At 42.0% G+C, this 144179-nt stretch overlaps 1 protein-coding gene and 1 non-coding gene across 2 annotated transcripts; one reads left to right on the plus strand and one right to left on the minus strand.

The window, feature by feature from the left end:
* The first annotated feature begins 14254 nt into the window (after nt 1-14254).
* reck (reversion-inducing-cysteine-rich protein with kazal motifs) lies at nt 14255-87250 on the plus strand. Its single transcript, XM_070986038.1, has 21 exons — nt 14255-14379; nt 36455-36513; nt 43399-43473; nt 51356-51392; nt 53727-53812; nt 53974-54021; nt 54800-54833; nt 56159-56356; nt 57096-57360; nt 57474-57647; nt 61595-61807; nt 63110-63246; nt 64076-64219; nt 64315-64503; nt 67047-67169; nt 68012-68183; nt 69972-70161; nt 72364-72574; nt 72677-72750; nt 80049-80204; nt 86743-87250. The coding sequence occupies exons 1-21, from the start codon at nt 14307-14309 to the stop codon at nt 86962-86964; spliced, it is 2880 nt and encodes a 959-aa protein (XP_070842139.1). The 5' UTR covers nt 14255-14306; the 3' UTR covers nt 86965-87250.
* Nucleotides 60060-60131, minus strand: trnag-ucc (transfer RNA glycine (anticodon UCC)). The gene has a single exon. It is a non-coding gene; the product is annotated as a tRNA-Gly (tRNA).
* Nucleotides 87251-144179: the final 56929 nt, after the last annotated feature.

Raw genomic sequence — 144179 nt, forward strand, 5'->3', positions numbered from 1 at the left:
CCTTCTGGAGAAGTCGTGAATTTAATGCATTTTGACAGCCCACCCATGAAAAAACGTCCCTGCTTGGAAATAGTCTTTTCTGATTCCATATTTTAAAAAATGCTACTGCAAACATCTTTGCTTTGCAGCTTCAGTTTTTGTTGTTTACAAAGGACAACATGAGGAGCGAATTTAAAATAGAAGTCCATAATGAATAGGTGAACCAGAAATGTCTCAACTGAGGGACCTGAATATCCCAGACACTGCTGAGAGAAATGAAAACAAGATTAAGATTCTACAGCCCCATTAGCAGCCCTGTGAGGGTGTACGTTAGCTAAATGCTAATACTAGCATGGCAACATGTTGTGAGCAACAATGACAGTATGCTGATTTTTGGTGAGCATATTGTTTACCATGTTCACCATCTTACATTTGCTGATTAGCACTAAATACAAAGTATAGCTGAGGTTGACGGGAATGTCATTAGTTTTGCATGGATTTGGTTTTAAACTAAATTGTTGGGCATATTAAAATTTTGACCTGATAATCTACAGTAGATGAAAATCCAGAGGATCGCCAAAGTCATCACAATTCATTCTGAGGGAATCATAAATGTTTAATGGTAATCCATCCAATAGTCATTGATATATTTCAGTTGGAACCGAAGCTGTGGAATGACCGACTGACTGAGAGATAAATTGCCATTCATAGAGTCATGCCAGTAGCATGGCTAAAAAACTAAAACAAATCAAGGACCATAACACTAGAGGTGTCTCAGACTGGTGGACTGGCACATGCTATGACCACTAGGACAAGCTGCTGAGCCTTAGACCGGCCTTCTGTGGCACAGCAGTAACAAAAGATTCACCTGCTGCTTTTTCAGAAGGCATGGCAGATGACACAGATCCCACACAGAGAAGGTGACACAGTTGGTCGAACGTAAACAGCTCTTTAAATTGCATACATACAGCCTGCATGCAGTTGGTTACATGCTATGTGGTAGATGCTGGTGTCAAGAAAACTGTGTTGAAGTGAAAGGGAAAAAACACAACTTTGCTCCAGAAATACCATATCAATGACGTTTTTTCACCAGACATTACAGTGTCATTTGTTAGGCACATGGTCAACATGACTCTTGACCATAAACAAACAAGCAACAGGCTATTGGATGACTGGGGACACCACTAGCTCCAGCTCTTGTATTCATTACTGATGTATTGCACAATAGTTGAGAATTCCATGCAGTTTGCACTCTGTAAATAGAAAAAAGCAGTGGACAGCGTCACCTCGATATGAATGAAGTCCATGTGCACGTACATACATATGTGCTGCCCACATTTCTGTTTTAGCAGCACGCACATGTAAGGAGGTTTTTATTAAGCATGCATACCACACACATTCACACACATATTAGCAGATGTGGGCCTCAGCACATTCAATCCTTCTACATGATGTTCAGTATGCTGTCTTTGTTTTGTTGCAGAGGATGTCTTAACTTGCAGAGAATAGCAGGAGCTTCAGTTGGGCTAAACACATTGGGATTAAAGGGGTGAACAGTGCAGGTCAACAGGTGGAGCCGCATCAGAGAAATTAATGCAACACAAGAAAGGTTTTACCCCTTTATAATTTGAACAACTACTTGGCTGGCTTACCAAAAAAGTAAAGTCAAACAAAACTGAGCTGGCTGGCTACCAAGCAAAAACAATACACAGGAGAGGCAACAGAAAGATACGAATATACGATAGATTCGATAATTCCTAATTGTACAGTTTACAGCCAGACTGACCAATCTAGACTTGGCCATTCTGTGATCCACTGATCAATAGAGGAAAGGAAATGTCATCTTTTTTGGGGAACCAGAGACACTGTGTTGAGGCTGTATGAAACTGAGGCTGCCGTCATTAAAAAGTGAAGCTAAAGGTGTTTCATCCATTCAGGGATCCCTGCAGATGTCACAGAGTGGTGCATCACAATGCTATTTGCATGAAAGAATGGAACTGACAGGAGTTAACACAATTTGCACCAGGCTCCAGCTAAGGTTCTGATAGGGAGTAACAACAATAACGTCCCCAACAGCAGTATCAGAATCTTCTCCGAATAGTAGCACGCAAACTTCTGCGTTTCTGCTGCTGTGCCTAAGCCTGGAGAGCCCCTTCCACTGGAGGATGTACTCCCAACATTGACTTACCATATGTAGACTTAAAAATTGTGGTGCATATCATGGTGCACAGAGGCTGTGGTCACCTTGAATTCATGTCAGTAAGAATAGATCCTGGAGTGACCAGTTTTCATCATGGAATAAAGAGACCAAAACCAAACCAAACAGTCCACACAAACATCTCAAACCACTGCTGCAGCACAATCCACTTTTCACTCCCAGTCTCAGCATGCTCCAGTCATTGTTCTACCAGAATTTGCCTGATTACATTGTTTTTTATGATGCACGTCAGTTTGAACCTTCTGTCTATCTGTCTTCTGATGTGTAAAATGAATTTATATACCAAATAATTTATGAATCATTTGTCTTAACTCCATTTTGTAAATAATAACTTGAGAAAAATGGGTTTGGATGGAGGGCAGCATGGTGGCGCAGCACAGTGGCGCAGCAGGTAGTGCGCGTGCCTCACAGCAAGAAGGACGCTGGTTCGATCCCCAGGTCGGGCCTTTCTGTGTGAAGTTTGCATGTTCTTCCCGTGCATGCATGGGTTCTCTCCGGGTACCCTGGCTTCCTCCCTCAGACCAAAAACATGCTCATTAGGTTAATTGGTGACTCTAAATTGTCTTTAGGTGTGAGTGTGAGCGTGAATGGTTGTTCGTCTGTATATGTTGCCCTGCAATCGACTGGTGACCGGTTCAGGGTGTACCCCGCCTCTCGCCCAATGACAGCTGGGATAGGCTCCAGCCCCCCTGCAACCCCGAAAGGGATCGTCGGTATAGACAATGGAAGGATGGATGGGTCCGGATGGGCTTAATCTCTCTTTAGGAATATGATCTTTTTTGAAGATCTAGATTTTTGGAAAATTGCTGTCTGACTGACTGCATTAGACTGAATTATTATTTCAGCTGATTGCATTTCGCAGACACACAATAAAGACAGAAACAAGCAAGCTGGAACATTACAAACAGAGCCAGATTTTATTTGTGTCTGTGTTTTTTCTTTGGGATCAGCTAATTGTCAGCTGAAAAGGCACACAAACAGGGTCGGCCAGTTGTGTTTCTGTTCTCAGTTAATTTAAAATGTGGTTTGAATTTTTTCATGGCTTTCATTCGATGTGGTGTTTTCAGCCCAGCCTGGTAAAAAACAAGAAATAGAGACCCAGAAGAACATGACAGGCTTAATATTATAACCGGGCATCATCAATATGTTCTTTTGAAGCCTGTTGAGGCCCCAAAATCATGTCGTAGAATTAATATTTGGCAGCCTGTTCACCATTGAATATGATTATAACACCATCAACACAGCCACGCATCCTTGTTTGTCCAATACATTTGAATGAAGGCGTGAGGTCCCCTCTGATCACAGCTGATGGAAACCACCTCTCTTGAAACTCAAAATTATTATTCACCAGATTTTTCATCTGAGTAGCAAACATAATTCTTATTTTTTCTCTTTGTGATTATTTGAAAATGAAATGGTATTAAGATTGAAGTGAAAGTATGTCCTAGAGTGGCTGTATGTGTCTACATGTCTGCCAGCACACACTGCCGTGGTTGCAGTGTATAGCTTCAAAGAAGAAAAAATGAATGAATGAATAAATACTGTCATCTGATTTGGCCCAGGAAACACGTCCCAGATACCAAGACATCAGGAAATGTAAACACCCTCATCAGCAGCCTACAGCAGAGCTTCTTAACCTCAGGGCTGCAATGGCATGTTGGGTTACTTCAGATGTAGGTGGGAAGTTTGCAAGATAAAATGTTTACAGTGCTGTGACAACTTGACAACACTAATTGCTGGAGTCATTTGAGCTGTAGAAATGGGGTCCTGGGTCAGATGGCTTTGAGAAAGGCTTGCAGGGAAGAAGCCCATTTGAGAAATTGGTGGCTTTGGCACCAGATTGTGTTAAACAGAAGTTAATAATTCATAAGCTAATTATGGAATATAGTACTGCCTTGCAAGAAAAAAGACATACATTTATCATGTCATGCAAAGCACATTTTACATTTAATCACATATTCAGCATATCTTAGAAATCCATCCATCCATCCATCCATCCATTTTCTATGCCGCTTATCCCTTTCGGGGTCGCGGGGGAGCCGGAGCCTATCCTGGCTGTCAACGGGCAAGAGGCGGGGTACATCCTGGACCGGTCGCCAGCCAATCGCAGGGCACATACACACAACCATTCACACTCACACTCACACCTAGGGGCAATTTAGAGTCACCAATCAGCCTAATGAGCATGTTTTTGGTCTGAGGGAGGAAGCCGGAGTGCCCGGAGAGAACCCACGCATGCACGGGAAGAACATGCAAACTTCACACAGAAAGGCCCGACCCGGGGATCGAACCAGCGACCTTCTTGCTGTGAGGCACGCGCACTACCTGCTGCGCCACCGTGCAACCCATCTTAGAAATCATGTGTGAAAACATCAAAGTGATATTTATTATCATGAGTGCAACACACACGTGATATTACACATGAAGAAGTCAAATACAGACTCACCTGTGAAACGGCATTTGTCATGTGATGAATTCACATATACATACATAAATACATGGACGTTACATGAAATGTACTATTTCACAATGTATTTCTCACACATGACCTCAGAATTTCTAAATCTAAGTTATGGACTTGTGCCCTTGCCAATAAGTTGGGTCATCCCTGTGTTAGCGATGGATAGAGAATAGCTAAATGGTTTCTGCTATCACCTCACTTCTTAAATAAACTGCAAAACAAACCGAAGAAAGAGAGGATTATTCTGAGGGGCTTGAAAGTTCTTTTTACTGATATTTCAATGTGTATATGTATGAATATTTTAATTAGTGAGTTGCTATGTGAGTGATGATGCAATTTGATCCAATTTGTTCTCAGGTGTCTCTTGTAAAAGAGACTTTGATCTCATTGACATCTAAATGTGCTGCATTTACACAACAGGTAAGCACGTATTTATCTGAAAATATTTTAGATTTTTAGTTTTATTTTCCAAAGATTACAGAAAATTATAATTCAACAGTGCATGGAGGGAAGGAAATCCCCAACACTTCATCATGTCACTTACAGATGTCTGCCTATAATTATGATAGTGCCAGATAGCTATAAAAGCTTCAGCCGGAAACATTTGTCTTATCACTGCACTGTACTTCTTTTACTTAAATCTTTTACCTTAGAAGCAGAAGCATATACTCATAAAACAGACAGAGAAACATTATATTCATTCGAGTGTCATTCAAATCAGCAGCAGCAGTCATGTGTCGCCTGGGAAGCACAGAAGAGAAAAACACATTAATCCACGCTCCCAAATAAGACCAGGAAGAGGAAGTTGGAGCACATGTGAATAGACCTCAACTCATTCCAGTATCAGATGAAATGAGACTCAGTCAGAGTTCTGCCTCATTTACTGGCATCCTGGAACCAAAAAGTACAGAGGCCATATTATGGTCTGTGGGCGGCCTTTACCTATGTTTGTGTGTGCAAGTGTTTTTTTCACTACTGTACGTGGCACTCCGAGCACATTTGGTTCACATATGGCCTCAAGGTGTACTCCACCCTGACCCCCCCTCCGACACACGCAAGCTGTACCCACACACATTTCCTGTGATTACTCTGAGGAGCTTGAAGTAAAGGTGACAGTCACAGTCAAGAACTGCAAGCTTTTACTGTATTAACCCTTTCAGCACAAAAATTAACCCATGCTAGCTAGAAATTTTGCAATTAGGTGTTGAAAAATACTGAGTTCCCAAATACAGAGAAAACAAATGATTGAATATTAGACTTAGCCATAATAACTTTATATGATGTTATATATCAGAGTGTGACTTTTTCATCTGGTTGTGAAGTTCATCTGCTCCTGGTGGCCAAACAAATGGAGGATTGCAGCTTTAAAGCAGCAATATTATACATACATATATTTAGAGAGAAGCTTGGAATTTGACACTGAAATATTACATCATATAAAGTTGCTAAACTGAACTGCATCTGTTCAGTCCAGTTAACACGCGTTTAGAAAAGCCACCAGGTTTTCACCTCTTTGCCCAAGAATTGAAGAATTCTCCAGGGTCGTGTGCAGGATGAAGAGCAACACAGAATTACTACAAAGCAGCTAACAAATGGACTACATCAGAATGTAAAAAATCACAATATTCATTTTTCAGACCTGATATGCAGAAGAGATGGCTGTGCTAGGAAGCCGTGCTCACCAGAAAAATGGCCGTGTAGGTCGACTGTGCAAGTACATTATTGTGATGCATATTTACGTTTATTGTTAGGCAGCGACCTCTATTGGCCATAGTAATTATGACGAGAGCAAAGGGGGAAGTCAGGTGGTGTAGTATAAAAATGCAAGAAAGTCTGCTTTTGGAGGAAGGTTGGGTGAATAGATGGATCAAAGAAACACAGGACTTTTACTCAGGAGACTGCTGTTCATGTCCAGTGGGAGTCACCATTGACCCATCGTAAGTTACTTTAGTTACATGACATACAGTAAAAAACTTCTTTTAACAAGTTATCTTTTCTAAACCTTTTTCTAAACCAAGTAGTTTTGTTGACTAAATCTAATCACGTAGTTTTTGTGCCTAAACCATAAGCAATGTTAACAATGCGAGGACGAAGGTCCAGTACAAAAAGGTCTTTCTTCACGCAGGCTTGGCACTAGTCACTTCCTTCATGTTGTCTTCAGTGTAAACACTCTCCGCTGGAGAAAACCCAAGCAGATCATGCTGGCCAGATGCACGTTGCACTGAAGAAAATCAAACAACAACCAACCAAAACAATGAGCCGAAAGACATCAAAAAGCTTCACAGAGCTGCAGAGCTGGGTGAGTCCCTATGTGTGACACCCTTCACGTTACACTTCGTCTTTGGACTCATTAACATATTCATTGAAAGACATTCATTGTCGTCCGTGACGTAGCTATTACTGGAGAATTTTCCCACGTTTCCATTTTAATGAGAACATTTGTTCTTCATAATTCTAAAAATACAACATGAACACACACACACACACACACACACACACACACACACACACACACACACACACACACACTCAGATGACAGTCTTGGCTCTATAGCTGGTCACAGGTGGCTCATGTTGTTTTCATTCAATGGATTTTGAGTCATGCCCTATATCAGCCATGTCAAACCCAGCACCTGGAAACCAAGCAAGCAGCTCAGTAGTAAAGGGCGACTTACTGCGTAACCATAGCAAACCATATGTTCCTGTTCCCATCCATCATGACTGACACCAAAACACTCACACTGACGGAGTCTCGTCTTCTCTCTTTCTCTGACACACACACTTTCCAATGCAAGGCACCCTTTAGGTTTGTGTGTGTGTGTGTGTGCGTGCGTGCGTGCGTGCGTGCGTGCGTCTGTCTGTCTGTCCGTCTGTCTGTCTGTGCCACTTCAACCATAGAGCTAGTATGAATAGTGTACATGAAATTCTTGTGTGAACTTGACAGATGTTGTTTGCTTTGGGAAATGTTACCATTCACACCTTCTGTGTGTGTGTGTGTGTGTGTGTGTGTGTGTGTGTGTGTGTGTGTGTGTGTGTGTGTGTGTGTGTGTGTGTGTGTGGTGTGTCTGTGTGTGTGTGTTTCCACATACTGACAGGTGGTGAAAAGCCATGCAACGCTGCCTGAGGGACATAGACAAAACATATCTGAGGTCGTCAGCACACACACAGCTGTACTTTTAACCACCTTGGTTACTGCATAGTAGGGGCGAATAGAAACCCCACACACAACACGTCACATGGAGCATCTCTGTTGTAAAGGCAGAGAATGAGGCTTCACTATAGCTCAATAAGCCTTCTCTCATCAACATATGGGATGGCACCAAAGTGTTTTGTTTTTTTAATCCATTACAAAGAGCACTAATAGAGGCCTCTCAGCTGATGGACACACCCTCTAGAGGTCATACTGGAGATCATAGTTAAATGCTGTTTCTGATTGAATGTAGTTTATTTTATGAGGATGCTTTTGTAAGGAATGGTAAGACTGTAGAAAAACAAGGATCATGTGTGACATCACACAACAGTTTTTGATGGGAACTCCACAAAACAATTGCAACAAAGACACACACTGAAGTGAAGTCAGCTAACGAGGATGTGTTTATTGTGTATCTAAAAAATCTGTATATATCTAGTATCTAGTAGTGTATCTCCCAAAAAGTCCTCCAAAACGTGTCATTTGTAACTGAGATGTAACATGATGTAACTGAGTTCCAGCTTTCTAAATTACCTCCAATGCATCTATGGTATTTCTGTGCTATAATTCCATATTACTTCTTAGCTAATTTACTGTATGTAGTTGCAGGAGGATCCTAGTTTATCTGTGATACATTTTAATTCGACTGATTTATCATAGAGGAACAAACAGCCAACATCTCATCCTTTCTGTGAATTATTTATGAAGTGATGGTGTGAGTGAGCAGCTTCAGTCCAAATCAGCACATCTCAGACGTGATGAACCCCGTCCAGCTAATGTATCATGTTCTTCATTTCAAAGGCATACATCAACGACTGGATCCCATGTACATTTCAATAAAAGGCAGATATCGGCTTCATACGCTTCATTCTCCAGTTGCTCCAGAACGCTGCAGCACGTGTTCTGACAAAAACCAGGAAGCGAGATCATATTTCTCCAATACTCGCCACTTTGCACTGGCTCCCTGTAAAGTTTAGAATAGAGTTTAAAATTCTCCTCCTTACTTACAAAGCCATAAGTGGCCAGACACCTTCTTATCTTAAAGAGCTCATAGTACCTTATTGCCCTACTCGAACACTGCGTTCCCAGAATGCAGGTCTACTTATGGTTCCTAAAGTCTCAAAAAGCAGAACAGGAGCCAGAGCATTTAGCTATCAAGCTCCTCTCCTGTGGAACCATCTTCCAGTCTTTGTCCGGGAGGCAGACACTGTCTCTACATTTAAGAGTAGGCTTAAAACTTTCCTTTTTGATAAAACTTATAGTTAGGGCTGGCTCAGGCTTGTCCTGGACCAGCCCCTAGTTATGCTGCTATAGGATTAGACTGTCGGGGGACATCCAAAGATACACCGAGCTCCTCCGTCCTTCTGTCCCACTCCATCCGCACGCTCTCATGTCCTACCACCGCGTGTTACTAACTTAGCTCCTTCCCCGGAGTCTCTGTGCTTTGTCGTCTTGCAGGTTCCCATGGACAGTGGCTGAATCTGGATTGTGGATTTCAGCTGCGTCTCCTGCCTTGGCCCTGCCTGACATCCACTGAAACTGCTACTGCTGTTATTACATCCACTGTCACTGTTACTGTGACTGCATGTCTGTCTCTCTGTCTCTGTCTCTGTCTCTGTCTCTGTCTCTCTCTCTCTCTCTCTCTCTGACTGCTTTTCTGTCTGTCTGTCTGTCTGTCTGTCTGTCTGTCTGTCTGTCTGTCTGTCTGTCTGTCTGTCTGTCTGTCTGTCTGTCTGTCTCACTCTCCCTCTCTTGCTCTTCCTCTCTCACCCAACCGGTCGAGGCAGATGGCCGCCCACCCAGAGTCTGGTTCTGCTCGAGGTTTCTGCCTGTTAAAAGGAAGTTTTTCCTCGCCACTGTCACCAAGTGCTTGCTCATGGGGGAATTGTTGGTTTCTTTGTAGATAAAAGAGCTTGGTCTGTACCAGCTCTATATGGAAAGTGTCCTGAGACAACTTCTGTTGTGATTTGGCGCTATACAAATAAAATTGAATTGAATACGCACACACTCCCAGATAGACATTTGTAAAGCTGTGCAATAACTGAAATGAAACATCTGGTTAGCGGAGAGAAAGAGAGAGAGACCTAATGGAAAACAACAACACTAATTTATCATGGTGTCTAACTACATCTGCCTCGACAATGGAGCTTTATGCTGAAGTTGGGACCCAGTTGGCCAGTCAGCGATGGATGGAGCCTCAGGCCTCAGGGTTTGTACTGTATGTCTGACTGCAAACAAGAGACTCTCTCATCAACGGACACTTTATTCTTCCAGACTGCTGCTCAGTGAGCTGCCGTGGGAAGACGAGGGCGTGCGCTCGTACACTCCTTCTAGCGATTTTTAAATCAGTGAGAAATAGAAAATATTGACAGATAAATACAGTGCCCCACCTTACATATAATGCACCAACTGAAGAGCTCGCTGCACAGGAACTGAATTGAAATATACAAAGCGCATAACCAGAGGTGGTGAGAACAAAGTGGTGGCACAGCATCAATGGAGGGGAATTCCCTTTTCAAAATAATTTCAAAACTCTTGCCAAACCTTAAAAATGTTGTGGTGCAACAATGAGATTGGGACTGCAAGCATGGATGAGCCATGTCCTCCTCTAAAAAAAACCTTAAAGCAATGATGGACTGGTAAGTTTCCATTTGAAAAGGACTCATCTGGCTGGGTGTCAGGAGAAGGTCAGGGAATTTGCCAGGGTTGCACAGAGGGGAGTCGCCTCTAGACTGCCACCAAGATACCACGATGAGGATCAGACGGGACCAGGACATGGACACACTTTACGGTGGGGTGAAAAGGCTGCTGTGATTGAGAGGGTTAGACACAATGAATCATACAAATGGGAATAACGGTGGCTAAGGGCCCAGGCCTCAACAAAATGTGGTCATGTTTTACAACAGATTAATAATGGCACACACACACACACACACACACACACACACACACACACACACACACACACACACACACACACACACACACACACACGTTTTCTTATGACTTTGACGCACATTGATTATACATTGGCCTGTAAATGCTGTCAAATCCTGCCTGACTGCACTGAAATACTGTGGCTCAATGCATCCAGTGTGGACACTGATGAAGGACACTGCAATGAGGTTAAAAGTGAAAAAATATTTCATTCTACACTAAACAAAAGTTTATGTTTTATTGGTGACTTCAGAATTAGTGCAATTAAGCTACTTTATTATATGCAATGGAAATAATACTGAGGAGTTGTGTTACACATACACAAATAACAACCAAATTAAATAATGTGTGATTATCAGCGTCGTTTTGGGGAGGCCTAACTGTTTAGTCTAATTACCCAGATGAATTGAGTAAATAAGTAAATGGCAGTACACATTAAAGCAAAGTAAGTGAAACAAGAACTACAAGCTATACATTTTTAGTTAATTCTGTAAAGAGTTATACCATTGCTTCAGGACAGTCATTTGACTCTTTATTTGATTACCTTTGCTCTATGGAACAGAAAAAATACTTGTAAAGTATGCACTTACATACTTTTTGAATTGGAATTATTAACTCAGTACATATGATTAAATGATCGAATAATGATGCAGCTAAACTGGCCTATTTAATTAGAACATGTCTTATTAAAAATGCATTTAGAATAACTGAAAGTTGAAGTTGTATATAGACTGATTCTTGACAAAGGTTCAGTTATAATGGCCGTGGCCGTGTCGCAGTGTCCCAGCGTTTTTGGAATCAGGTTGTATCTATTGATCCCAGATAACCTCAGTCCATCTGCATGAATAAATTATTCATTCTCCTGCTCTCTGCTGCCAGTGGGCCCTCTCTCACTATTCATGCCTGCCAACAGCATGATGTAGCCACATGGGGCCGACGTGCTGACTTCAGCTCCTGACATCCTCCTCACTCCCAACCTTTGACCTATTACAAAAGAGGATGTCTCCCTGGACAGAGATTTCCCTGCTGTTTGACGGCTGTGTGGCACAAAAAGCCGCCTGGCCCTCTTGACACAGGCATTAAGAGGAACAATGAGGGGACAGACTGGGAGGCCCCCATGGAAAACAGCATTTCCTGTTGCTGGATGGGTATAATGGCAAATCACTATATCTGTCTATCTGAATGGTTAGTTTCTCATGATGAAACTCTCAATTTTGACAAGGTATCAGATTATGAGTCATAGCAGTATCAGAAAATGAGTAGAGACCAAAGCTTTGTGGGATGATATGTAGTTGTACTGGGTATATTTATAGTATACATCAAAGGTGAAAGTCACAGAATGATGCAGGGTACATGAAGATCAACCAAATACGATGGACTTCCTTTATTTAACAAAAACAAATTTTACATCCAGGTCAAGTCACCCCTTTTGTTTCCAGAGCTTTCAGCCATATCACACAGTCTTCAGTGGTGTCATGGATGTTCAAGGATGGTTTTGGGGTAAGATGTGAATGCTGTTGTCACATGACTCAAGTTCCATTCATGGAACACATAAACGGAACTGAACAACAACAATGAAGATCATGAGATGTGGTCAAAACCTAGGGACAAAAAGACAGGAAGTGGACCTTGAGTTATGTTTTTTGTTTTTGTTTTTTTTTTTTCTTGTCAAACTACTATTATCAGAAAATAACTTTGACTTGAACTTACTACATCCTGACTAAATGAATTTAATAAAACTTTCATCATGGTCCTGTTTTGAAAGAGTGAAATTATATTTACTTCCATTGCTTAACTGGCTTCAAACATTCCTGTTTTAAGTAACCGTACCTTTATTTTATGGTGTTTTAACATTTATAATGAGCTCCATATGTCATATCGTACCCGCTACAGAGAGCACAGTGGTTCCCAACCTGGCCAACACCACAGCCCCAGCGAGGGCAGCAAGGTAAATCCAAGTTGTTAATAAACAAACAAACAAAGAAAACATATCCCTGCAACACAAATTAGATTTGATTTCAGAATGTATTCAAATATTTTTTTCACATGAATTACTGGAGATTCTTTTTCTTCAGGTTTCTATAAAGTATAAAAAAAATAACAGATAATTACTGAGCTGTGACAGGATGAGGAAAGTAGACTTATCTTTGCTCTAAGGAGTGACAAGCCACAAAGTGTGAGAACCTCTGCTCTAAAAGAAGCATTGTATCATAAACTGCTCCTATTACTGTTTTTGAAATACTAACAGCGGTGGTTAACTTCACATGACAGGACTTAATTTTACCCCACCATCTATCATTACGTCTTATGACCACTGTAGTATACATAATTAAACGCTGATGCATTATGTCATAATGCATTATAGATCTAATATGCAACGATTTAAAACATATGTTTGCATTTATTTAAATCTAGCATGTATTTAGTATCGCATGTCAGGGAAACTCCTATCTTTTATAGTTACATACAGATTACATGCAGGGGAGGTTGATACATCAACACACTGATCATGTGAAGTATGTGAAGCTGTTAAATGTTCGTGTAATGAGTCAGAGTTCCATTATTTACAGCAGCTCAGTGCCTGTGTGGTGATTCCCTGACAGCGTCTGTGGTCTAGACCTGATTCAGGAAGTCTTCAGGGCAAGTACAGTGGAGCAATGACCCCTTCTAATGAACCAGTACAACATGAACAAAGGCTGTTTTTATGTGTAACAATGACAGAATTATTTGTACTGAGTGCTTTGTCCCTGTGCATTTTTCATGGGCGTCCTCTGGTGCTGCACTTTCCAGACATGCAGGTTGTATGAAATGGAAACTTGACATTGCCTGTAGGTGCATGTGTTTTAGTGTCTGTGTTACCTCAGTGGAGTAGCGACCTGTGCAAAGTTTTTCCAAACATGTCTTTCAGTGCATACTGGGACAGATTCCAGCTCCCCTGTGAGCTGGGTCAGAGGTCATGAATTAGTGGCTAAGTTGTACTGTATGGAAATGCACCGTGTTGCTATAAGCAAGGAGACAAGTCATTGTGAGTGGTGATAAATTTACAGGATTGTACACAGTTAACATGCAGCTGCATATTTACTCAATAATGTAGCCTGTTTATTCTGTTTTAAACCCCAATCTTTATATTCTCACGTGTGGTAGTGTATCAGTATCAGAAAGATATCAGCTGACGGGTGGAGGGAGGTAAACTGACATGTTACTCCATCAGAGGAAAACGATGTTGCACCACATGTTGACGATGATGATAGCTGTCATTTTGTTAATACTGCCTCCACACTTTTAACATCTGCTATTGTCTCCGTTCACCGGTCTCGTCGTCCGTTCTGCGCATGTCCCCTGCGGTCCACACAGAAAACCGGGGGGCTGAGAGAGAGAGAGAGAGAGAGAGAGAGAGAGAGAGAGAGAGAGAGAGAGAGAGAGAGAGAGAGAGAGAGAGAGAGAGAGAGAGAGAGAGCTCACTGGGGATCCATGGAACATGTCACAGCACCAGTGTTTTCTATGTCTTCTTGTCCCATAAGATGCGTGTGTGTTTCCAGATAATCAGTTTCTTCCTCGTCGTGAACTTTTACTGCCAGCCGCTCCGAGCTCAGGGTGAGTCTGTCTCTTTATCATTTCAACTTCAGAGCTGGAAGTCAGTGTGCCCACCGCCGCCTGCTTTCATGCTTTGCTAAACTTGCTAAAGAAATGACAGAACATGGTAGAAGTCAAGCTTAAAGCCATCTGTCTTTTGAACGCTGCAGGTCGGATCTAACTTGTTGATTCCATAACAATAGGCATCCTGTTGACCCGATAGATTTCGCTCTTAATGTAGTGAGAACATCACGCCAAACTCCATTCACAAATCTTACAGTTTGACATTCCCTTGCTTATTAGGTAACCCGAACACACCACAGACCAGTTATTAAGATGTATGCAGAACCATAAAAGTTCAATGGTAAATTCGGGCAAAGAAATATCCAGCAGCCTGCCCCTCTTTCAACAAAACCTGTGCGTTTAACTGCTTCACAGCGCTAGCTACCGCCCATCACCGAGTGTCTACGTAGGTGTGAAATGGCTGTGAGAATAACGGGAAAAAACATTGGTAAAAGTTGGAATGTAATCATTACTGGTGTATTTATTGTGCGCCGAATTAAAGAGTGTATCACGTAGATTCCCCGAAACGTTTTTAGTGGTGATTTTTAGGTTCATACTTTTCCTGAAAAGCACAGCAACGATACCTAGAGTTTATCCATTATTGGAATGAACATTAGCCTGACGCTCTGTCCGTCTCGTAGAACACGACATATGGGGTTAGCATCCTGTGTAGCGTTTTCCCTGAACACCAAAACGTTTTGACTGAGCCTTTGAAGTTTCATGGACAGCTGTAGCGTGCCGCTAGTTTGTATACATTTCCCCTATTGGACTCACCCTCCTAACATTTGGCTGCTGGTGAGCTAGAATAGTTTTAAAAGTAGATTTGTTCGCCTCCTTGTGTGACAGACAGACTGACGGGCATTAGAAGGAAACAGAGCTGACATAGCGGATCAGAAAAAAGTAAAAAGGGACCGTTATCCCGACGGCAAACGTCATGACTCGTTTCAAACTTTTACTCCTCCTGGGTTATTCGCAGAGCACTTCCCTTCTAGGAATAATTCTTAAGTTATTTTACGAATTAATAGGACCCATTCTGCAATTCGTCATCCATCCCAAAGCATCAAACCCATCTTACTTCCATAACACACGTCATGTTTTAACTGGTTGGCGTGCTATTCCAGTATCAGTTTGTCTCCAAAATACAACTTCGTATATACTGACAGTCGTCGAGCACAGTTAAATTTTAATTCATTACGTTATCAGGAATTTTAGTTGGATTTCCTAGACGTCTGTAACACAAGGGTTTAGTCCTAAATCACGTTTCACTAGCAGGAGAGTAGCAAATCAAACCGCCTGTCGTTTTGAATGGAGTCTGGCTGTTAAAAGAAACAACTGCATGTAAACAAAATGTGTCTGAATGAACAGTGTGTTCGCCTTTCAGGGTCCTAATTCATTCACTGGGACTTGTGAAGGCACTTAGACAAACAGAGGTGTGTGTTAGTGCTGTAGGACAACTGGCCTTGAAATGGCTTTCACTTGTTAATTGGCTGAGTCAACATGGAGCTGCCACTTTGCACTTTGTTGCCACATGTTTGAGCCATTTGGCACAGCTTCTCCTCAAGAGACCTTCAGCTGTTGTCACTGTTTAATATCATTTCTTCCTACGTGTGTCCGAGCCTGCTCCGGCGAGAGTTTTAAGGGGCTTCATGGGAAGGGTTATTGGTCTAACATGCTGGTGGGGAGGTCTTTGATGTTCGGTCCACATGGGTGCAGGATGTGGATTTGCTCTGGCCAAATATCACTTGGTTCAATTTTTTTCCTGACACATCTGCCGGGAACATGAAAGAAACACAGCTCTTAGATCCTCATTTGGGGTGCACATTGTCTCCCTAAGGGCTGCGACAGTAATGAACGTCTTGCCATGTGGCAAAGTGATCAGCTGGTATCACCCTGAGGAAGATCACGGCTTCTTCTCCACCTTCCTCCTTCCACTCACTTTGTGTAGAAATTCCATACATACTTTTTCCTCCATCCAGTTTTGCTCAACTTCTCTCCTTTATTTCTTTCATGTTGTGATTTGGTTATGGAGGCTAGCTGTGAGAGAATGCATCTGGAACCAATTTGACTCCTCAAAGCACAAGGGGAAGAGGAGGGGAAGGAGGGACGTGAACGGCAGCCCTTTTCTTTCCATGTCCACTGTGAGCAGGCATGGGCCCGAGTCCCGCAAACCTAATTATAGTTTTGTAAGCACAAGATTAAAGTGCAGCATACACAGTTGAATTTCTTGGCTATCCCATGGTATAGTGATTGTTGAATTGACTATGAAATATAATGTTTTTCTAACCAGTAACCATTGCTCGTGTTTTGTTAAGGCTAAATATAAAGAAATAGAAATACACCCAGTGAAATTATAAGAAGGGTGATGGTCAGTTCTTTGGTTGGCAATTTCTCATTTTGGGCAAATCTATGTGAAACTGGAGCATTTGAGAATATTCTAGTGCAGCAATAAATTTGTGTTCCCCGGAGACGAAGAGTTCAAAGCAGTGCGTTGCTATCGAAGGCAACATCAGCAGTCTCGTCAGACTGTAGCTGAGGTTTAGATGTTTGCGGAGCGACAGGATGTCTGTCAGAGTGCAGGTGTAGCTGCAGATGCATTGTAGTGGCTATTTCATATCCAGGTGGAGTTATTAGGTACAGGACAACTGCCTGAAGCAATCATTGATACTTGAAAATATAGGACACCTGCTGCAGTTTCAACAGTTCTGTAACCAGCCTGTATTTAATATAAGTGAAGTTAACTGTTAGATATGTGAGTACACTTTAAGGTTACTGATGTAACTATCTAACTAACATACTAGTGGAAACAGCTGTCGGCAGCACATGAAAACCTCATACAGTACCTCCGACATACCTCATGTGGACATGTATGTCCACATGAAGCTGGTTACATTTGTACACACATCTTTCTTTCTTTCTTTCTTTCTTTCTTTCTTTCTTTCTTTCTTTCTTTCTTTCTTTCTTTCTTTCTTTCTTTCTTTTCCTCTGGCCTCTGTCCAGACTGAAAAAAGACAAAAGCATTTTTCTCCTCCCAAAACAGAGCTTTTCCAAAATGGCCTCCAGAGAGTATAAATCTTAAAACTCCTGCTGGGTGCTTCAGTGTGTAAACTCCCAATTCTAAGGAAGTTGTTACACTGTGTAAAACATACTTCAAAACAGAATGAAATCGTTCGGCATTGTGTTCCTGAGCCCGTGTTCATTATACACCCATGTGTTCACAAAGTCGTGAACCTCTCTCCATCCTCACTTGTGAATGACTGAGCCTTTCCAGGATGCCCCTGTCATACCCAATCATGATACTATCACCTGTTACCAGTGAACCTGTTTACTGTGGAATGTTCCAGACAGGTGTTTTTGGAGCATTCCATAACTTTCTCAGTCTTTAGTTGCTCCTGTCCCAACTTGTTTTAAATGTGTTGCTGCATCAAATTCAGAATAAGTAAACAAAAATCAATGAAATTGTTGAGTTTTGCAGTGTCACAGCTTTTTTCGTTCAGGGTTGGTTGGCAAACTGCTAACATCAATTATGAGTGTCAGGGGTTTATGGCATTGAAACCCTAAATATGGCATTTGTCAGATGATGTTGGTGATTATAAAATGAGGATTTCATCACCCCCGTGCAGCAGTTTGGCAATGACTGCTCGTTGTTATGTAGTATTTATGGGCCATGATTATTTCTATCAACTCCTTTGTATTATTGTTGGCTAGATGTAGACGTTGTTTCTGTTCCTTTTATGATGATGATGGTGATTATAACTATCAGTTACAATCACCCTTCAAGGAATGAAAACAAAGGAGTTTTTTTTGTTTGTTTTAAACAATTTCTTAAAAATGATGTCTTGACAGATATGTCTGTTGCCAGTTGAAATAAAAGTCACTAGTGCAACATAACTAATAAGCTATAATAGCTTTCTTCAGCAAGGGGTGGCTCAGCGGTTAGTGTGCTCCAGTTACCCTCACCATCAAAATGCATATGTTCATTAATTCTCCTATTAGTGCCAAGGCACAGGCTAAGATCTGGAGTTGGTTCCTGGGTGCCACTCAGTGGCTTCCAACTGCTCTTAAAACTTAGAATAGGTTCAATGCAGAGAATGAATTTCCCTACTTGATCAATGAAGGATCACTTATTTTGGACCCTCCAGCTCTCCATCTCCAGGACCTTTACTTGTAATGGAGTTTTACTCTGTAGTGTTACTATTGTAACTTAAACAAAGGAGTGAACACTTCTTCCACTACTGAACGCTACAAAAAATATTCCATATAGACAAAAGCTCAAGTCTCTTTTGATGTCAGGCTTGCTGCAACAGTGAGGTAATAATAATAATAATATATTTTATTTGAAAGCGCCTTTCAGATGTAAAGAGATGTTGGTCTTTCTTTCCACTGCAATGCATTCATGGCTAAAAATATGACAGCAATCAATATACTTGCAAATGAAAGACAGAACTCTTATCAGCTGATGCACTTTAGTTTAAACACCTGACTGGATATAGTGGAAATGTTGAATGGGGGGTGAGGGAGGGGCGGAGACGATTCATGGAGCGAAGGTGAAAGTAAGCAGACCGGGTGGTGTTATTAATGTGAGATTGAAAGGAGAGTGTACTATCGAGGATGACACCCAGACTCTTAACCTGGGGGGAGGGGAAGACTAAGGAGCTGTCGACGGAGAGAGAGAAGGTGTCAACTTTAGATAGGGTGGATTTGGTGCCAATGAGTAGGAATTCAGTTTTATTGCTATTTAATTTTAGAAAGTTAGAGGTGAACCATGATTTTATTTCAGAAAGGCAGGAGGTGAGGCAGGGGGGTGGGAGTGTGGAGTTTGGTTTGCAGGAGAGGTAGAGCTGGGTGTCATCCGCGAAGCAGTGGAAATAAATGTTAAATTTACAGAAGATATGGCCTAGGGGGAGGAGGTAGGTTATGAAGAGGAGGGGCCCCAGGGCTCTGTCCTGGGGCACACCTGTGGTGACTGGGGAGGGGTCGGAGGAGAAAGACTTGAGTTGTATGAACTGAGTGCGGTCTGTGAGGTAGGAATGGAACCATTGAAGGGGGGTGTGGGTGATGCCAATTGAGGAGAGTCTACTGAGGAGGATGGGGTGTGAGATGGTGATTGAATATTATCTGAATTGTTGGCTCTGTAGCTGTTCATTATAAATAAGTAAGGGCGACACGGTGGCGCAGCAGGTAGTGTGCTTGCCTCACAGCAAGAATGTCACTGGTTCGATCCCCGGGTCGGGCAGGGCCTTTCTGTGTGAGATTTGCATGTTCTTCCCGTGCATGTGTGGGTTCTCTCCGGGTACTCCGGCTTCCTCCCACAGGCCAAAAACATGCTCATTAGTTTAATTGGTGACTCTAAGATAGCGATTAAGATTGTGAGTGTGAGCGTGAATGTTTGTATGTCTATACATGTTGTCCTGCGATCGACTGGCGACCGGTCCAGGGTGTACCCCGCCTGACAGCTGGGATAGGCTCCAGCCCCCCTTCAACCCCAAAAGGGACAGTCGGGTATAGAAAATGGATGGATGGATAAATAAGTGAAGTGCTATTGTAGAATAATTAACATTTTCTGCTAATTTTCTCAGTGTCTTCTTCCAGTTCCCCACTCATGTTTTGGATACTGTATTTGCTATATTTAAGTCTGCATTCTCCCCCACAAATGAATTGTTGTGAAGCAAATCCTGTCCCAGAGGCACTCCTGGTAGAAATGTGATTAAGTGGTAAACTCTATCTGTTGGCTTGACTGGGTCATGACTGACAGAAAGCAGATCCTTACACAACCACTGAGAATGTCAGGGTCTGACATAACCCATGGCCCAATGGCCCAGTGGCCCAGGGCTAGTGACAGTTCATGCCAAGCCAGTTTATTATGAAGAGACAGTCACTCTTCAAAGAACGCAGTGGATGTGGGATCCCAAGTTCAGAACTACTGTAAATCTACTGATACACTGTAGTGTTCAGACCTGAAACCGAACTGAATTGAGGGTGTTATCTCATAAAACTCAGCCTGACTTAAGTAGCTGTTTAAAGTTTACTGTCCAGCACTAGTAAAAATACTGACATAATTGTACAGTCCTTCGTTCTCCCTGTAGCCATTGCTGCTGTGTGGCGCTCAGCTGCTGTTTAGAATCCGTTATGAAATTTGTTCTCAGCAAAAAAACACATACAGATGTTGACGTTAGGCCAGCGCAGTAGACAGGCTGCTTACTGAAGAAATTGCTTTCTCAATGACTGCATTGAGCAAACACTAATGCTAGCTAACTCAACCTCTACTGTAACTGTCTAAAGGCGAGTCTGTGGGTTTTTGGCAGACTTGCAAAAATCTCCCAAATAGACTCAAAGAAGCCAGTTTTAGTCAAACATCGTGGACAGCAGTCTAAACAGGTGATGACGTCGTGGGCTGTGGCTGGACACACACAGTTCCTGGAAGGGTGCGTTTCAATTATTGTTCTCATCTTCGCCAAAGATGTCGTTTGCATCAGACAAAGACAAATAATAACAACAACAACATAAACAATCACATTGATAATCAGAACAGTCATGATGATGATGATGATGGCTGCAGTTTACTGTGCTGCACTATACTCTCTCCCTGCCGTAATGTTCTTTCTCTCATTGCCCTGTCTGTCCATATTCACCAAAATGTTTTAATCAATTATTAAATTATCGAAAAAAAGACTTACATTTTGTGGCTGCTTGGCCTGTAAAAATATACAAGGGGCCAGTAAAACTCTGATTCACTGGCCAAGTGTGTGTCTGTCAGTTGGTTGTTTGGAATAGAGGAAATTAAATGTAACAGGAAATGAAAATAGATGTGCACTTTTACTTTTTTTCCAGATTTGAACTTTGCAAAATTACCTGTGTGCAAATAATGAAATAAAAGAATAATTCACTAACGTCTGTGTTCTGCAGTCAGAGTGCCCTGTTCTGCTGTTACTGATGCTATCTTTACACAGGCCATAGCATCTACAGACCATAGCATCCGCAGACCATAGCATCTATAGCATCCACATAGCATAGCATCTACAGACCATAGCATCCGCAGACCATAGCATCTATAGCATCCACATAGCATAGCATCTACAGACCATAGCATCCACATAGCATAGCATCTACAGACCATAGCATCCACAGGCCATAGCGTCTATAGCATCCACATAGCATAGCATCCACAGACTATAGCATCTACAGAGACCATAGCATCTACAGACCATAGCATCTACAGAGACCATAGCATCTACAGAGACCATAGCATCTACAGACCATAGCATCTACAGACCATAGCATCTACAGAGACCATAGCATCTACAGACCATAGCATCTACAGAGACCATAGCATCTACAGACCGTTAGTCTCTAAGTGATGGCGACAATGTGTTAACAAAAACAGTTACCATGGTGTTAGAAGGCCAGGTATTTAGTTCAGAGTGTGGCCAAACCCTTTCGTTCATTGAAGATGACCTGAAGAAGCTCTAGCTCTAGAGAGCTCCACTGTGCCCTGATGACACACTTCTGTCAACACATTAGGTAGTCTGGAGACTCTGTGAATTGATTCAGAATCATAGAAGATAGGAATTGTGTTTCTAATTTTGAACAGTCTTTCTTCCACTCCTTTGGGTTGAGTCTAATTTGGGATTAAGACTTTGGTGTCGATGGTGCAGATCATTCCATCATTATATCTTTAATACTGAATTAATATGGGATTCATGTTGAGGACACGCATGTGCACATTGCAAGCAATTAAGAAGTGAGTCTTACTTTGGTTATGATCATGTTCAGGATATATTACAGTCATACCCCCAAGTTGCACATGCTTAAAACAGCACTGAGTGTGTGGAAAGAGTAATCTTGATGTAAAGAGATGTTGGTCTTTCTTTCCACTGCAATGCATTCAATCAATTTACTTGCAAATGAAAGACAGAACTCTTATCAGCGGATGCACTTTAGTTTAAACACCTGACTGGATATAGTGGAAATGTTGAATGGTTTCCTGGTTGGTGAACCCCTCCACTCTGGCCCCCTTCCACCTCCCTCTCTGTTCTCTCCCCCTTTGCCTCTCTCTATGTGGCCATATGCGTCTCATTATGTCATTTGCCATTACACACACACGATACAGTGGGTCGGGTCTGCGTCCTCCTTTGATTCTGCTAATTGAATATGAAATGAGAGGGCAGGACACAGTCCACCATGTGGAGCTGTGTGTGTGTGTGTGTGTGTGTGTGTGTTTGACATCTGCTCTTTCTCTGATAGGATTCAGGTGTTCCGGAGGTTTTGTGGATGTGTGGCTGGTGTGTGCGACTGTACGTTACCTAGTACACACCTGGTCAGCATGTGGCTGGACTGGTCACTCCAGCTCCTTACATAACCATGCGCACGCACACACACACACACACACACACACACACACACACACACACACACACACACACACACACACACACACCAGACAGACATTTTCCGGTTACTGAGATGCAATGCAAAAATGTACACAGTTTCATTTATCATGTTCATTGGCCAAGGAGACAAATAGACTTAGATATTTAATGAAAAATCCACTGAAACCAAAAAACAAAAACAATGACAACGATAAAAACAATAATAATGACCAGGATCAGGATGCTGCTTTTAACTCCCACAAACACACTCGGATTGCTTGACAGTTAAAGATGGCCCACGCGCAGGTAGCTCCAATTAGCACAATGTTGAAAGGGCTTGAAAATGTGTACCAAAACCAAGATAAACATCCATCATTAAACATATTGAAACTGTTGAAATGATGTAAAGACACAGTCTACAAGAACTGTAAGCCATGCAGTGTTAGAAGCTTTCATGACAAAGATAAGCATCAGCTGAGCTGAGGCTCTGCACTGAGCTCTTGATGACAGTCACTGTCTGCTGCTCTAGTGGCGTTGCTGGCTGGTGAAATAAAATAAAAACACCCAGCAGTGTGAAGGTTTGATTAGCAGGTTGTATGTTTTTTAGAACTGCACTGAGAGCAGGCTTGCTTCGAGATGCCTTGATGTTTCCTCTCCTAACTGATTAGCAGAATGATGCTGAACACTGGCTTCAATATTACATTTGAGAGAAACCTCTTCGTCTCCCTGAAATCTCTTGTCTCTCTCACAGATCAGTCTGAGGCGTCTGGCAGATGATATTAGTTCTGTATCAGGAACAGATAGAAGTTCCATTCATCAGTGTCCCAGCTGAACACTATCAGAGAGGTTGTTTTAAGAGCCTTTAGTGAGGGAAACTTGATAAAAAGCACAACAATTTGAGTCCCAACTTCACTGTCACCAGATGCTACCACATACCAAACCAGTCTACTTTCATTTCTTTTGTAAGAAATGGATAGAGATCACTATCAAACTCACTGACATTATGCACCCTCCTAATTTCATTCCTACAAGCGTGAAAAGTCCTAAAAAATATTTAGACCACTATGGGCCAAAAAAAACTCCTCATGGCATATCTCAATTAATCAATGCACAGGAAGTGACCTTTGACCTCCGACCATTAAACTCACCCCCCACAGAATCTACAGCAGCTCAGAGGAATGCAGGAAGGAGAGCGGCTACAAAAAGGCTTCTCTGCTCTGTGTGTGTGTGTGTGTGTGTGTGTGTGTGTGTGTGTGTGTGTGTGTGTGTGTGTGTGTGTGTGTGTGTGTGTGGCTCTGTTGAATGTAATCACTGCTTATTTACCTTCACCAACAATTTAAAGCTGAAATCTGTAACTAAAAATTGTTTTGTCATCTGCATGTTGTTTTCCTCCTGTCAAGGCAGTTGTTGCTTTTATTAATTTGATGACTTAACGTGCTCTATGTCATATATTTCACCTGGAGAGCTCTTGAATAATCCCTAGTTCCTGTTGATGGCTAGCTGTGTGTCCATTATCTTCTGGCATTTTCAATGAAAGCAATTTTATTTAAGTCTGTCTGCGCCATGTATTATCACCAAAAACAGGAATTCTTGAACATTTTTTCTCACTTTACATCATGCTGTGTGCATGCATGCATATTACAAAATATGGAGAACAAATTAGCAGTCAGCTAAATCACTGCAAACTAGATGACAAATGGACGGTTGCCCACTTTGCCTGGTTGGTAATCCAGCTTTAACAAAAACCTGAAACTGTTGGAAGTTGCTCTATCCTTCACAGTGAAGATAGCATCTGCTACTAAAAGTAAAAGTATTGGTATGTATGTGAGAATGCAGTGTACACTTAGGCCGTGCTTCACAGTACTTTGGCACAATGATGCAACTTAAACAACAGTAAAAGCAGATGTGATGTTCCTTCTGAACAATCAGTCTAATTCTAGAAAGTGTCAAGTCTCTGCAAGTTGTTTTGAATCACGTCATGGAAAGAAGTTAAACCACACATTTGCTGTGGCTGGGGGTGCTGTCCAGTCTCTTCAGATACATCAGAAGAGACTTTTCATGGTAAAAAGGCTTAATTTAGTGCTTTCTGAAACCTGCAGATGCCCCCAAAAAGAGTGCCAAGTTATGTCCACTCTTTCCTCCCACTCAAACATACACACACAGGAAACTGGCTGGCAGGAAACCCAGAGTAATGTTACATTTAAATAGAAGGGGGTGCACTGAAATTCCTCTCCTTATCGTCCCAGCAGCTGGCTCTCAGTCGTGAGCCTGGCTGCTATTTCCAGACTGTTTGTCATAGTTGAAATAGTGCTTTTTATCCCGGCCATTTGAAGTGGGACGGCCCTGATGGGTGGCACTTCGTTGGAGGGAAAACAAAACTGAAGAAAAAAACTTTTTGTAATAGTCTACACACACTACAGTAAGTTGGACTGGTAACAACATAAACAGAAAATCAGGCACTTTCCAAATGAAAGTATATTGAGAATTCTCAAATCTTTGTTTCTCCTCAGCATCTGCCCAGTCTTGTTATGATTGCTCTGCTTTTATCTGGGTGTAGTTGTAATTGTTTGCCGTTTTGTCCTGTATTGTGATATTTGTTCTGTTGATTGTATGTAAAAGGGATACCGCCAGTTTTTCATACAAAAGTTAGTGTATACTTTATGAGAATTACTATCGTTCTACTCATGTGAAAGCTGTTGTATATTGTCTTCTATGACTTGAGAGTGATTGTTGTGGAAAGTTCTGTCTCTTCACACATCCTGCAGACTGAGGACAAAAGTATCATTTCACTGGAGGGATGTTTGTGGTGGTTTGTGTCCACCTGACGAATGATGAATTTGAGCTCTGCTTTGATCTCTACCACCTCCTGAGGGAAACATCTGGCTCCCCAGGTGCTAAATGCTCCACTATGTTCACCAACCTCAATCTTCTGGCAGTGCAATACTAAATCCCTCAAGTGCCACCTTAAGCTAAGGAGTGCTAAAATGCTACCTAACTTGTATTGCTGTGGCACATTTTTTAAAGATTACTTGTTTGACTTTATTGAACAGCAAAGGGCCACAGGTGGCAACTGAAGGTGGGCTACTGTAGAAAGGACACCCCCGATGCCATCTGTGCATCCCGGTGTGGCTCAGTTGATCAGTAGCTGAGGATACCAGTGTTGACAGTGCCATTGACCTATAATGACCGAAACAGCTCAATTGGGTATTGGTGACAATGGGGCTAATCTATGGACCGATCAATTAAATTCTATGTTCATGTTTAAGTTAGGAAAACAACGTTACATTCATGCTCTGTCTTGCCTTTTAACTCAACACGTTTCAGCTCAGTACTCAATACTGGCAGATACCCAAATTCATGTATCAGAATCTCATTGGAAGTGAAAAAAGGTGGATTGGCGCATCTCTAGCGTCTACTTCCAGTATCACTGATCAATAATTAGTATTTAATAAGATATTGGGTAGCGACAATGGCACGTTGGTCGTGCAGTTTTGACAGAGGAAGCCAGATGATGTTGCCTCTGGATCAACTCGGTTTATGGCAGTGGGAATCAGCAGGCAGGGAACAGCAAACAGCACTGTGGATGTTATCTGGAATGTTAATGATGAGCCTTTCAGTATGCAGTTTACTGAATCAATTAGACTGTGGTTGACTGTAAATGTGTGCTGTAAATCACAGCTGTTGTCAGGTTGGAGTTTTTTTAATTGTAGATGATTGAGGTCAAATTGTGTAAAATTCTGTAGGTGTGGATGTTTTGGCAAATGGGGTTGATCTGCATATATGTAAGAATAATAATATATTTGGACATTGACTCATGATCAATAACATTGCCACAAAACATTGATACTAAACAGAAGTTTGTCTTTGTTACCATGAAATGACGACTGTGTAGCTGAATACCCTGGATATCATTGGACTTATTTAACATACCACTCACAACACACGATATCTTTCTAAATGTAAGCTAAACTTTTGATTTTTCAATCGAAAACTAGCTGAAGTTACTCAGAGGTTGTTCCAGATAACTGTAGAATGACCTAAACAAGAAACTGCATCAGTTTGGTTTGTCATGAGTCGTCTTGGCCAAGTCACTTTCAGAATGTAATATTTTACATGTTTCTATGTTACTTTCATGTGGAAGTAATTACTTTACAATATTTCTGGCTGTGTGGGGTAATGCATTGTTAGAACTATGAGCAACACTGGTCATAAGCTTGTCATTATTGGTGTCAGGTTATCTTTCATGATGTGTGGACCACCACACAGACTTTATGGAAAATCATGGCAATTTAGACTATAAATGTAACACTGGGCATGCAAAGCACAATTACATATTTGCCCTTATTTTTCAGCCCTTAGTTTGATGACGGCTTTGATGAACTTCATGATGGAAAGTTGTCAGTATGGAAGTGAAATGTATGGATATGTTCTTCCACTATAGTAATTAATTACATGATAATTAATGTTCCAGTTATGATTTGAAACACAGCAAATTGAAAAGATTCATTTTTTTAGTGCTGCTATTCAGTCTGCTTTTGATTGTGTTCATTTGTGTTTTAATAATTACATTTATTCACTTATCTGTGGACTTCATGTCCTGGTTTGTGTTTTCATTCATTGACCCTGTGTGTCAATGGTCATTTCATGGTGGCATACATTGAGCCAAAAACTAAACCGACAATGATATGATCTATTGATGAGATGTAGAACCTTAGTCTAACATTATTATCTGTACAAGTTGCACAAGATTGTGGGATATTTTCAAAGGCAGAATCTTGCACATTCCTTGTGTCCATGATTTTTCCAGTCCCCAAAAGCCGCAGATATTTCTCTCACCCAACCATGGAATGATGCTCCTGCATCTAGTTTGGTGCATAGATGGCCACCAGCTGGCCATGTTTACCATTTTACACCACATTCACACCACAACCATGTCACCACTGGCTCCACTCACAATTCAGATTTGGAGTTAATGTGGATTTGTCATGCAGGATTGTGGATTGTTATTAGCAGTCAGGAGATGCCTCTCTTTGCTACTGTTTTTCTCATGTTTCTCTGTTCTGTCTCTTACATGGTAAATGGTTTAGATGGGATGTTGTCTTTGGATTTACATACAGGCACATAGCAGTGGCACTTTGTTTTGTGGTCCGAAGCTGCAAACTCCATTTGACCATTGTTAAGACTGTTAATGTGAGTTGCAGGTGGAGCTTTGAACGCAAACATAATTTACCCAAGTGGTTTGAGTAACCCCCCACAGTTGGGCCACATGTTCTCTCCGGTGAGATCTCAGACCTCATGCTGACACATCCCTTATCTCTGGGAAAAAGGTGTGTGTGTGTGTGTGTGTGTGTGTGTTGCCAAAAGTACTTGGATGGTTCAGGTTTCAAAAGGCCATTTCAGACATGAAATATGTAAATATGTGATATTGCTGGCATCATCTGTCTGACAAAGGGATGGCCTTTTGTCATTCAAACACAGGTTGGACTGTGAGTGTCAGACACTTCTCACAATGAATCCACGTGATTTAGATCAGTTTCACCAGTTGTTTTATAGCCTGCTTTGATACTTCAAATATCACCAGTGCCTCAGCATAGAATAACACCTCAAATGAGGGACTTTACTGATCCCTAATTAGGAAATTCTCATGGAATCAGATCATTCTCAGCATTAATGAAGGACATGCCAAATCAACAGTCCTATACAACAGGAAACAGTATTTCATAGCTGAGAAGTTGTTTTATAGTGTGTATATAGATGTGATGCTATGTGATCACAGTAAATGAAACCCTTACGTAATTGGCCGAGGAGGAACAGCTTTATTAGCCAATAGCACTGGTGCTACAGAGGTTCTGTTACCATCTCTAAAAACAACCACAATTGGTGCAGTTCATCACTGAAACAGATGTGACTGATGAAGAACATTAATGCTGCATACAGGGCAACATCCAAACCTGGACAAGAAACGTTTTTAAACAAACATTTTCATTATTTGGACATAATAATAATGATTATTTAATGAGAATTGTAAATTGCAGGGACGTAACACCTCATATGACACAAAACATCCATATATCACACTTCAAATGAGTAGTACAAATCTCAGTAAATATACGCTATATCACCATACATATTAATATTATATTCATGTTGATCCTATAGGATAAATCCACAGCACAAAGTGCTTTTGTACTCTTCTTAGTGATTTACAAAGACAAACATGGGAGGCTATAACAACTGAAAACTAGAATCCAAAAGATTTGTGTTCCTTAACAGAATGTGACAGATTCAATTCATTGGCCAAATCTAGAGTCTGAGCAGGGCAATGCATTTCTCACTGTGTTTCACAGCCTGTCGTTTGTGTCTGTACTTTTTCCTTCCTTGTGGGCTCTTTTGGGGTTTTGGTTGATCATTTGAAAATACTGCTTCATTTTCTCATGTCATCTAGCTCAACTGTCCTCCACATACTCAGTAGATGATGCATCTGGCTTTGAGGTGCGTGTCTGCTGCCACCATATTGCAGCAGGTTCTGACCCCTTCCAACAGTGGAAAAAGTCAGACTTTTGTGCTTTTGGATGTTCTCATGAAAGAAATGCCAAAACCAAGCAACAAGGAATAACATTTCACTGCTACTAATGCAAATGTGTGTAACTTCATAGATCAGGATAAATCATCCTTATTTTAAATTGAGATTACTAAATTAAGCTAACAGCCTATGTCAGATCAATGTTCCGCACCTTCCATTGACAGTTTCTGTGTATGACTTACATGTTACAGCTACTGTTCTACATACTGCCACCTGCTGTACTGGAGGGGAATGTAGTAAACACATCAAATGGAAGTTCTGGCATTTACAAGCAAAAACACTTGAAAATTGGTAGAAAATTCAGCAGCACATTCAGTAGGAGGTGTGGCTTCCTTCTACTGATAAGGTAGCCATTCCATGGGAATTGTGGGAATTGCAGTTGGATTTCTGGATTCCATGCAGCTGGGGACATGATTTTTAAGCAAACATTACACTACAACTACAGAATAGTGATTCATCATCGATTCACCTCACACACAAACAAGCACACAAGCATTCACCTCACTATCGCTGCATCGTACAGGTGCTACTGCCATAATTTCATTTATTGTAGGGACAGATTTTTTTGTTGCACATGTGACTTATGTCACCCTGCAGGAGGAGCCATTCAGTTAACTACAGATAACTCCATGAATTCTTGTGTTACAGCAGCAGGTTATCCAGACATTGCAAAGAAACAGTAAATTCACAATAAATATATCAACACCAGAGGAGACCAATATCCACTTATCTATAATGGGTATTACCAGGATCCAATAGCAGCACTACTTGAACCCAGAAGTTTGTGAGTCTCTTGGTTGGGGTGGACTTGGTGCTCCATCCAGGGGCAAACAAGACAAAAGACGTAGTCAGGTTCAGAGAGCTGAGGTAGTTACCAGGGGGCAGGAGAAGTTGAGGCAAGGTCAAAGGCAGGCTGGGTCGATACCAGGAAATCCATCTGAAGGTAAATGCTGGAAGGCCAACAACAATCTGGCAATGAGTGAGTGAGTGAGAGCCGCTTAAGTATTGCACCAACTGGTGATGAGTCCCAGGTGTGTCAGGTGATGAGCAGGTAGGCGAGGTGAATCGTGAAGAGTGCTGTCTGAGCAGGTGAACAGATAAGAGGGAGAGTAAAACATAAATGCATAAACAATTAGCTAAATAAATTAAAGCAGCTCAGTACAGAATATAAAGAAACAAAATATCATAGTGTACAAAATTTTCTAATTAGCAGTATTATTTTTTAGACTCCTTTTTGTATAGAATGTACATATACTGTAGATATAGTTGATTTTTTACTTTACTTCATTTTGTTTTTTTTATTCACTTCTATGTCTCCTTTTTCTCATTCCTGCTGTCTGTCTATTTTTAAAAGAATATTCTAGAATATAGTGTACATATACTCAAATCTAAATAAAGGATAACACTGTATACATGAGACGAGTTGTTGAAGCTGGTTTTTAAATGCAATAAGGCAGAGTCGGCATCTCCTCCACCAAGTGAAATGAGCTCATTCATAGTATCTTGGGGATTTTTAAACGCATAATCTCTTCTTTGTGGACAAGAGGTGATAATTAAGTGAAACATTCATGATATTAGTTTTAAGAGGGCATTCATTTGCTCTCTCTGTGTTGAACCGCATGCTGTTGCCTGTTGTTTCTGTGAAGACATTCAGTCTTGTGCTGTGTCGGACGTTTTATGGAAATGTTACTTGGCCAAATCTCGTCAAATTGCTGCTGTGACTTCTGGCGTGAGACCAACGAGACTCAATCCCCAACACATTTTTGGAAATATGTCTGAAACGAGTTTAAGACACCTACGAAATGTTGCATCAGTACGAGGACATTTTAAATTTCTTTATTTGTTGAATTTATTGATATTGTTATTATTTTCGAGACTCTCACTAATGTTAGGTCTGTGAGTTTTAACACTAGTTCCCCAAGTGGCTGCTGACATCTAGAATGTGGAAACATGGTTATAGTCCACAGGGGAAGAACAGGAGCATTGTAAAGAGCCAGTTTATCCAGACCTGGACCACTTTATTTGGTGGGCAAATTAAATGTGATTGTGGGTAACTACAGCTAAGTTCAGGCAGTCAGTGTGTAAATTGTGATGGAGGTCTGTAACAAAAAGCTGATAGTTTTACCGTTCACCTTCATTTCCTCTTTGAAATAAGTTTGACCAGGAGGTTTGTTATCTACATTTGGATGTCCCTGTCTGATTGCTCGTGTTCCTTCACTCAGCATAACAGATAGAAATGAAGGCCAAAACTTAAAAAATAGGACCCAAGTTGGACAAAACACCATCAAGAGAGCACAAAATTGTCATAATTGATGAGTGGACTCCTGTGCTGTCAGTATCCAGACAGTTTTTTGTCTGGGAGTATACAAGGACCTCTAAGCTATAATTTAGATGGCTGAATGAAGTTGAGCAGTGCAGCTGAGGGGTTGGCTGCACTGTGCTTCATTCCAGCCACTGAATGTAACAATGTAGCTGAGGGGGAGTCCTTGTTCCTGTTGTGTGTATACTGAGGCAGAATGGGGCCAGCGCTCATTAGCAGCTAGCCAGGGGCCTCAGGCTGTACATGTACTCCCCCTCCCTCAAATTATTACGTATGTCACCCGCCATTGTTTGGAAAAGCTGTTTCTGTGTGTGTGTGTGTGTGTGTGTGTGTGTGTGTGTGAGAGAGAGAGAGAGAGAGAGAGAGAGAGAGAGAGAGAGAGAGAGAGTGAAGAGGCTGTCCATTTGTTCTCAGCTCGTTCAGGCCAAAAAGTGTCCTGACAGATGAACAAAATCAGCAGATTTTGAATCGTGTGCAGCTCTTGGGGCGGAAATGTCGGCATGTCCTATCACTTTGGTCCCAACTGAAAAAAGTCACGTGGATTGCAATGACATTTCCTCCAGTCATTCATGCTGCTGAGAGGATTAATCCTACTTTCCATAGTGATCCCTGACTTCTTCTCTGGCATCACCATCAAGGTTGTCAGTTATCCTGTGAAATATCTCATCTGCCACATGGGTTGACACAACATTCGTACAGACCTTCATGGTTCTCAGGTGACGTATTCTGCTGAGTCGGGTGATTCCCTGACCTTTCCTCTAGCGCCACCATGAGGCTGACATTTGTGTTTCGTTACTGAAATTCCTCAAGCAGCAAGTTTCCTGAAAGGGCACATCACATGACCATTCATGTACACTGGGCATGTGTGTGCAGGTGTGAACAGGAAGCAGATTGTCCACTGTACTCTAATTGTACCAATTACAATACCTTTATATAATAATGATAACAGTAAAAAGTTTATTTATATATTATATAGCTGTATCAATATTGAGAAGAAATATTCCATCTGCCAAACTACTGATTTAGAATTTGGAAGACAGAAAAACAAAGACAAATCCAAAGAGCAGAGGATTAACATGCACAGTGAACCCCGTGGTCTGCACATAGGAACACTTTTACCTATGCCACATGAAGTATGCTTCAGACCCTAAAAAGCTCAATTTAAGGAACAAAGCAAGTTTCAGTTCACTCTCATTCAGTCCATTCATTATGCAGTCTCTCCACATCATACACACGCATACATGCATGCCATTGTGCACACACGCTGACACACACACACACACACACACACACACACACACACACACACACACACACACACACACACACACACACACACACACAGTGGAAGCCTGCTCTTCTTTAAAGCATCAAAGACGAGTGTAACAGGCCCAGTGATAGAATCCAGAAACTCCAGTCAGGCAGCTGAAGACACAGCACCAGAGGGGCTGCTCACACACACACACACACACACACACACACACACACACACACACACACACACACAAACACAAACAAATGCAGTCACATGTGCACTTCCCTCACACACATGAACATACTGATAAGCAGGTCTTGAGGTTTTCATCAGGCCTGTCAAGTACACTGACTTTCCTTTAAGTCTCATAATGCCTGCCAGCAGTCATCAGTATGGGGGGGAGTAACAAAGGCACCTCTGGCTGGTTGCTGGGACAGCAGGGAGGAGACAGCTCCTAATAGGGACAGGGATACAGCAGAATTTAAGGGCCTACTCATTATTCACTTGACTGTATACATTTTGGACACTTATTTGAAATAATTACAATATACTGCAACATTTACGCTTCAGTTTTGCATTATGTTAAAAAGCCCTTTTCAACCACATTCACACTTTCAAACATACCCTGTTCGTCTCACTTTAAAGATTTCTACAAAATGTTGAACACCGTGTCTCCAGTTTTAAAACTCAGTTGGTTGAAGCTGATCTAATTTCACGTCAAACAGTAGTTGTTTTTGGAAACATAGTTTTTTGCTTTGTGTCAAAGAGTGAGGCTTATATTAAGAGAATGTGATTATCCTCTCTGCATCAAGACTGGAAGCACGGGGAAACAACTAGCCACATACACATTAAACAAACAACATGCAGTTAATCAGTGAGCGTTAGAGGTGTTGATGAATGGATTTTTTTCACATTGGACAGAGCCAGACTAGCTGTTTCCTCCCCTATACGAAGCTAGGCTAACCATGACTGATTAGATTACAGAAGAAGCACGAAACTGATTGTCCACGATACTGATTGATTCACAGATTACAAACAAAAATCTTTTTGCACATTATTAGTAAAGTTATGTTGACACAAAGAAAAGGGCCTAGTCAACCAGTAGAGCACAGTGCAGTTTTTTTGGTTCTCTTAATCCTTAGATTAATAAAGACTAGAGATGAAACAGTGAGACAGTGGATGATAACAGAGCATCCGCTGTCTCACTGTCTACATGCATGACTAGATCTGTCCTCAATGGAAGAGTCCAGCTCAGCATCCCTGTGTTAAAGTGTCAAATTGAGAAGTCCACATATGAGGAGGTGGAAACAGTTCCACACCCAAACGCATCCAAACTGAGCCAAGTCACTTACTGGAAGCCAGGGCTCGACTGTGGTTTGGAGCTGTGCTGCTAACCACCATCTCCTGTCTCTCTGTTTATTATTCTGTTTAGCTATGAGACATAAATATATTATTTACAGTATATGGGTGCTATAAATGTCACTTTGAAACTCTGCGTATACAGAGGATGATTTTACCTTTTTACCCTAACCCCCAAACATCATCCCACAGTTAATGATGACTTTATTAATATAACACCTTTCGATTCAGCTTAAAGTGCCTTTTAACAAAGAAGTCCCATGCACCAAATGCTTCACACTGAAAAAAAAAGACAATGGAAACAAAAACAGTTGAAGAAAATTCATGTAAAATAAGATGGAGAATAAAGAGAATACATAACATAAGGTGGCAAATAGTTCCATCTTTTTGACTGGATCTGTTGAGGTCATCTGTGTTCACACTGTTCTCCTAGGCTCCTTTGGCCTGGCTGAAGCTTTGTTGCTGTGATTTAAGCTTTTCTGGGTGATGATTTGCCAAATAGCTCCTCATGTTTGTTGGGTTTATATTTATCAGTGCTTGGCTTGAGTCTGCCCACTTGACTGCTGTGATTGCACCAATAAATTGCTTAAATAACCATGTTGTGTCACAGTAGAAGGTGTGGAAGTCCCATGACAGCATCGAGCCATATTTCTATCACGTTATCACAAGATTCGGTAAACATCCCTAGTTGATAATACAGTCCGTAATATTAACTTTGCGTCAGCGTTGCCATCTAGGAATCTCATTTGAACTAAGCATTACCTTTTAGTCTTTGTGAAGATTAAGTTGGCATAACAAAAAAAACAAAAAACACACTGATGGTCAGGAATAGTTTATTCTAATACTGAACTATTGTCAATGTTCAATCCTGTTGTTTTTACCATGTCCAGGATGGTAAAAAGCCAATGCTCTGACATTAAAACGAGCTAGTTTCATCTGTATGGATTCTGTGACAGGAAAGGAGACTGGCTGTGGCTGAACATTGACAAACTTAAGATTACTGAGACAGGTTCCAGATGGTCTGTGATTGCTTCGATGTGTTTGACTGTGCTGCTGGCTCTTTAAGATGGGGTCTGTGTCATTTGTGATGGAGACCTGAGGAACGATGTCTGTTGTTATTATTGTTTATTAGGTGATCAATTTGACTGAGCATCAGTGTGGCAGCTGTAACCACCTCCGTAATTGAAAATGATGGTGGAGGTGGGTAGGGGAGATGTTGGGAGACTGGAGAATGTGATGAAATGGGGGAAGGAGGGTGTTGGATCCCTAACGGGGACAGAGACATCCTCTGAATACCTTGAGTAATATGAAGCAGAGGGTTGGGTGAGGGGAGAGAGACAAAGGCTGTCGGCCTTTCTGCTATCCTTTGCACTTATCTGTCAGTTCTTGTTTTGGCACAGCATGGGAAAAGCATGATGTAGGTTGGCACCTGGCAGTCTACAACCAGTGGTGTTTCGATGTAATCCCATCAGCCTCAAAGCGGTCTTAACAGCGCCAACAAATATTGAAATTATCAATAAACTTCATCCCAAGGAAGGGAAGGAGTCTACTGAAAGATTTAATTCCTTTCCCCAAGGTTAGAATGGAGCCAGATATGAAACTGAGATCAGTTGCACTTCTATTCATGATGCAACAGCACCTTGATGTAAATCAGAGTAAGGATTTTTTTTTCATCTTTCATGATTTACTTCAGGCCTCTCTTCTGTTTTAGAAGAGTGACACAAATTCAGACTGTAAAGATAAAAAGTATGTGTATTCATTCTTACTGCTCATGAGCTTAAAGGGTAATTTCAGAACTTTTGAACCTGGTTCCTATTTTGACATATTTACACCTTAGCTGGACTACAGATGTTACGGGCTAGCTTGCCAGATACAGCAACTCCCCAACTAGTCCCCCAAGTAGTTCCATCACTAGCTTCTAGGGCCCCCTGTTTTACAAGGATACACAAATAGAAAAGGTTAGGTGGCTAGCTTAGTTCCAGACCTTTGAATCACCACTCATGTCTCTGATTTGTTCAACAACTCAAATAGGTTTTTTTGTGCTGTGTCCATTGATGTTTGTCCATCAGTTATTCTCCACTTACGATAATCCTCTGATCTAATGCTGCTCCGTAACTGTAACATCACAACTAACTTGTGTCTTTCTGCAGATCCCTCCTGTTGCCACCATGCTGCCGAGTTCTCGTCGTGTAAAGAAGCTTGTGACCAGGTATACACACACACACACACACACACACACACACACACACACACACACACACACACACCAGGCCATTATAGTCGGCCTATGAATAGAGGTTTTTGAAGGGGAGTGGTGTAAAGTTTTTTGTCTCTTGGCTCTTTGAAGTGCAGAAGTGCAGAATAAAAGTTCTGTCTCAGCCTGTTTCGACTGGGAGCAGGTGATGCTCTCTCTCTCTCTCTCTCTCTCTCTCTCTCTCTCTCTCTCTCTGTAGTCCCCATGTCCTTCCTAATGGCAAAGAGACACAAAGGAGATGTAAAAGAAGCTTTTCTCTGCAAGCAACAAGCAGGCAGGCAGAGTTCAAACCTTCCTCCTGCTTTTGAAGTGGATGAACATTGAAGAGGGATGTGGGACAGAATGTATTGTGCTGTTATCGGTTGACATCACTGTTTTGCTGGCCAAAGAAAGAAAGGAAACAGATAGAAAAAGACATTAAATGAAGAAAAAACAATAAAAGAGATGAAGATGGGCAAAATGAATGGATTAATGAGAGAGTGGGAAAGATGAGAAGGAAAGATGATGGCCTCTTAGAAGTCTAATGGCCTCAAAATACCCATCAGAGGTTGTGGTTAGGGTCTTGAATGTGTGGATGGGTGTTTTTGGTGTTGGGGTGTAGGGGATGGGTGTCAGGCACGTACTGTAATCACCAGGACCATTTTAGCTGTTTTGTGCCTGGTTACACCCACAAAATGAGCGGTTCTTCAAAGGTTCCATATGTAGAACCATAATGGCTCAAAGGATTTGTTTTTTTCCTTTTCTTTCTTTTTTCTTTTCTTTTCTTTTTTCATAAATTAATGAATCAGAATAATGATGGTTCCAAAACGTGGTTCCAAGCTGGTTTGATGCTGCTGGTCAGGTTAATTCATATAAAAGAGGAATAGAAGTAAATGACCTTTACTGTCACAAAATGTCAGCACCTGGCCAATGAAGTCTTGTATTGCTCAGGCATTGCTTCAAAATGTTCTGTTGTGTTCTGATTTGCTTTCTTATGGGCAGTAACAAACAATCTATTTTGGAAATGCAATGATTTGTGCTCAAGTAAGACTTGGTAGAAACCAAGTATATGGTTACACTGTGTATCGTCAGTTGTAGTGTTAATATCTATGTGAATTCATGGACAGTAAATGTTCATCTGCATTGTTCTGTCGTGGTGCGAACAGTATTTGTTCTTAAGGTGCACTAAAGTAGCATATCACATGACATGGTTTTACTAAGTTTGAGTCAAAACATTTTAGAAATGCAGCTGCAAGAACAATACTTTCCACTCATATCTTAAGATTTGAAAGAGAACTTATTCTAATTCTATCTATGAACTGGTGATTATTTGGGGCGCTTTGACTGTTGTTGTAAGTGGGTGTAGACTAAAAGTCTTCAGTGCTGTGCAAGTGAGGCATATAAGAAGAAGAAGAAGAAGAAATCTTTTATTAGTCACAATTACATACGCAACATGCGGAGTTAGGGGGGGAAACTACACACGCCATGCATTTTGTGAAATTCTTTCTCCGCTTTTAACCCATCCTGGTCGTCCTTCCTCCGCGGCAGACCAGGAGCGCTGGGCTGCCAGCCAACCGGCGCCCGGGGACCCAGTTCTCTTCGTCACCATTGGTCAGGTGGTGATCTTCTTGCATGTTTTTAGTAGTGCTGTCAGGCGATTAAAAAAAAAATCCAATTAATTACAGGATTTGTAATTAATTAATCTAATTAATCGCATTTTAATCTCATATCTGCTAAAGGTCCCCAAATAAAGAATTTGAATTCTAGGACATTACAATTCACTGACATTCACATTACAGCTGGTGAATTCTTTTCATCACTGTAGTTCTCGACGGTAGCTGGAAATTAGAGTCAGATGACGCTATCTGAAACGCCTTTTAGGACCTTGTCTTCCACGATTGAAATCGGCCTGCAATCAGCAGCAACCCACTTTGCGATTGAGTTTGTCAGTTTTTCTGTCGTGGCTTTGCTCATTCGTTTTCCTAACTCAGCAAGTGTGGGTTGGCGGAGTGAGCTCACAGTAGCACTAGCGGCACTAGCAGCAACTACATGTTTAGCGTTTAAATGATAATTCAGGCTGGAGCTGCTACGGTGATAGGAAAATTCTTTTTTACACAAGGTACAAATCACTGCGTTCTTGTTAATAGTCCCGTCTTTGTTCTTTTTATAAATAAACTTGCCGTTCAAAGGTCCAAGTAGGCTTGCCTCGCTCTCCGGTGTCTCATCCATGTCTGTTGTCACCCGGCTTTTGACTAGTGGCGCAGGTAGGATGCGACCTGCCACTGCAGCCTACGGGTCACTCAAAGGGCCAAATTTAAAATGCTTGCGCATTGACTTGCCACTCATGATTAATTGCGTTAATTTTTATAGCGCGTTAATTTGCAGCGTAATTAATTAATCTAATTAACGCGTTAAACTGACAGCCCTAGTTTTTAGTGGGGGTATTTTTATGGAGGATACCCCAGGTGTGCACGGGGAGAACATGCAAACTCCACACAGAAAGGCCCCTTTCCCCGAGCAGCAGGCACTGAAGACATGGTGGAGGACACGTCCCCAGCGCCCACAGTGGGATTCAAACCGGGACCTTCTAGCTGTGAGGCGACAGTGTTACCACCTGTTCCACCATGCCACTAAATAATCGAGAGTTACAGTACATAACTAACATTCGCGTCTGCACTTGGCTGACTAATGGTGTAATTTCATCACTCACTCAATCGGGGCAGACTTTTATGTTTATTGGGCTGGCCCTCACACTGTGGTCTGGCTAAAAACACAAAAGAAAAAAAGACCTTTCTGAAGACTTCTTCATAAATTTTGTTTTTATCCACATACTGAACCCTATTCAGATATACTTCTGCAGATATAATATCTTAATCTGGAGCCATATGGGACATAAAAATGTCTTTAAATGTTATACTGTGAGTTACCTCCTGTATCAGAATCAGAATCAGAAAAGCTTTATTGTCAAGTACGATTTTACACATACCAGGAATTTGTTTTGGTATGAGTTACTATATTTACACATTGTGATTTTCCAGCTGTCGGTGGGGGTTGACTTGCTGTGTTCTAGTGATATGATTTCTAAATTTATGCAGTTATCTTGGTGGGTATGGTGAAAACTTTGAAAATGAAGTTGTAGAAGTGGACTTTTATGCAGAATTTATAAGTCCTGTGTAGACCTATTGGTGCTAAAGTATAGAGAACAAAGGCTCTTTACAGCCAACAAATCTTTTTTTTTTTTTTTTTTTTTTTCTTTTAACACATTTGAAGAAGACAACACGGTCAAGAACCACACGTGGACCATGTGCATTAGACCCCCCTGTCCGGTTGATGGCCTGTGTATATTAAATAGTGTAAAGGCTCGTCTTTGATCTCACATGCATGACCTCGCTGTCTTGCGGGGTTTAGCCATCATATTGGTAGGTTACATCTCTGCATAATCTAGCTATCACAAAATATCATGACAGCTGAGGGTCTGCTGTGGGTCACAGAAGGATGCAGCCCCACCGGACGGAGCTGCTGTGGGATTTCCTTCTGATGAAGTGAGTGATTGCAAGATCAGGAAATTCCATGTTCAGAGTGTCTTGCTTACTTCAGATCATTTCCCAGAGCGAAATGTTGCCTGACTTCAAAACTCTGGCTGAATCCTCAAGGAACACAAATAAAATGGGCATTGGAGGTCATCTGCCCAAGGCAAAGACGCAAAACCAAATGACATCACCTCTGCAGCACTCTCCCTTGATACGTTTGATCACACGCAAGCAAGCACCCAGTTTAAGTCCCTGTGGACCAGGAGGAAGGCTTCAGAGTTCACGCCTGGCTGCAGAAGGTCAACTGAGTTCAATTTAACTTCATGTGAATGGGTTGTTCATATTTCAATTATCTAATTCTGTAAAATTGCATTGTTCACATTTGCCTTGTGACACACAATAGCTGCACTGTTTTAGTGCCCTCCACTGTCGAACAATCATTTACTCATGTGCTTTGTGTGTTGTCAACATGAAAAGTGACCACTCTGTTCAACTTTTCTCTCCATGCCCTTGTATAAGCATAATCTGTAAGTTTGTTCAGTGTAATGAATGTTATTGTGATTGAGTTGTTTTTGAAAATGAAATGCAACTTAATAGGCCAGGTCTCGATTTTTACAACCCTGTCCGTCAAAACACCCAGAAGAACACCAGAACTTGCATTGCAGCCTCTGCTTCCTACATAGAGGAGGAACCTATGAAGAGAATTAGCAGTTGTTGACTTTTGTTGGAAGTAAAAACCCACAGACTCTCAGGCCTTCATGGCACATGATTGGAAACTGCTGCTGTACTCAGTGTTTTGTCTTTGGCGTACACTGCTTGATGAGCTGGAGAATGAGCCCATCAGTCTGCCAGCCAGCACTCATTCACCTCTCATACAGATTGAGTGAGTCTTACAAATGGCCTGCTTGGCTCGTTGGTTTTCAGACTTGGTCTTTTGTTGCCTGTGAGAAATGTATTTTTTGATTATCTGCCAACAAATCGCTCTCCCTCTGTTTGGTGCTGTGTTTTTCCATCAAGTCAGCAGGGATGTAACAGCATTTGGAACAGGAGTGGGTGAAGTTACTGTCAATCTGCACTGCTTTCCTCTGATGCAGTTTGCTCCAACAACGAGCACTTGCAGCCTGGCATGAAGGAGACATCCTCTGTTCTCCTTTTTTTAATTGAAACATAGATGAATCTGTAGTAGTCCAGTGAGTACAGTGGACACTAACAGAAGCTGTATCATTAAACACAAATAGATCAAGGTGGGAATGAACCACAACTTCCAATGCACAAAAACACATGAAAGTGTGAAATAAATACATTTTTTACAGCATTCTGAGACAAATAGAATAGAAGCAACATAAAATACTGAGATTAAAAAAAAATCAAAGTATGAAAGCTGAGAAGAACTGCTGATGATAATTTTCTGTGGGTTCATCTTCAGACGACAAGTCATGAGATCCATTGTTAACATAATACTCTTGATTTAACTGCTTTAAGACTGTTAATTCAGTATACTCAGAGATGTCAGAAACTACAGGGATTTTTTAAAGTCTGACACTGTGCACAGTTGTTGACTCACAAGGAGTGAGATTTTTGGCAAATCTGGCACCAAGAGTTTTTAAGTACCTTAATTGCCTCCATGAATTGTGGGACTGAGCCACTGCTGCAGCTTCGACGGCTGACCCTGTTGATGAGTGGCCAAATCAGCTTTCAGACTACAACAAATAACTTCCCTTGGTCTTCAGAGCACCATCGTGCACCACCTCTCCCCTTAAGCTTTCACACAGTATAGCCCCCTTCAACTATTCTGTGCCTCACATTTTTAAAAACCTGAGCTACACCATTGTTGAAGAATTTCCTAGCTGGTAAAGCTTCAGCTCACAAACATCGATACTTGATATTTGGATGTTTTTGTCTTATGGTTTTATTTTCTCACAAAAAGTACAGACATGAGTGAAAAGACAAGTGAAAAGTCTTTTTTCACATTCCTCAGAGGAGATAAATATCATGGCACTGGGACTGCAGACCATCAAACATCTTGAGTATTTTTTGCCTATTAACTTTCACAGGGAGTATTTGGAATGACTGTAATGTCTAATAGCTGTGGAAGAAAAAAGACGATCCACAAAAACATCTAGTCCTCCCAGCAGTCGGAGTGTGTGAAACTGTAAATCTCACTCACTTGGTTTCATGACTTCACACTTCAGCCAGAGACTGCTGGCAGTGGCTGCATTCTCCCAGGCTCTCGCCTTGTATGTTCGCACAACACTTGGATTGGTTCTGGCTAAGTGTGTGTGTGGATGCGCACCACAAAGTTGGATGCTTTATTGACGTCTAAGTGAGCATATCTCAGAAGTGCTGGGTCTGACTACATTATCCAACCCTTTCCCATGGCCTGGACACATTCCTCTGTGTAGGAAAACAACATAATACATGACTAAAGGTGCAAAAAAGTACATTTTACTGTCTCCTGAATCAAAGTCAACATAACATTCTGTATCTAGTGATCTTTGTCAGAACCACTGACTCAACAATAGGCTTCAGAAGTTTGACGAGCCACTGGCTCTGAAAGTATTTTTCCTACTTTGAATTCCAATTTACAGTGACGTGTTGTTTGTCTTAGAAACACAAGACTTTCCTCAACAATTCAAAGTAATAAGTTCCATTTCTGTTTGGAAGAACCTAGTCATGAGTCATGAACCTACAGATGTGAGTCAGAGCTGGAACAATTTGGAATATACCTGATTCATCAAAGGTTGACCTAGAATGTGAAAGTGAATTGATTTCACCCCTTTAAACCTTTAAACATGGCAAATATCGCAGCATCAGTGGTGTGTGAGGACACCCAGATATACTGTATAACTACTGCTGTCAATGCTGTGTCCCTGCAGAGCTGAACTCTGACAGAAAAAAGGAACATGGCAGGGTTACAAGGCTGAATGTGTCATTCATTCCAAGAGAAAATTCCAAGAAAATTGTTAAATGTGACAACTTCTCTTAAATCATTCATACATGCCATTTAACAATGAATCTGTGCGCACAAGTGCTTCTCACATAAGGCCCAATGGCTGTACAGAAAATGGACAGTTTTAACTTTTTGAACCCTTCGTGCTCAAGACATCTTCTCCTGTTTCGTTTATTTCTAAGTTCACTTTCTATGTTGCACTGTTCTGCACGAAACTCCCAACCAATTAGAATTTGAAGACATTAATGTCTCACCAAACAAATACATGTAAGACTTTTCTACACTGTCTATCCCCTCCTCAGAAACCGTGCATAATTACTGTACATAAACATGGATCTAGAATGCGTTGTATTAATTCTGTATTTTGCTCCCGTCTTGCAGCTCGCTACTATAAAGAGTGAGTCTCGTCTAAAGCATCTCCTCCAGAGATTACCCGGTTACTGTCCGGAGTCGATGGTAAGTCCACTCCTTTATTACAACACTAACTATATTTACATGCACAGAGGGCTCCCTTCTTAACCTGGTTGGGGTGTTATCATGCACCAGTTAGATTGGATGCAGTGCAACGAAACAGCCTGAACTGGGACTCATGGTTGTGTTGTATTGCACCAAAAAAGGTCTGAATGGATGGGAATTATATTGAAGCTTTGGCCTGTTAACCCCTCTATTGTTTTGGTGGAGAGGTTCATTGTTGAGAAAGCTACTGTACATCACCTGTTTGTGAACTAAGACTGTACACCTGATCTGACCACAATATGTTCAGAAAATGTGGTGCATATTATAAAAATGACAACTGAACCTGCAAAAATCAAAATGGTTGTTTGAAACATTGAAAGTGTTTTTTGAATTAATGACAGTGTGAGTAATTCTTTATTATGTTAATGCTAATGTAAAATGCACATTTTGTCAGTTTTGGTTAAACTTTGAGCAAATGCAATGTTCTGGTGTCTTGTGTTGTTGATGGTAATCTCTTGGCCAGTGTTGGGATCAAATTTGTATCAACTCTCTAATTAGACTTAAAGAGGAAGTGGGTTGGTGGTTGTGGATACCAGAACATAAGAGCACCTGGTTCAACCACACACACACACACACACACACACACACACACACACACACACACACACGCTCAATCTTTCCTCCCACCATGGCTAATTACAAAGCAGAGGGACTGGTTTGGTGCTTGTCTCATCTCTCTCCAAGCAGCCTATTAGAACCACACCAGTAATTAGACTTATACAGTCATAAATGTTTGCTCTCATCTGAACATGTGCTCTGCTCTTATTCAGCTGAACACATGCAAAAACACTGTAAGCTAGTACAAACACTACACACATGTATGCCATGTAAAGTCACATATGCATCTGTTATTATCTGTTGTTTGCATGAGGTCCACAAAAATGATTTGCTTCCCAAAAGTTTAACAAATAATGATGCTTAAAATGATATTCATCTGTAAAAGTGTAAAATAGACATTATACTCATTAAATTGAGGTTCAAATCATATTTCTATAACTGATAGTTGGATTTATTTTTACAGTTTTAGGTTTAGGATTAGAGGGGGAGTCTGCTGGTCTTGGAGCCAGAGCCAGTATAAGATTCTGCCGTATAAGATGGGTTAGGGTGCAAAATAGTCAGGCTGTAGTCTGATTGGATTCTACACGACAAAGGCACAGAAAGAACAGATAAGGCAAAAGTAAAGCTGTTTTTAATGACACTATGAAACTTAAACAGAACCTGATCCAACGGTGGGACTTTATCTAGCACATGTAAAAATATCGACAAATCCCTCTGAGAGGCAAGGGAGCGTGACACTGACTTGAATCTCTGCAGCATCATTTTAACCATGATGATCGCCAGATTGTTGTCTGCTAAAACAAAAGCCCATGAGGCAAGAGACACAGTGGGGTCTAGGCTCCCCACTACACAGCAATGCTGGAAAGGCATCCAATTGGCTGTGTAACAGGCTCCAGTAGACACAGTCCTCACACTCTGGATAGTGCACACAACATCCTGAAAGAGGCCCAGCTGCTGAAAGCATTTTCGTTCCGCAGCCAAAACCACAAACTCTGGCCTGTTACAAGGTAATTCCTGATCTCCTCCCCCTCTTGACACAGAGGGTCCCCATGCCACAGCAGGCACAGAAACCATGATACTCCGGTGTCCTAGAGCCGAGGGATCAGTGAAACCGGAGGAAAGGCATATAAAAGCATCTTGAACCATGGCTGGTGGTCAAATGCATCCACCATCGTTGGAGGATCATCCGTCGTGCTTGGGAGAACCAGAGAGCGCACCGTGCCTTTCCATGGGCAGCAGATCCATCTCTGCTCTGCCAAACCATCTCCAAATCTGGGAGACCATGTCAGGATGGAGTCGAAAATGGCCTTGACAAGGACCTCCCCTTGACATGATCTCTCTCCAAGTGTTCACCTCTCCAGAGATGTACACTGCTCGGAGAGAGAGTAAGTTTATGTGCAGCCAGCACAGCCGTCATTTGGCTATGTCCAGAAGCTGCACCGGACACACTCCGCCCTGGTGGTCTATGGTGGCTGCCAACACCTTGTTGTCTGTACAAATCATCACATGCTGATTCTGCAGCAATGGCCTGAAATACCTGTCCACTTTCTAAATCTGAACCTCTCATATTGAGGAGACCCAGAGGAATCACCACATGACCTACTGACATCATGCCCAGCAGCTGCATGACAGAGAGAGCTGTCACCACATTGTGAAGGGTGACACCATGAAGAGAAGCTATCAGTGTCTCCAGTCTCTGCTGTGAGAGCTGCACTCTCATGCTGACCCAGTTCAAATCCACCCCCAGAAAAAAACAAGCCGGAAGGTAAGATGAGAGCTATTTGTGCAGTTTATCATAAAGCCAACAGATGTGATACCGGTTTCATCATCTGCAACCTGGTGTCATGTTCATCCCTGTCCTCTGTAATGGCTTCAGAGCCATTTCCATGGATCTGGCAAAAGTGAGTGGAACAGGCCAAGCCAGAACCCTCAGTGCGATTGCACATATCGGGACATGCTCTGGTGCTACCCATGGGGGTTTCAGATGAAACGGGCCATAGTCTCCGGAGGCTGCCTCAGGCTCAAGCTGCCAGGACAGCAGTGTGAAGAAGTTGCTGTTTAGGAGAAGAAATAGAAAAACTAGTTGTGGGGCAAACCATAAGGTTAGACACAGCTTGCTCACACAAGTGTGAGGGATGTGAATGTGACAGCTGTGGCTGAGTCAGCAGATTCAGATACCTGTAAGAATCCTGCTCTCCAACCTGTCATTGCCTCTTCCTCTGCTTACAGTGGAGGGTTGGACCAGGAACAGACTGCCTGGCACCTTTAGGATCCCCTCCATAGCGCTGGCTACACAAGAGGGAGAACAGGGTGAGCAAAAAGCAGGGGGAACAGATGCACCCTCGGCAGCCTCCTCGGTGCGTTTTTGCCACTGCTGGTAATTTCATTAGACAGGGCAGTCCCGCCATTTACCAGAGGAGCATCAGCAAGTCCAGGCTGATGGGAAGATCAATGAAATCCTTAATGTGGAATTAATGTACCCAGATGTGCCAGATGAGTCTGCCATGATGGAGGCACATAAGGTGAGAGTTGATGTTGTAGCCTTGTTAATCTCCTATGCATCTTCTGAAAACAGCCTATTCGGCTGAGTGGTTAGGGAGAAGGCCAGCAGGTAGATGTTCACTGCTCCCAATGCTTGGAAGGCACACTGGTGACCCTGGTGTGCCCAATTGGGCAGTCAGCTGGTCCTTTTTGGATAAAGGACCGGAGCACCATCAAGTCACCGTATTAGCCTGCCTCACACCAAATAAGGTTGCGAGGTGGCAGGAAACCACTTGGCTGGCAGAACCAAGGACAGATAACTGGACATCTCCTGGAGACCTGCTTCTGAGCACCTGCTGGGGGGAGGGTTGCAACCCACACAACCATCAGTGGATGGATGGGTTGGAGTCCTCTGACATCAGATAGCCTTAGATGGCAAAGCCTAAATAAAACAGCTCTTCATGTGATTAGAAAAGAGCAGAGAAGGAGCATCGCTTCTTTCCCAGCACAGAGAAATGCACTTCTGCTGTGAACAGCCGGGCTACTGATCACACAAGAATGAACCTATCACGGTGCTTCTGCCTCCAAAAAATGTAATTCAGGACTGTTTGCGCTTGTTCATTTTGAAAGAGCAACGGCCAATGGTGAAAGTCCAACACTCAACCTGCTGCAACAATGGCGTAACTTGATCACTCAGCTGATCAGCCAGTCAGTCAGTCACAGGCAACCTTGGTTGCAGGCCTGGCCCCACAGTCCAGCCAATAAACACTATGGCCAGAAGTGAAGCTGACCTGTGAGGGAGAATGTAATGTGTGTGATCTTGATGCAGTTTCATCTTTGTCTCTTGTTTAAAATGATTCACTCAACACAGTTTGCAAGCTGTGCTTGAGTAAATTTCTTTCCATGTGTCCATATAACTTTGCACAGATATCATATATTTCAAATGAGTATTTCAGTTCAGGCCTGCTCTGACCTGACAAGAACAAAACTATGAGAGAAATGCTGTTTAGTTGGTCCAATGTAAAGCCATTGAATTCTTGATCGTATCAGTTTAAAACAGAAATAATGAAAACTTTTATCAGACACGTACACAAAGGCCCTGGCTTACTGGAAGGCTTTTTTCTTTGGCCTGACTAAACTACAACATTATTCTTCCTGTCATGTTCTTGCCTTATTGGCCCCTGCTTCATCACAAATCATGTTTATGCCTCTTGTAAAGACACTGTTACTCCTCAGCCTGCATCATAAATGATGTTGATGCCTGCTGACAGAAACGTTTGTTCACCAGCCAAGAGACACGAGGGGGAGTGTCAACAGTGACGTGCTTTTGCACAAATGACTGTCCTGTAAAACATTACAGCATGAAAGGGATTTTTTTTCTACCACACTTCTATGTCCATGTCTTTCTGTGACGCTGTCCCTGTCTGTGTCTCTCTGTCCTTTGGGCAGAGACAGACGACCTTGTTTGTGATGATTAATCCCACAACATTTCACCACAAACCTAGTGGGAGTTTCATAGGATTCATGTGTTTTCCTGTTTTTCAACACTGTTTTGATCCAAAGAATGTGATGTTTGTTCTGTGTAAATTTAGAGAAACTTTTCACAGCTTCTTCAGACTTTAGACTTAAGAATTTAGACTGCTTCTTTATTGATCCCAATTTGGCAAATTGTTTTGTTGCAGTAGCAATTAAACATACAGACAAACACAGAATGTATACAACTTTTTTTTTTTTAAAAGTAGCAAAAAATATAAACAGATATAACAGCAGTTTGATAAAACTAAAACTAAGTACAGCTAAATATATAGTTATATAATATGTATTATAATGTATAATACATATAATAGAATAGAATAGAATAATTATAATAATAATAAAAATACAATATAACTAAGTATATAAACAAGTATTCCGTCCGTCTGTCTGTCCGTCCTCTGTAAACTTCACGATAAAGAGTTGTACTGAAAGTCTGAGGTGTACAGAGTGAAGAGAAAAGGAGACAGAACAGTCCCCTGTGGTGCTCCTGTACTACCTTCCACGGTCTCCGGCAGAACGTTGCCCAGTCGGACAAACTGTGGTCTGTCTGTCAGGTAGTCAGTAATCCAGGAGATTGTGGGCGCGTCGACTCCCATCCCTTGCAGCTTCTCACAGAGGAGCAGCTGCTGAATGGTTTTAAATGCACTGGAGAAATCAAAGAAAGTGATCATCACAGTGCTGCCGCTACAATCCAGGTGGCAGTGAGCACGTTGAGCAGGTGTATGATGGCATCGTCCACATCCAGGAGGGGTTGGGAGGCAAACTGTAGAGGGTCCAGTGATAATTTCACCTGCGGTCAGAAGAGGGCCAGGACCAGCCTCTCCAGCACCTTCATCTTGAGCAATGTAAGGGCAACGGCTCAGTAGTCATTGGGGCCAGATGGAGATTTCTTTAGAACAGGAACCACACAGGACGTCTTCCACAGCCCGGGGACTCTCTGCAGGCTCAGGCTCAGGCTCAGGCTCAGGCTCAGGCTCAGGCTCAGGCTCAGGCTCAGGCTCAGGCTCAGGTTGAAGTAACTTCAGGAACTTTTCACATCTCTTCAACATCTCAGTCACTTGTTTAGTATATTTCTTCAGACAATTTTTTTTCAAAGCCAATGAATTACAGTACTAGATGAGTCTGCCCCTAAGGATTTCCTGTCACCTACCAGAAAATTATAACCAGTGTAACCAGTAACCGTAAAGTGGAAACAGGATCACCAGTCAGCCCTCATTTACTGTATCTTGGGAGATCGTAGCTGGGGGCAGACAAAAATGCACAGTGAAAGCGAGGTTTATAGTGAAGCAGTCTAAATGGAGATGGTGTCATTATTCTACACCTGTTATGTTGTTTAATCAACATTGTGAGTCAAAGTGTGTCCATTAGACATTTTTAAATGCATAAGCACTTCATATGTTAAAGTACAAATGTGATACTTTCTCCATAAAGCTGTAACCAAGAGTCCACTACCATAGCTGAAAGCAGAAGCCAATGGGGTTTTTGCACTATCCTCAGCAATCGATGTGTACATACTAGTATTCTTGTCCATGCGGGACTTTCCGTTGCACTCCAACAGTGTAGTGTGCATTATGAAGGAATATACACCAAACAGACTGGAAATCTGCCTGCAAGGTTGAAAGAAAATGGCCCTTAGAAAAGCCCAATATACAGCATTGAGTATTTTTCTCTAGTATTAAATGAGGATTTCACAAGTTAAAGTCTAAACCCAGTATATGTTTTTGAACTCTAACCCTCTTATGTTAACAGTAAAGGGTGCTTTCACATGCTTGGTTCAGTTAAAACAAAATGTGTTTGCCCATTTAGTGCAGTAGTTTTGGGCTGGTCTGAAAACCATCAGCCAAACCCTGATGTAGACTAACAGAAAGAGGGTCTCAGTCCACACAAAACAAATGGACCAACCGAAGGATTTGTTGATAAAAGATGGATGATTTCAAAAGCTGCAATACTGCTGAATCCATCTACTGATTAAGTACTGCTCAGGAAGTGATCTTACAATCAATCTTTATGAGCCATGTATGCATTTGTGTAATTATACTAGACACCTAGAACTTTCTCATCCTGTCTCTACCTGATAATGTTTCTAATCAGATACTTCTGTATCAGCAGAATTAAATTTGAATTAAAGTGTAGGATGACAGTTGACAGAACTGTTCAATCAATGAACTACCTGTCAGTCTATGTGTCTTCATGTTTACTCCTCTTGGGTCATTTGTAAAATGTCAGTGTGAACATGAAAACTACACCAGAACTATAATGGAACAATATATAATTTCTTTCCCTTGGTCTGGACCAAATGAATCCAAATACAGCTGTGAAAGCACCATGAAGGTAGCATTAAACTAATCTATTAAAATTTTAACTACCTCTACAAGCAGAATTGTATCCCTAGTATGTATATCAAGCACAAACGTAAGGTATATTATGTGAAAGTGTGCAAAATGCAATTTAGTGGTAAGCTAAGGAAGTCTTTTATACTATTCTGAAGTAAATCCTTCCTAACTATCCTTCACAGGTAAAAGTAAAGAATAAAAAAAGTATTAACCTACTATGTCAAAATAAGGTATAAGCCCAATATAGTTTTACAAAATGCAGACTTGTACAAATAGGTGTTTCCAACTTTTCCTGGGGACCAAGAACCTTCTGAGGAACTCAGGAACCAGCTTATTCTTTGGTCCAGTACTGATTGGTTGGTGCTGTGACTGTGACCACAGTTTAACCAGCATACATCTGGATGTTTGCTTTACGTATCTCCTTTAATGAACCCTCAAATGGTCGCCCACTGAGAAGCATGTAGCAGTTCTAAGATTATATTCACAAAAACAGCTGATTACAATTGTTGGTCACACAAACCATGAGCCAGTCATCACAGAGGATTAACCATGGTCCAAGAGCTATGTGGTGGATCAGCACACCAGCTGCACATACATAATTCCAGAGGTTTGTGAATGTTTGTGAGTGTGTGAAGACAATGTTGGGGCCCTTAGGGTGCCGTGCCACAGATCTATAGATGTCTACAGATGTCCTTTGAAAAACTCAACTTTTTTCTCAAAAGGACAATATTTTGTTTCTGCATAATGAGACATCATAGTCTTAATCATTCATTTCAGCTTGTTTGTTTGATTGACGGTTACCTCATCCTCTCAGTCAGCCACCACAGCTCCAACCAGACCTCTTCCAGTTTGATCAAATATGGTATTTCTTGACCTGTGCTTGATTGACATCAACTTTTTCCTTTGCCTTCCAGAATGAACTTTGGATGTGCATCAACTCTACACTTCCAGGTAAGAGAAGAGTACTAGTATTGAACCCAGTATGTGTAGCATTTTAAAATTTCTGACTTTGGCATCTCCTAGCAGCTCCATTGATATGTTTACTTGAACAATACAACAAATTTGTAATGAGGAAGAGAGAAAGAGAGAATTATCACTAACTGTGCAGTTCCCCTCAGCTCTACAGAGCCGTTTAGCCTCTTTTAGCTGTTTGATTTGAGAGCCTGTAACTTTACTGTTGTCTGTTCAAAAGTCCTGATAAACTGCTGTGTACTACCGGCGCAGTCCCAATTGTCAGACACGGTCAATAACTAGCTGTGGAACATTTAGCAGCTAAAGATCCACATAGTTTTCTGAGGGGTCAGAGCTTGAGACTTACATTCATCATGTCACCTGGAACAGGATTCTAATTAAATGCTAATGTTGCTCTATGTCTGTTGGATATGTAAATCAGCAACTGTTAGACAGCATGTTAGCAGACAAGTTACCAACTTTATAAGGCTGTTATGTGGAAATGGCGTACGTGTGTTATGTTCATGTTATTATGGACTTCTGTGAAGTGGCAGAAAAAAAGATTAATGCAGCTTTAAAGACATAGCAATCAGATAAATATGCTACGTTTAGGGCCTTTAAATATTACAATATTGTAAGAGGCTATATGCAAGTCTATTTTAGTTTTCTAATTCTTGTGTTTTTTAGCGAAGTGAAAAGTGATTTAGATACAATTGTTTTCATTCTCATATTTATTCCAATATTTAAACTGGTGGGTCTATCAGAAAATAACTGCAGACATACAGAATACACTTACAATAAATCAAAAAGAAACACATTGACTCTAGGACATGACATTCAACCCAAGCTGTACCTACTGTGTGTATCTGGTTGCATGAGAAGAGATGGTAGCAAGTGAAGCTGTTAAAGCTGTGAGGAGAGCTAGCCCTGACCAGAGCAGACAGCAGGCTGGGGATCAAAGGCCTAAATCCTGCTGCCTATGCTTGGAACAAATCTACCTGTCAGAAGCCTAATAGTCTCCAGATTGGGAGGTATTGTTATTCTTACTTTTTTTGTACCCACTCAGCACTGGTGTCCAGACAGCTTCAGAACTCTGTAAAGATTTAACCTGTTAAGGAACAAGCCTCCCTCCGATCCTCCCAGCCTCTGAGATATCATCAATTCTCTGAAGTTCAGTGCATTCCAGCAGCTTTTAAGGATTTACTCTGTTGGTGTGACCAGCTCTCAACATGTCAGCTTCAATTAATGATTCCCGTCACTTATCCGAAAGCTTTTCTTCCATTCTCGCAAAGTGCAGTGGAACTTGTTGGAAGTCAACATATAACAGATTTAGTGGCAGAAAAAGCCATCGTTCAATATCACTTGGAAACAGCAGTTAAAACAAAAGATAAGATTTGTGTCATTTATTTTGAAAAATGGAAACATCAAACAGCAGCTCTATGGCCATACATCTTACTGTAACACAGTGAGGTGTTAATGAGAAAAAATTGAATATGTCAGTAATAGCTAATCATTTGTGAAAGGAAAAAATCTTTAGTAAATCAACTCAAGAATCACACAGTCAAGTTTTACGCAGTTCAGTGGCCAGTGTAGCTTCAGGCCAATTACCTTCCCAAACTGGTACGCAGTTTGCAAGTGGTGTACTCAGTGATGGACATGCCTGACACCATATTTGGTCCCTGAATAGAAGGAGGATATCAATGGTATAGAGGACGTACTTACCTCAGCAGTTAAGGACACTTGAAAAGCACTTTACAAAGTGCAATACAGTGTATATTCACTGCTAATGTAACCCTAACCCTAATATAAAAACTAAGATAAAATAAGCAGAGAAGCAGCAAAAATACACTGTATTGAAGTAAAAATGAACAAGTAATTTGGAACTTTTTAAGAACTAAGAAAATACCACTATAAAACCTCATAAGCCTGGTTTAACTAACAGAACACAGCTGTCCCACCGCCACAGCTGGCCAGCTTTGGGACTCTGATGGAACATTTTAGATCTAGTGGTATCACAGGAATTGGTATTTCTGTCTCTGGAAGAATTGATCTCTCATTCGCTCTGTACTTGAAATTCTCCCTCTGTTCATTGAAGATTGGTTCAAAATGTCAGCTATAGATATATATAGATACAATATGTGACGTTGTCTGTTTGGTCAGTTATCTGCAGAAATTAGACAAATGCACCATCAAACATGACATATATGCAGCTTTTGATGAAAGCCAGCGTTGTCCTAAGAAATAAATTGACCTCCACAAACTGTACAAGCTACCCTCCATAAAATAGATGTGCATAACACATGGTCGATCCTGTGGTGTTTGATTTGTCTCCAGGAGTTTCCAGGAAGTCAGATGGCTGGGTTGGGCTGGGCTGCTGTGAGCTGGCTATCTCAGCTGAGTGTCGCAGGGAGTGCAGACAGGTGAGATGTTCTAAAAAAGCATGATCAGCTTTCTTTGTCAGAGTGACTGCACTAACGTTAGTGCTGCTCAGGCCTTTATTCATGTTTAGGTAAGGTCCACCACTGCTCTGTGTTCACAACAGAGTTTACCAACTTTGATTTCATTTCTCTTTCCTTTACAGGCGTCATCTAAAAATGACATAACAAAAGTATGCAAAAAGGTCACAGAGGTAAGTCAAAGAGTTTCAAAGAAATACAGTTATTTCAGCAGCTGCAGGTTAACTTTTGAAAGAGCAGAATGATAAGACCCAAGTTCTCTCATTCACACATAAGCTATAAAAAAATGAGATATATTGCCACTATTCTTAATAACTGTACTTCTTCCACTCCACATTTCACTAGCAGTGTTGCTGCCACCACTACTGCTACCACTGTGAAATGTAACAGGATACTAACAGTAATTTCAGTTTAAGGGAAAACAAAATATACACCATCGTTTAAAAAACACAAAATAAATTGGAACAAAAAATGTAAAGGGATCAAGGAAACCTCAACAAAATTAAGATTTTTTTCATGAAGATGAGAATTATCTCATCTTAAGTGCAATGGTTCCCAACCTGGGCTGGGTAACCCTCATGGGCTCTCAAGATCAATCTGAGCAGTCACAAGATAATTAAATGAATCAGAAAGATTAAAAAAAACATATTCTGCAGCACAAAATTTTTTATTTTTTATGATTTTTGTCCAATTTTGCACCTTTTCCTGTACCTGCTAAATACTTTCACATCTTCGTAAAAATCTCTAAAAATCCATCAGATGAAACAGAGAAGGAAGAATCACTTTGGTTGAACTGCTCATGACTTACATACTATACTAGGGCAGAAGGCCTTTGGTTTAGTCATCGTAAGCAGTTTGTAGTCCAGAAGGCTGAGAGCCACTGAGACCAAGCTTTATGTGCTGTTTGTTTAATACTACATTGAAATAGTGACTTTTGTCTTCTTTTTCTAGAACTCGCTCTACAGCTGCATCACCAAAAATGAGAGTAAGTTGCTACTCACACAGATATAAACAAGATAAACAGGGAAGAATCCAACAACTGCAAACAATGATCTCATCTTTCCTTTCAGCCAATAAACAAATAAACCATTCAAGCACACCACTATCTTGTGGGACCAGTGGATGGGCTTGTTTGTACTCTTTCTCTGCTTCTCTCTCTCTCTGTGTCCCATTCTTGCCCTCTGTCACACATGCTGTAAATACACAACATGCACAGATGCTCACACGCAGCAGAGCCATATTATTTGCTGAGCATGTGAGCATGTCAATAACTTCCTGTTGAGAGGAATATGTTTCAGAGGAGAGTTTATCTGCCAGAGGTTTAGACACTGAATCAGGCCGACAGTGCATGGATATGTTATTGACAATGAAACACTCAGGCGCAAAAAGTAAATTATTGCTTAGATTGTGAATTTTTATTATCATAGACACTGTTTAATGCATGTTAGAATACACAGTGTAGGTCATTAAACAGGGAAATATGGAGAGCATGCAGTGAAGCTGCCAGTGAAATGTCGAAATTACTGAGAACAAAACATACTGGCAACATCCATACTCACTTTATATGCCATGACAGTTCTTTCAAACAATATTTTGTTCCGCATCAGTCTTTGTGGCAGCTGCAGTACAGCGTGAGCAGAGAGAGAGAACAGTGCACTGCAATGATGGGGTATATATGAACGTTTTTCCTTCATGTCATAACATTGACCAAGGAGACAAAGGTCTTATACTCCCTGCAAAGGCACTTCTGAAAATCAGTATTCTTTTTCATGTGAGAGCTAGATGAGGATATACGTGCTGGTAGATTTTGTTACCTGTGCACAGAGCCAGGCTCGCTTCTCCATTGATAGATTGGTTTTATTGCACATGCAACTCCTTGCAGTGGTGAAAAGAAAATTAGCTGCTACTCATTAGAGCATTTACCTGTGCACATTTGTCAGCATTTGCTGGTTTCACACCGGGTTTTCATCAAAATGTTCAGCAACATTTATTCCAAGTTCCATTAGCTAAAATAGTTCCATACCTGTTCAAATTTCACACACTAATTAGCATTTAAGACCCTAGAGCATTATCATTTCAGCAGTATAGCACAATACCACATGGCCACTCAGCACTATCATTTACAGGAGCCATTATGGGTGATCTTTTACTACTGTACCAATGTTTTTAAGGATTTTGGTTTGCCAGTCATGTCAAAAGTGCTCTCTTACATCACGTTTTTAAAGGTCAGTTCACTTTGTTACTCACAAAAGCACTGGCGTGTGTTTTAAGAGATTTGACCTGTATGTGTGTTTGTGTGTGCTCCTCCAGTGGGCTCCACATGCTGCAGCTATGCGGGACGTCACACCACCTGTAGGGAGTACTGCCAGGCCATCTTCAGGACTGACTCGACCCCCACAGTGTCCCAGATCAATGCTGTCAAAGAGTACTGTCAGAGTCACAGCGCTCAGCTGCTCAGCTGCGTCAGCAACTTCACCAAGTCCTACCCCATACGCAGCCCCATAGACAGTAAGTCCATCCACACCTCACTCTGCAGACACACAGCTGATTCTCTGGATTCACTAGTCGAACACAGATGCTTTGTTAGTATGCCATTATTTGTGGGGATTCTAAGTTTGCCAACTCAAAAGGATTTTTTTATTCTTGTGGTAACTGGTCATGCAAAGGTTTTGGTTTTATTTGTCCCACTTTTGCGATATCTGCCTTTCAAATCTCTGCCTTCATTCTAACACAATGGAGGTAAATGAAATTTAGCTTGTGGTGCGCTAAGCTTTGAAAAGACAATTCAAAATTGAACAGTTCTTTCCAGTCCAGTTCCTTCCAGGAACAGTTTCCTTATTGTTCTGGATGATGCACCGAATATGTCATCAACAGATCGACAGAACTAAGGCTACTATTTCCCTTCCAGTTCTTTGCCTGTGTTTTAGTGCTTCAATGTACAGTTTTACCTTTGGACAGAGCCATTCAGGCATCCTGCAGCTTTTCAGGTTTACTTTTTAATATCATGTTCTTTCTTTCCTACTCATTCATTCCATCTTTCATGACTGATTGACTTTCCTTAAGAAAGACAGTAGATGGGAGCCTCCTACTGGAAAATACTGTTCACCTCAGGTTTCAGAATTAGTTTCAGAGTTACCTGGTAACTTGTTAACTTCTTGAACTGTGGTATCAAGTACTCTTGATAGAGCCATATATATCATGATGTACTACATTTTCCAGCACTAATCAATTCATCCGTTCCTTCCAGGTCTGTACTGTTGTGACCGGGCGGAGGCTACACACTGCCAGGTGGCTTGCCGACGAATCCTTCGCACCATGAGCACAGAGCATGAGATCATGGAGGGTTTGATTGAGGAGTGTGGCTCCCAGCCTCTTCCTCAGGAACCCATGTGGCAGTGCTTTCTGGGCAGCGCCCAACCTCCCTCCCCACCGGAAGAGGAGACCCCCCATCCCGCCAAAATGGACTGTGCGAAGCTGCATTGCTGCTCCAAGGCGAACACCTCTGTCTGCAGGTAGACCTTAGTAGAAGCCAGTACATTTGTGTCATCTGCTCTGAGGCGGATCACAGGTTGAGGTGAAACATGTCAGTTTTTCTTGCTATAACTTAGACTGTGCTCTCTGTCAGGGACATGTGCCAGAGAATCAGCACTAATTGGGGGAGCCAGACGTGGCAGGACTTTGACCAGCTCTGTGAGTACAACCCCGTGGAGACAGAGCTCATCAACTGCCTGGCTGATGTCAGAGAGCCCTGCCAGCTAGGCTGCAAGGACCTCACCTACTGCACCAACTTCAACAACAGGTTAGACTTCTGCATTCTCACCATACTCTTGTATGTTCACATAACACACAGTGATTGCAACCATCTTGAAAACAGCACCAGGGTTCCAAAATTCTAAGACCAGCAATCAGCACAAGCCAGCACACTTACAGTTTATTCAGAAAATGCAGCCGTCGATCCTCACACTCATTTCTTAATCCTTTAACTGTGCTCCTGAGCAACCATGTGAAAATGTATCATTTAGAGCCTGAAGGAAAGAAAGAGGCCGAGAGGGAAAACAAGAGACAGATTTATGTTGAACCCAGTGTGACCCTGGAGTTATCAGAACCACAGCATGTTTTACACACTGTCAACAGATGGGGCCAGAAGCCAAATGGAACGACTTCAAAGGCTGTACTGGGAAGTCACACTAACACACACACATCAAAACAAACTCAAATATGCTTCACACATAGTCACAGCAGTCTGCAGGTCACCTGGTGAGAAAGGCAACCACAAAAGCTCACAGTCACTTCACTCTGTAGAGCATTCTGAAGAGCATAGGTTATGAGAGAAGAGATGTGAGTTAGATTAGATTGGAATGTCAAATATTTTAAAATACACATTTATTTATTGCACACATTTATTGTCTGTAACTAACTTGGTAGCATCAAAACTGTGCTCTAAACATTGACCAACAGGTATCAGATATCAACCACGATCAAATCATGGTTTATTTAGTGGCTTGAAACATAAGATGCACATAAGAGAGATTGACTTTTGACCCTGTCTGTGGGAAGAGGTTGATAGATGTCTACATTTACGTTAATCCACATACTTTCAAGCAAGTGAGAATACTGAACAGCGGTTTCAGACTGGAATTGGTTTAGTCTGAAACCAGATGGTTGAGTGATTTGGACACTTAAAATGTTAATTGTGATGTTGATTAATCTGTGATGAAGATTTTTGGACCCAAAACAACAATAAAATTAATGCTGTTTTGTGGATTAAGTGTTTGATTTTAACAATAAGGCACATAAGGCAGAGAAGCAGAAGCCACACCAGATGTTCAGGTTCCCTCACATGACATATATTTAATTGGATCTGTGATTGCCTCAAAACTATGTCAAAGCTATGTCACTCAAGTGCATTTTCACACCCGCTGCTTGTGCTGCTTGTCTATGAGATTTTGAGACACCTGTCTCTGAAACTTTGATTGGGTCCTTGTTTTGGTTGTTTTTGTTCATCTTATTCCGCTCCAATTGTTCACTGCTTAGAGACATTTCTTGAAACCTACACCAATAAAACCAAAACTAACTTTATAGATACCGGTAGATTACAGTAGATTAAAGGTCTACAGCCGTGCTAGCAGCTCTGTGAGGCTGTACTTAGGTACAGCAGTGCTTTGAGATGAATGCTAAATGCTAATGGCTGCATTAAATGAAAAGTCACGGGATCAACAAATTCATTATTTATTATCGGTGCATCCTTGTACGCCACAGCCTTCTCTCAAAGTATGCTACACCTTTTATTCAAATCACAAGCATTTACCCAAAGCTGTCTGTAATTACAAAGAAAATTATTTGACAATCTATGGTTTCAGATCATGATGGTGTGGAGCTCATGCTGTGGCATTGTGGGAATTAATGTTCAGGCAAACAAACTGTGTGTGAGGCTCTTTGAGTTTCCTTTGATGGGCTCCAGGAGAGCCTTGTATGGGTGTCTCCTCCCTTGAAGGGTTCAAACGTGGGGCTGTGTAGGCAGGAGCAGCATAGAAGACAAACACTCGTCTGGAGGTGGTGAAGAATGGGGTTAATATGTGTCTCACAAGACCTCTTGATTTTAAGGGGTGCAAAAAAAAACTAGGCATTTTTCAAGAATACACAGCTGGCATAAGGTCACAGTGAAGACATCAACAGAAGGTATATTCACAGAGCTGCCACTCTCTCCTGAACATTCTTGTCCTGCATTTCACAAGTATGTAGTTAAAAAGACCAAAGCCTAACAGAACAATGGCCAAGTACCATGGAAAAGATAACACAGAATTTGTGAGAAAGAAACCGATTGTGTATGTATGATTGTTAAAGAAAACACAAGGGTTGCAATCAATTTTTTTTATCCAGAATGATGTGAGTGTTGATTGCTATGGTTCCAAGAAAGAAACATATTACAATATCTTCCCCAAATAAATCATAAGTCCAGCCTTTAAATCGTGTTAAATATTTGCACATTGAAGTATCAAAAGTATTTCAAATGATGACCCAACTTCATTATATTATTTAACAAATATTATCCATTAACCTTCATGTTAGCTCTTAAGCACACCATAATCACAAACAATAGAAAGAAACTGCCTCTTACATTGAAGGCTATTAGATTAGTTTCAACATTATTGTCATCGTCAGAGTGCAATGAAATGCAGTAAAGATTGGCGAGGAGATAAAAGAATTACACTGCGATGGCCGGGAATCGAACCCGGGTCAACTGCTTGGAAGGCAGCTATGCTTACCACTATACCACCATCGCTGTTAAAAGACACATGAGAAATGGCTGCAACCACTCAATCAAGGTGAAAGTGTTTGGAGACTGAATCACTACTTAGTGTCTTCTAACACTCTGATGCAATTTTCACAGGAAATAATCTGCACAAAATCCATCCACATGGCACACATTCGGTTCACATTTGGTTTGATTGTACAGTTTATCAGTTGTTCTGTACTGTTATTGTTGTGCATTGAATATGATATGAAATATCCAGAAAATATGTCACTTAGTCAGGGTCGTCAGTTTACTCAATGATAGAAAAGGGTTGGAAAACACTGCTTCAGAGGACCCATATGCTTGGGCTGACCAACAAAAGGACAGCCTAACAGAGACTGTGGTAATGGTGCAGCGTTGGTGATTTCATGCCTGGATGTTCCCCTTAAAATAGACGTAAAAATGTGAATCTCAGGAGGGTTCTTATCCTTGACATGAACATGCTTGTAATGTATTGTACAAAAGTGATTTTACCTGCTCCCAACAGCTACAGTGGAAGGCAGGATGCAGAGCCTGGCATCATAGCTGGCTGCATTCACGACCTCCCTGATCCCTCTCTTTAATCACACAAGGTCAATGACAAGCACAAAGCATTCTGTCTCATGCGCACAGACTGTGTACGTCACCAAGTGCACCTGCTATTTTCATTCTTGTATTTGCAGCAGTGCAACGTGCGAAAGGGCTGTGGAGCCAAGTGTTCTCAAACCTATGACCCTATGGAGTCATTTCATTTATACAGTCATACTGACTTTTAATGCAGCACTGTTGAAGGGATTAAAAGTCACATATTTCAATATTGGTTTTGATTTTGCATCTCATTTCAAGTTTTACACAGTAAAACCACCTTTATTGAAACAAAGATGAAGAACCATTTTTGTATGTACTACTGCAGCCTTGATTAAGTTGCTCTTAATAAGAGCAACTTAATGACAAATTTACTTTTGGTTTCACACAAAACCACTGCTGACCTCTGATATGACCATGGGGTTAAGTCAAGTTAATGATACATGGTTTTACACAGACACACTCCCTCACACACTCACACACAGTTGCTTCAAGGTAAACAAAGCGTCCACTCATCAACAGCAAATGGAATGATGGAACCACACCCAGACCTTCTGCCTGGAACCTTCTCCTTTTAAACCACCAATTAGCTGACTCACTTGAGACCAAACCCACCAATCAGACATCAAAGACACTTCCTGGTACAGTGGAAGGGAAAACAGTCCTCGCGTTACCCAGAGGGAGTTGAGCTCCCTCTGCAAGGGCTGCAGAGCAGATGGCTATAAGGCTAAAGCTACAGCACACCTTGTCCTGCAATCATCCGATTGCTCGTGTTTAGAAACTGACCAGATGATGGTTGCTTTTGTTCGGAGCACACTTTTTAAAATGTTTACTTTTTAGTACAAAGCAACTTTTATTTTACTTTGAGCTCTTGTCTCTGTCCACAGGCCAACAGAGCTGTTCCGCAGCTGTAATGTCCAGTCAGACCAGGGAGCCATGAACGACATTAAGCTGTGGTCCAATGGGACGATCAAGATGCCTTTCATGAATATACCTGTGCTGGACATCAGGAAGTGCCTGCCAGACATGTGGAAGGCCGTGGCCTGTTCCCTGCAGATCAAACCCTGTCACAGCAAGTCCAGAGGGAGTGTCATATGCAAGTATGTCTACTAACATCCTTCAAGTATCAAGTTATTACCCAGTAGTAGGTAGTAACGGGCGCACATGACCAGGAGGAAAAATGTGGAGTTAGACTAAAGTTGACCTATAATCAATACAGATGTTTTTCAGATTCAGACCATCATTAATGCTCTTACAGCGTCAGTGAATCTAAATCACTTCAGGAAAGAAAATAAAGATAGAAATAAAAGTACTCTGATGCTGAATGTCAAAGTTATCAAGATTCAAGTTAGCAAGACATACTCACACAGCAAAACAACATAAACCCCATTCAGGCTGGCTTTTAACATCATCTGCTCTGGTCAATGATTTTAATCCCATCCGGAGGCTGTATGTGGGTAAAAGCCCCCACCGCAGTAATAATTACAGTAATAATGCAGCCTACTGTTTTTCAAGAAACTCAATGACTCACTGAGCATAATAAATAAAGTCTGGAAACCACTGCAGTAACCAGTACCTATTATCTTAAATGATTATCTATAGCTACAATAAACCACAGGTCAAGATCTGACCTCAGATCAGCAGGATACAGACTGAAGCATTAGCATGGCTGTTACTAGAACTTACAGCAGCCCCTTTTAGAGTTTTTAAGCAACTGGGTAATCGAATTTCTATGTTTGTCAAATGTTTCTAAGTTCAAGGACGTATCTCTAAATTCTTTATCGCGCATACACTATGTGTACATGCAAAAGTGGGCTAGAAACCTGAACTGCTGCCATGGGGACAGTGGATGCTCACACAAGAAGATGCATTTTATGGATCTGTCTCCATGTAATGATTCTTAATTACTTGTCTTCTACCTAACTTTTGTGGTCCACATGTGGCATGTTTTTCCCATAAATGCATAAGGTGAATTCAGCTTTCTCTTTATCATCCGTTTCCTCTTCTCCTGTCTCTAAATACATGTACTTGAGATTTGATAGACAGGTGGAGGCCCTGTCATTCTCTTAGAATCTGCTGTGTCATGTCTGTAGTGTGTGTGTGTGTGTGTGTGTGTGTTTGTGTTTGTGTAATATATATGTTTTGTTCACTCATTTGTCAGATACAACCTTCCCCTCAGCTTGTGATCCCCCACTTGTCCTGGATAACATTTCAGCATCACACATTGTCCAGCTTCAGGCTGTGTGTGTTGGCAGAGCCTCTCACTCTGCACCCAGCCTCGCTTACACCCTCCACAATTCTACACTTGTTGACATAGAAGCGAGCACTTTAAGTTGATTGACTCTTGTAGGGTATTTTCAAGCAGGCTTTTTAGTGTCCTGTCATCTCTTCTCTGTTCACAGGTCAGACTGTGTGGACATCCTAACCCAGTGTGGGGACAGGAAACGTTTCCATGAAGGACAAACTCCAGAGAGGATCTGTGAGCTTCTTTCGCCTATTGATGACCCTGAACGCTGCATTCCCCTCCACAGATACCTCAGTGAGTCACAACCTCAAGTATATATTCCTCAAGGGGACCTGGAATGTTTTTGAAGCTTCAGTGTTGAACAGCAGTCACTCTTTCCTGTAGTGCGATGCAGAGGAGCTCAGTTACTCATGGAAATGCCAACAAGAATACAGATAGAAACAAGATAACAGAAAGAAACCTTTCCATACTGCTTTGTGGCCACCAGGGAGCAGAGGAACGCAGTTCAGAAGCTGACAGCACTGACATTATATCACCTCAAGAAGCTGATACAATTAACGTTTTAGCAAACTGTTGACTATTTATGCATTCAACACGCACACAGCAACAACAGTGTCCTATTGAAGTTGTGTTTCACACCACCTGACAAGTTAAAACCAATAATCACCAGCCTGTTAGCAAACTGCGTCAGTCTGTTGCTTGATGTTGGGCAGGTAGTGTTACAGTGAGTTTATTTGCTTAAAGCAGCTGCCTGCTGTTGATGAGAGTGCTGAGACAAAACTATTCAGTGAATGTGCCTTAAAACCAAAACAATGAGCATGGAGAACAAGGTCATTGTTGAGCTAATCACAAGGCAGTGCTGTCAGATTGGAAGTCTTGCACTCTGTTTTGATTCCTATACAAATAGCCTTCATCAAATATAATGCCATTTTAAACAGCACAATACATTTAGAGAAATAATGAACATGTCTTATTTATATGAGGAAACAGTTAAGGGTGTTTTCCTGCAACTAATACAATGACTGCACATGTTCACATTGTCACTTTATCTAGCAGCCATGCTAAATCCTGTTTTACATATCCACTGCTCACATGCACCCCAACCCCTTCATACACCCTCCAGCCCCCAGTTCCCTAGGCAACAAAATCATTGAGGAGGTCATCCATCCATGCAACCCCAACCCCTGCCCCACCAACCACTTGTGCCAGGTCAACAGGAGAGGCTGCCTTGACGAACTCAACTGTCAGCCATACATCTGTGTGCCAGGTAGGACCAACCACTGCTGCAGTTCATACCTGAACTGTCCTTTCTCTAGAGTGTAAAAACTGTGTGTGAGTGTGTTTATATGTGTGTGTCTTCAGGCTGTAAACTGGGCGAGGCCTCAGAGTTTCTGGTGCAGCAGGACGCTCGTATCCAGGTCCCGACTCGCGCTGGTCCTGCTGGGTGTTACGAGGTTTGCAGCTGTGGTCCCAGTGGGCGTCTGGAGAACTGTGTGGAGATGCCCTGTGTGGACACCAACAAGCCCTGCATTGTAGGAGGACAGAGGAAGAGTAAGACCTCCCTTATGTATGCCTGCATGTACAAAGAGTTTCCGTAGGTCTTTAGAGAACATAGTCATATATTTAGTAAAGCTCTGTTTTTATGTTGCCAGGAAAGGTTCGGTCATCAGCAATATTTCATAGCAAGATCAATTCATGAATCAGTGGATTCATTCATGGGGCAAAGTGCATCCACAGGGATCTTTTACAGAGAGTTCAAATTTGTCATGCACATTCATACTGTTGACCCATAGCACACCATCTTTTGGAATGTGGCCTGAAAATCTGCCGGGAAACTGAGAAGCACAAGCCAATTTCTGATACTTCACACAAAACAGCTCATCATTTATTGCACCGTACCCATCTTCATCATCTTCAGTACATTACACAGCACTGCAGCTGCAATCTCAGATCGTTTCCTTTTGAAGCAGAAATAGCTAATAGAACTAAAATTAACATGAAAGTCATTTTTGAAAGTTCCACTGGGGGGCACCAGAGTGAAAAACTTTGTAATCAGTACACATTGATTATTAATAATTAATCATCATTAATAATAATCTTTGTTTACCAGGACAAACACACTTGTTTGTTTCCCCTGTCTCTCTGTTCAGCCCCCCCCCCCCCCCCCCCCCATGGCAGACTCAGGTTCTTCACAGGTTTGTTCTTTGGCTTTGTGCTTTTATGTTTGTTTTCGCCTGCCCTTTGAAGCACTGCAGCGTTCTGCTCTTATTGAAGACAGATGCGTGGTGTGAATTGGACACACGCTGCTCTGTTTTGTATGGAGCCAAACTCCACTCAGAAGTCTGGCAATTTGATATTCCGTTGCCTCACAGCAGGAATAGACATATCCCAGCTTTGCCATTATCCACTCCTCTTAATTCAGTCTTTTCAGTTCGATTGCAGTCATATTGTTGACTCTTGACGGCAAGGTAAAACCTGTTGTGAGGAGCACATTTTTGCTTTGCTGTGAAGCTTTCTTTAGCATGTTTTCACCACATAATTTTCCACCAACACACATCACGGTAGGTGGTAGCAGATAGTGAGAAACAGTCATTGAATGAACTGCAGAGATTAAGACCCAGCTTCCACAGGTGTTATCTTAGCATAAGATTCACATCAAATATTCGATTAGACATATCAAGATTTACATCAAACTACCAGATTACAGCTCAACCAACACTCTGCATTGTATATTGTTTTCTATTATAAGCAGTGTCCATCATTTTAAAGCCTATTCAATGGGGAGTGTTGTGTTTAGTCTGTATAAGTGAAACCTTGTTGCTGCTTGTTATTGGTCTGAGCTTTGTAGCTTCATTTTTATCAACTCCTTTCTTCTCTCACTGATAGAGAGATTGTAGTGAGGAAATCAACCTGAAACTGTAAAACTTTGGCAGATGAATTGCACATAAAAGTGAATTTAATGTTAATGTTTTGTCCAAATTGGGTTTTGGTTGCCTTAAAGTTGATCATCCAAATACAAATAAGAAAACAATGTATTTATTAAAGCTCTTTGTTGTTGACCATGCAAGCAATAAAAGCATTAAGTGTGTGTCTGCCAGAGAACATATAAAACAGATGCCTTTATTTACATCCTGTTAACTTAATGCATTAATTATTTTCCTCTTCATCACAAACCCAAATGCTATGAAGTCATCTAAATGAGAAGTTTTAAAAAAGCTGGCTTTCTCTGGTGGACCATAAGAACTGGTGAGAAGGTTTGCATTCTTTGGATACAACTCCGAGGCTTATTCACGATTTTAAATGGATGAATTCTTCGTGTAAGAGAAAAGAAGTGTAGTCAGCAGGACTGTAATGGTAGTAATAAATCACTGTTCTTGTATAGGAATGAGTACAGTCATTATTGACACCAATAACAATAAGTCAAATACTAGTAGTCCACTAGATATCTCATTCATGCTGAGGCTGGACGTCATCATTGGTCCATATTTGGAGAAAACCTATGTAAACTCGTGATTCAACATACATTATTACTGATCGCTGTCAGCCAAACACTCAGTCACAGTGCACAGCAGTAGCAGAGGTTCAAAAGTAATTTAGCCGACTGTCATTGACAGTCAGCAGCAGAGAGCGTCAGAGCAGCCAACAGACATGAATCACACCGTCCTGCCCCGCCCTCTGTTTCCATCACCCTCGTCCACTTCCTGCACAGTTGTGTGGCGAAGTCGTCTTGAGGCAGGACCCGCGTTGTAAAGTTTACAGCCTGCCATGCTGTTGCTCCTGCATTGCTCTTTATACAATGATGCAGCTCCAAGAAAATGCAATGATTGGACTGACAAAAAGCGAGTCGACTCAAGGTCTTCTTGAATGATGACTGGATCATCCACTTTTAGTCCTCAGCCATGGAAATCATTACTATCAAACTGTATTCCCCCACTAGCAGTAGTTTATAGTAGCTAAATCACTAAATTACTGAAACGACATTTCAGACATTTTTCCATATCTCCACCGCCATGTAAATGATTACATCCTAAACATCCAGTCATATGTTGTTCATTGTTCTGTTGACTCTTGTGCGTGTTGTTTGTTACTACCAGGCCATGGGACGTCTTTCACGATCGAATGTCACACCTGTTCCTGCTTTGCCGGTGACACCATCTGCTCCACAAGAGAATGTCTCAGCTTCGACAGCACCGACGAGGACCGCCAACACTTTACTGGTCCGTCTGCGTGTATGCAAGCCTGTTTGTTTGTCACTTGTGATGTGTGCACCTGTCTTTCAACAGAGTCATAGTTTGGAAAGGGTTTGATTTGGTCATCCCAGTGAAAACATGCATAAAGCTCATTCACTGGAACCTGCTTTTCTATTGTCTGCATTTGGGATATTCAAGAGGAAGATAACTAGAGGAAGATTGAGGTGGTTGATCATCAACATTAATCCAGGAACTTACTCGTTCCTTCAGATAGTTACATGACAAATAGCTGACTGAAAAAAAAACATTAACCTTACATCCACAGCAGTTAGTAAAGTTACGTTAGCTTACCTTTAAGAAATGTCACAGTGTTGCCTGCGCATTTTCAGTTTGTCCCAGCTGTTCTCAGTAGACTGTAGGTGAATTTAGTCCAGAAATCAGTGTCTTCCAAGAACATCAGATAACGTTACTGACAGAGACTTTCCTGATCAGGAACATACATACCGTGTGTGATTTTGCAGAGGCATGCAGGGTGTTCAATGAGACTTTGCTTTGAAGCATCCTTCTGACATATTGTTGTCTGTGTTTCCAAAGGTTACTTTTCATTTAGTTTTCATTATGAAAAAAATAGCTATATAGCCATATTGGAAAATGACTGCCCCATTCTTAGCCCAACCTTTGCAGGTCTGATTGTTTGACACTGTCTCTCGTTAGATCACTAAACAAATGTGAAATATCCGACAGAGGCCTGCACTGTACCCCAGTCATCCTCTCCCATGTGTTCCTCCCATTACAGTTGATGCCATGAATACTTTCCTCTCTCATACTAGCTGTCATCTCCCTCCCTACCTTCCCCTGTCCTCCTCCAGGTCTTCCCTGTAGTTGTCCTTACCGCTTCGTTCCAGTGTGTGCCTCTAATGGGCGGACCTATCCCAGTGCCTGTGTGGCTCGCTGTATGGGATTCAAGGACCATCAGTTTTTCTTTGGCTTGTGCGGCCACATCAACGTCTGCGCCAACAAACCCTGCCCGAGAAACCAGAGGTACGTTCAACTGTAGATTCAGTGTAGCTGCTGGTAACAATGAACACCAGCTCATAGACACTAAGGAAGTACATTTTCCCTCCCTCTCTTTCCCTACTCTTTCTCCCTCCATCTGACTGACAGCCAGGTTATTGTTCCCAGTGGCTGTGGTTGTGGTAAGTGGGGGTACAAGGCCCTTATTGGTATGGGGTTTGTTATTCCATTCCATTGACAGATCATCATCACCCCCATATGCACCCATAAGCTTTGACCCTTGACCAATGGTTTAAATGCTGTTTTGGAGGCTTTTCCACACTGACAGCAACAAAAATCTGAAAAGACAGCCTACATATTCAAACAGCAATGGCAGTTTAAGCCTTCTGTTGATTCTCTCTTTAGCTCAACTACAGAGAGCCCTTTATTTGAAACAAGCTTATATTAACAAACTTGTACTCCTCCTTTCCCTGTTTTGAGTGATTCAATAGTTTATTCATCACATACACAACTAATGAGTGTAGTGAAAAGCAGGGTCTTCAGGCTGTGCTGAAAAACAAGATGAAAAAAAAAAATCATGTAAGAATCTAAGATGTACACGTCACACTTCATTATTTACATCATTAGAAAGACTTCTCCCTGTTTTCTGGTGTGATCTGCAGTTTGCTGTTCATGCAAACTCAGTACTTCCTTCATGTTTATTCGTTACCTTGATAAACTCAGTAAATGTAATGTACATTTCCACAGCACTAATTCCATCAGTAGAAGAACAGTTATGTCATACTCACCACTCTGCTGCTCAGTTTCTCTCTTCAGAAACAGTTTTCATTCACTAATTAATTCCAATCGCTTCTACTTTTCTGCTTTTTTTTCTGTTTACATTTGTTGTTTGTCATCCAGACATATTGTGTATATTCCTTACAAACATGTTTAATGCATTACTTTTCTTGTACCATTTGTTCTCCATTGACTTTGTTTGCATCTCGTTGCTTGTGTATGCATGTATGTGTGTCCTTGTGCCTGTGCACTCACGCAAACATTGCTACAAAGTGCCACTAGTGGTCAGCATCTCCACAGGATACCTTTAGTGGAGTTTCATTGACAGTATCTTAACGCTGCGGTCGTGTTGTATTCTGCTGTAGCGCTAAGAAGCTGCATTGGATACAGCTTCAGTGTGTCGACAGATTGTTGAGACACATACACACGTTTTTTTTTTTGTTTTTTTTTTACATTGTGAATGGCTTGTGACTAATTTTCCCGGTCGTTTTATCTCAGGCTAATGTTTGCACACGTGTTCCTATTTAATGTGTTTTTATTGTAATGTCTGGTTTGATGCCGCAGTTCCTTTAATCTCAGACAGTTTTCTCCTATGGGAGGCAATAAAACTGTAACACACACACACAAACAGATTTACTGCCTTCTCTCACACCCCATGATGACGTCTGTTATCCTACAGCATAAGCTTTCATGAACTCTTTTCCTGGCTGTCTGTTCAAAGAATAAACAAACTCACTCTAATGCGTGGAAATACGATGTGCAGAGACTTGGTGGTTGCAATGGTGATAGAGTGGGGTTTCTTTGTATGTTTGGATGGTAGAAGTTTGTTCTTGGTGCTTTGTTCTTTTATTGCTGCTCTGTGTTGTTTACCTCCCTCATTGTGTGAATGTGTATTGTGGGTGGTTTGTGTGTGAATTTAATGCACATAAGGTATTTTTATGCTGTTAGTAATGTGAAGCTTCTCAGCTCTCTCTCAACTCTCCTCACATAAAGAGGGACAGCAGTGAAGATGAATAACGGAATATTGTGTGTTTCCAGGTGCATCCCAAAGCCTCGTGTGTGTCTGAGTGACATATCAGACTGCCCCCAGTATGAGTGTGTTGGCCGGCTGTCAGCCTGTGATAAGAACATTGTGGAGCCAGCCTGTGATACTGACGGCCTGGTCCACCCATCTCTGTGTCACCTGCATCAGGCTGGGAAAACCCTGGCCTACATGGGCCACTGCCAGGTATGTTACACAGGAGAGCAGAAGGCAGTGGGGCTCAGGGGCTACCGTCTTCATTTTATGAAACACCAGTTGCTCAAAGTGCACAGCTTGCTCTTGCTGTTGCTTTGCTGATTTTTCATGCATCTGTGCAGTACCGACCTGGGAGCAAAACCATGTCCAGCATTCAGTGTTGTTAAAACTAAATAGCACTTAACAATCCTCCATCAAGGCCTAATTATCCTCTTAGCCGTTACTTTCAGAGTCAGCACAGGATGAGGGAGAGGACAGAGGGGTCACAGACAGACAGCAAAAGTATTAACCTAATGGACCCACTAAAAGGAAAAGGTCTAAATCACATCAGTTAGGTTTATTCTTGTTGTGAGTCCAAATATGTTCAGGAATTAGTCATTTTTCCAGTTGATTTTCTGGTCTGTTTGGTCCAAAGCAAGGTATCTTTACAACTACAGTATAGTGTTTGCAAACTGTTGCAGGCAGTTTGATGTCTGTATACAGTACACAGCACCGTGCTCATTGTCACATTGGCCATTTGCAAGATGAAGCCCCGCTAATGAAATTAAATGAAAATATGTAATGTGAAGTGAAAAAAAAGACATATATATATATATACATTTGTATGCATTTCACATATATTACATATAGGGCTCTATTTTTGATTCCGCCGCTGGCGCAGCACAGGGTGCGCACCCCGCGCAGTGGTATTTTCATGCAGCGCAGGCAGGTGCACGGCGCACTTGGTATTTTGGTAAACCGAGGCGTACAGAGGTGTGCCAGGATGGGCGTTGCGGCGCAGAAGGGGTAGGTGTCGGCATAATCAGCTGGCGGATTTGGATTTTCGTTCCATTTCATGCACTGAAAACTCGCCATCCCAGATGTGGTGAACTCTGTGCGCCAGCGGCGCACCGCTGGGCAAGTGGATCTTCATAAACCGGCGGAGTCGTGCGCTCACGTCACCAACACCTCACAGGCAGGTTTCCACAGTGTCTGGCATTTCACTGAGATCAATAATTAGCAACAGCCATGATTCAATGCAACTATCTGAGTCAGCACATACTGTACAGTCAGACCTAAATTTCTATATTTTGATCAGTATCTCATCTGACCACATCACAAGTGTGTTCGGCACGCGTAATGCTCACTAAACCTGACCGAATGTGCACAGGTGAAACAGGGATGCGAACTAGAGAGACAGACAGACAGAGAGAGACAGACACATGAAAAAACGTGATGATCGTTGTCCGCTATTACCCACGTCATTTCATTCCAAATACAAATGTTATCATAGTAATGCTTAACGTTATCTACAAAGATGGAGTACATCATTGCTTTGAGGAGGAGGAGGAGGAGGAGGCTGAGGATTTACCATCTAAGGACCTCATACTTAGACATGAGTGACGTCAGTCTCCTCCTGGGAGAAGTTTGGGCGTCGAACACTTTCCTGTGTGGGCTCAGTCATCCTCAAAACTTACCATGCGCCTCGCCAGCGGCGTTTTTAAAGGTGAGGCGAGGAGCTGCTGTGATTGGTGAAGATTTGACCTGGCTGTGTCAAACCCACTCCACGCCCTCTCCCCTCCCTCCTTCCGAGTTGTGCCGCTGGGTGGGACTGAGATGAGAAGGGGGAGGAGATGCACCGGCCGCGCAGTGCACGAAAATACCAAAGTCTGCGCCGCCACGCCCCATCAGCAAAGCGGACCTGACTGCGCCGCTCCTACGCCACACTGGCGACGGAATCGAAAATAGAGCCCATAGAGTGTGTGTGTGTGTGTGTGTGTGTGTGTGTGTGTGTGTGTGTGTGTGTGTGTGTGTGTGTGTGTGAACAGGTATTTATCACGTTGTGGGGACAAAAATCTGTTTACACAGTCACATTGTGGGGACTGACCTCCCTTATGGGGACAAAATGCAGGTCCCCTTAAAGTAAATCATTAAATTTCAGGGTGCAGACTGAGGACAGGGTTACGGGTTAGGTAAGGTTAGGTTAGGTACAGGGTTAGGAATAGGCAGATAGTGGTTATGGTTAGGGTTAGGGTAAGGGTAAGGCTCCAGGAAATGAATGTAAGTCTATGTAATGTCCCCACAAGTGATATAAACACAACATGTGTGTGTGTGTGTGTGTGTGTGTGTGTGTGTGTGTGTGTGTGTGTGTGTGTGTGTGTGTGTGTGTGTGTAAAAATGCAGTTTATACATTTGCTTGTGTTCTGTGCTCAGGACGCCTGTAGGAAGCCTCAGCAAGTTTGTGGTCATAACGGGGAGACCTACAACACAGTGTGTGACGCCTTTTCTGACCGCGTGGCTGTGGACTATGAGGGCCCCTGTCACACTGTGGGAGCCGTGTCTGATGTGCCTTCCGACTGTGCGTGCAATGTGATTCCCTGTCCACCTCTGTCCACTCCAGGTTGCCAGCCTGTCACCCCACCTGGTGAGTGCACTGATGCGCACTTGATGTGTCTTTCCTTACAACATGTACATCACATTTCTGCAGGTTGTATAAAATAATCCATGACCTCTGACCTCTTTCTAGGAGCCTGTTGTCCAATATGTGCCAGCATGCTACAGATACTCTGGAACAAAGAGCAGATGAATACTTTTTCCAAGGTAGGAATGGGTCACAGTTCACCTGTGCCATTTATGTGACAAAGCTGCCATTAATCAATGTCCATCCATCGTCCTCTGTACTGCGTATCCCTCTCGGGGTTGCAGGGGGGGCTGGAGCCTATCCCAGCCGTCAACGGGCAAGAGGCGGGGTACACCCTGGACCAGTCACCAGCCGATCGCAGGGCACAAACAAACAACCATTCACACACACTCACACCTAGGGGCAATTTTAGAGTCACCAAAAAACCTAATGAGCATGTTTTTGGTCTGTGGGAGGAAGCCGGAGTGCCCGGAGAGAACCCACACATGCACGGGAAGAACATGCAAACTTCTGTCGTGAGGCACATGCACTACCTGCTGCTCCACCGTGCAGCCCCATTACTCAATGTCCATCTCTGAACTGCATGCAAATACATGGTATTAAATGTAATTACATGTAGCGGCCACTTGGGAGAGCTATAGATCTAAGAAGTTCCTTACTGCAGCTGCAGTGCCTGTGGATTGCACAAACACAGTTGTTTTCCAAAGCAAGTCTACAGAAGGGGAGGAAATGCAGCCCCTTTCAAAATGGTTGAAAATGACCTAAGAGTAGACTGTGTGTGTGCTGGTCGAGTTTGGCCATATTCCACACGGCATGTTGAAGACAATAAGACAACACCACAGCAGGTTACAGTCGAATGCTCAGTAATAACCAACATGTTATTCTGCGGGTGATCAGTGCAAGTGCAAAATGCAGACATGATGTCACACTTCAATTTAAGACTTTCTACAGTTTACATTTCTTCACTAGCTGGCAGTTTAGCCATAACACTTTATTAAACAAATGAGAGCAGGCATTCTTTGGAAAATGAGTCCATGTTATAAGCTGCTGTTATAATGTTTTTCAGAATGTTTTTTCTTCATCCCTCTGCCATTGATCAACTCATGACCCCTCAGATTTATCTGGTAACTCTTTGAATGGGCTGGGCCCTTGCACTTGGAACCACTGGACAAAACAAGCTAACTATATAAAATAGTTCAAACTAGCTCCACCTTGAACAGCTCCAACAGTGAAATGCTCCTTACACAGTGATGCGCCAGTATTAACAATCTGATAATGGCAGATAGAATCACAGTCACAGGATACATGTTACTGCTGAACGAGTACTTTTACTTTGATATTTTTACTGAAAGAGGATGTTTGTACGTTGTTGTATTGGTACTTCCGTCACAACTTTTGTCAAAAACATGTTTTTAGTTGATTTCAGTCAACAGTTTGATGTCTTTTTTGTTTTTTTAGTGCTGTCAAATACAAAATTTTGTGAGGCTTTCTTCTTGTAACATATTTACTACCTAATTATTTCTTCACCTTTACAAGAAAAAAAAACACATACAGTGTTATAAAAAAACAGCAACAAACTGTAAAGCCTTGCATGTGGGGCTCATGTTGGCTGTTGTCTGCAGTAGACTACACAAGCACTGCTAATCTGATGGCAAGATGCTGTTACTTTGCTGAAAAACAGATACAGACATACTCACACAAGCCCACATATTAAGTTAAAGAGTACAGAGGTGGCCAGACACTTAAATTGGTGCACAGTACATTCAAGTCCCCTTAGTCTACAATACATGTATGCCAACACACTGTTTACTTCAGCTCAGCGCACTGCAGTCCATGGGTGTATCCCAAAACAAAAATGACTAACATTCAAACTCACTAATCAGAGGTGGTTACTGCCTTCCACCTTTGGCTACAGCATCCGCTCACATGCCTCCCCTGAGCCTCCCTGGATATGTGCCCAGCCTGTTGAACAGCAGTAAAGCCTGACGCCCCCTGACGCCTAAACGCTGACATGTTAGCAGTTAATAAGTCCCACTGGCATCTCATTCTGATCAGCTTAATTATACAACAAAGCCCATTTGGCTGTTACTCAACTTGGCTGAAATCCCCAGCACAAGCACATCATAGCAAGACTCAGCATTAAGCCTGTTAATACCAAACACAAGCAGAGCTGATTTGATCTGCAGCTGCTAAGATACATGAGAATATGAGTTTAACTGTGTTACTGCACCAAAGCTACAGCTTAGCCTGCTGAGAGCCCCTCTTCTGTGTTTATTCAGGAAGAGGCTGCTTTTATAACACCAGTACAGTCATTTATCTTTCTTTCATTTATTCATCGTATTAACTTTATTTATTCATGAAATCAAACTTCAGGATTCTGCTTTGCCTCACTACAACTGGCCACTCCTGTGGCGAGCACTGTCCTCCTGCCTGCATGCACATGGGGGGGGGGGGGGGGGGGGGGGGGGGGGGTTATGTTGCATTTTTCAGTTGGCCTTCTAGACTGTAAGCTACTTGTCGCCTTCCTCCATGAGAGGTCCTTGTACTGCACTGATGATTTAAGGGGTTATGGCATGGTTCAGACTACATGATTTTTTTTGTCTTAAACGATGGTCACTGTGTCAGATTTAACAATCACACTGCCATAAAGACTTGTCTTGGTCAGGTGACTGGTTAGACTGTATGTATGACCCCGACTGATCACAGCACGTCTTATTCCATGATCATGCACGACATCAGATATCATTGGGGTGACGAGTGAAACAACTGTCAATCAAACTGACGTGCAGTTGTCGTTCACGCTCAGAAACAACACTGGTAATTCATCGGCCATGACAAAATCGTCTCAAAATTGGGCTAGAATTGTGTGGTCTCAAACCGGCATATGTAAAACACGTTGTTGACAGAATAAGAAATCAACAAGATTGACTTTTTATGGTTGTTTACTTCAGACCTCAGATCGGGGCATCGCTAGTATAAAGCCTTTAGTGTCTGGAGATGTAGAGTTAGAAACAAGTGAGATTGTGGGCAGTCTGGGTGATGTGTGAAAATGAAGTTCACTTTGTCATTAAAGCCTGATAAATTGTATACTTGTACAGTTTGAGGCCTTGAACATTTTCAGTAATTAAGTCATTGCAAAAACATCGCATGCCAACCATTTCACTTTCTAACTGCATCGTGTAGTTTGTATCATATCTCCTGAACCAAATGCGATAACACAGAATAGGGGATGTCTACCCCTATGTTTTGATTGTCAGTGATTACAATGATACATCATAAGCTGTTCAGGTGAATAGTTAGCTGTTGAATTCAGTGACATGGTGACAAGGATTACAGTGAAATTGCAGTATCTGTAAAGATGCAGAATGAGATTTCAAGGATATTTCATATCACATTTACCCCTCTGGGGCTGGAATTGTCAAGGAGGAAGCATTTATTCCAGATGATACTTCTCAGTGCAGCCTTACCTCTTGATAAACTGTCATTCCACTGTCACCATGGTAACAATGTTGCATTCTGACTGAGAGGTAAGTAAAGATGATTTCAATCTCTGTGTGGATAGCATGATGAAGCTTGTTCTAGTGGTGCGTCAGGTTTGACCATACAAATTATCCATGCTGGTTACCTGCTCTTTTAAAGACATGGCAGTTCTTTCCAAAAGCAATCCAGGTGTGGGGAAAGGTTTCTGGCCAAGAAATTCACAGTCACAAAGTCATAAAGTGTATTCAGTAATGGCTATAGGTCAAGAGAAATGCTACAGTGATGGGAGATGGACCAGGATGAAACCAGGATTCCAGTAAGATCTTCATACTTCACATCAAAGAGAAACTTGACAGGGCTAGTAGAGTGGTTGTTGTATGGGACTGCTATGAAGTATAACAGCTTAAAGTTCCACACAAGACAGAAGTGGGCAAATGGGACAAGAACTAGAGTGGATAGAAAAAACAAGATGCCAACCAACTGGAAAGGCTTCCTGATAATGGACGAAAACAAAACAGAGCTCTTTCACTTGCTGGCCAGCAACCTTGTATAAATATTGACGACCAAACAAGTTGTTTGTACTTGCTGACCCTAAGTTCTGTAATTTAACCCACGAGAAAATAATCAGATACATGAAGAGGCAGATACGGATGCTACAAGAAAAGGATTTTAAAGGATCACTCTTCACACTGTGCACACAGATGTTGTGGTCCCAGTCGGGTTGGGCAGTGTACCATTTTCGTCACAGTCACTGCTGTCACATTCTGCCACAAAATGGATTTTACAATACACCCTGACAAAGGTTTTAGTAAAAAAATTGTGAAACTGTGCTTTACTGTGGCTGCAGTAACACACAGGTAGAGGGCTACGCACATACTCATAGAATTGGAGCTACATCCAGTACTACTAACACGAAGGATGAGCACGAACAACCAATGCCAAAGGTCTTCATCTACGACCACCATCTGAGGAAGTGGAGACCCTTCCTCCAGCCGGTGAGGGCATGGAGCCTTCACTGGCTGTGACAGCGTATCTGCATTTACAACCAGGGGAAAGAGGACAGCATGGGATACCCAGAATGCTGATGTCATGGCAACAGACATCTACATAGCTCTGTCAGTGGCCCCAAGAAGCATTCCAAAAGGCCATTTCCATTTTGGTGCACTCCACAATTTTCCTCTACAATTGCTCCAGCAGCCAACTCAACAATGATCAAGCTGGTCTTTCACAAAGAAAGAAAGAACTAGGAATGAAACAGTGAGGCACTTCAAAAGAGCAGCATAGCAAGGACACTGCTGAGGACAAGCACTTCATGTGGCACCAAATATGCCATCTCCAACAGACACTTGATTGGAGACCATTGTGGTCAACTCTTCCACAGGCAAACCAGTTCATCCTTGAGGTCTTAAGTGGTGGATGCAAGAAAGGTTGGTGGGGCATTGTAAATGTACCTTTTAAAGTCTTTAAAGCCTCCTTTAAAGTACACAGTTCTGTGTCAGTGTGGAGGAGACTGTGAAGGAGACAGTGGAAAATAGGTTCAACAACAACAACAAGGAAACAGTCAAATGTGTTTCTGAAATAAATTTGAAGTAAATTGAATTATATCTTTGTGTTTGACCCATTTTTGAAACACTTTTTAAGCTAAGTTGCTGTGGTCATATTGAATATTGTTCTACTTTTTAAAGGCTCTGTGTTTCTCCTTGTTAATGAACAAAAAGATGAAGCTGTTAAAATCTACATAACATGCATGCAACAAACATGATGTTATAAAGTCCAACCTATGCTTCTTGGATACTGTGGTTTCCTTCTCACAATGTCACTGAATTCACCATTTTACTATTCATCTGAACCATTTAATGATGTCGTACATGGCATCATTGTAATCACTGACCATAAAAATATAATATATACATATATAAAAAGACAGTGCCTTACATTGGTGTTGTCGTGTTTGGTTCAGGAGATTTGAAAAATACATAATTGGTGATGGTGGAAGAATAGCTTCCATGGCCGCCTCTAGGCATTCCTGCAATGGCTCAGTTTCTGAAATTGTTCCGGTCCCCAAAATGTACAAGCCGAAGTGTCATGCTTTTATGAAACAGTGAACATATCGCCTCAAATTTCACGTCACCTGGGCTATTGACCTCTGTGGCCTGCTCCTCATCCTTTTTTTTCAAATGTCCATGAATGGAAGAGGCTTCATAATATACAGACACCATATTCAAATCAAGTGGCGACAGCATCAGAGATGAAGACAAGCTCATACAGCACCACAGTTAAGAGAGTGAAGTACTGGTGTCAATGCATAAAAGTCTTTAATATTCTGAGTTACATTACATTACATTAGTTACATTCATTGCTGTGTTATTATTTTTCTTGCAATTATACCATCCATCCATCCATTTTCTATGCCGCCTATCCCTTTCAGGGTTGGGGGGGGGGCTATCCCAGCAGTCAACGGGCGAGAGGCGGGGTACACCCTGGACCGGTCGCCAGTCGATCGCAGGGCCACATATATACGCAAACAACCATTCACGCTCACACTCACACCTAAGGACAATTTGAAGTCACCAGTTAACCTAATGAGCATGTTTTTGGTCTGTGGGAGGAAGCCGGAGTACCCGGAGAGAACCCACGCATGCACGGGAAGAACATGCAAACTTCACACAGAAAGGCCCCGCCTGACCCGGGGATCGAACCGGCAACCTTCTTGCTGTGAGGCACGCGCACTACCTGCTGCCTCACCGTGCCGCCTGCAATCATCTCCATCCATCCATCCATCCATCCATTATCTATACCGCCTATCCCTTTCGGGGTTGCGGGGGACTGGAGCCTATCCCAGCTACAATGGGTGAGAGGCGGGGTACACCATGAACCGGTCGCCAGCCGATTGCAGGGCCACATGCAAGGACAAACAAACATTCACACTCACACGTACGGACAATTTAGAGTCACCAATCAATCTAATGAGCATGTTTTTGGTCTGTGGGAGGAAGCCGGAGTACCCGGAGAGAACCCACGAATGCACGGGAAGAACATGCAAACTTCACACAGAAAGGCCCCGCCTGACCCGGGGATCGAACCGGCAACCTTCTTGCTGTGAGGCACACGCACTACCTGCTGCGCCACCGTGCAGCCCTGCAATCATCTCATTTCCCTTTATTAATTATTTTCTGTTACATCACTCTGTATCTGTACCGCATTAGTTCACTCAGCCCTGCATGTTTCACTGCAACTCTTTTTGTCTTTGTCTTCATTTGCATTCCATTTTTGCATTTGCATTATCATCTGGCCTTATTACCACTGAAAAACTCAGAGATGAGGGCAGACATTCAGAGGTCTGGAGCCAGGCTACTTTGCATTTTGGTCACGACATGAGATTTTGGTCATGCTTGCTGCTCACTGGAATTCCAGCCCTCAAATATCAAAGTAATTGTCAAAGCCTGATCAGTCCGGTGCTATAAATGCATCAGTCAAGTAATGTATCCATATTCTTACATAGATGCTCCTCTCTGTCATTCTCAGTCCAGCTCAGTCTGCTTTATTGCTGTTTGTGGTTATGAAAAGAAAGCTGTTTTCAGTTTGAATTAGAGGACTTTTTAATTAAAAAAAAAAAAAAAAAAAGCAGCAGAGCCACATTTCTAATTAAAAAATAGTGATGCATTGACATGGAAGGCTAGTATTAGGGCCACTTTTAAGGAAAAAACAGAACTCACAATATAATGACAAAACAATATTTTGAAGATAAAGTTTTAACTTTACAAGAAAAGGCCAATATTAAAATGTCACATTAGGATTTTATTCACTAAGACTTCTTCTTGAAATTTCAGTTTTCTTCTGATCTAATCTAGAAAGTTCTGTTTTGGAAAGTAAAACCTGTGTCATGCCTTGTTTTCGATGAAGTTTGGTCTCATTGGAATACACAGAACATGCAGTGTTTCTTTACTGACTTTTGAAACCTCACTGAAAACCTTTGACCTGTGACCCCTGTGTGCAGCTGAATAAGAACCAGCCGGTGACGGTCCACGATGTCCTGCAGATCCTGCGTCTTCATGTCTCAGTGCCACAGTGCGACGTCTTCGGCTACCTGAGTATCAACCATGAGCTTGTGGTCCTTATCGCTCCAGTGGACCAGCAACCAACACCACTGCAGGTAAAACACACACAGTAGATTCAGTAGATTCATGTCGCCATTTCTTTACACATTCATGTCTGTGTTTGTTCCTTTTCACTGCAGTGAAACGTCACATCACTTAGAAGCAACTTAGGTGTGTGAGAGCTTTATTTGACTTTATGGTCAATTATGTGAACTGCTGGAACTGCTGGAAATAACTGCAAAATGGCAGTGTTCTGTGTCTATTTGACAGCTTGCTTGACAGAAATTTCTAAAACAGCGCTTGCAGCATAACTACACACCGAGAGAAATGAAAAGCAAACTCAATGTAATAATTTTAAAATCAACTTTTAATTAGAAAAATTTATCAATATAAATGTCCCTTGGTGTCTGAATAAAGGACGACGCTGGCAAATTAGATATTTTTCTTGGCAACAAATCCTTTGGAAAGATGCAGAGCAACAATGAATGCTTAGTACTAACACGTACTGAGTGTGTGTGTGTGTGTGTGTGTGTGTGTGTGTGTGTGTGTGTGTGTGTGTGTGTGTGTGTGTGTGTGTGTGTGTGTATCCAAAGTGGTGCCACAGAGCTCCACTGTTGTCCAAAAATTCTCAGAAACACATGTGTGAGCCCCACTGCTGCACCGACATGTCCCTTCATTATCATGAACAACCACACACATACAGTTTACTTTGACTTAACCCCACACACACTATCCTCCAAATACTCACTAAATGTATAATACTGCACAAAAAATGCACAATTTCTTGCTGTTAAAGAAGAAGAAGTTAAAGAAGAATTGGTTTAAAACTACAGTTTGAAGCTGTTTTAGAAAATGGAGCCCAAGATTAAAGATTTATGTCCTCAGTAGGCCAGGACCCACAGTCTGAGCAGAGAAGTGACAAAGTATTGAGAGAAGGACTAAAATGTTGTTGATTTGGGTCTTTTGTTGTTTGTTGACAGTAAGAAGAATATAGAATGACCGAATGCAGCCGAGTCCAAGCCCTTTGCATGAGCTCACGTGACACTGTTCAGTCTGATTACTTCAATACAAGAACAACAGGGGGGTAATGTGTTCATATCCAACCTTGCCTATTTACCTCCCACCAAATTTCAAATTGGGTGAACACTGAGAAGTAATTTGGTGGATCAAAAAATAGAAGAGGAGCTCAACACTATGGTGAAAAGCAAACATTGACATGCTGATCTGACCAGATAGCAGATGACATTGTTGCATAATAATGTGACTGTGGGCTTTAAGTGCAATATGTTTTCCCAACCTCGTATTATTTCTCTGTAAAAAAACAAAAAAACAAAAAAAAGAAAGCTTTGGAAACAATCCACTGTTCACAGGTGTGATTGACTGCACTTGTCAGCTCCATTTTATTAAAACTCAAACTTATTTACACGTGCAAACTCCACTGTGTGATCTGAAAAATACTTCACTGTCATAAATGTTCATTACAAATATTATCCAAAATCAGAGGAAGTTCATTTTCCTTTCATCTTCCTTTTTTCTTTTTTTTCCCCACATACACAAACCGGTGCAAGCTACTCCCAAACATAGCTCTGCTAATTACCTACCTCACTCCTTCTGGACATAAATATTCATGCTCAAGGTGTTTACAGTGGTAAGCTGAGGGGGAGGATGCATCTGTCTCCTCCAATATCTCACTTCATCCTTTTCCACTTGCTTTGTTTGTTGTCATGATTGTTTATTGTAGACAGTACTGACAAATGCAGCGTATATGTTTTAAAGAAAACATCTTCAAGGCGTAACTATTACTAATATGTACTAATATCAATATATCAATGCCCATAATTCAACGTAATCAATCACATCCAATTGATTGTCGCACCAATGACAGACATGACTGAAAGCTTTTGTTTTTGGGTTGTCTGTCCTTCCCATGATATCAAAGGGATGCTTAGATTGAATTTGGACTCAAGGATGAACTGATTAGCTCTCATTCATAGCATTTGACTCAATGTGTCATTATGGGATGTGCCACCCCTTGCATTTCCCAGAAGCATTTATTACACCATTCCTGATTCGCTGGTGATTGCAATGTCCACGTCAGGTAGATCCACCCATCCTTAAATGGTTTGCCCTAAAATGCCATTGGACACCATTCAAACACTTGCCTTTTAAACGAATGGGACCTAGACTGCTTTCTTGAGGAACACAGTAATCAATGTCAAACATCTGTGAGACAAAGTCACCGAAACAGAAGTATGTCTCACAAGTACAAGAGAAACCAAGACGATTGATTCAAATGTATGATCAATCAAATGCAGTAGTCAAATCTAACAAAAAAAAGGACAACCACATTGTTTGAATCAGTTGAAATTCCCAGGTTATCTACCGCCTTTAATGAAACTGTCTCAGTTCTCTGGTTGGTCCACTAGCTGACTTAAACATACGATAACATAGTCGCTTAACATTTGGAAATATTTACCAACGGTGCCACAGTGTAGATAGCTATGAGAAAAAGACACTCTGCATCTATCGGGGTAAGACAGTCCTATTGTACATCATTAAATGTGTTAATATTTAGATTTTTTGCATAACACCTTTCTCACTTCTGATCTTATATTACTTCATCCAGCCTTCAAGCCTTCGAGTCCAAAAATCAAATTAAAACCTTTGGAAGCCTTTTGTGACATGAAGAGAATCTCACTAATTTAAATAAATTTGCTCAGTCTTGCTGTTTCCTGCTTTATAAAGCAGAATTTATGTTTATTTCTTTGTGAATAAGAGATAATAATCGTGATCAGTTCATCACTGAGCTCTTAAGGCAGAAGCAGACATGCAGTTATCTCGCTCTTTCTGTTCTTTATGCATGGTGACCTTGTGTTACAATATTCATTTCAAATGTGACGTTGAGAGCTTTATGGAAATGTTACAGGTCCAACCTCTTAAGATTTCCACACATAAAAGTGACTGAGGTGCAAATGTAGACATAAGACCAAATGTATTGTGTGCTGTGGCCTTTGGGGAGTGATCTCATAATTGATTTTAATTGTGAATGACATAAAAATTCGGAATCTTTCAGTACACATTGCACCCTGAAGTCATGAGATGGGAACATAAGTCATTGTAATAGGAACAGATTTATGTATGTCACCCAGTAAGTGGGTTAAAAACACTATCTCATGCTGAGACGTCTTCAGGCTGATGTTAAACTGCTGTTGCTGGTAGCAATAATCTAATCTTAGACCAGAATGAGTTCATGCCCAAAAGCATTCAGCATGCCTCATCCAAAAGCTGCTGGTAGACTTACATTCTATGCTGGAAGAATTAAAAGATGGAAAGAATGGGAGTAACAAATAAATGAAGACATAAAGTGAGAGAACAAAGAGAATAAAATAGGCACAAACTGAAAGTTGGCTTGAAAGTGGGAATCGTAAAGAATCACTCGCTATCAGAGGAAAAAAATCAATAAGTACTAAATGATTAAATTCCAACACCAAAGCCATTTTTCTACCCAGGCCGACTCAGGGGTTCAGCCCAGCATTAGCACTGTCGGTCAAGCATTGTGTGGCCAGCAGGGTCATGTGGCAAAACAAGTGAACAATTGAAATGAAATGCAACTGCAGCTGTTTTTAAGAAAGGGCTCACAGTGCAGGGGTTGCATTTACTCCTGCTGAGTTCTAAAGTGAGCCAGAAAGCCTCCAGATGTCCACCTGATTGTGCTCCGATCACAATACCAGGAAGACTCTTAAAGAACGTAAAACATGCATCACTGTAGGGTGTTGGCAGCAGGTTGATATACATAGAAAAGGATGATGGATGTGGTTTATGTTTTTATGAAAACAGTGCTCCTACCATACGCAAGGTTAAGTCCCTCAGGCGTTTTCATCTACACGGCCTTCATCAGTCATGTAACTGGTCATGTAACTTGAACGTGGCAACTTGATTTTCTCTCATTTCAGTGTGTCAGTGTGCTTGTATGTATGTAGTGTCTGCTGAATGACTAATAGTAATTGTAAGCTTGTCGTGTCATCAGAGCAGAGTCCAGTCCATCTTGACTAAGCTGCAGTTCTTCTCTAGCTCCACTCTTTCAAGGTCATGGAAACAATGAACTAAAACTGTAGGACTAACAGTTTTTACTGTAATTAATCATTCATGCTTTTATATTTCAAATTTCATGATGATAACACTGACAGACCTGTGCGCAGCTGAGCGTAAGAACGATGAAACTGTAACTTTAATTGGGCCTGAAGTGTATAGTTAAGTGTTTCTTTTGATAGATTATATAATTTGGAAAGTCTGCAAAATATTACATTTGAAAGATGATTTGTGGCTTCTCTCCGGGCACTCCGGCTTCCTCCCACTGACCAAAAACATGCTCATTAGGTTGATTGGTGACTCTAAATTGCCCCTAGGTGTGAGTGTGAGTGTGAATGGTTGTGTGTTTGTGCCCTGCGATCGGCTGGCGACCGGTCCAGGGTGTACCCCGCCTCCCGCCCGTTGACAGCCGAGATAAGCTCCGGCCCCCCCACAACCCCGAAAAGGATAAGCGGCATAGAAAATGGATGGATGGATGGATGGATGGATGATTTGTACGACTAATGATACACACACTTTAACCTTTCTGGGAACAAGAAGATCAGTGGACAGAAGCACAGAGCGACAGAATGAATCTCTCACAAATGATAAAATGGCATTGGATTTAGACAGAAGAGCAACTGAACAAAAAAGAAAAGGATAAACAAGAAAAAGCACAAAGCAAACAGCAGTGTCAGTGGTTACAGAAGGCTTCTGGTAGGCTTTTAGTTTTAGCTGTTTCTAGGCAACAGCTTCCTCCACTTGTTTGAGAAGTAATATTTATTCCCCGGCTGATGATGGCAGTGCCAAAGCAAAGTTTCCACATTCGTGATCACATTTGAGCACAAAACACTGTGCACTCGTAGGTTGTTTCTTAAATAAAATTTCAAAAATTCTTGAAGCTTTTCATGAAAAATGCAACCAACAAAGTGAATGGTGAAGCACAGAATAGCTTTCACTGTTGTGGAATGTTTGTGTGTACAGTGGAAGACAGCAGCCTGACAAAGTTGCATTGAAAGCATTGCACACAGCAGGCTTAAACATAACATTGCTTTGTACCTTTTGCTTCAGTATGAATGTTTTCCTCTATTCTAACACTTTGAAAAGAACACTTTGAACAGAACACTGAAAAGAAATCCAAAGTGTTCAGGTTCTCAGTTGAAATATTTAAGTCTTGTAAAAGTCTTTTGAAAAGGTCATGGTAATCCAAAAGCCTTCTTCAGTCTGTGTTCTTGTTTGTACTGATGTTCTTGTGAAGTGTCATCAGTTGCAGTCAGTTACTGTTTCGTTCAAAGTGCATCTAGTCAAGTACAGTCCAAATGACCAGCAGTGTTCTTACTCTGCATGTTTTATCCAGGATGCTTTGGGAGCTGACTTGTGTGGACTTTTGGTAGCCAGGTATCCCAGAACCGGGCTCATAGCTGTTAGAACTTCTGTCCTGGGACTGTTTGTTATGTTCATTTAGGACTCAAAGCTGTTTTATTCAGAAGTTTCTGAGATGGGGTTTGTAGAGCAGGGCAGGGAACCCTTACCCTGACACACAAGGAAGCAAATGGAGTCAATTAGGGTTCTAGCAAACAAGACAAAAATACTGACTTAAGATTGGCGTTAGCATTAGAACCACATTCGCAGACAGTTATCAGATGCCCAACAGTTCAATTTTCAGGGAAAAAATTAAATTCAAATCCACAAGCCGTCCTCATCATGCATAAAGATGTTTTCGTTTTAATGAATCTCCCTGAAGTTCTCATGTACAGTCTAAAATCAATGGAAGTCACATGCATCCAACACCTCACACCCGTTCTCACAGTCATGACTCAGTCATATCTAAACACACAGACATACATACATATTTTTAGATTCTTACACAATAATATCATTATTTCCATGATGTCCAACATCCATAAAGTTGTTTAGATATCATCGAGAAAATACACTTGTTGTCACTCATGTATCTCTGGAACACTGACACTGTCCACTCAGATCTTCTGAATGGACAGAGTGTCAGGACTTGTGAATGGACCCTTTAAAACCCATGGACGTACTGGCAGAAAGGTCAACTATTTAAAATTGCTTACATGGAGTTTTGTGAGGGCACAGCTGTCTCAAATTTGTCTGACGGGGAAATCACTGCATCAGACTTTGAAATCCCCTGTTTTAAATTATGGGGAAATGTTCTTAGAGGAACAACAGTAGACTGGAAAACACACACTGCAGTCCTCTGCAGCTATTTTCCTCAAAAAAGGAGCATTTTTAGTGAGAATTCTCAGAAAATGCAGCGATTGGAATTCAACCTTCGTCCTGTGTGGACATCTTGTGAAATTCAAGGTCTTTGTAGCACTGCGGGCTGGACTTTGGAATCGTCCTTCAAATGAATTCAGATTAACAGCAAAACTTATTGATTCAATTCTGCAATAAACACGTAACTGAGCATGTTAATACGCATCATAAAAGATTCACTGATGTCCAGTTTGTCATAAAACCAACGTACACTGAAGAACTGTGAATTGCTCTTGTATTTCCCAGATCGAAGCCTGCAGTAAGGAGGCCGAGAAGATCGATTCCCTCATCAACTATGCCAGCCCCACACTGGTCTCCCACGTCCCCCTCTCTGCCTTTCTCATCTCTGAGATCAAGACCTCCTCCATCCACTCGTCAGGGGGCTGTCCGCCTTCACCTCCACACCGCGGCTTTTCTCTCCTCCTGGGCCTCCTCATCGCCGCAGCCCCTGTCTTCCATCAGCTCTAAGTGTTTAACCCCCACCCAGCCTCTCTCCCACTAACTCTTGAGTGTTCCAAAGTATCCCCCCTCTTCCTGGGATGATGGGGGTGTCAAGAGGTGAGTGTGTTTGGGCGGTCGTGGAGCAGGAAGAAGATACCTTTCGACAATCATTCCTTTTGACTCACCTGCGTGTCAAACAATCAAGGCGGTGAAAAAAGCTATTAATATGGAAAGCTTTTGTATGAACAGTGTTATTCAGTGGACAAGTTAAGTGAAGTGTGCTTCAACGTGTGAGTGTATGGATGTGTGTGTGTGTGTGTGTGTGTGTGTGTGTGTGTGTGTGTGTGTGTGTGTGTGTGTGTGTGTGACCTTTATGATGCATTTGACTTGATACCAGCAGTGTTTATCCATTAGTCGTAGTAGCAAGCTCTCCTCTGAAAGCTGTTAAAACTCTCGTTCTGAGGCTTTGTGTGTGTGTGTGTGTGTGTGTGTGTGTGTGTGTGTGTGTGTGTGTGTGTGTGTGTGTGTCTGTGTCTGTGTGTCTGTGTGTCTGTGTGTGCCCAATTGGATTTTGGAGACAGACAAGGACAAAACATCCCTGTCTGGTAGCACATCTGTCTGACAGATTACCTGAAATTCCCTTGGTCACACTCACTCACACACAACGATTGGTGTCACTCAATCCAGACTTCTCGGTTCAGTGTAAACCATGTATTAGATGGAGTCAGATCAGCATTGAAGTGACACTTTGCATGCCTCCAGTAAATGAGACTGCACAGTCTTGCACACGGTGGATGATGTATATACATGTGAGGTGTATGTGGACCTAGTGTTTGAACCTGTAACCTCAGCAGTGTTAGTGCCATGCTCATGGACTTGAGCCAGCTCAGATCAAACTAATCCAGCCTCCAAAGTCGGTTGTAACTGCTGACCAAAAAAAGTGTCCAAAACTTCAGCAAAACTTTTAAGTATGAAGGGAGTCCAGCTTCTGTTGTGTTTCTGCGCAGTGAAGGGGATCAGAGCTGAAATCGTGATCAAGGATCCAAACGGTCTATATCGGTAAGATGTCAGTTTTACCTGATGGCATGAAGCTTCTCTCTGTAACAAACCTGGTCAAACTCAATCTGATGTGGTGTTCATAAAGTATCATTTATATTTTTAAAGACCTTCTCAATGTTATTCTGCACCATAGCCTGATAACTACAAGCATTTCCCAAAGCACAACATCACTATGTGGGTAGATTTCCTTCCTCTCGACTCATTTCAGAACCATATTAGCACAATTATTTGGATTTTTCATTAATCTGATTATTATTTCACTTATCAGCTAATTTGGTTTCATGTATGAGTCAGGGCCCCTGAAAGGCTCACAAGATACTGTAAATCTGAGCACAAGATAAGATGAGAGATCGATGGTGCTCCTAGCACTAATGATCCAAGTGAGGTTAAATACCTGAGACTTAGAACTGAAGGAGGCTCATGGCCCGGTTGGCCATGATTCAACCATCCTTGGATAATTGTGAGCACAATGACTGAGAATCTTCACACACATCTTTGCTCCACCAACTAGTTCCACTTTTCTCTAATCCGTGCTGACTCCCCTGGTCAGGTCTTTAAATTTTTTCTTTTGTCCGACTAGCAATCCAAAACCAATTTACAACAGAAAACAGTGAAGAGTAACAAATCATCACAGTTGAGAGGATTGGCATTTACGGTAATAAACAACTAAAATGATTAATCTAGACAAATGTTTCATTTTATGTTGATCAACTAATCAATGAATCAACTTATCGTGTTGGCATTACACCATATGAAGAGTAAATCACAGAGACTTGAAAGCTGCTTCATATGTTTCTCCATGAACATAGTAAATGTTAGTAAATGTAAATGTTCAACACACAGTAAATCAGCTGCTAATAAGGACCGTAATTCAAAACTCTGCCCACAATGCTTCAATGATGCTGATGGTAGTTAGTTGGAAAGCACTGATGTGCTCCAGTGTGTTGTTGGGATCAAATCCAGTAGACAAAAACATCCTGAAAAGGAAAATGTGATTTTTTTTGTTTTTGCATTAAAAAAAGATTGCTGTTCAGTAGCCGAACCTCAGAGCATTTCAGAGTTTTAGTACCTGCTTGCAGCTGCATAACATATGATCATTTAACTTGAAGAAACAAATGAAAGCATTCATTAGGATGCAGCAACCATCTCAACTTTTGCAGCGCTGCAGCTTGTTGTATGGTGGACTGAAATGAACTGAAACCAATATCTGTGTGGAAGGGAGGAAAGCATTGGAAATGTGACTGTATGCTTTGGAAAATGGTCAACAGGAATGATAAATATCCATGATTCGTAGTATAAAGTGTTGCCTCTTCATAAAGTCAGAGGACTTGAAAGAGACAGATTAAAAGTTTTAAAAGAAAAAGGGTCAACATTGATGCAGCAGACCGAGATCTCCTGACAGTCCCAACTACTGGCTCCCATAATGCAACCTGATTGACTTTAATTAGATTTGTATGGCCTCATAAACATCATCTTCCCATGCCCCTGCTGTTATGAATATAATAGTCTCCAGGTCCAAACTCACAAACCCTGATGACAACACTGTGACTGCATCTTACAGCCACATACTGTACCCCAACTAATACATTAATTAAGCATGAAAATCAAGTTATTGCCACTTTAGTGGACTAAAACGTGCCAAATCATTGTTTTTGTTATAGTCGTTGGAATATGAAACTGTCTTTGTTTCAAGTTGGATTCTAATCAGCTCTAAAGGCATCACGGTGACATCAACCAATGTATTCCTGTGCCGTGAATGTACTGGAGTATCTTATGAACACCACCTCTGAGAAAGTGCGACCAGGACCAACAACAGCAAGTGAATGAGCAGCAGAAAAGCCTGGACCACTGCTCCCTTTGTGTGAGGCCAGTAGCTCTGAAAAGCACTAAAAGGGATGCTTCCTGTCTGTACATATGAACTAGAAGCCATTAAATAACAGACGGACAATCAGTTAGTCGCTACCCACAATCCACTTTGGGAAGTGAAGATTTCCACAGTATGCCTTGCATATAGAGTCGTATATGAAGTAATAATGAAAATGCAATAACTTTATATTTGTTGAGATATGTCTCTATATTTGATATGTATCTGATAATGGATTGAGATAATGATCACCTATGTGCCATGTTTCTTAAACAAATAGCTGTTATTCTTGCATGATGACAATTATGAAGTGTTTTTACTCCAGAATGTATTATAGTGTGTGTTGTTCTGTCTATGTGTGTTTTTCTATCTGCCTGTACAGCACAATGTGTCCCAGTCTCTAACAGTATTACTGTGCAAGGCAGCTCTTTAGCAGGGAAACCTCACCACGGCTCCTCCATCTCTTATTATTCTTATTATTATTCTTCTTCTTATTATTATTATTATTATTATTATTACATTCATTTTCTCTAGAGCCAACATGAATTTGCTTGCTTTTCAAGATTTTGTATGTCTTTGGTGAATTCATTTGTTTTCACGTCACACTTTGAAAAAAGCAAAGATGAAAGAGTTCACACATTCAAACTAAAGACTGAAGTGTTCTGCTGTGGATGAATTATTTCACAGCTAAAAGAATAGTTCAACATTTGTGGGAAAAAGGCTGAGTTACTTTCTTTCTGAAGGTGAGATGAGATCCACATCAGTCGACGTGTGTGTGTGTTCAGTGACGAGCTGGTGTGTGGACACTGTTAGCTGGGCAGGGGTGAACCAAAAATACACGCAGAAACACTGACAGCTGACTAATGAGCACCTTACATCTTGTTCATTTCATTCAGCCATACTCGAAGAGAAACGTTAAAATAAAGAAATCCATAGTTTTAGGGAGAGATGCAGCACTTGTTGGAGTTTTATCTTGACAAACAATAGTCTATTCATCTGCTAGCTAATTAACATTAGCTCCATCAGTTGGTTTCAGAAATCCCTGTGGCCTCATTATCAGTGCACACTCTCAGACACACCTGCACTGCATTTTTCCTTCAGGTCTGTTGAATAAAGCCTCTTTTGGAGCTTTCAAACACAAAATAACCAAACAGTCAGTAATTAGAGGCATATCTCACTTGCTCACTCTCTAAACTTGAACAACCTATATTTTATGTTTGCTTAAACAAACATACCTGTATCAGTGTTGTTTTGTGTACAGATGCTATCACGTTACGATTACACCCATCTAACATCGTAACACACTGAGCCGTACTACCTCCAGATGTGTTTGGGCTAATCCGATCCCATTCCGATCACAGAGCATTTATACTTAGCATTAACATGTTTTTCCTGACGTGACGTGTTCAGATACAGATCACATTTTAACATCAGGTGTACTGGATGAGCTTTAGACGGGTTTGATCAGAGTCAGGATAGTTGTTTCCTCCTCTTTCCAGTCCTAACACCCTGACTCCTGCTCCCTACGTAACACACAGACACTCGACTGATATCCGTCTTCTTGTCTCACCCTCAGAAAGGAAGCTAATCAAACATTTTCCCAAGATGTCAAACTATTCAGACATTGTGATGCTTTTTGTTGTTGTTCATGTTTTACAGCTGACTTGGCAGCCCTCTGGAAACTGAGAGGAAGTACACAGTATTTGTTGCGGGAAGCTCATTTCTCTTGTCTTTCCGTGTTGATGTAAAAGCAGTGTTATGGAGTATAATTGAACAAGTCAGCTATTCTGAGCGTATAAACTCTCAGGTAGGCTTGAGGAGTCAGTCCAATTAGCTGACATGCTTTTTTATGGTAACATCTAGGACTATTGTTACTCTTTTTTTTGTTTGTGTGTGTGTGTGTGTGTGTGTGTGTGTGTGTGTGTGTGTGTGTGTGTGTGTGTGTGTGGTTTTTCTTTTTTCTTTTTTTTTTTTTTTTATTTCATTTGTTGGTTTGGTTTGATTCCTATTACCAAATTTTGGTTTCTATGGGTCATTGAGTGTTGTTCTTTTCTTTGTATCATCACTGTGTTTGTAAAAGTGCCATTAATTGAAGAAAAGAATTGTAAGGAAGTCATTAGGATGCATATATCATTAAATATAAAAAGCGCAATACCACAACCAAAAATGTGTGCTTGAGGTGTGTTTCATTATAAACTGCTGTGAGACATTTTCAGACAGCTCAGCTCAGCATTCACCTGGAATCCAAATATAGCAAACATAGAGCCTCACCACTGAAGACCCAAAGAAGACTTTTTTTAGACACATTGTCAAAGCATCCCAACAATAAACAATTGTCTGCAATTGTATCCATTACAAATGGATTTGCAGATTGGCCTAAAGGCTGGAGAGCAATACTAACCTGCTGCAGTTGATCATTTGTTACAGAAGTTTGCAAAACCTCTCTGCTGACAGCTCAAAACTTTTCAAAATATAAGGTGTGCAAAGACGAAAGGTGCTTGAGGGATGGGGCATTAATCTTTAATCCACCGAGATACAAATACAACCTGGGAGTGTTCTGTCTCACTCACACACACACACACACACACACACACACACACACACTTTCACAGATGAGCTCCTGAAATGATCAATATTGAAATCTTTTTGCAGCACACTGTTTTAAGTTATGTATGAGTGAGATAACAAGGTGTGATGCAGGGGTTGCGAAAAATGACATCATTTGCTAAAGTATCTTTTCCCCAGTGAAGCAAGTTTTTCCCTTTTGTACTTCTAGTTTTGTACATCAACATCTCTCAAGTACGGGCATTTAATTGCAAATTTATTGTATATGTGAGACCATTAATTGTGTGCAATTATCGTCCAAAACTGCTATTTTTCATTCAAACCAAACAATGCAACAGCTGAATTCACTTACTATTTTGTCTCTGGACGAATAGCTCCAATTTTTCCTTTGTTTCATAAAGTGAGATGAGATGATTAATATCTCTGTGCATTAAGTATGGAGCTAGAGCTGAGAGGTGATTGGCTTAGCTTAGCAGAAAGAATGGAAGTAGTGGGAAACAGCCAGCCTGGCTCACAAGTTCACAATTACACCGACCAACACTTAATCCACAGGTTATATCTGGTCAACACTTTATCTCATTCATTTAAACAGTATATAAACAGAAAATTGGAGAAAGCAGATTGGTGGCTGAACAGGAAGTTACATACAGGAACTCTTTGTAAACAACAGCCAGGCACAGTCATGGTGTTGTCACCATGAGGTTGCATGCAACCAGCAAAGATGCTGCACACAGTGACTTCAACTGTTTGTGTTTGAATTACACAATTCCTGAATGAGCTGTAGAGGTAGATATGGGTCGGAGTGTTTTAGAACTTTGGACAGAGCCAGTCCTGTTGTTTCAGTCAGTCCTCCTGACTCCAGCTCTGTACTTAAATTGCACCATTTCTTTAACCAGACAGCAGGAGTCTACCACTGCAGCCAGCTGTGTGTGAAATCTCTCACCTCATTGCTCTCTATGGCCTGTACTGTATATGCCATCTGCAGTTCTCTAGAGGCCACTCAGACTTTTTACGATAATAATTTGTTAACTGGTTGTTGAGGCCAGCATCCACAATATGTGAGTACCTTTCCTTCACTCTTAATGATTTTTGAGTTTCCATTTGACAATGACAGGAAGGAGGTGTCAATTGGTATTTTAATAATGAATTTTTTTTGGCCTATGAGAGGTTAGGGTTACATTTTCATAGATTCTGCAGAGCTCTCACAAATTCCTCTTATTTGGATGTCAGGATAACTCTTTTCTTCTAATCAATCAATCCATCCATCCATCCATTTTCTATACCGCGTATCCCTTTCGGGGTTGCGGGGGGCGCTGGAGCCTATCCCAGCCGTCAACGGGTGAGAGGCGGGGTACACCCTGGACCGGTCGCCAGTCGATCGCAGGGCACAAACACACAACCATTCACACTCACACTCACACCTGGGGGCTCTTCTAATCAATGTTCCAGTCATTTATTCTGAACTCAAACCCTTAGTCTCTGCAATTCTCATCCAAAATCTAAAAACTAAAGTAAAAGTTAGAAATATACAGCATACAGAACATTTTTACATAATTACCCGCTGTCAGTAGACAGCGGGTAATTATGTAAAAATGTTCCAGTGACACTAGTAGCCACAACTGAAAATCATTAAAGTGCAGATACTTTGTGACATTTAATGTGCTGAGGAGCGAATTGAGTGTTCATTAAATTGTCATATTGTCAATTGTCGTTATATTTCCAATGTTTTGTAATCCAAATGTTAAACTTCGATGATATGGGAATCTAATTGACCTAATTTATGTCTGACCATGTGCAGCAGTACAAGGTAAAGAAATAAAAATGAATATTTGCAGTGAATAGCACTCTATGCAAATTAAAGCTGAGGCTGATGGTAATGTCATCAATTTTGCACATACTGCGTCACAAAGTATTAAATGAACTGTGATAAAATGTTGACCTGATGATGGCATGAGAAGAAAGGCTTTGTTTCATATAGGCTTTGCCCTTGAATAACTGTTGCTATTGAGTTGAGTTGCTATTGATTTATTGCTGCACATTATGTGCAGCCGTGAACATTTTCTTTCCTGCCACTGCACACTGTACTGTTGCCTTTCTCAGGTCATGTATAGTGTACACCACCATCAGGACCTCAGCTCTGCTCCCTTCAGACAACAGAAGTTCAGCCACTCTGAAGCCTTTCGCTTGTGCCCTGCAAACCAGTCAAACCAGCTGCATTCTGACGGCAGATGTTCATCCCCACTGTAAGGCTTGCCTTGCTGCTGAGCATGAAAGGTTAGAACTAGCTCATCCCTCAGGAGTTCAGGACAGACAGGCCAATCTTCACCGGTGCCTTCCCAGACATCCCGGGAAGGGACCAAATGGCAGGTACGAATGAGATAGGTCAGCTCCCTCCAACTTGGCCTTTCCTCCTGGTTCTCGGAATCTGATTCCAAACATCCGCAGCTTTGCCCATCCTCACTGTGGCTAGGAGCTCTACCATATCAGCTCCCTCCTTCGCTGAATCCGTCTGCCAGCCATGTGCTGGCCGCCAAAGGACTTCCAGGACATGCCGGGCATCATTAGGAAGGCTGAAGAACTGAGCAACATCATGTTTGCAGGACAACCTGCACTTGCTTGGGACTTTTTTATGGCCAGGAGCCAGTGGCCAGTCATCCTGCACAGTGGCTTTGATTCATGGAATTCCAACTTTTCATGGAGGCAGCATTTTTATGACATCAGAAAACAGCACTGGTAGTCTGCTATGAGTCATTTCCATGGATTTGTGGAAAAGTAGTTTCCACCATCCCACACCAGAAGTCTAGCTTCCATTTTGCTCCCCAACTGTTGACAGACCACATCTCCTCAGTACCAGGTTTATACTTGACTCACGCAGAAGAGTTGAAATCCCCAAGGTCATTAGGATTTATTATCTGGGCACCTATAACAAAGTTCATCATAAGCCATTTACTATTTTTCCATCTTGGAATCATAAGGCTCTATCTGCTAAGATATTGAACTTCATGGGATGGTTTGGGAAATTCAGCTATTTTCTTGTGTACTGGGGAGTTTGTATACTGGGACTTTGTTTCCTGCGTGTCCTTTTTTTTGGCAGAGGCTGGGTGTGGTTCTCCAGGTGGTTTGGGAGCTGGTACCAATTCAGATGGGACTCATCACAATCAAGCACAGCATAAAGACTCTGGACTGCAGAGGACTCACTGCCTTATTGTTTCCGCTACTTAGTGGTAGAGTTGGCCATTTATTAGTGCTACCTGTAAGTTTAAGTTTATATTTAGTCTTTGTTTCTCTTTTCTGAATTACCAGTGCTTGATCTCTTGTACATCTTCCCTTTGTGCTCAGTGAGTTCTCCTGCACCGATCTCCAGCTCCAGCATCTCTGCCACCATGCCACCCAGCCTCTTGCCTCCACCTACCTCGAGCCTCAAGTCCATAACCATCACAAACCTAGTTTTATCTGTGCCTCCACCACCACGTGCCTTCAATGCTATACTCACACCACCACTGTGTGCTCCTGTGTTTCTCTGAGCTGGTCTCCCCCTCAGTACCTTGTGCCCTACCTGGTATTCCCAGGACTTCCCAGCTACTGTCTGTGTGTCTGCTATTGAGTCCAAATTCTGGCCAAACGTAACACTTCAGATTTTTTTTGCCTTCTAAATAGCAAAAATCTGTGTATCTTCAAGTATCTTTCATACATGAAAATGACAGACATCCTAAATGCATACAAAATGTAAAATGTCAAAATTGGATCAGTTTTCTTTTTGGAACAGTTCAAATGCAGATACAACCCTCTAATCCCTAAGAACTCCCTTTCTTCTTGATTCTATTGATGGTCTCATGAAGGACAGCAGTACGAATGCCAGGAGAGTTCAGTCTTTTCTTACGTTTCAAATATTGCTTTGTTAGCTATCACGTGCAAAATACTGGAGAGCTACTACAGCTCAATACAAGTACCCACGGTGGATCAAACATAGCCTCCATCACATCATATTGCCCATAACTGGAAGAAAGGAAATACAATTCAAAAACATGAACCAAACCTTTAGTGCTTTCCTCGTGATGTTAGCATTAGCTGCCAGACTAGCATTAGGAAGCTAGTGTTAGCTGTCTGTGCAGCTGACAATGAAAAAATCAAAAATCAAAATTGATTAAAAAAAGACTGAACTTGCCTGGCATTTGTATGGTTGCCCTTCACAAGAACATCAATAAAATCCTTAATCTTTAGGTTTCTTGTAAACATCACGTTCTCCACTCCAATCTCCACTGAGTCTTCTTTGTAGCTATCACTGAGCAGTACGGCAACATGACATGCATGCTTGAAGGATACTTTAACGTTATCCTAAACCTAAAATCTAAGTTACATTCCAAAACCAATTGTAAAGCTTTGATAAACCCTCTCCTTGCTGGTGCCATCATGGAGTGACCAAATACCTGCATTTGATAAATAGCACTAAAAACCTTGACAGAACAAATACTTTTGAAGAATCACTCGCTCTAAAATGATCTCAAAAACCTCTTTTCCTCCTACACAGTTGTCAAATAAAGTTAATATTGAATGCTAAATGCAGGAGATATTTCCCTGTTGCAAATAACCCGTATAAGAGGTTAGGTTTTTCAAACTGCTCCCATTGGTCTTTTTCTGACTGGGTTCAAGATGTACCGAATGATGATGCATAACTCCTAACATAAAGTATGCATAGAGTACTCACCATTAACTGATGGAAAATGCACTTATGTTTTGACTGACCCTCAGTGGGTTCGTTTCAAATACATGGCACAGCTGGGTGTTGTGTAAAACTCCACAGAATCATGACAGTTTGCATTTTCACTGTTCATTCAGTGCTGTAAACCTTAGCCTTTTCTGCTTGGTCTTTCCATCTGAATGGACTATAACACTGGGATTTCTGGGTATGTAAGTACTTAAAGAATAATTCCAGTTTATTATAACTACGGCTTTTTTGTGGTTTTGGCCATCATTTCTGGAAGCTACTCACCAAGTTTACTGCTGAGATTTTGAGGCCAATATCCATTTGATTTTATAGCAATATCACCATTTTTCCAGATCTGAATGATGTGTTTGGTAAATATGTTAACATACCCAATAGAAATTGCCCAAACTACAAAAAGACCAAAGTAAGTTTAAATAATGCAGTACAAGGACTCAAATGAAACGTACTGGCAGCTATGTTTTAAATCAATGTCACAGGAAATTCTAGACCAGCTGAATCCAAATTCCAAAATTCCAATCCAAATTGTGCAAGCAGAGCATAGTCAATGTTTGCAGAGATAATCCACACACTTGCAGTATTTGGTGAGGATGAAGTTCAGCTTCCTCACACGTGACATCCTTGTACCACACAAATAAGAGTAAGAATAAAAAAAATAAAGTCAAATAAAGTAGGATATAAATAAAATAAAATAGAAATAAAAAAAAGAAACACGGTAAGTCATAATACTGTGTCAAGCAGTGTATTATGTTCTGCACAAGAAAAAAAATATAACGCATATCCAGTACATATATCCAGTAGATGTTGGGGGCAGTATGTGGAGTGGGGGTGGGGGGTGGACGTGAGCCACTTATGTGGTGGAGGGCAGCAAGGTGTTTTGAAATCTTGGTGGAAGAAGCTGTTGCAGAACCTCACAGAGCTAATCCTGATGCAGTGAAACCGATGATCTTCTCAGCTGTCCTCACTATGAGCTCTGGAGTTCCAGTGCTTTGCAATTCCCAAACCACACAGTGATGCAGCTGGCCAAGATGCTCTCCACATTGCCTCTACAGAAGGAGATGAGAATGGGCAGTGGTAGGCTGGCTCTCGTCAGTCTCCACAGGAAAGGATTGGTGTGCCATCTTAGCTGCAGAGTTGATGTTAAGAGACCAGGTGAGATCGTCATTGAGAGATAAGTTGTCGACATTGCAGCAACTCACCACTTGCTCCTCTTGCTCTCTGTGTGGTGTTTCAACATTGTTGCTGATGAGTCCCACCACTGTGATGTCATCAGCAAACTTAATGATGTGGTTGGATTTGAACTTAGCAATCATAGGTGAGCACCTGAACAACAATGGACTGAGCATGCAGTCTTGGACAGCGCCTGTGTTCAGAGTGACGGTACCTGATGTTCTGCCGCTGATGTGTACTGTCTGCAGTCTCCTGGTCAGGAATTCCAGAATTCAGTTACAGAGGCAGGTATTTAAGCCAAGCAGGGGAAGTTTCCCTACCAGCCTCAATGAACTTCTCTACAAATCCACTCACAGAGTCTGTGTTCTTCTCTATACATATGTTACAGTCATAGGTGGCCACCTCCCTGAACATGTTCCAGTCTTTATTCTCGAAGCAGTCTTACAAGGAAAGGGTAGAACAGACGTTGTGCCATTTTGAACTTTGTTGAGAAACCTCTGGCTTGTTCGTCACGTTACAGTAGCAAAACGCAGTTTCGGTTAATGTGAAGCTAAGTCATAGAGGACTTCTGCGGGCTGTGTGAAGACGGGAAGCTACCAGGATTTCTGCTACGCTGGAGAGTGTCTACGGATTGCGGGAGGACAAAGAGAGCTACCAGGACTTCTGCTGCGTCTGTAGTCATCTTTGGACCCGGCACAGGAGCTATGCTGCTAAAGCTAAAGGAAACTGTGGAGCATCAGACCCAGACCATCGCACGGCACCCAATGCATCGTTTGGAGAGGTATGTGTAGCGCTACACTGTTTATGGCCATTTAAATGTGTGCACACATGAGTGGGGTTAAATCCAATGCATTGGTTGGGCAAGAGGAATGACAGTAGACTTTGCGTTGACTATTGCGCAACGAGTACTGAACTGAGTTTGCAACTCTTTATCTACCATGTCGGAGATCCCGGCGTCGGACATTGTCAAAGGGACTGGTAACGCTAATGTTATGTTAACTGGTAAAAAGGCCAGCAGTACGACTGGCAGTGGCGAAACACGAGCTGAAAAGCGGGTGGTTAGACTCACTGCAAAGGCGCTTGCTGGTATATTAGAGAGTTTACAAAATGAAAGAAAATCCAAACTAAATAAAGCAAGTGTCATAAGAAACACAATGCAAGGTTTAATGTTGAACGATGATAAAAAAGAGGTACAAAATGCTCTTGATGAGTTGCTAAGGGTTTGTGAAGAAGCAAAATTCTGTCATGATTCTGTGGTGGCCTTATTGCCATGTAATGAAAGGGTGAAGCATGAAACGTGGTTTAAAGCAAAAATGTTAAGTAATGATGAATCTATTGCTGATGCAAAAAGTGGGTTTTGCACCATGATGGTTTCACTGCACATGGAAATGGTAACGGTCATGTGGAGGACGATATTCATCTGGATGACAGTATTTCTAATGTGGGTAGCAAACGCTCAAGTCAAAGGAGCCATCGCAGTGGGAATTCAAGCACAACTCTTCTGCACGCATAAAAGCTGAGGCCGATAGAGCTGCACTTCTTGCTCGTCAAGCCGCATTAAAGGCAAGGCATGCTTTGGAGGAGCAGCATAAGCAGCTGAAAAGGAAAAAGGAGGAGCTCGACTTGGAAACTGAGCTTGCTGCATTTAATGCTAAGTTGGCCGTATTACAGACTTGTAATACAGTTCTTCTTTTAAAGGCTCAGATGGCATGACTTACTACTTTGAACAGGGAAAAAGGGAAAGAGGAACATGCCATTGCCTTAAACCCCATGGCAAAGGAGTACAAACCTGCATGGAGGCCTCCACAACAACATTACATGGCAGAATTGTCATCACCACCTGACAAACCAAGATCCTTGGATGTGCCAAAACCAAATGTGCAAGTTTTGCAAGTTGCTTCAAGCCCTTATCGCCTCCCAAACCTATTGGCAACATCACAGCATGGGCAATACCAGCTTACAGCAGTCCGGCCTAATGATGGATCAAGGCAATCTACTGATATTCAACAGACAATCAGCCAAAATACTTCTGGAGACATTCTTAACATCATGCACAGGCAAAACGAAATAACAGCTGTTTTGGTGCAGCAACAGCATTCCCTATTTTTGCCACCAAGAGAAATTCCCATCTTTGAAGGAGACCCTCTTAAGTACAGAGCATTTGCAAAAGCTTTCGAGTATGTTGTAGAAGGAAAGGCAAGCAAAGCAGATTGTCTTTATTACCTGGAGCAATTCACTAGGGGCCAGCCGCAAGAGCTGGTGCGTAGCTGCCAGCATATGGATTCTGGAAGTGGTTATGCAGTGGCAAAAGGTCTCCTGCAGGAGCATTTTGGCAACCAGTACAAAATTGCAACTGCTTATATGGAGAAGGCATTGGCTTGGCAGTCAATTAAATCCGAGGAGGCGAATACACTCCAAGCCTATTCCTTATTTTTGTGGGCTACTGCAATGCGATGGAGGAGCTCCAGTACCTGCAAGAGCTTGACATGCCAGTGAACATGAGAACCATTGTTTCTAAATTACCATTCAAGATGAGAGATCGATGGAGAGCCAAGGCTCATGAAATAATGGGAAGAAGAAACGACAGAGCACACATCACGGACTTAGTCACGTTTATTGAACGCCACGTCAGAATTCTTTCAGACCCTCTGTTTGGCAACATACAGGACCCTGGTTTGGGTGCTACTGGACCAAAGACTTATACCAGGCACAAAGCACAGCCCAGGGACAGAATAAGGGAAAGTATTTTCGCCACTGCAGTAACATCCATAAACATGCCTGAAAGAACTGAAGATCCAAATAAAATTAAGAAAACTGCATGCCTCTGTTGTGCTCATGAACACACATTGGACGAGTGTGAGGACCTCAATGCAAAGAAGCATAAGGAGAAAATTCAACTTCTGCGGGAAAAGGGAGTTTGTTTTGCATGTTTATGTGTGGGTCATGTGAGTCATGACTGCAAGAGGCATTTGGTTTGCAGAGTCTGTGGGCAAACTCACCCTACCATGCTTCATATAAATAGACAAGCAGCAGCAGAGCAGGAAAAGGCAACGTCCAGCGAACAGCCTACCGCAGTTATGTGTGGACATACAGGGGTCGGTAAGGACTGGTGTGCGTTATCCATTCTTCCAGTAAAGGTGAAAGCTTTAAAGGGAAATCAGACTGTAACAACATATGCATTCTTGGATCATGGCAGTTCTGTTACTTTCTGTTCTTAACATCTCATGAAGAAGCTGAATGCTGCAGGTAAAAGAACCAGCTTCCTGCTACGGACAATGGGACAGGAAACAGTGGAAACTGCTTACTCCTTAACTGGTGTGGAGGTTGCAGGTCTTGACAGCAGTGATGGTCCACTGAATGGAAACAGAGGTGCCATGGAGGCAGAGTTTCCCTCCATTATGGCAAACAGAATTGCTGTGCGTAAATTGGAGGAAATGCTGACTGCTCAGTACAACTATGACTTCAATGACAGGAAAGAGGAGAATGAACAGATGTCAAGAGAAGACATGGAGTTTATGGACATTGTTACTCGTTCTGTGAAGCTGGTGGATGGGCATTACAGCCTGAAAATACCTTTAAGAAAGAGCAGCTCAATCTCCCTAATAACCTATCAGTGGCCAAGCAAATGATTTTGGGACTGAGGAGAAGGTTCGAGAAAAATGAGCAGTTTCATCAGGAGTACACAAGCTTCGTCACTGACATCATTGGTAAGGGCTACACAGAGAAAATACCTCAGCACCTGCTTGACCGCGAAGAAGGAAAGTCCTGGTATATCCCCCATCATGGTGTCTACCATCCCAGGAAGAATACCATGCGGGTGGTGTTTGATTGTGGGGCAACGTTTAAGGGGAAGTCATTGAACAATGAACTCCTGCAGGGTCCCAACCTTACAAGTAGTTTGCTTGGGGCTTGCCTGTGGCAAAGCCTGTGGCTTTGATGGGAGATATACAGCAGATGTTCTATCAGGTCAATGTTGCGGAAACAGACAAAACCTTCCTTCGTTTCTTATGGTGGCCTGAGGGTGACCTGAGTCAAGACGTTGCAGAGTACTGGATGACTGTCCACCTGTTTGGGGCTGTTTCATCCCCGAGCTGTGCTTGTTATGCACTCAGGAAGACTGCAGAGGACAGTCAGGCATTGTTCTCCGCAGATGTGATTCAAACAGTGAAGCAGAACTTGTATGTTGACGACTGTTTGAAGAGCACATCCTCAGAAGAAGAAGCTGTTCAGTTGGTCAAAGATCTTACAGCTATCTGTCGAAGAGGAGGATTCAGTCTGAATAAGTGGGTCAATAACAGTCGCAGGGTACTGCGGACAGTCCCAGAGGAACACAGAGCCAAGGACTTAAATGAATTGGATTTGGATAGAGATAACCTTCCCTTGGAGAAAGCCCTTGGTCTCCAGTGGTGCATTGAGAGTGACATCTTTCAGTTCAGGATGCTGGTGAAACAAGGTCCTTACACTAGACGTGGCATGTTGTCTATGCTTAGTTCAGTGTATGACCCTTTGGGGTTTATTGCACCAGTCACTTTGCCTGGCAAAGTCTTGCTGCAGGAGCTTTGCAGGAGAAAATCTGGATGGGACGACAGATTGCCTTGTGACATACTGCAGCAGTGGACAAAGTGGCTTGAAGAACTAAGCAGGTTGTCAGAGTTCAAGATCAAACGGAGTATCAAGCCAAAGGAGTTTGGACAGCCTACACTGGCCCAGCTGCATCACTTTTCAGATGCAAGTGAAAGTGGATATGGCACCGTTAGTTATGTAAGGTTGGAGAACAACAGGCACGACGTTCACGTAGCATTCCTGCTCGCCAAAGCAAAAGTTACACCGCTAAAGCCAGTCACCATGCCACGTCTGGAGCTTACTGCCGCTGTTCTTGCTGTTCATGTGGACAGAATGTTGAGAGCAGAGTTGCAGCTGCAGTTGAAAGACTCGTTCTTCTGGACAGATAGTACTTCCGTGCTTAAGTACATAAAGAATGAGGACAGACGCTTTCATCCTTTTGTGGCAAACAGGGTGACAACCATCAGAGGTGCTACAAAGGTGTTACAATGGAAGTATGTAAGCACGAAGGATAATCCAGCGGACGACGCGTCCAGAGGCAGGAAAGTTGACGACCTACTGACTGTCAGCAGGTGGACTGAAGTACCTAACTTTCTTTGGAAACCGGAAAGGTATTGGCCAGAAAGTACTATAGAGATTAGCATTCCAGTGGATGATCCGAAAGTTAAGAGAGACTTCACGGTGAATGCTGTAATTGCTAAGGACTCACCCAATGAGACTGACCAACTAATTACATATTTCTCAGACTGGGGGAGGCTTAAAGTTGCAGTTGCCTGGTTCCTCAATATAAAAGGGGCTCTCTTGAAGTTGAGCCAAACGAGACAGCAGCTGCAGATCTCTGATGCAAACCAACAACCCATGCAAATGCAGGCAGAAATGAGGAAAATAAGAAGTGCATTTGTGGGCCAGAGCATTTCATCTGATGATCTTTTGGAGGCAGAAATTGCAATCATTCGCTTTGCACAACAGCAGCAGTTTAAAGCAGAAATTGATGCACTCTCATCTGGAAAGTCTACAGTCAGGAAGGATAGTCCAATTTACAAACTGGATCCATGTCTGGAGGACAGCCTGCTTAGAGTTGGAGGAAGACTTTGTAAGGCAGCCCTGCCAGAAGTAAAGCATCCACTCATCCTCACAGAGGACCAGCATATTTCAACTCTTATCCTTCGGCATATCCACCAGCAACTGGGTCATAGTGGTAGAAATCATACCCTATCCAAACTTAGGAGGAAGTACTGGATCACAAAGGCTCCTTCAGCAGTAAGGAAAGTCATAAACGACTGCTGGACGTGCAGACTCCACGCTGCAAGAGCAGGTGAACAGAAGATGGCAGACCTTCCATTGGAAAGGATTTTGCCTGACTTCCCTCCTTTTACGAGTGTTGGTGTCGATTATTTTGGACCAATTGAGGTGAAGAGACGTGACGCAATGGAGTGATTTTTACCTGCTTGGCAAGTAGAGCCGTTCACCTGGAGGTTGCAAACTCAATGGACACCGACACGTGTATTAATGCTTTGCGGCGATTCATCAGTAGAAGAGGCCAAGTATCCCACTTGCCGTCTGATAATGGCACCAATTTCATCAGAGCAAGTAGGGAATTGAGGGAGGCACTCGCTGCTCTTAATCATGACCAGCTCCAAAGAGCACTCATGCCAGCTGGAGTGGACTGGAAAATCCCAATGATCTTGAACCACTTACGCCAAACCATATTCTCTTCCTGAAAGGCAAACCTGCGTTACCACCTGGGCTGTTTGAGAAGCGAGACCTGTATACAAAAAGAAGATGGAGACAGGTTCATTATATTGCAGATCTGTTTTGAAACCGTGGGTTTGCGAATACCTCCTTCTGCTTCAAGAATGGCAAAAATGGAAAACGGAAAAAAGAAGTCTTGTGCCTGGGGACATTGTCATAGTTATGGATTCGACTGCCCCTCGAGGCTCTTGGTTGCTCGGACGAGTGGTTGAAACCTTTCCTGACAAACATGGAGTTGTAAGACTCGTCTTAAGACAAAGTCTAATGTCGTGGAAAGACCAGTCACCAAACTCTGTTTGTTAAGTGCAGCTGAAGATGTCTAATGATACTGCAGTAATGACATTGTTCGTGTTAATGGCTCTTTGTTTGTTTTGTTGGAATTGTTAACTCTGCCTGCCATTAACAATTAGGGGCTGGAGTGTAAGAGCCAGATTCAAGGTCAAAATTTACCATGGTCACCAGGTGTATTTTCTCTTACACGTCATTGGGTGTCGCTGTCCTGTTGCCAAGAGCACAGGTATTTAGGTGGGTCACGTCACTTTGTCGGGTACGTTTGACCCCGGAAGGGCATATGGTTTTTGACCGCTGTGGTGGCAAGCGTGGACAGAGGTACCGTATGATTGCTGTACATTTATATGAAATACTCGGAATATGTATTCACTGTGCACTAGGAAAATAAAGAAACTGCATTATTCAGCACAGACGATATGAGCCGCAGACTCTTCATTAAAACAACACAGCATACGGTGAGGTGTCCGCAGCGCGTCAGCTAGGTCACTCCTGGGAGTCAAAACACATCGGTAGCTTAGTATCAGACCAAGCTCCTACACATTGATAGAAAAAAAATGCACTGTTAGCAGGAGCCAGAGGGGCCACTGCATCTGTGTGTGCTGCCTTTTTGTTGGCCATGGTTCAAAGTCCAAATTCAAATGTAGTTGGATGTTTGTACATTCTATTTTGCGAGAGAAAATAGTTTGATTAAACAGTCAAACTATGATGATTTATGATAGCTCACTAAAGAAATGCATCTGACTAAAAATAATGGAACATGTGTATGAGAGAGTGATAGCCAACAGTATAAGCTGAGGATCACACCAGTTTTCATGGCCAGTCGCTGATTGCTTGTGACCACACCCATACATGTAGCTGCCAGCATTAATGTGGCAAATTTCTGACATTATGATTATGACGATGCCTCCATAATCAAGTAAATGGATCACAGTGTTTCTTTTCTAAACAGCTATTTGGTAAATGTAGAAATCAGTTAGTTGATACAGAGAGTGGAGAATGGTGATGCTAGGTCACAGATATTCTACCATCCTTGCCCTGTCTGGATCTGCTAGCCATCTACCAACTATTCATAACCAGCTAGATTGTTTCACTAGAGAAGAGTGTGTGTAACAGACACAGTCCACTCATGATTATATAATGGTATTAGAGAGTGGACTTTCTTCCAGGACAGTTTCATTTTGACCTGTTAGAACACTTTCACACTGAGGTGAGCACACTACAGTAAAGTACAAGTGCAGTAAAGAAAGGGTTGGAATATTATCAGTTTTATTTGAGCACATACTGATTCATTAAAACATACTTGGATCAGCTCTGATACCGATCTTTAGGAACAGCTCATTTATTCGCACCGGGGAAAGTAGTTTTGGTTTTGTTGTTGGACTGATGCAAGTGGCTCACTTCGAGCAATCTCATTGGCCAGATTAAGCACAACTAAGGAGGGTAGGGCATGCTGGAAAAAGTTTGTGTTCAGCATTAGGCAAAGACTTGTCATGTCATAGATGCACAAAACCCTGCAAAGTAAAACAGTATTGCAAAGAGTGAACGGTTCTGCAGTGGAATTTTCTGTTTTGATAGTTTTCCTAATTTAAAGTTATTAATTTAATTAATTAACTAATTTAAGTTTTATAATAGATTTCATATTTCCCATTTCAGTGTGTAGGTGTTGGTTTAAATGGTGATTTCTATAATAGTTGTGCCCATCCTGACAACAACATAATTTAGACTCCCAATGCAACATATCAATCAATCAATCAATCAATCAATCAATCAATCAATCAATCAATCAATCTTTATTTATTTATATAGCACTTTTCATACATAATAAAATGCAATACAAAGTGCTTTACAAGAGTTAAAAACAATATAACACACACACACACACACACACACACTCTCACCACAGACAGAAGCAGGAGTACCGAGACATGGCAAGGCACTGAGGATTGAGGAGAATGCCACCTCTTTACACCGAGAGGAGTCATCACAGACTATGAGCACAGGGGGCGCCAGCACCCAGGAACCCCCGACCCCTGACAGACCGGCGGACCCCCACACCAAGGTGGGGACCTGAGGACAGCACTCCTGGCAGCACCACCAACATCAGATTCAGGACTCATCAAAATGTAATTTCTTTAGGTTTGTTGCAAGTGAAAATTCACACACCTAGACATCTGAAATGTGATAAGGGGCACCAAGAAGTCACTGCTTTTAAGTAAAGGCCACAGGTCAACACGGCTGGGAATCACTGGTTTTATCTTTTACAATGTGTTATGTTTTATAATCTCATCACATTTTTTATGACATTTTATCGAGTTAATCACAATAATAGGATGTGGGGGTGTTCTGGTCCTGTGATCAATGGCAGCTTGAAACTATGTCCTTAAAACCTGTGGCATACAGGTCAGTGAAGAAAACATGCAGTAAAGAAAATTTGACTATGAGATCCAAGATGCAACAGGAAAAATAAAACAAATTTGATTTGAACAAAACATTGGCTCCGACACTACAGGCTCTAACAATGGCAGACACTGGTGAGATAAAGCATTTAACTGTGGAGCTGAAGGACATCTCTTCAGGCCAGAAGTTTTCCAAGGTGATACAGAAAATAATGCAGCAAACAATGGATTTACAACAAGAGGTGGAGACAATGAAGACGAGTGCTTAGGAACCACAGACCAAGGTGAGTGAACTGGGAGACAATAAACTTAAGCACCAGAAAACACTAAAATACCTAAACAGTCTCATTGAAATGGGAAACGAGATGGACTATATTGAAAATAAATCCCAAAATAAATCATGTATGCATTTACAACCGACAGGGCCACCTTGACCTACTGTTAGACCTAATTTACCGACCCCCCCCCCCCCCCCCCCCCCCACACACACACACACAGAGCAGCATGGACAGAGCATGTCAGCTTCCATAAGATGTAACTACATAATAGCTTAATCAACATCACTTTTCAAACAATGCACAGCCAAATCCAAATCATGAAGAATGTCATGCTCAATGGACATAAGTGTAAGGTTACTGACTCTGTCTTGCTGCATGCTTGATGGGAGTCAACAAAATACACTCCCTGCTGATGGCGAGTAACACAGCCATTGTCTGTTTACACACTCACCGTTACTCAGTTTGCGGCTGAAATATGTTTTTGAAAAAAAAAAACAACCTCTTTCTCTGTTGTTTATATGTGCACTCTGACGCAGACATATCAGCGCTTTTATTTTGACAAGCCGTTGGTCCCATTTTTGCTCAGTAAGCGCGTACTTTGGGCCAGTCAAAGTCATTTCCCCAGAGGCCCGGGTCCAGGGTATATACAGTAATCCTTAAGTTAAATTTAATGCCTTTTAATACCTTTTTCACTACCTTCAGAATTTTTTTTAAAACCATCACGACACTGAGTTGCAAGTGTTAATCAGCGACCTACTAACATTTACTCAGATTTTGACCTATGGAACACTATACACAACAGAATAAATTTAGGGACTCACTGATGTTGACCACATATTGCACATTTATTTCACTTCGTGAATAAAAATAAAACAAACTACATAAAATGTGCAACGAAGAGATAGTTCCAGCACACTGGCTGGCATTCACTGCATGAACTTTAATATATTGTAATTCTATTTTATACATCTGAACACCACTGTAAGTGAGGATACCTCCTCGATTGTCCTTTGAGGTAAAATAAAGATTGATGAAAGAGGTTTTGAGCTTTTAATCTCTTTGAAAAGTAACACACTCCTGCAGTTATGATAGAAAGCTCATCCTTCTCTTTCATTATTAGATCACTGCCATTGATTTGAGCTCATCACCAGAAACTGTTGACATCATAGCATGTCCATTTTCCTCACCTTGATGACGTGCTAATTTTCCCACATGGGAGAGTTTTAATATTGTTGACCTGGACAAAACTCTTGACACAAATTAAATTCGAAAGACAAATCAAATCACGTCGCAGTGAGTATGCGGGAATTCCTGCATTCCGAACGGCAACACGGCTGCCTCAATGGGTTTATTCAACGTTACCGATAAAGAAGAAAACACCTGAAAGTCCTCTAAAGTGGGCCAAATGGATTCTAAACAGTGTTGTATACATAGCCGTGTCCTTTTGTTGTTGGCTTTACAATAAAATAAATAACTCTTCTAATGAGTGACCACAGGAATATAAACTTACCTTGATGTGATGCAACAAATCATCAGCCCTTCCACGTCCCAAGAACTGAGATCCAAAGTATCTGGATTGGACACGACCATCCGCCCAAGCTGTTTCTTCTTTGATGCCTGATCGAGGCTCTCATCAAACATCAATACGAATGGCCCAGCCTTGTTGATGCCATCAACAAGCTGTTTCTTGAAGAACGATGCTAGTCCAAATCTGATGATGTAACCGGTTTTGTCTTTTCCACAGGTGAATGACTTTGCGATGTCAGAGTCAGGAAACATTTCTTTAAATAGCTCCGCAATTCCTTCGTTGGAGTTCAGTGAGTGGTGTTTAACTGCAGTGTTTAGACACCACAGAGCCTCGGCGCGCAGTGTTGGTGTGGCACCCATAGTCATCTCGAGGTCAGGCATCGTTGCTGGGGCCGGCTTGTACCGCGGAGCTAGTTTGCGGCGGCAGTGGTGGTGGTGGTGATGCAGCAGCACAGAAAGTTAAGAGTGGTAGAGTTAACTGCTGTTGCCGGCCGCGAATTCCATTTTTATGCTTGATGGATTGCATATGCGACCGAAGTGTGTTAGCTCCCATCCAGTACAAGTTGATGCTTTTTTTACAAACCGAACAATAAGCCTGCTGTTTATTCCCTACCACAGGCCTAAGCCAGTCCTTAAACACTGGGTCTTCCAACCAGGTGTCAGAAAACTTGCATTTGCCCATGACGACGATGATGGTTCTGGACGAGATAGGCTATGCAAGCAAGTCAAACGTTAGCCAGCCAGTTGGCTAACCAATTGAGCTGAGTGCGCAGTGAGATGTCGAATGACTACTGAATATGACGTCAGCATCAAAGATAGCTTAAAAAAATGTGCACAACACAAACTTTAGCACATTCAATTTCAATCAGAGTAGGACACCACATAGTCTGAAAAAGTAATACCTATTTTTCAAAAAATAATACCTCTAAAACTTCATTTAACACTTTTAATGGCCTTAAACTTGGCAATTTTGATTTATCACTTTTTAATACTTTTTAAAACCCCGCGGACACCCTGGGGTCACTGCTAAAAGCGCCGTCTAACTCTTCACCCCCCGATGCTTGTGTGCCTGCCGCTATCCCTCCACCCCACCTCTGTGTTCCTCTCCTGTTTTCGTTACCTCCAGCATCGGCGCGGGTCCCGCTGCTTCCTCCGGTGTCCTCCGTGCGAGACTGAAAGAATCCTGTGAGCTTCGGGATGCTCTATAGTAAATTTTTCTCCCTGTTCTGTTTGTCACAAGCTGATTTTCTTTTGGAAGCACCACTCTCAAACTTTTTCTTGGCTGACATCTTCCACCTGTCTCTCTATCAAAGTCATGAAGCGTGAACAGATTGACACATAGGGGGGCGGGGTTGGGCATGGTGGCAACGGGTTAATTTAGATCAATCAGCAGTCTCAAATTTGCACATAATGTGATTGACAGGAAAACTGACAAGTTACATAGCATTTTGAATTTTATGCTAATTTGTCCCAAAAATGATAGGCCCCTAAACTCCATGGGCCCCTGGGCTTCAGCCCAGGTAAGCCCGTGCATTAAGGCGGCCTTGCCAACAGATACATTTTATTACTACACTAAATTACTGTGGCTGTGTCCCAATTCAGGGGCTGCATCCTTCGGAGGACGCATTTGAAGGCCAATTACGTCATAGTGCTGCGCGAAGGCTGTCCCAATTCGTCCAAATTCGAAGGGTCCTACAAATGCAGCCGCCAAATGCGTCCTCCTTTTCCCTGTTTTCGGAGGATGCATCGCTACTATCCTTCGCGGCCTCACATATCCCAAAATGCGTTGCGCACTGATCGTTTTTTTTAACAATAGTGACCAACAGCACCAGCAGCGCCATTATTATTTTTATTGTCATTATTATATCGAACAATAATTTTGTCTGTTGACATAACAGAAAATATGCTTTACATGTCATTTTGTGAGCAAGGAGCAGATGGAGGAGTTTATTAAACTCCGTGGTCAAAACGACCACCCGTTTACAGGGGCCAAAAACACGGCCACACTCGGATGGAGGTAACTGTTGAGGCATAAATGAATAGCCCATTTGTTCTCTATACATACTGTATTTGTATGTGAAAGTTACTTAAAGGAACAAATATAATCTTTGGATCACATCAAATGAATGTTGTTTTTGGGTGGGGGTGGGGGTGGGGGTGGGAGTTTTATGTCTGTCCTGATGTCACTTTTTGTGAATCTGTACATATCTGTGATAATGTGATCTTGTGTGTTTAGCTTTTGTCATGCTTCACTCATGTTTAGAACAATTCTGCAGAAAATGGGATTGACAAAAAATGATTGACAGGTGCTGATGTTGTTAATGTTTTTTTTCTGTTTGATTACATTCTGTGTTGTTAATTAAATTGTTAATTTAAAATATCCATCCATCCATCCATTATCTTCCGCTTATCCGGGGCCGGGTTGCGGGGGGAGCAGTCTGAGCAGGGACGCCCAGACTTCCCTCTCCCCGGACGCTTCCTCCAACTCTTCCGGGGGGATCCCGAGGCGTTCCCAGGCCAGCCGAGTGGCGTAGTCACCCCAGCGTGTCCTGGGTCTTCCCCGGGGCCTCCTCCCGGTGGGACATGCCTGGAACACCTCCCTAGGGAGGCGTCCAGGGGGCATCCGATAGAGATGCCCGAGCCACCTCAGCTGACTCCTCTCGATGCGGAGGAGCAGCGACTCTACTCTGAGCTCCTCCCGGGTGACAGAGCTCCTCACCCTATCTCTAAGGGAGCGCTCCGCCACCCTGCGGAGGAAACTCATTTCAGCCGCTTGTATCCGGGACCTCGTTCTTTCGGTCATGACCCAAAGTTCATGACCATAGGTGAGGGTAGGAACGTAGATTGACCGGTAAATCGAGAGCTTCGCCTTTCGGCTCAGCTCCTTCTTTACCACGACAGACCGATACAGCGACCGCATTACTGCAGCCGCTGCACCGATCCGCCTGTCAATCTCACGTTCCATCCTTCCCTCACTCGTGAACAGGATCCCAAGATACTTAAACTCCTCCACTTGAGGCAGGAACTCTCCTCCAACCTGAAGGGAGCAAGCCACCTTTTTCCGGTCGAGAACCATGGCCTCGGACTTGGAGGTGCTAACTCTCATCCCAGCTGCTTCACACTCGGCTGCGAACCGCCCCAGCGCATGCTGAAGGTCCTGGCTCGAGGAAGCCAACAAGACAACATCATCCGCGAAAAGCAGAGACGAAATCTGCCGGCCCCCGAACCGAACCCCCTCCGGCCCCTGGCTGCGCCTAGAAATCCTGTCCATAAAAATGATGAACAGAACCGGTGACATAGGGCAGCCCTGCCGGAGTCCAACATGCACTGGGAACAGGTCCGACTTACTGCCGGCAATGCGGACCAAGCTCCTGCTCCGGTTGTACAGGGACTGTACAGCCCTCAACAGAGGGCCTCCAACCCCATACTCCTGGAGCACCTCCCACAGAATGACGCGAGGGACACGGTCGAATGCCTTCTCCAAGTCCACGAAGCACATGTGGACTGTTTGGGCAAACTCCCATGAACCCTCAAGCACCCTGCGGAGGGTATAGAGCTGGTCCAGTGTTCCACGGCCAGGACGAAAACCGCATTGTTCCTCTTGAATCCGGGGTTCGACTATCGGCCGGATTCTCCTCTCCAGTACCCTGGAATAGACTTTACCAGGGAGGCTGAGGAGTGTGATCCCCCGATAGTTGGAACACACCCTCCGGTCCCCCTTTTTAAAAAGAGGGACCACCACCCCAGTCTGCCAGTCCAGAGGCACTGTCCCCGTCTGCCACGCGATGCTGCAGAGGCATGTCAACCAAGACAGTCCTACAACATCCAGAGACTTGAGGTACTCAGGGCGGATCTCATCCACCCCCGGCGCTTTGCCACCGAGGAGCTTGCGAACTGCCTCAGTGACTTCAGCCCCGGTGATGAATGAATCGACCTCCAAGTCCCCAGTCTCTGCTTCCTCTACGGAAGACATGACAGAGGGATTGAGGAGATCCTCGAAGTATTCCTTCCACCGCCCGACAATATCCCCAGTCGAGGTCAACAGCTCCCCACCTCCACTGTAAACAGTGTTGACAGAAAGCTGCTTCCCCCTCCTGAGGCGCCGAACGGTTTGCCAGAATTTCCTCGAGGCCAACCGGTAGTCCTCCTCCATGGCCTCCCCGAACTCCTCCCAGACCCGAGTTTTTGCTTCTACAACCGCCCGAGCTGCCACACGCTTGGTCTGCCGGTACCCATCAGCTGCCTCAGGAGTCCTATGAGCCAACCAGGCCCGATAGGACTCCTTCTTCAGCTTGACGGCATCCCTTACTTCCGGTGTCCACCACCGGGTTCGGGGGTTGCCGCCACGACAGGCACCGCCGACTTTACGGCCACAGCTATGGACGGCTGCATCAACAATGGAAGTGGAGAACATGGTCCATTCGGACTCAATGTCTCCAACCTCCCTCGGGATCTGGTTGAAGCTCTCCCGGAGGTGGGAGTTGAAAACTTCCCTGACAGCGGGTTCCGCCAGACGTTCCCAACAGACCCTCACGGTACGTTTGGGTCTGCCAAGTCTGTCCCGCTTCTTCCCCTGCCAGCGAATCCAACTCACCACCAGGTGGTGATCAGTTGACAGCTCAGCCCCTCTCTTTACCCGAGTGTCCAAGACATACCGCCGAAGGTCAGATGATACGACTACAAAGTCGATCATTGACCTCCGGCCTAGGGTGTCCTGGTGCCACGTGCACTGATGGACACCCTTATGCTCAAACATGGTGTTCGTTATGGACAAACTGTGACTAGCACAGAAATCCAATAACAGAACACCACTCGGGTTCAGATCGGGGAGGCCGTTCCTCCCAATCACTCCCCTCCAGGTGTCACTGTCGCCGCCCACGTGAGCATTGAAGTCTCCCAGCAGAACAATGGAGTCCCCGGTTGGAGCACTTTCCAGTACCCCTCCCAGGGACTCCAAGAAGGCCGGGTACTCTACGCTACTGTTCGGCCCGTAGGCCGAAACAATAGTGAGAGACCTATCCCCAACCCGAAGGCGCAGGGAAGCGACCCTCTCGCTCAGCGGGGAGAACTCCAACACATGGCGGCTGAGCTGGGGGGCTATAAGCAAGCCCACACCAGCTCGCCGCCTCTCACCGCGGGCAACTCCAGAGTAGAAGAGAGTCCAGCCTCTCTCAAGGAGTTGGGTTCCCGAGCCCAGACTGTGCGTGGAGGTGAGCCCGACTATCTCTAGCCGGTACCGCTCAACCTCCCGCACTAGCTCAGGCTCTTTCCCCCACAGTGAGGTGACATTCCATGTCCCCATAGCCAGAGTCGTTGTCCAGGATTTGGGTCGTCGGGGCCCCCGCCCACGACTGCTACCCATTCCACATAGCACCGGCCCCTTCTGATCCTTCCTGCGGGTGGTGGGCCTACGGGAAGGCGGGCCCACGTCGCTCCTTCGGGCTGTGCCCGGCCGGGTCCCGTGGGCAAAGACCCGGCCACCAGGCGCTCGCCTGCGAGCCCCAACCCCAGGCCTGGCTCCAGGGCGGGGCCCCGGTGACGCCAATCCGGGCGACGTACGCTTCCTTGCTTTAATTTCTTTCATAAGGGGCTTCTTGAACTGCTCTTAGTCTGACCCGTCACCTAGAACCTGTTTGCCTTGGGAGACCCTACCAGGGGCATTAAGCCCCGGACAACATAGCCTCTAGGATCATTCGGGTACTCAAACTCCTCCACCACGATAAGGTGGCAGTTCAAGGAGGAGAATTTAAAATATTGTGTTCTAAATTAAAATCTTATAACCTCGTTACATTATCTATTCCATTTCTTATTTACAGTATAAGTAGACTTTTGAACTACTTTTCAGTGACAACACAATTAGTTTATTTTTTCTGTGATATTTGCAGATATTTACAAAGATACAATATGAATACTTCTATTTAAAAGTGGGCATTCTTAAAATGTACAACTATGTACAAAAGATCAGCAGAAATGACTATTTACAGAGATTTGCAGATTTACAGAGAACATATATACAGTTGAGGCTGAGCAGGAGTCCCTGGTGGTGCTGCAAGATTACTGAAGCAAACAGTTTCCTGTTCTGATAACAGTGACCATCAGGGCTGCTTGGAGGTTTGATCCTCACATGGCAGCCGTCGATTGCTCCAGCAGCTTTTCGAAAAGCTCTGTGTCTTGCCAGCCCTGAAAACCCCTGAGTTACTGCTGCCAGGTCTTCTGTGGTCTTGGGGAGGTAGAGGACCCTGTGGCGAATGGCCACCACCTCCTCAGTCACTCGATGGACGATGCGGTGAACAGTGGAGCGAGGCATCCCAAACATCCTTGCCACCACAACTGGAGGATGTCCCACTCGCCAGCCAGAAGAGACAGACCAAGGTCTCTATTGTGGCACCCCATCCGTGTCGCCTTTCCTGGTGGAGAAGCTCCAGCAGCACCGCCAGGGACTCTCTGCTCAGCCTAAAATCTTGTCTGGTGTCATGATCGTTGAAAAATAATGGCAGAACAGGAAGACTGATGTTTATGCAGCAGTACATCGGCCTTGCCTGGATGGAGAAAGGAGGGTAAGAACAGGAGGATTAAACAAGAGCAACTGAATTTTAGTTGATACGACACCTCTAGTGAATGTTAAAGCTTAGACCAATACTGCTTCAATTCTCCATCTATTACACTTTGGCTTCTCAATATGGTTCTGATGTTTAATAACACAACATTTTAATAGGCTATTGAACTAAGTCAAGGTTATTTACAGGGTTTGTACACATTTAACTATTCAATTCAAGCACTTTTCAGATCTTGAAAACAGCATTTAAATTACAGCATACAGCAGTATCAAGACTCATGGTTAAATGACATATATGTCAGTCCATAGTTTATATGGCAAGCGTTTGTCACTAAATGGTATCATTTATTAACGGGTAATGTATGAACATTAATATGGGTTAAAATAGCCGGTTAATGCTACCTCCCCACAGCGCTCTCCCAGCCGGAGACAAACGAGCCGCCGTTGTGGCAAAACCTCTGGCTCCATTGTCGTCTGTCTGTTATGTTTCCATCGTCTGTCTGTTATGTTTCTGTTGTGTCGTCTGTCGTCTGTTAAATTTTTGTCTCCGTATGTGTGTTTTTCCCAGGTTAGGAGGGAAGAAGTTATGACGTCGTGACGCAATCAGGAAATGCTCCGAAGGCTAGACTATCCCATTTACCAATGGTTGATGCAGCCAACGGAGGAGCCTCCGCGTCCTCTGTGGGCCACGTCCTCAGTGGGCCGCGTAGGCTGGGTCCTCTGAAGGATGCAGTCCCTGAATTGGAACACAGCCTACGTGTCTATTGAGCTCTATGTCCAGTGTTGTGTGGTCATGTGTGCGTATACGTGGTTGGTGTGTGTATGCGTGTGTGTGTTGAAGAAAACCAGACTAACTGCCCACATCTCAGATTCTACATGCTGACAGCTGAAAAGGCAGAGAGCACAAATTTGGATTTGTAAAAAAGATTTCAGCATGTCCTTGGATTTGTCAATTGCTTCATGAATGACTGATGTTAATGGACTGAATAATGTAGTAAAGAAGAATACCTCAAGAATGCCTCAGATACAGAGAGATAAAGGGGATGTAGTGGTGCAGGAAACACATCTGAGAAGACAGGAAAATTAGAAACGAAAGAAAACTCAAGTGCTAGCAGTAGCTCTTAGACAAAATACATCATATATATCATATATTGCAGCATGGAGGACAGGACAGGACGACGGGCACATGACTGATCAAAGCTTGAAGAAAAGGTTCAGATCATTCCACAGTAAAAGACAGAAATAAATGAATTAGCACTTTATATGATTTATATGATAAAGTCTCAGGATATAAATGAAAAGATAACGAATTTGAATCATTAACATTTTGAAAACAAGGAAGACAAGGATGTTAATAGATGAGATTAATACCAGAGGAAATACAAAGCACATAAAACAGAAAAATGATTGACCTCGCTATATTTTAATTTTTATTGTAAGCATTACCAATATGAATACTAATAATAGGTTCACATTTCACATCACATTCAAATTTATATGCAATAAAATGATTTCAAATTTTATCTGGAACAACAGAAGACTGAGAATGAAACTTAAAGTCTCATCACAGTAGAATGAAAATGGTCAGGTGTTACAGATTTATGGATGGAGGGAGAAACAGCCACCGTAAAGGGCAGAGCCGATGAATTTCAATTACCATACCAAACTGGAAACATATATGCAAAACCAGCAAGACGTTAATAGCATACTCAACTTACAAAACATGCAAGGAATGCATTTGGCCCTTCATCCAAACTGCTTTGCCTGGCAAAGGTGCTTAGATCTTGATTGAAGTGATCAGTTGAAGGGATTTCTGTGCCAAGCCTCCATTTTGAGCCCATTGCAGCCTGGTTTTAGAGCGAGGCACTGTTTGTAAATGACATTGCATCAGCTTTGGATAATAAAAGGCATTGTGCAGCCCTTTTTGTCAATCTAGCCAAAGCATTTGTTACTGTAGAACATTGCTTGCTCTTGCAGAGGCCACATAATGTTAGATTTGATATCAATACATGTAACTGGTTCAGAAAGACAACAGTCTGTTAAACTGGTGAGCTCCCATTCACAGGGCCAATCCACAGGGTTCAGTTTTAGGTCCAGTCTTCTAACTTTTTGTATCAACCACATTGGCACAGTGCTGTATTATGGTGCTGATTTTGTACGGCTAGCAAATTTTTTTAGATTCTGCAAGATGCTTTTAAAGACTAAATGCTGAAAAAACATATATATCTCCTGATATCTCAACATCAGGACTGATGTAAAACTCACATTCAGCTTTCCCGTAGATCTTGTGTGCTGTTTAAGGCAAAAAGGTTTGCTATTTCCACAGAAATAAAACCCTGGTTTCCACCTTTTGTAGTAAAAAGTGTCGAGGCAGTTTTCATGTCAGTCCTGGACTTCAAGCCTTTTACTTCTGGACTCTGTCTGTCACTCTGCCTTGAGATTTATTACCAGTTATGTTTATGGTACACATAATTTTTTATATGATAAAGGTTGGTGTGTTTTTATCAGTAAAGACCTTACTGGAGATTTGCCATCTTACCTTTGAAAACTGCTTTGGCAGTCAGATGGGCTCATATTTCACGGGTTCGGTCTGAACTTGGAAAAACTGACTCCAAGTTCCAGTGCAGCTGACTCTTGGAACAGACCTCCTTAAAATCAAAACACTTATACCTGTTGGTCTGAAGATAACTGCATTTTATTTTAGATTTTAATTATTTAAGTTTGTCTTTCAAATTTTCTGTCATAATTGCAAAACTTTTTACATAACCATATTTCATTTCACATCTTAATTATCCTTATTTGTCTAGCAAATTATTTTTGCCCTTTTGGAAAGTTTTAATGGACTTTTGTTAATAATTATGTTACCTCTCTGTGTCAGTGTATCTCTGTTGTTGTTATTCATTCATTTTCCTTGTTTTTGTACCAGACTTGATGTCATGGTAAATCAGGGTTGCCCCTAAATGATCTCTCCCCTTGTAACTAAAGGCCGAATGAAAGAATGAATACAATAAGTAAAACAGACAATGGTTGAATTCACATTATTGCACATAGGTTATATTGATATTGTGCAGTTTAGTACGATACTGCACACGAGGGGATTTGTCGGTTTCGGTACATGCATTGCATGTCTACTGAGAGCAGTGCTGTTTGTACAGTCTGGCAGTAGCAGGAAGGAAGGACCTGTCTTGTTTCCTCAATACTGTGGTGAGGTAGTCCATGACCCATGCTGTGAGGTTGTGGTTCACCCCTGTTTGTTCCAACTTGTCCATCAGTGTGGGCTGTATGATACTGAAGGCAGTACCTCAGTACCAGGTCGATAGATGAACTATTCCAGGTGTGATGTCAGAGCCACTGGCCTGTAGCTGTTGAGGTCCTTGGAGTGCAGAATCTTTGGCACCGGTGCCACATAGGATGTTTTCTACATCCTTCTACAGGGTGGCTGTGAGCTGGATGTTGCCACAGTATTTAAGGACCAGCCTTCCACCCAGCGTCTGTGGAATTGTCCGTTTAATGTCTGAGACTCCCGAAGAAAGCGCTTAAGTATTTTGATGTCTTTTCCTTGCTTGCCTGTCCTCGTTACTCTCATGTTTTTGTGCTCAGTTGTCTAACTGTTGTTTGCTCCAGGCCATGTCAGTCTGTGTATCATAAATGATCTGGATTTGGACTCTGCCTGTTCACTCTCAGTCACCTCGTCAGCCTTTTGTGGGCATGTCTTAAACTTGTCTGTTGCACATTTTTTAATTATTCATTAAACCACTGACTTCTTACACTATTCCTGTCTCTGTGTCTGAGCTCAGACAGCTTCCCTGTAAAGTGAAACTTAACCCATCTCACCCAAATGAAAGCTACAGTGAGTAGGCCTGTTGAAAAAAACTGAATAGAGCCTTTGAAGAAAAGTTCTCTTCACACTCTGAGTTGAATAAGTTACTTGACACAATGTGAATTTGTGTGACATGACTCAGTCAAGTTCATAAAGTCTACTATTCTTATTGCTCAGGCAGACTAGCCTGTTGACATTTTCAGATGCCAGCAATGTGACCAGTTCTCCCTTGACAAAGAGATTTTCTGATCTCAATGGAAATGATCTGACTAAATGAAGGTTTTGACAGAGCTGACCTCTTCTGCACAGTGTGCGCTGCCAAAGAAGACAGTTTCTCTCATGGCTCTGTTGAGGCAGGTGTAACCAACTACCTGAAGACAAATGAATCCTGACATTGTGGTATTATCAAAAACGTGGTGAAGAGGCACTACAAGTGATTCTGAGGTAGCCTTGGGTGCTTACAACCTTTTTAGAATAGATAGAAATTCAAGAGGAGGAGATGAGGCCATTTAGAGAGCTTGTTTTACTGTTATACTGTTCTTAATGCAGCTGCAGTAGAAACATATTGTTGGTAATTAATGGTAATGGTAATAATGGTAATAATTTATTGTGGTCTAAGTATACAGACCTCCCACTGCTTCCTCTTCAGCCTTTGATGAAATAGCTGATGTTTTAGCTCCATATAAAGATTGAGAAATTATTCTACTGGGTGACTTTAACTTCAGTTGGTTGAGTTCTGCCTGATTCTTCAAAAGAAGCATGTGGCAATTTTAATCTTTCACAGGCAGCTACCGACCCTACCAGGACAAACTTAAAAAAAACCCTCTAAGTTATCTCTGGTTGACTTAATTTTTACAAACAGAAAGAAAAAATGGCTGCCTCAGGAGAATTTGAAAAACTAGCTCCACGTATGGTGACAAGATGAAATTTAGATTAGAATGCCTTGAATCTTCCCTTGAATGATCTTCTTGATCTAACCCTAACCCTTGCAAGTGACATTCATGACACTGCTAATGTCCCAGATATTGGATTAGCTCAACCATTTCTCTAAGTCTTTTAACTCAGTTGTTGCGAAACAGTTCAGACTAGGTTAAGTTGCTGGTTCTCAGGAGAAGTTTCATCCTTAAAGAGAAAAAATAAAGCTTGCACCTTTAAGCCATGTCTTCCTTCTCATTTCCTGCTTTTTCCACGTCTGATGTGTTCAATATCAGACCTTAAAGAGATGTTTGTAGGTTTTAATAAACATTTTACATCTGCTGATAAGCTGTTTGATGAACCTTATACAGGACCCCCTCCATCCACTCGTGATCCTAACACTCAGCTAACGCTATGGTCTCATTCTGTTACAGCTGTTCTGGTGATGTGGCTAAAGGATTTCTTGCTATAGAATTAAAGAAATTGGTTGGTGAGGATAACTTGATCCCTGCATTTTAAAAAAGTGGAAAAAAACGAACTTGGCAACTGTAGGCCTATTTCCATACTATCATGCTTAGCAAAAATACTGCAATGTCTAGTAGCTGATCAACTTAAATCATTCATCTCAGCACATTCTATTGTAAGCATACACCAATCAGCTTTGAGCGAGAAGCACAACAGTGTCACAGCTGGACAGAAGGAAACTCTGTACAGCTCATATTATTGATCTCTGGTTACAGTTGATCATGCTTTCCTTTTGAAGTGGCTTCACAATATCGGACAGCAATACATCATGAGATGATGGAAGTCATAATTACAAGATGGCTTCCATAACATACTGTATGATATTGTTACATTCATCTGAAACAAAACTTTTTGAGTATTTAACATTTGTGTCAGACAGGAGGTCTTGGCGATCATGGTCTACATTAAAGCTACATAATATTTTAACTACAGAGCACTGCAAGCTGTGCCAGAGGCCTCAAGATTCTAGTTTATTTTGTGTTCCAATACAGGACAATAAAAGTTGATGAGTCACTACACCTCAGTGCCCCCCCACCCCACCCCCCCACCCCACCTATTAACAGCCTCATTACTCATATGCCATCTTTGTTGTATCACATTTCGCTGCTGCATGAATCAGCTTCCCTGTGGGGGTCATTACAGCTCCATCTTATGACCGACTCTTCCTCCATCATCTGTGATTCTTGTCTTTCCTCTCTCCTCTTCCCACCTGCGTGTCCCTGTGTGCAGGTGACTGGGCGAGGCGGCGGTCTGCCCTTCTGTGAGTGTTAATGGGAGCAGAATCCCCATCTGTCCCATCAGGACCCGCTTGTGCCTGCTGGATGCCATCTGTTGCCAGCACATCCCTCAGCATTGCAGAGACTGGCAGGATGGAGGGGAGGAAGGAGAGACAAGAGAGAGGAGAGAAAGAAGGAAATGAAGAGAGGGAAGGTGACATTGAGAATGGAACAAAACTGCTGAGAACTGTAGACGTTTCTCACTCTGGATGACAATGTGATCTATCTCTTTAAGTGAAAACATCACAGTACCAACATTGGAGTTACATCTTTACACCGCCAGTGTGCCGCATTTAGTGCCATCTAGCAATGAGATTGCAGTTTTCAACCAAGTGAATACCCCTGCCTCATCCTCCTCTTCAATGCATGTAAGAGAACCTACAGTGGCCACCGCTGAAGGCTCTCTCTAGAGTCAGTGTTTGGTTTGTCTGCTCTGGCTAAGAAAATATGATTGAATGTGTATTTTCAACATCTAATGTTGTGTGAATATTAGGAGTTAGAGGCATCGAGATAAATTATCTTTTATGCGCAAACTGAAATGTGCAAAAAAAAAATTGGCGTATGGTGTTTTTTTATTGACAGCGCAATGGTTCACTCAATATGATTCATCTTTTCACCATCAGGACAACCCACAGATGAGGACATGGCTATGATTTGGGGGCCATCAGTTCAAAAGTTTAAGATCCCCTCCAGACATGTTTTAAGACATTATTTTGCTTCAAGTAAAAGTTCAAATAAAAATTTCAAAATCTTTAAAAACTCATAGCATCCTTTCCTTCTCCCCCACTGAAAAATCTACCTCCCCCTTGGGGATCAATAAAGGAATTCTGATTCTGATTGTTAATATTGATATTGTTTATTTCAAGTTTAACTGCTGGACACAAGATGTCTCCCACTTCACTGTGAGTTCTCAGTGTTTGTGACATGGAGGTTTTCCATTCCCATGTCACACTTGCATCACATACTCCTGCTGATATGTTCTGGTGTCAAACTGAAATTTAAGTTGAGCACAGAGAAACTTTCTCCCTAACAGAACACTGTTCTGCACAGTGGAGCTCAAACAACACAGTAAAGGAACAAGAAGAAAAAGATGTTTTGGACCAGAGGGAGCCTTAAAATATTTACAGATTGACAATAAAGACTCCTGGATCGAATGGATCTGATCTATAATCCAGACTGAATGCATTCACATAGACCCATGCAGCTACATCATGAAACAAAGTCATGATATACCAGTGCACATGAACAAACCACTGCCAGAGCTGCAGAAGCAGGCATTATCTTTTATAATCTTTTAGTGTTCTGTTCAAAAAGGTGTTGAATAGACGTTCAGTTTAGATTGCAGGAGTCATCATCAGTGTAACCTAATTACTGTTGAAAGAATGACCTTTCTTCGGTTCAGTTTAGTTTAGTTGGGTTTTAAATGGAGTTTCTACATGTGCGCTTATGAATTATGACTTCAAAAGGGGAAGTCATTTTCCACAGTCAAGCAGTAGACTGTAAAGTTCAGTCACATTGCCATATTGAGGGAATTTGTGCTCTGTCTCACGACAGCCTGTTCTCTCACTGCAGTGCCAAAAAATGGAGAGAAACAAACACATCTTCAGCAGAAGTGTCAAATCAATCATACATTTGAAACATAAATAACTTGGTTCAACAATATGATAGAGCAATTTTCTGACTGTCCTGCTGAATGCATTAAGTTTTAAGTCATACAGTCCATGCAAATGAAATCTTGCCCTTCCAGTCTGTCCTTGGTTTTATGATGACTGAAATGGCCCAAAAATGGCAGATGTATTTATGTGATCGTGAGTGGTAATAATTAGTGGGAACAAGATTATGTTGAATGTTGAAACGAAACAAAAATATTTTGTAAAGTTATGAGTTCCTGTTGTCCACTTGCTACTGATTGAGCTGATGGTGTGGCACTGATTGTTTTCAGAGACATGATTAAAGTGTTTTCAAAGACACGATTAAAATACCCCCCCCCCCCCCATTTAAAATCTGGATTCATCTGGATTCATAAAAGAACAGCTAAGGACTTTAAAACATGTTAAAACTACTGTATTAGCACTAGCAGGTCTGGTTACATTTTATATAGTTGCAGTATCTGGCCAGTAGGTGGAGCTGTGTGCATTAGGTGTCAATAGCAGACACCAGTCACTAATAGAGTGAGACGTCAGGCAGTTGGAGTAGTAAGATGCTCAGAAATCATAACCAGAAGGAAATATGAAAATAATATAACATTTATAAGCCTTAGACTGTGACTGAGACATATAATGATTTGAATGAATGGAGACGAGCGAGCCATTGTAACGAGTGCTAACTGAGTACGGCGACACTAAAAATGTCGAAAACGAGCTATAAAACTGTTTTCTAAAGTGAGAAACAAGCAACCGTAGATAGAATCACAAACAGTGATAAGAGTTCTGGCTAGCGAATGAGTTGAAAAGAGATAAAGCTTTATTTGTGTGGATGAAGGAGCGAGGGCTAATGACACGGATGCTAACCATGCTAACAATAATAAAGTCCGCGCGCATTGCAGTTTTGACCGCTGGCAGTACACAGTTTCCAGTTGGGTTTTTCAGAATAAGAGTGAAACGATATATCGCACATGGGTGATCCTGTTACATTTAAAATAAGTTTATGTGTAAGACATGATTTCAGTATTAGATTTCATTGTTATTTTGGAGCAACATCGAGCTAGACAGAGATGATAATAAATACTGGTGAGTTAAAACAGTTCTAGGTTAAGTTAAAAAGGAGAAACAGTTCATGGTAGAATAAGTGGAGATTAAGAAGAAGTTGATTGAGTTTAAATACTCACGGTGAAATTGTTGTTTACAGGATGGATTACCACATGATTATATGATTGTAATTTGATTGTTCTTGACTTGATAAACATGTAACGTGTGTTGTGAGATAGGCCAGTCACTAATAGAGTGAGACATCAGACAGTACGAGTAACATGGAGCAACACAGACATTAAGTCTGATATGTTTTGTTACCATTTCTGCAGGAATAAAGAAATTAATGTGCGACACAAAGGATCGACCACAGCATCATTCTTAAAAGTGTAACAATGGCAGTGTTGGGCAAATTACTTGGAAAGTGTAGTGAATTCAGCTCGCAGTTACTCTGCATTAAATGAAGCTTCTCCACACTGAAGCTACCCCCTCAGTGATCAGTAAAACTGTTAGTCAATTGCTAATTAAACAATACGCTCTGCTCTTTGTTCTCACTGCTCCAGGCAAAAACAAACAAAAATACTAACATGTGCTGCATGTAATAAGTAAAAGCAGTGTAGAGAGTGTGCAAATGTTCCTGTATGTTTGTCTGTGTGTGTGTGTGTGTGCGCGCACTCAATTTAGACTTGGACACATTTGCAGGACAATCTGTTAACTCAAAGTTTAATAACTCCACTGTAGAAAAAGAATCAAACCATGAATCCCTCTGGATCAGTTTCTCTCCTCACTCTCTGCCTCATTTCCATCAAAACTCAAGCTCAGTGTCTGTATTCCCTTGCAGGAGAAACATTGTAGGCAACAGCCGAAGGATTGGTACATGATGCCAACATCATGTGTAAGTGCTTCTGTTGGCTACATGGTGTCACTCACTGATCCTTAGCTGTTTTAATTCAGATTGCAGCAGAAAGCTCTAAAATGTAGTTTGTGTGGATGCTCCCTCACTGCTTGATCAATAAAAGAGCTGAGCTACTGAAAAGCTATTTTCAGTATCTGTGGCGCCATCCATCAGGTGATGCAAACCTTGCTCTATACAGGACAAGAAAACTACTCGATTGTCTCTCGCTCAGAATCCACTCCAACGACATGGTGACAGGCTGTCAGCAGATGATGCAAAAAATGAACACAGTGTGAGCAAGGCAAGCTTATTTATAGTGTTCAGCTCATTTCATATAAAATGTATAACAATGTTAGCATTTGATGAATATATATATTTAGCAGATATAATCTAGTAGACATGCAATCGGTGGAGAATGTCAAAAATCCTTCATGAATTAAGAAAATGAAAATAAGAGGGAGCACCATGCTGAACATCCACTTTTCATAAATGAAATGTCCAAAAGAATCAGCCTCTGTCTACTAATTAATCAAGAGAAACAAGGAAAACACAATGTGAAAAACATTGATTCGTGCCATATCTGGTGCAAAAATGTCCCTGATTATGCAAATGTGTACTTAATTCTGTGCTGTTGTTCCTACCTGTGGGAGAAATTGTGGGTTCCTCCTTGGCATATGAATGGTCTACAGCAGACATTCTCAAAATTAGTACTCAAAGGTCTGCATCTGATTTTTATCAAAGGTCAGGGGTCTAGGACGATTGGTGATATCAAAATAATATTTAATCAGTTAGTTTTAATGTCACATCTCTTGTGATTAGGCCAGCATGAAACAGAGGCAGACAAGGCTCAGACAGTTAGTCCATATTTCTTTCTGACTCAAACATATTCTGACAACTGCATTTACACTGCATGTAGAAATGGCGCCTTGAGAAGCGCCTGGTTCAGAGCATGCTTGAACTGGTTCACAGGGAGTGCTGTGGTTTTGGCCATTCTCTCTCTGAGACTGTGTGCAAAGGGAACAGATTGAGCTGTGTCAGCCTTGAATTTGTTGTTGTGGCTTAAAATTATATAGTTGCAGTGACAGTTAGTTCATACAGACATTACAAAAAGGAATTCAAGGACTTTCAAGTATTCTTCAAGGACCTCATTCAAAATTTTTCAAATTAACATTTTTATTAAACATCATCATGTCAAGTTCATATTCAATTCATCACTTTGAACGTTTCAGTAAAGCAGTTTGAAGATCAGGTGTATGTCATGTGTTCATATTGTGAACCAAACTCACAACCCCCTCCATGAGGATAGACACAATCTGACAATGTTGAGGGCTCTTCTCAAGCTGTCATCGTGGTCATGCAGCAGGACGTTTTCCCTCACAGTCACACTGTCACTGTACAGTGATTATTAGCTGTAGTCTTTTTACTTAGGAAAAAAATTGTTGCTCAGACAGGCGGCTGTGGCTCGGGAGGTTGAGCGGTGGTTCATTCGTCAGAATTGGCAGTTTTGTATCTTGCCCAAGGATACTTCTGCATGTGGAAGTGCCGAGGCCAGGGAACGAACCAACGACCTCCTGATCAGTGGACGACAGCTCTACCGCCTGAGCCACAGCCGCCCCACTATAGTATGTTAATGTAGTAGAGACAAGTCCTACTACATTAGCAAGCCCCAATACTGCCTCAATAGTGGGCAGTTCTATTAATTCTGTTCAGACAAAGCACAAAGACAGAGTGCATAGACGGACAACATTAAAAAATACAAATCCATCACACTAGCATTGATCACTGGCATTTACAAGAACTGGATTAAATTTACACTTCCCCAGCATGTTATTTTTTGGTAACAGGCTCCTAAAGGCAAAGATGAAAGAAGAAAAAGCTCAGTGATTTCTGAATGAAGAATCTAATTATGAATTGATGTATCTAAAAAAAAAAAGTAGTTGTATGGTTTGTTTGAAAGGACTTTTTCAGCACTTTGTTGAACTGGCTATAGAAGTTTTTTGCTTCAACATATCATTGTTAAGTAAATATTAATTTCACATTATAATGACTATAGAATAACAAAACCAGTGGTGTTTAGATTGTTCCCTTCACTTTCACTTTGCAATTTTTTATGATCTCCCAGGAAGATGAAGGCTGACACTCAGTGCACCGTGTATATCTGCTTTCAGGTCTCCATTATAGACCAAATGAATGAATTAATGAATTTGTTGTTGTCTCCTACCCCCCCCCCCCCCCCCCCCCCCCCCCCCCCCACCAACCCCTGCTGTAATTACTTGTTTGTGCCAAGCAATAATCATAACAGTTATAAAATTGGTTACTTTGGAAACAAAGGCAGTGTGTCCTGTGTTGTCCGTGTTTTCTTTCACTTTTAAAAAAATCCAAGCACTTCAAGCACCTTGTGCTGCTGTGAAATATTTAAAGGTACAATATCTAAGATGTTTTTTATTGTCTCAACAAAAACTTGTTGAGACAATAAAAAATGCACCTGCAGTCAGCTTTGAAATATGACAAATTCTCTTGTTTTTGTTTTTAAATTGGAGTTCTGTGGGGATCTGCAGTTTCCCCTCCTTTCCCCCTTTGTTCTGGTGTTTCATGTGAGCATGTTTCACTGCAGGTTGTGGCTAACAGGTTGGGCTCGGCCTCCTCCTCTCCTGAGCGCATCTGCTCTCAATCATGCAATCAAAACTCACCTGTTCCCATCTCCCATTTGATCTGTTTTGTACCTGTCTGCTCAGCTGCCTAATCCTCACCTGTCTTAGTCCGTGCCCTGTCTGTCTGCATCTACTGAAAGTGTTGGATTCAACATTCATCTGGTCTGTTCCTCCTCAGTCATCTCAGAGCTCTGTGATTCTTCTGGGTTCGTCTGTTTGCACATTCACCCAATCTTCATTAAAACTATTGACTTTTGTTCATTACTGAGAACCTTCAGCCTTCAGACTGAGCTGAATGTTTTCCCTGCAGCTCCTGACAGACGTGAGGGGAAACACTGAAATAAAAAGCTGAGAAATAAAATTTCAAATTTCAACAAACTCACTATTCTGCATTAATCAGCTTTACCTAAGCTCATCAAGATGATATGTATAGTTTATAAACAATATGATAAATGTCTGTGAAGGCCGAAGGCTGGGTGTGGGCCAAAGATTTTTGTTACCTGAACCAGTGCTGATGGAGGCATTGTGCAAGCCAGAATTCTAGGGAGACACAATTGGAGCAGGAGGCATGGAGGCTTTTCCTCAGAAATGAAAAACAAAAGAAGAGAAAACAAAAGAAAGAAAAAAGGAAAAATAATAATGACCCGATTTTTTTGCAATTTGACATATATTCCAAAGACTTTGAGAAGTCTTTTGAGCAGTCTTTGTTGCTCAGTAATGTCCCACTTCATATTACAGATACTGTACATTTACTTAGAAATGATCAGCTCCATCATTTGTACTGTTACAGTTACTGATAATGACACTTATTCAGTCACTCTTGCACCAGCTTCCACACTGCTGCCACTTTTCTTGAAAAAGAGCTCCTGTCTCTTGTCTTTTGTCTTCTCCTGTCCACAATGCAAATTAACTTAGAGAACATAGATAATAAAGGCACAGATGAAAGGAACCTGCCAACATTGTAATCGTTGTATTGTATTTTCAAACAAACAGAGGGAGAGGCATGAGTACAGATGAGACTGTGCTGACACCATGTAGCAGCAGCTGCTCTGTTAGCCGCATTATTATTATTACATTGCTGTTGTTGTGAGAACCATCATTTGTCTACTCACTGTTGACACCTCAAGTGCCTGATCATCATCATCATCATCATCATCATCATCATCATCATCATCATCATCATCACCATCCCTTGATTGGTCTAAAACAGTCATATAAAAGCACAAAAGTTTCAGATCTGCATCAGGAACCAATAGCTAGTGAGTTAATGGCTGAAGTGAAGAGATAACTGTAGGCAGTGTGTTCCAGAGCACTGGGGCGTAATGGACAAAGGCTGCAGCCCCAACTTTCTTTCTCTTGCTGGGAACCTCCAGTAAACCAGCAGCAGATGATCACAGTGTTCTTGAAGGCAAATAGTGAGGGGGGGTTTGTATCCAAGGAGGACCTTAAAAACAATTCTAAAAATTACAGGAAGCCAGTGCAGAGCAGCTGAAACCAGACTAATGTGCTCTCTCGTCTTTATAGCCAAGCCGCAGAGTTTTGAATGAGCTAAGATTCTGTTTTTTGTTTTTTTTTAGGAGGTCAGTAAATAGTGCGTTACAGTAATCAATTCGGCTTTAAATAAAGGCATGAATCAGTTTTTCAGCATCTCTTTGATTTAAAAATGGTTGTACTTGTGATATGTTTCATTACCTTGTTCATGTGGGAATCTTAGACCTAAATCTAGGATCACACCAAGACCTGTACCTCAGATTTAATCCAGGGAGTTAACTTCCCTAGATTAATAAACAGCATTTCTCTTTTTGCTTCAGGGCTGACTAGTAGGATTTTAGTTTTGTCCTCAGTTAACTTTAATAGTAATTTATATATAAATTCAGAAATTCATTTGTGAATCCTTCTGTGGGCATTCATCAATATAGAGACTGGTCTGACTCCATAAACTGGAGGCAGATCAATATAAAAACAAGCAAGAAGCAATAACTCAAAATGCATGCAAATGAAACAAAATCAACCTGAAACCCCACACAGTTTTCAGTTTCAGAAATGTCTGTCAGTGGCTTTTTCTCTGTTTGATGTAAAGATAGCCCTGCAATCGGCTGGCGACCGGTTCAGGGTGTACCCCGCCTCTCGCCCATTGTAGCTGGGATAGGCTCCAGCCCCCCGCAACCCCGAAAGGGATAGGCGGTATAGATAATGGATGGATGGATGGATGTAAAGATATGATTAACGACAGAGCAAAGAACAAATGAATTACCCGTTGCCAAACGTGGCTAATTGCTGGGTAAAAGCCACCTGGCCACCTTGGCAATAAACTTACTTATTCTGAATTCATGTGAAAGTAATTAGGCAAAATCACTTTCTGAGCCAAGAAATCTAAAAATATGGCAAGCAAAATACTCCTCTGCTGCAGGACCAGTTGGGGCAGTGGTGACCTAAAGGTTGGAAAAATGGGTTGCTCCACAATTCTTTGACAGTGCAACATACTGAATACTAAAAATGTCCAGTGGAAAAACATTTGCAGTATACTCATGCAGCATGACTGCATTACTGAGTCCAAACATACAGCTAACCTCTGTGCTGAAAAGAAACAATCATGTGAAGATGGCAAATATGTGCTGATATAAGACAGATAAATTACAAGAAATGGTATTTGCTGAGAAAACCAAAAGGCCTGGTGGGGATCTGAAGGGAGTATTGGATAAGATATAAGAGGTTTTGTCAGTGTGAGTATAATCAAATATTAAACTTCCAGGAAGAATAAATCAAACAAGTTATATAAAGCATTTTCAGGATTGATATGCTCTGAAATACACCATCCGTTCCTGGTTGAATCCTCAACAACAGAGTCTCTGCTACTGTTCAAGACCCACAGTACAGTATACTGTGGGTCTTGAACATATAGCCAGTAAGAAATTGGTCACAAGACTAGCAGCAAAGTGCATAATAATCCCTTGTCACTGAGCCCTTTAATATCACATGTAATCATTTGAGTCATTGTATGTTGCATTGTGCTTACTAGTGTGGTATACGTCCATGTGCTCTCATAATGGGGTGGCACAGTTTGATTCCTGCTGTGGGCGCCGGGGGCGTGTCCTCCACCAAGCCTTCGGTGCCTGCTGCTCGAGGAAAGGGGCCTTTCTGTGTGGAGTTGTTGTGCATGTTCTCCCCGTGTTCACCTGGGGTATCCTCCATAAAAAAGCCACTAAAAACATGCAAGAAGATCACCACCTGACCAATGGTGACAAAAGAGAGTTGGGTCCTCAGGCGCCGCTGTCGGCTGGCAACCCACCGCTCCTGGTCTGCCGCAGAGGAAGGAAGGACAAAGGATGGATTAAATGCGGAGAAAATAATTTCATGGAAGCATGGCGTGTGCATGTAGTGTGTGTACGTTTCTTTCTTTCTTTCTTTCTTTCTTTCTTTCTTTCTTTCTTTCTTTCTTTCTTTCTAATTAAGATGTTAAGGTGTGCCACCTCATCTTCTAATGACAATTTTGTATCTTTTTTTGTTGGCAAGATCAATGGTCTGAGGTCCAATTTTCCACTTAATGTTTTATCATCCGAACGATTCAGCCATCCTATCTTACCGTCTGAAGTTGCTGTAGCTTATATGTGTCCCTCCTTTAGTCCATGTGATAGACACCTGAGGACTGATTTACTGAGAGAACCACTGATATCCTTATGCTTGCAGACCAAGGTGAATACTCCATTCTCATCCTCTCCTGTCAGATTTGACTGCTGCCTTTGACACCATCCATCATGCCATTTTATTTAACAGGTTGCATAACTGTTACAGCTTTAAATGGTTTTGTCTATGTGTGACTGAATGTGATGAAAGGTGAGTGTGTGAAAGGTGAGTGAACATAAGCCCAAAGGGTTAGGGTTAGGGTGCCGTAAACTCTTAACATGTCTTTGTCGGGTGACTGCCAACCCAACACACCGACCAACACACAACGCATATTTTCACGATCAAGTGTGTGACGCTGGTGGTCTCTTGTACTGAAAAAATAAGAAAGCAAATGCAAGAGGTGTAAACATCGGCCCATTGGGTCATTATTTACACATCTACTGGGCACCATCCAGATAAAAATTAGAACAAGTTTCACATATAGAAATTTTATTTCCAGTTATTTATTCTACAAGGAACAGGCTTGGCTGTGTTGGCTACTTTAACATTAGATCTAGAATTAGTAGCTTGCAAACCATATGCTACTGGAGTAATGATAAGCATATTCCCACAATTACAGTTTTTCACGATTGTTAACACACAAAAATCGAAACTTTGGCACAATTTGCACAACCTTAACTTCACGTACCATTCGCTCGACCCGAATTGTCACTACTTCACACTCCCTTATGACTCCCCTAGACTCTGACTTTCCTTCTTTACACTCTGACGCCAATTGCACATCACCTTGTTGTCTAAACACTACACACAATGTGCAGTTGTTGCACACTCCTCTCATGTAAAAGCTCAAAGCTTCAACCTACAATACACTCTGCAGTCAATTGCACATTAACTCGTTGTCAAAACACTACACACAATGTTCTGTTGTTACACACACTTCTCATGTGACAACTCAGTGGTATCAACCTACAACACACAAGTGTTCAAAACTCAACAAATTCAGGTCTGGTGAGCAATTAGCAAATCAGGACTGCAGCATATAAGTGCCTTGAGCCTCCTCCTCTGTGTTTGGTGAACAATGGAGAACCTTGAAGAGAGTAACCAGAGAAGGAAAAGTCTAAGAGTGTGAGGAGGAGGAGGACAAGGAGAAGGAGAATGAGGACAAGGAGGGGAAGAGAGAGGAGAAGGAGGGCATGGAGGAGGACAGAGAGGAGCAGGAGGAGGACAGAGAGGAGCAGGAGGAGGACAGAGAGAAGGAGGACATGGAGGAGGACAGAGAAGAGGAGGAGGAAGACAGAGAGGAGCAGGAGGAGGACAGAGAGGAGCAGGAGGAGCAGGGGGACAGAGAGGAGGAGGAGGACAGAGAGGAGGAGGAGGAGCAGGAGGACAGAGAGGAGCAGGAGGAGGAGGACAGAGAGGAGGAGGAGTAAGAAGGAGAACCATTATATCTAATGAGATTCGGGCCACTGTGATAGACCATGTGCTGAACCATGGTTTGAGCATGAGGGGGGCTGGCTTGAGGGTCCAGTCCAATCTCAGCCGATTCACAGTTGGTGCCATCATAAGAACATTCAGGATGGAGAACAGGTACTAGTTTATACTTTACCATCCATCCATTATCTATACCGCCTATCCCTTTCGGGGTTGCGAGGGGCTGGAGCCTATCCCAGCTACAATGGGCGGGAGGCGGGGTACACCCTGAACCAGTCGCCAGCCGATTGCAGGGCCACATGCAAGGACAAACAAACATTCACACTCACACTCACGGACAATTTTAGAGTCATCAATTAACCTAATGAGCATGTTTTTGGTCTGTGGGAGGAAGCCGGAGTACCCGGAGAAAACCCACACATGCACGGGAAGAACATGCAAACTTCACACAGAAAGGCTCACAGTAGTTATATTCTGCAGGACCGAAAGACAACCTCACAGTGGAGGAAAAAGACGTGTTTTCACACCAGAGCACGAGACCCTAATTGTGAACATGGTTCGTGAAAACAATGCAATTACCCAAAGACAAATTAAACAGAAGATCCTAGCAGATAATGCAGCTTTTAATACGATCCAGAATGTCAGCCTGTCCACACTGGACCGTGTCCTCAAGAGGAATTCATTAGCTATGAAACAGGTCTACAGGGTCCCGTTCGAAAGAAACACAGACCATGTGAAGGAGCTACGGCGCGACTTTGTGCTTATAAGTCCCATACATTACAGTAAGCACTGACATACAGGTAATGTAGCCTACCTGTGATGTACAGCAATATATTTTTTTTCCTTTTCTACAGTGTCTTTTGACCTCTCTGTCCATACAGTAACTTGCATTCTCTCTGTTTTTGTTTCAGCGAATCCAGGAGCTTGATACGGCGAATGAACTATATGAATATACTTTCATAGATGAGGCTGGGTTTAATCTAGTCAAGAGAAGGCGCAGGGGAAGAAATATCATAGGCCAGCGGGCCATTGTTGGGGTCCCCGGCCAGCGTGGTGGGAACATAACCATGTGTGCAGCAATAAATCACCATGGTGTCCTGCACCGCCATGTACATCTTGGTGCCTATAACACAGACTCGCTGCTGGCCTTCCTTGATGACCTCCACGAACAACTTGTTCCACCAGATCACACTGATGATCCACAAAGAATTAATTATGTTGTCATCTGGGACAATGTGAGTTTCCACCGAGCTCTGCTTGTACGTCAGTGGTTCCAGGCCCACCCACATTTTACGGTGTTATTCCTCCCGCCGTACTCTCCATTCCTCAACCCCATAGAGGAGTTCTTCTCTGCTTGCAGGTGGAAGGTGTATGAGCGAAACCCCCAGACCCAGGTCCCACTCGTCCAGGCCACGGAAGAAGCCTGTGGTGACGTCAGCCTCGAGTCCATTCAGGGATTCATGCGCGACTCAAGGCGGTTCTTCCAGAGATGTCTAGATAGGGAGAACATCGCCTGTGATGTGGACGAGGCCCTCTGGCCTGACAGAAACCGAAGGCATGATGATGCTTGATCATGATGATTCCTCAATCATGTACAATAAAAAAACATTTTTGGCTGCATATTTGTGTGCTGTTTTAAGTTTGTTTTATGAAAAAAGTAGGCTACACTGAGTCATTTTTACAAAAGGAGAAATGTCTTATTTTCCAGAGTCATTGTCATTCATATGGTGTGTTCCATTTTACAATAGTGTTTTCAATTTTGCACTACAATGTGCTGTAAATGCTTGGTAGTGTGCAGCAAAAGCTTAGTTGTGTGTGCTCAATGAATGGTATGTGTCATTGGAAAATACAACTGTGTGTAGCAAATGAAAACTGAGTTCCATTTTGTGAACACAATGTAGAGATTTGATGACAAGAGTCTTCTTGCAAAGGGAGTGTCAGGTTTAGCATTTTGTGTGTGCAGTTTTCAGTTTTGTGTGTGCAGTATTGAGAAAGCCGTTATTGTATTGAGAAACGTGTGTTGACAATCGTGAAAAACTGTAAGACTGGGATGATGTTGAGAGCACATAGCCAGCAACGAACAGTCCATCCATGTACACCAATCTTACAGATACATGTCTATGTTCTGTATCCCCACTGAATGGTAAAAACATATCTATTCTTTTTGGTGATTAAAAATTGAAAATTAAGACGAAGGATTGCATGTATTTTCATGATTTGAAAACATTTCTCATGGCCATAGCCTCACAAAAAGTCTTGGATGAAGAAATGCAGAAGGTCAAGTAAGACATGTCCTTCAACTCCCCAAGTAGATTTCTCTCATTCTCTCCTTCCACACGTCACACTACAACAACAGCAAAACCATTGAAATACTCATTTCAAATTTCAGAACTGTCAAGTTGTGAGGGATGCAAAGGTTATTCTGAATGTTATTGTAATATTGTCCAACAAAGATAAATAGAGGATTGGATACAATGGCAAAAGGTAATAAGTTTTAACTGTGAGTGACGGCCTGGCTGATGTTGAAGGGAAGGCACTTTGAACAGAAGCATGGTAACTTTAAGGCTCAGGCCACTCAAGGGAGTTAGTGTTATGTATCCTGTCCATTAACAACCACACTTGGATATATATATTTTATTATATACATCATATTTTGATTTAAAAAGCACTAAAACGTTAAAAAAGAAACTACGTGTGTGTCGGTGGTAATGCATGTTCACTTTCCTCTTCCCCTCATATCCCTTGTTCAGAAGTTGATTTAGCTGCTTGACTTATTAATGCACTACTAATAATAAGAAACACTTTGCATTCAATATAGTTCTGTCAGTAGTGGTTTCTGAAGGTCTTGGAAATAACACATTTATGAACTGAATTCATCTACAATTCACTGATATTTGGACAAGAAGCAGCAACCAAACAGCATGCAGGCAGCACGAGACATTTAGAAAAAGCCAAACCAACAAGCTAAGATGGGAATGTAACATTAGCATTACTTTTGGCCAGCTATTTACTAGCTCCTGGTCACATTTACACATGTGCATTGAGAGCCAATATGTGGACAAAGCAGACAGCTGGACTGAGACATGACTGAAAAGGTGTAGCTGAAACACTTTGGTTCTGTTTAAAAAGATATGGAAATGAGAAACTCTCATGCAGCTGAGGAGAGTCAGTCTGTTGTGTTAGCACAGAGCAGCGAGACATGGACAATATTTGTGTATGTGTGTGTTTGTGTGTGTTTGGCCATGTTACTCATGTTGTGGGGACATAAATCTATTTACACAGTCACATTGTGGGGACAAAGCATAAGTCCCCATAAAGTAAATCATTAAGTTTTGGTTGGTTATGGTTAGGGTAAGTCTCCAAGAAATGAATGAATGTCTATGCAATGTCCCAAAAAATGATGGAAACATGAAAACATGACTGTGTGTGTGTGTGTGTGTGTGTGTGTGTGTGTGTGTGTGTGTGTGTGTGTGTGTGTGTGTGTGTGTGTGTGTGTGTGTGTGAACAAGTAAACAGCGGCTTTTCCTCCACCTCAATATAGGCCAAATCAAAGCTAGTGAACAGTGTCCTTTAATCAAGTATGGACAGTATATATCTGGGGATGTGACCTGCATGCCATCATGGTCCAATCCTCCAGGTTTTCATACCTATCAGGCATTACATGAGGAGGAATTCACTTCTGCGCTCTGCTGCTGTAGGGTCTTGGCAGGACACTTGCTGACTCATGGCTCTGTGGAATACAGAGCTGCATGTGCATTGTTTTGCATTCCACGTTCTTTCATAAACTGCCAACAAAAGCTCAGATGAGAGAAAATAAGGCTGAAATCCCAAAAGAGAGTAACACATGCTTGGAGTAGTAGCTGGCTGCAGGGACGTGGGTGGAGGGCATTCCTCTTATCAGCCTCCCACAAGGCTTGTCTCTGTGGGAAGCAAAACAAAACCTTGCTGCTGGATACTCTCATTACCAACAGTGATCCCATCGACTTTTGTTTATTTGCTGCCAGATTCAAAAGGAACACACTGTAGCGGAACCTTCCGGGCCAAACAGACAAGAGTTTTTCACTTTAAGATAAGAGGGCCATGGTTAGACGCTGCTGGACTCGCTCAGGTCTTTCTATGTGCTGTGTGCCACAGACTGGCCACCACGAGCTCCATCATTGTAATGACACAATGCTGATGTTTGAAAGAAATGAAAAACTATTGGTGGAGATAAATATCACACTATGGCAACAGCTGCTGCAACCTCCTGTCTTCTCTTTTCTGCCTCCAGCCCATCTGATTAGTGTAGCCTATGCTTTGTGCATAATAACACCTCCTGCTATTCCAGACCTTCACACCAGTCCTCCAGCTGTCAGTATTGAATTTCCCACCTTATCTCATCAGGGGATCCAGTCCCCTGTCCACCCAGCTGCTCCTCATCCCAGTCAACATCACTGTACTGTCCAAGAAGGACAACAATCATTCAATCTCTGCCACATTTCCTGTTTTGTTTCTAGGTTTTAGTGGTTATTCAGTTCTACCTGTTCTAATAACCTGCTCTGCCTTTTCACTGCTGCCTTCCCATCATAGTCCAATTGATCTATTTGCCTTGGATCCAGAGGCACAGATCACAGCATTTTTCTGCCTAAATCTGCTGCTTTTTCTTAGTAATACTCACACGTTTGATAGCCATGGTACTCCTCCATTTTCCATACCTATTATTCTTGTTCAAGGATGTGGAAGGCTGGAGTTTATCCCAGCACATACTGAATGAGAGGTAACCAGTGTCACAGGTCTGACACAAATAGACAGCCAGTTACACCTACAAGTAGCTTAGTTTTCCTTAACCTTCTTGACACAGATCTAAAAAGGCTCATTAAATAATTTATTCCATGTGAATCAAGTTTAACACACATCAGCTAAGTGACACATCAGCTGTCATCTGTCACTAATGGTGAGCATTAGGATGTAACGCCCACCGGCTTCCTGTTGCTCCTCTACTTTACATGGCCTCCATCCACTTCCAAAAATGAGAATGAACAATTCTTTCATTCATTGCAGTTTGTGAATATTCATTGTGAGAATTGAGGAAAGTGAGGGAATACCACTGCTGAGCTGGTCCTGAGCAGGTTCCACAAAGAGACACATTGCTTTGCACTCTTATAATGGGGAGTCCAGTGGATTTGCCACAGTTGTGCACAGTGGACTTTTCATATGGCTTTATGACACTTTTTTGCACAAAGCTGCAACTAAGGTTTAACTGGCTTAACAATGACATATTGGACACATGCAGTAAATTGGTTTAGCAAGAAAATCACAAACACAATCTTGATTCCTGACTTGACTCGTGCAACGATTATCATGAAACAGCAGCCTCTCACAAACTTTTGATAAACTCATTCCTCAATTTATCACTGAATTCCATCCAATGAGTTTTCAATTCACCTTTATTTATATAGCTCCAAACCACAGCAGAATTTGCCTCAGGACACTTTGGCATAGAGCAGGTCTAGACCATACTCTTTAATATACAGAGACCAAACAACTCCCCCATGAGCTCGCACTTGACGACAGCGGTGAGGAAAAATTTCCTGTAACAGGCAGAGACCTCAAGCAGAACCAGGATCTGGGTGAGCAACCATCGGCCTCCACCTAGGTAGGGGTTCAAATTCACTGTGCAGTCATTAATAATTCTTCTTGCTTTACTTCTTAAGAGTTCTTCATACAAAATACTTAGGTGCCGTTGTGATTTCCCTCAGATTTGGGGGTCACGTTCACTATTTTCTGCAACTTATTCCTCCTTTTGACATTCAGATTACAGTACCACATGTTCAAAGAAGAATGCTTTCCAATAGGCTCTCAAACACAACTTCCAGAAGATTTTGGCCCACTCCAAAATTGCTGACCTTGTGTAGCAAGTGAAGGTGTTCTTTCTTAAAAATTAGGTCAGTATTTTCCTGCTGTCATCAGGTATATCAACCATTTGCTCATTACTGGCTGCAAAAAATCTTTGCTGTTTTGAATGACTAGGTCTTTTATCTAACTGACATTCACCTCTAAGGAGCTTGTTAAGCACCAGCTCTTAAGAGGTGACAAATTGTCACAAACTGTCAACAGTAATTCTTTGAGTGCGGTTAGGGAAGAAGTCTCTGATTCAGTGAATGATAAACACATTTACCCCTGAATCCACCAGAGTGTGTATTTTCATGGTGTTAAAAGCACAGGTGAAATCAATACAAATAACTCTGGCACAGTGAATGGAGACTTGTAAATGCTTCACAGGGTTTTGAACACTCTCAGACTCAGGCTGTGAGTTACTGAAGCACTGACAAGTCTCCACTCATGATGCCAGAGTTCTGGCATGTCCAGGGGCTGTCAGACTGTTAAACACTCCGCCCTTCCATGTACACGCTTGCTACGTTTAACTTTGTCCTCATTCCACACATCGTTGTTAATCTTAGATTCTTGTCAGTCAATTGATGCAAACCATTTCAAGATACCATTACAAAAGCAGGTACAATCAACACGAACAACAAACAAACAATTATGAAATAAAAAAAAAATCCACCTAGTAATCCACCTGTTGATAACACTCAAAAACACACTTGTTATATTAGCAAAGGTCCAGACCATCCAATCCACACAACAATTTAGCCAAAAACATTAATAAATCAAGGAGTATTTCAGAATCCCTGGCAGACATGATAATCATGATAATCCAGTAAGCATGTGCAGTATGTTGGTCTCAAATGACCACTGCACTCTGACCTTTCCATTGACACCTCACTTGAATGTTTGGATCTTCTATGCTGTGTCCATAGCCCACAATAGCCAACGAGAGTCTGTGCTCTGGAAACCAGAAAATGCTGCTTCCGTAGGTAATCATGGAATTCAGTGCAAATAGGTTCACAGTGGGATTAAACAGAGTTTGAAATGATGAATATAGCAAATGGCCTCAATATAAACATAGATAGATGAACATAGATAGCCTGAATATAAGTATGAATACCAAAAATAAATGGCCTTAAAAAAACCAAAACCCATTTTGGCAAAGACATACAGCTCGAAAAACAAATATAATAATATTCATTTTCTGTGGTACTGTTGTTTTTATTGAACTTGAACTAGTAAGGTGAGGCTTCATGCTGTGGTCTCATTGTGTTTTCTAGCTAATAAGGCCCAGATATACTCACCTGCAGGCGTCTATTTGCAAAAATTCAGGTGAAAATGAAAACCTACTTCAGTGTGTTCAGATTCCCATTAGCACTTCCCAGTAGCACTTAGAGGGATTCTGACTGCTGGAATAAACTAAAAGAGACCAAAACCATGCATATACTCCAAATGGTTCAAGAACAGCTTTCAATGTGTTTTGGGTAAGCCTGGGATAAACGTTTTAGGCTAATTTTACAGGAATTTACAGGAATGGTAAATTAAACAAGTTTACAGCTGCATCATCTGAGCCCCTGTGTCTTTTATGCAAGTGAAAGTAGTCTAAGCAGCTATAAACAGGCAATGTAATGTGTTTGCTTAAAATTCTCTCCATGCATTTACGTAGGATGGAGGTAAATGCAGTGAAACTGTAGTGGTTTACCTGTGAAGCTTCAGGCTTTGATGAAATGGAATGGAAATATCATTTTTTTATCCTTTTTTAATGGGTCTGTCAAGGGGAATCTGATGCTCATCCAAAAGGATTCCTTTGACAAAGGGACTTCCACGAATAAGAAATGCCCTTCAGTCATCACAGAATGAAATCTTTTCAAGGCCTGAGGTTATCTTGTAAACATTTGGAAATGCCACTTGCACATTAGGTTTTTTGTTTTTATTTGAAAGTCTTTAAGTAATTCATTTGTAAGATATGTCAAGTTCTTTTTTTCTTCTTCTTATTTTTTAGATAATGGCGGCACAGTGGCACAGCAGGTAGTGCGCATGCCTCACAGCAAGAAGGTCGCCAGTTCAATCCCCGGGTCGGGGAGTGCCTTTCTGCGTGACGTTTGCATGTTCTTCCCGTGCATGCGTGCGTTCTCTCCGGGCACTCCGGCTTCCTCCCACAGACCAAAAACATGCTCATTAGGTTAATTGGTGACTCTAAAATTGTCCTTAGTTGTGAGTGTGAGCGTGAATGGTTGTCTGTGTATATGTTGCCCTGGCGACCAGTTCAAGGTGTACCCCGCCTTTCGCCCAGTGACAGCTGGGATAGGCTCCAGCCCCCCCGCAACCCCGGAAGGGCTAGTTGGGTATAGACGATGGATGGATGGATGGATTATATAGATATGGTTTTTGCTTACACTTGTTTATATTGTGTGATTTTTTTCCATTTAGTACAATATTCAATATATTTCTGTTTGTAATTTCTAACATTTATAACATACTAATACATATGCATCTATTTGTAAAGTTTTTCTTTCAACTGTATGTTACAGCCTTCATCGATGGCTAGAGCTCAGCTGTCATGGAGCTGCTTCAGGTGTCATCATATGACCAAAAAAATGGAGCTTCAGTCACATGATAAAACCATGAGGAAACCTTCACCTCACACACCGGTGAACATCCAGGGCTCGGTCATTGACATGGTGGACTCATTTAAGTACCTGGGTGTTCACCTCAACAATAAACTGGACTAGACAGACAATACCAACGTCCTGTACATGAAAGGCCAGAGTCGCCTACGCCTGCTGAGGAGACTGAGGTCCTTTGGTGTGTGCAGGGCTCTACTCCGGACTTTCTATGACACTGTGGTGGCCTCTGCAGTGTTTTATGCCATAGTGTGCTGGGGAGGGGGCAGCACAGACAGAGACAGGAAGAGACTGAACAAATTGGTTAAGAGAGCCAGCAATAACATCCACTCAGATGCAAGTTGTACTGATAACCTGATCACATCTCACATTTTTCCTCTGTTTTCATGTGCAATCGTCATTTTTTAAATTACCTAAGTGTATGTATTGTATATATTGTAAATTACCATAGGGTATGTTACACTTGTGCTATATATATATTTTTTGCCTTCTTGTCCTCTGACTTCTTGCACTCTGTCTTGTTGCTGCTGTAACATGTGAATTTCCCCCATTGTGGGATAAATAAAGTCTGTCTTATCATATTTTATCTTATAAGAGATGGTGAGACAATGTGCATTTGTGCAATAGGCAGTAATGAGTCCCACTCATTCATACATCATGATACATATTGAGATTTGAACACATGTATACAAAATATCCACAGCACCTTTGCCACTTAAACCAACTCAAACACACATACACAGTGTAATGGCAAAGCAGATTTTTGATGAAACAACAGACCAGCATGCAGTGAATTATTTCCAAGTAACTGAGAACATATTAAACTTTCATTGATGTACACTGTTGCTCTGTATGCTGCAGTGGCATGTGAATATATCTTCGCTTGAGCATTGCTCTTGAGGCCCGAGGCATGAAAAACAAACTTTTTACATCAAAGGCAAATATTAAATATTTTAGCTTCATGTTGGTTTCTGGAAAGTTCTGAGTACTCTTTTGCACATAAAAATGTGTTTGCCATTAATCTGGAGCTCAGTGATGCCTGAAAGATGAGACCACAATAAGAAGGCATAAATGATACAATAACTGATCATTTCTACTATTACTTTCCTGTCAGCCTTAACTTTGTCTGTTGAATGGAAGAGATTTGAATAGCCCAGACAAAACTATGAAGATGATGATGATGTATGATCACTGTCAGGCTTTCTGTTAAGACCCTTAGTTGGTCTGGAAGAGGGCAAAGTAACATTAAACTAGATGAAAAATATGAGAAATCGTATTAGTCAGCCGATTCACAGTTGGTGCCATCATAAGAACATTCAGGATGGAGAACAGGTACTAGTTTATACTTTACTATAAATCTATTTGTCTTGTGTACTGTAAAACAATACAGCATTTGTGTACTATGTATTTGTGTACTGTATACATTGTGTACTGTATATACTGTGTACTGTAATACAATACTGCATTTCAATACAATACAGTGTGCTCACAGTAGTTATATTCTGCAGGACCGAAAGACAACCTCACAGTGGGGGAAAAAGACGTGTTTTCACACCAGAGCACGAGATCCTAATGGTGAACATGGTTCGTGAAAACAATGCAATTACCCTAAGACAAATTAAACAGAAGATCCTAGAAGATAATGCAGCTTTTAATACGATCCAGAATGTCAGCCTGTCCACACTGGACCGTGTCCTCAAGAGGAATTCATTAGCTATGAAACAGGTCTACAGGGTCCCGTTCGAAAGAAACACAGACCATGTGAAGGAGCTACGGCGCGACTTTGTGCTTGTAAGTCCCATACATTACAGTAAGCACTGACATACAGGTAATGTAGCCTACCTGTGATGTACAGCTATATATATTTTTTTCCTTTTCTACAGTGTCTTTTGACCTCTCTGTCCATACAGTAACTTGCATTCTCTCTGTTTTTGTTTCAGCGAATCCAGGAGCTTGATACGGCGAATGAACTATATGAATATATTTTCATAGATGAGGCTGGGTTTAATCTAGTCAAGAGAGGCCCTCTGGCCTGACAGAAACCGAAGGCATGATGATGCTTGATCATGATGATTCCTCAATCATGTACAATAAAAAAACATTTTTGGCTGCATATTTGTGTGCTGTTTTAAGTTTGTTTTATGAAAAAAGTAGGCTACACTGAGTCATTTTTACAAAAGGAGAAATATCTTATTTTCCAGAGTCATTGTCATTCATATGGTGTGTTCCATTTTACAATAGTGTTTTCAATTTTGCACTACAATGTGCTGTAAATGCTTGGTAGTGTGCAGCAAAAGCTTAGTTGTGTGTGCTCAATGAATGGTATGTGTCATTGGAAAATACAACTGTGTGTAGCAAATGAAAACATGAGTTCCATTTTGTGAACACAATGTAGAGATTTGATGGCAAGAGTCTTCTTGCAAAGGGAGTGTCAGGTTTAGCATTTTGTGTGTGCAGTTTTCAGTTTTATGTGTGCAGTATTGAGAAAGCCGTTATTGTATTGAGAAACGTGTGTTGACAATCGTGAAAAACTGTAATAAGTGGAGACATTGGAGGGAACTCTGGCTGATATTCTGCTTAGGTACACTGCAGTAGTCAAGCTAAGAATAAATAAACAAGTTTTTGTAGATCAGCAATTGATAAATTAATCAAGTAATTAATTAAAAATTAATTTGAGCTCAA

The sequence above is a fragment of the Chaetodon trifascialis genome, chromosome 18, assembly GCF_039877785.1.
Source record: "Chaetodon trifascialis isolate fChaTrf1 chromosome 18, fChaTrf1.hap1, whole genome shotgun sequence".
Lineage (NCBI taxonomy): Eukaryota > Metazoa > Chordata > Actinopteri > Chaetodontiformes > Chaetodontidae > Chaetodon > Chaetodon trifascialis.

Bases quoted from the DNA above. Each gene is read 5' to 3' on its own strand.
- reck (XM_070986038.1), top strand. From the start codon at position 14,307: ATGCGTGTGTGTTTCCAGATAATCAGTTTCTTCCTCGTCGTGAACTTT. The intron at 54,022-54,799 runs GTAAGTCAAAGA...TTCTTTTTCTAG, and splicing joins TATGCAAAAAGGTCACAGAG to AACTCGCTCTACAGCTGCAT. The intron at 72,575-72,676 runs GTGAGTGCACTG...ACCTCTTTCTAG, and splicing joins CCAGCCTGTCACCCCACCTG to GAGCCTGTTGTCCAATATGT.